Genomic DNA, 121,406 nt, shown 5'->3' with positions numbered 1-121,406 from the left:
ATCCGGATTGATATGATTTTCTTAGGAACAGGGGGCAGGTGAATTAGATTCTCAATTTTCGAAATCGGGACCCAAACTAGAGGTCCCCGGAACTTGATTGGATCGAATCGATTGGTTCGGTCCGGTTCCCGAACGATCTAGTGGAACCAATAAAGATTGAAAAATGGCAATTGAAGTCCCAACTTGTACATTATCAAACAAATCTTCACTACACTAAAAAGAAGTGTAACAGAGATGCTAAAAATTTGAACATACAAATTAAATAAATGACTTAAAAATTTGGATGTTGTCTTGATTAATGCTACATGGAAGATTATATCGTTTCCCAAAGTATCATCGACAGGAGGTACTTTTTGAACCGCAAAAAAAATTCAAGTTTCTTGTAGTGGTAAGCTGTTCAGGCCTTCAAGGTATAAACTTTGGTCTGCTCAGCAGCTTAAAATGACATCGATAGACAGACCAAACAAGTTGGAAAGAATCCAGAAGGACAAAAATGAAAAAAATCATAGTTCAATTGCATCTCCTCTGAAAACAAAATGACAATCTTGTATTTCAAAAATAATAAAAAATGAAAAATTGTCTATCCGAAGCGGTCTATCGGTCCGATTCCCCTCTAAAATCAGGAACCAAATCGCCCAGACATCGGCTCCACTTTTAAGAACCGAAAACCGGACCAAAACCCTTTAGAGCCGGACCAAACCCATTAATCCGGCAGTCCCATACTGGATCAGTCCAATATGCTCACCCCTAAGGAAACTTATCAAAAAAGTTCTAAACTTATTGCAATTGTGTTACTTTAATCCTATTTTTTTTTATTCAACCCTAAACATTTTTGCAATTTTGTCAATTCAATCTATCCGGTCAATTTTAGCTTCAATGTTGATGTGGACTACGGTCGGCGGTAGCCGGCCGATGACATGATATCTTAAATTTTTTATTTTCTTTTTCTTTCTTTGTTTTTTTTTTCTTCCCTTCTCTTTTTTCCTCTGGCTGAGGTCCCTTCCCTTTGAGGGTCCTCCCCGCCCCTTTGAACACCGAGAAAGATGAAGTGTGACCCCTCGCGAGCCCATTGCAATGAGCTCGCACGGAGGCATCTTGCAATCGCCCTCATCCTCGTCTTCCTCGCTCTCTCGCCCTTGATCGGTTGGCCGTCACTCGAGCCACTCCTACCTTCCTCATCCCAATCCGTCGTGCTCTTTGAAGTAGAAGCTTTCTTCTACTTACGCCTCAGCAGACTTTGATTGGTAGTCTTGGGGTCTTTGCCGCACAACTCGGCCGCTGCCTGCGGGGTTGAGCCGCCACTGCCACCGCCGCTTGGCCTCAAGATCATTTTTTGGGTGAGTGGGTGGGTGTTTCCTTGAGAACGAGCTTCCGGGTCGTTCACACGAAGCCCAAAGATGGGTATTGTTAGAGTCCTGTTTGCCATTAAGGTCCTCGGAATCCTCTGCCAAAGATGGGCTGTATTTACGTCCAGGCATGGCTGGACTACAAAGAAGAAGATGAGGAGGAAAAAAAAAAGGAAAGAAAAATAAAATTTAAAATAAAATTTAAAAATAAAAATATTAAAAATATTAAAATAATATATCGCTAGACAGCCAGCTCCGGCTAGCATTCAATACTCTATTATTAAGAATGTGTGAAATACTCTATAATTCACATCAATGAAAGCGAAAGATTGACAAAAACCAGTGCGTTGCCTAATATCATGATCGTAATTGTACTTATAACTCAATTTACTTAGTTCAAGAACTTTATCCTAATATGTAATGTGTTCCTACTTTCACAGATTTCTTACATTTTTGTTTAGTATGTGTGGTTGATCCATCTCTGGAACTTCAGTTTGGTCAATTAGGTCTCCGGAAATTATATGAGTATGTTCATATGTCATACATCCATTGATTATCCCAAAATGTCAGCTAAGTAGGGATTTTGCTGTTCTTGTCAAAGCACAGCAAACAATCCGTTCTCCGTTCACATGGTATCTATTGAATCGGGATGAAAGCACATTGTTTTGTTGAGTGAGAGGTTTTAATCCTAATCTGAAATGATATTCGATATTTAAAAATAATTGAGGGACCTCATGATTAGAAAACAAAATGTGAAGTTTGTTGAGAATCAGAGGCGCAGCGCTTGCTATAGAGTCTCGATCTACGAGATGATCGATGACTATCGAAAAACTCACTTGATAATTCTCACACAAGAGAAACACTCAAGGAATGAGATGAACTACTTTATTTGTTGAATTCATCTTGTTCTCCTTATAGAAACAATTACAAGACTCGCCTATATATAGGCATCTTACATGACTCTTCGACTACACGACCTTTCGACTGAATCATTAATACATCTAAAATTCCAAGAAGATAAACACCTAGAGACACGAATAGTTATCATTGAGAATTTAAAAGGACTCTTGAAAGGAATGATACAATAATGACACTTAATACGTTCGTCGGATAGACATCCATTGGAAACCGAAAAGTCTATCGACAATGAACAGTCAAGACTAATGAAGAAGGATCTAGAGATAGGCGGTGACTTCTTCAATAAAGTTCAGAAGCGACAATGCTCCTAAGGCAAAGTTAAGGACTTATGTAAACAAACTAAAAGGTCAGGACATCATTACACATAAACGAACAATAGTGAATGTTCTTAGATTACTAGTTCTTGAATTTTTTGTCCTTGGGACTTGGTTAGCATCTGCAGCGGGTGAGGAGACCAAGGGGGCTTGAGAGATAGAGAGGACGACCAATGAAGATAAATTTGGCCTTCTTGTCAAGGTGGAGATTAGTCGATTATGGGTCGAAATTAATCTTGTTTAAATTAGAATCGACATGAGTTTCGTGTTTTTGAACAATCGGAAGTGTTTGTGGGAGCTTGAAAACCGAGACGGACGCAAGAAGCCACGCCCCCTAGCGCCCGGGACAACTAGGCAAGCACTCGGCCAAGAAGGGGCTGGGTCGCCGGACACCCGGCAAACCTCCGGAGCCGAAAGTGTTTTCAACATAGTGCCCATGTGGCACGCCCTATTTTGTAAGATACCCAACCCCCAATTCTTAGGTATATTCAATAAACAACTCACAAGAAATCTAAAGAGCTCTTAAGAAGAGAGTGTGGGCTGATTCTCGTGGCCTCGGGTTTTATCTAGGTTTGAAAAACACTTGTGAGTGAGTGTGATTAAGCGATTGTAATCTTCTCTTTGCCGATTGTAGTAGAACCAACACGCCAATCTCTATGTAGAGTAGGCACACCGAAGAATTATGTAAATCTTGTGGGTTCAGGTTCGAGTTCTACAATTCAATTTTTTTCTTGAATTGTTTCTGTTTGTTCACGCGCGATAGTCGTGTCAATAGTTGATGCAAGATTGAAACTACGCAATTCACCCGAAAAATGAAAAGCGAGTGGAATCTCATTATACCGTTTTGGACCTGGCGGGTGCATCGGATGACCAAGAGATATTAGTCTGATACCGTTCCACACGTAATTGATTACTGTCCTTGGAGAATGCAGATAAATGGCAAACAAGGACTCATGAGAAAATAGGGAAAAGAGACGGACTCCCAAAGTCTTCGTCTTCTCTTCATTTATCGAGGAAACTTCTGCACAATATGCAATGAGGCATGAAAAATCAGATGAGCAGATGGTCGTCCAGCCAATATAATTGGAAGACACTGGTGGTTACATAAGTTGTTTGGTCGGATCCGCATATTCCATGGCATTACTTCAAATCCCTGCTACATCTATCAAATCTTCACGTGAACGATTCTATTGTCTCTAGAAATCATGTAAAGGGAATCGGGACAAAAGGCAATTCATTACAATGGTCTATTTTGAATGTGGAAGTCGAATCTGGAGTGTGTTCAACTTGTTGGAACCGAAAGACTAATAATAACTTTAAAATTTTGAAACAAGGACACAAAATTGAAAGGAGAAATTGTTCTTAGAATGCTTTCTGATTGCTTCAATCGAAATATAATATTCACTATCTAGTCCTTATATAATAGCTGAGTACGTGAAATGCATTTAATGAAGAGAAATTGTCAACATTCACTAATTGAGCCATCGAGCACATCTTTTGACAAACATTCATAAAGAAACAAAAGTCCACAAAGTAACAATAGCACATAAATAAAGTATAAAAAAAAAACACAATAAATGCACTTGAAGGTATGGTAGCCTTCTACAGAGGTTGGCGGAGGTGGGTATGATCGAAAAGAGGGTGAGGGCGTAATAAAAAGAGAATGAAGCGAGAAGTACTTTTTGAGTTGAAGAAGCTATTTTTTTTTTAATTTTTCAAATTGAGAAAAGAAACAACATTAGAAGTGAAAATTTCTTTCGGAAGTAAAATTTTTATCAAATAGATTTTTGCTTTAGAAGTTACGTTATCAAACGAATTTTTGCTCCAGAAGCGCTTTCGAAACAGAAATCTACTTTCGGAAGTGTTATCATACGCACCCTGTACATCTGGAGTTCTTTTTTTTATTTATTTATAGCATTCTTCCTTTTTTAGAAATTAGAAAGATTCCCATTCAATGACTACATTACATTGATTGGCTGTTCAAATGTACTGCGAAACCCTAGGCGCTTCTTACTTTTTAAACACGGTCGACTCTTCTCTACACCTTTGCCGGTGTGTGCCCCAAGATTAAAAGCACATGGCTTGTCCCTTTGAATAGCCAATAGCATTTGCCACTTGTCGACAGAATCTTGTTGCTTTTACATTGGAAACAGATTGAGTATGTTTTCCTCGCTATAGTAGCATGCAACGGACTTTCAAAGAAACTACCAGTCGTCGGCAAAATGAGTAGATTTAAGCGTGATAAGATTTTCGTTGCAAATTGATGAATTGCAAGAAGAGATATCACTTGCTTACTTCAAGTAAATGAAAGAAAGCGCATAAGAGTCCTAGAATCGCTTTCCTGTGTTGAGAAAAATCCCTAATTGATTTTGAAGTTGACAAACAATCCATGTTTCTAATATCTAAATTATTGCAATGAAATGCTTGTTTTGCTGAATATGCTAAAGTACATTCCATTGTTAAAAAATTGTTACACGAGATTGAATTTGGTGAAAGAGACTCGGATGTTGTTTAAGTAGCTCGGATGTTGTCGCAAGGCTCAGGCCCCGAGGGAGTATTTCAGATGTAACGATTAGATTATCGTGACATATTTTTATGATAATATATACGAAATAGTACACTGTCACGATGACTAGCAAATCATGCTAGGTTCGTTCTTGAAGATTATCAATCACGAAAATCATTCAAGAGCATGGATTAAGGGAGACAATGATGATTTACCAAATGAAGAATTTTATCTTTGGAAACCCAGATCATGATTGTATGGACGATATGAGCTAATGTTCAACGGCTACGAAATCCTTTGTATACAATAACAATCTGATTTAAAAAAGAAGATCCAAAGCATTACAATTTCTTCCGATCATCATGACGATGAAGCGAGTTAAGGTTTGCCACAACAAAAGGACTGCATTGAACCGGCAAAGACATGAAATTACGGATCTCCGATTCCATTTCAATTTTACACTCAATAGAAAGAGGTGGACCAAAAAAAAAACCTCAAATTAAGCTCGGACAAAACGACGCGTAATACACACTTTGCCATGATGACCACTATTAGGTTCTGGCAATGAATGAATCTTTATGAAAATATCTTCTTTCGACGAGATCTACTGGATCGACACTATTACAATCATATAAGTCAAAATCTAATATAGATCGACTCTCCATGGTTTACATAGAGAGTTCATAAAAGAAGGAAGTGTTTATCCCACTTTAAGAAAACTCTTATAGCCGGTCCCCTAGCGCCTAGACAAGCTAGACAACTAGGCAAGCCACCCGGTAAACCTCCAAAGCCGAAAGTTTTGCCCGTGTGCCCGGGCCTATTTTTGGAAGGCACTTAACCCTCTATTTTTTTTTTATTATCTATTATGTATATTCAATGAACAACTTGTGAGAAATCTAAAGAGCTTTTAAAAAGAAGGAGTGAGAAAACTCCTATCTTATGGTTGATTCTCGTGGACTAGGGTTTTATCTTGGTTTGGAAAACACTTGAATCGTTTCCGTTTGTTCACCCGCGATAGTCGTGTCAATAGTTGATGCAAGATTCAAACTATGCAATTCAGCAGAAAAATCTCCCGAGAAAAGCAAGTGAAATCTCATTATACCGTTCTGGACCTGGCGGGCTCATAGGATGACCAAGAGATATTAGTCTGACACCGTTCCACACGTAATTGATTACCGTCCTAGGAGAATGCAGATAATGGCAAACAAGGACTCAGAGAAAATTGGGAAAAGAGCCGGACTCCCAAAGTCTTCGTCTTCTCTTCATTTGTCAAGGAAGCTTCTGCACAATATGAAATGAGACAGATGGAAAAATCCTATGAGGAGATGGTCTTGCAGCCAAAATAATTGGAAGACACTGGTAGTTGCATAAGTTGTTCGGTCGGATCCACATTTTCCACGGCATTAGTTCAAATCCCTGCTACATCTATCAAATCTTCACGTGAACGATTTTATTGCCTCTAGAAATCATGTAAAAGGAATTGGGACAAAAGGCGATTCATTACAATGGTCTATTTTGGATGCGGACGTGGAATCTGGAGTGTGTTCAACTTGGTGGAAACGAAAGACTAATAATAAGAACTTTAAAATTTTGAAACAAGGACACAAAATTGGAAGGACAAATTGTCCTTAGAATGCTTTCTGATGGCTTCAATTGAAATATAATATCACAATTTAGTCCTTATGTAATAGCCGAGTACATGAAATGCATTTAATGAAGACAAGTTGTCAACATTCATTAAATGAGCAATCGAACACATCTTTTGACAAACATTTAAAAAAGAAACCAAAGTCCACAAAGTAACAATAGCACATAAATAAAGTTAAAAAAAAAAACAATAAATGCACTTGAAGGCATGGTAGCCTTCTGTGGAGAAAATCTTCAATGACTTTTGCTAGCCTTTTTTGTCTTCATGCTTTAATAGTTACTATTCTTTATTAAATGCGGTAGCTCTTCTTGTCATCAATCATCTTCACGCGCTTACCATAAATCATGCTTCACCAATTCGATTTCATTCTTCATGACACCCACCATGAATCAAGGCAATCTTTGAAGAATACTAACAACCAAATCTAGAACCTCGTAATCAACGTGCTCAACTATTCAACAAATTAATTTTATGTTATTCAAACAGCCTCTCTTAATATTGACTTTTTGAATTCAACAAGACCTAACATCATCCTTAATTTTTCGAATGGATCCGTCTTCAATGATTTCATCGGAACAATTTCATCTTCTGATTTGTAAAATTAAGCTCAATTTCACCATCTTTGACTCGCTCACGAATATAGTGATACTTGACTTCAATGTGTTTGCTCCCATCATGAAAAATTGGATTATTGGCTAATGCAATGATCGCCTTATTATCATACATCATTTTGGTAAGACCTATTTGTTCATGTATCAATTTATACAACATCCTACAAAGCCAAATCGCTTGACATCCGCTGAAGCTAAGGCCGAAAAATGGAAAAAGCTGCAAAAAAAACTCCAAATTATGCCTCATTGTAATGCATTTACTCTGAACTTTTTTTAAAATATCAAAAACCTCAAACTATACCCACTGTAATACATTTACTCTAAGTTTTTTTTCCATGAACTAAAAAAGCCCAAAACTATGCTTATGTGACACATTTACCCTCTATCAAGGTTCTGTTAGATGATTTTTCAGCCAAAATAACTTCCTTTTTATTTTACTTAACCCACATAGACGCCGTGTCAATACTGTTTGCTTACCGGCATCCGCGTAGGCAGGTTTTTAACTGTCGTCATTGACAGAACCTTGACAGAGGGTAAATATATCACACATGTACAAATTTGAGATTCTGAATATCACAGAAAAACAATTTAAAGTAATTATGTCTTATACAGTTTGGGAATTTTTGTGACTTATGTCATATATCAAAGCGTGAGAGGCATTCATCTATACGCAATGATGGAGCCCACGGGGTACTGAAATAAAAAGCAGCACGACCGGCTGAGTCCATGTAATAATCCCCTCACTTTTCCTGCGGCCACTATTTTTCCCCTCTATTAGGTTGTCGTACACAGAGTAAGGAGTGTAGGACAATATTCTTGCCATGGAGAAACAGATTTTCTCATGTGAAATATGAGCGCGTGGGTCAACAAGAGTCAGTTCATGTCGGGAGTGCGATGATGATCTGATTCTTGATTTATATATTCCACCACGTCCAGAAAAATTGACTTCACAAAACAATCGTCATTAGGACTAATTAATCCTGATAATGAGGATCAAATCTCTCCATGCTGTTAATAAACGAGTCATGAGAAAAAAAAGGTCAAATCCAATCACTCAAAATGCATTGTTCACATGCAATTAGATATAAAGCACATCTTGTAGCGAAAGGGTTCAATAACCTTCTCAAGTGAAAGCACATCCTCTAACGTGGAAAGACAACACCTACCCAAGTAGAAGCATTAAAAGAAGTAATGTTTCTTCGCAATCCTAATCCTACAAGGTCTGTGGCAGTACCTGATTCAAATGCTGCAATTTTTGGAGCAGTGTCTAAAACTAATACTCTATAAATAACTTCGGTAATGAAACTAAAATTAAGCCTCAACTATATATATCCGTGTGTAGCATCTTGAGAATGTGAAAACGTACATTGCATTATTTACTATACCTTTTGACATGACCATTCTATCAGTACCGGAGATCATAATTGTACTATTATTCCAACATGCAATGCATTCCCACTTTCAATTGATTTGATTAGATTCCTACACTTTTGTTTAGCATGTGTAATTGATTCATCTCGGGAACTTCACTTTGTTCAATTTAGGTCTCTCAAAATTATTTTAGCATGTTTTATATGTCGCACGATGGTTGATTATCGCAAAGGAAATTGCTGCAATGGACAATAATCTACTAAAGCCATTGGATAAAAGAAAGTCCATACAAATGGAATTCGAATGTGTAATTTATATTCGAAGCTGAAAATGATACACATTCGTTTCTTTTGTGTAATTCAATTCGAAACAAATAATTTGCTCGGCCACCATCTTTCTTATTCATTATCCCCAAATGACAGGCAAGTATAGATTTTGCTGTTCTTGTCAAAGCATAGCCACCAAACCATTCTGCATTCATACGATCTTGATTGAATCAGGAAGAAAGCACATTGTTTTGTCTCTTTTTTTTTTTGGTCGAAAAGCACATTGTTTTGTTAAGTGAGAGGTCTTTTATCCTAATCCGAAACCCTTTGTAAACTTAAGATGATATCGATTATTTTAGAATAATTTAAGAACCTCGTTAATCTGTAACCAATTCGGTCAAAGTTTAGCAATTACTTAAAGCAAATGGAAAGGTTGGGGACATCGTAACACATAAACGAACAATGGGCAATTTTTTCAGTCTGCTAGTTCTTGAATTATTTTGTCCTTGGTCTGGGTTGGCATCTACAGCGAGTGAAAAGACCACGGGTGCTTGAGAGAGACAACGATCGCTAAGGATGAACTTGGACTTCTTGCCAAGGTGAAGATTTGTTGATCTTAGGTCGAAATAAATCTCGTCTGAATCGGACCATGAGTGTGATGGTTTCGGACACTTGAAGCATTTGTGGGGGCTTGGAAACAGAGACGGACGACTGGAGGATGCGAGAGGCTGCGACCCTCCCGGGACAAACTAGACCACTAGGCAAGCATTCGGGCAAACCTACAGAGCCGAAAGTGCTTTCCAACATTAGTGCCGGTGTGTACGGGCCTATTCTTGTAAGACACTCAACCCTCGATTTTTTTTTAATGTATATTCGACAAAAAATTTGTGAGAAATCTAAAGAGCTTTTAAGAAGAGAGGGTGGGAAAACTCCTATCTTAAGGCTGATTCCCGTGGCCTCGGATTTTATCTAGGCATGGAAAACACTTGTGAGCGATTGCGATTAAGCGATTGCGATCTTCTCTTAGCCGAATGTGGGAGAACCATCTCCTCGTTCCACACACAATTGATTAGTGTGCTTGGAGAATGCAGATAATGCCAAACAAGGACTCAGAGTAAATAGGGAAAAGAGACGGACTCCCTAAGTCTTGGTCTGGGTCTTCGTCTTCGTCTTCGTCTTCTCTTTTCAAAGAACGGTCGAGTCTTCTGTACACTGATGCGGGTGTGTGCCCAACGATTGAAAAGCACAGGGCTAAGAGCATTTGCCATTTATTGAACGAATCTAGCTGCTTTTTCAATGGAAACAGATCAAGTGTGTTTTCCTCGCTTTATATCAGTATGCAACAGACTTTCAAAGGAACTACCCACCCTCGGCAAACTGAGTAGCTTTAAGCAGTGATAAGATTTTCTGTTGAATTCACGGACAAACGAAATTTCATATTGATTAATTGCAAGAAGTACTTTTTGAGTTGAACAAGCTATTTTTAAAAATTTTCAAATTGGAAAAAAACAACTTCAAAAGGGAAAATTTCTTCCAAAAGTAAAAATTTTACCAAACGGATTTTTGCTTCAGAAGTTACGTTACCAAAAGGATTTCTGCTCCGGAAGCACTTTCGGAGTAGAAATTTACTTCTAGAAGTGTTATCATGTGCACCCTAGACTTGTGCAAGTCCATTTTTTTTTCACAGCATTCTTCCTTATTTAGAAATTAGAAAGATTCCCATTCAATGACTACATTACATTGATTGGCTGTTCAAATGTACTGCGAAACCCTAGGCGTTTCTTACTTTTTTAACACGGTCGACTCTTCTCTACACTTTTGCCGGTGTGTGCCCCAAGATTAAAAGCACATGGCTTGTCCCTTTGAACAGCCAAGGGCATTTGCCACTTATCGACAGAATCATGTTGCTTTTACATTGGAAACAGATTGAGTATGTTTTCCTCGCTATAGTAGCATGCAACGGACTTTCAAAGAAACTACCAGTCGTCGGCAAAATGAGTGGATTTAAGCGTGATAAGATTTTCGTTGCAAATTGATGAATTGCAAGAAGAGATATCACTTGCTTACTTCAAGTCAACGAAAGAAAGCGCATAAGAGTCTTAGAATCGCTTTCCTGTGTTGAGAAAAATCCCTAATTGATTTTGAAGTTGTCAAACAATCCATGTTTCTAATATCTAAATTATTGCAATGAAATACTTGTTTTGCAGATTATGCTAAAGTACATTCCATTGTTAAAAAATTGTTACATGAGATTGAATTTGGTGAAAGGGACTCATATGTGGTTTAAGTAGCTCAGACGTTGTCGCAAGGTTCGAGCACCGAGGGAGTATTTTAGATGTACCGATTAGATTATCACGACATACTTTTACGATAATATATATGAAATAATATACTATCACAACGACTAGCAAATCATGCTAGATTCGTTCTTGAATGTTATCGATCACGAAAATCATTCAAGAGCACGGATTAAGGGAGACAAGGGTGATTTATCAAATGAAGAATTTTATCTTTGAAAACCCAGATCATGATTGTTTGGACGATATGATCTAATAAAAGATTCTAATTTTGGTAATTTCAACGGCTACGAAATCCTTTATGTACAATAGCAATCTGATTTAAAAAAGAAGATACAAGCATTACGATTTCTTCCTATCATCACGGTGATGAAGCAAGTTAAGGTTTGCCATAACAAAAGGACTGCACTGTACCGGCAAAGACATAAAATGACGGATCTCCGATTCCATTTCAATTTTATACTCAATAGAAAGAGATGGAAAAAAAAAAAAACCGCAAGTTAAGCTCGGACAAAATGACACATAGTACACATTTTGCCATGATGACCACTATAAGGTTCTAGCAATGAATGAATCTTTATGAAAATATCTTCTTTCGACGAGATCTACTAGATCGACACTATTACAATCACATAGGTCAAAATCTGTATAGGCCGACTCTCCACGGTTTACATAGAGAGTTCATAAAAGAAGGAAGGCTGCGTTTGGTCGTCCGTATAAAACTCGGGATATGATATGTTTTATCCTATCCCGTGTTTGGTAGGTGTCTCGGATAGTATAATGTCGGATATAGGGGGGATATAACCCCGATAAAAAAATCCTAGGGGCGGGGGTCGGATAAGGTCGGATAGGATTTCTCTTATCCGTCATATAAAAGTTAACTTTCTTGTCTCATTTGTTTCTATTTTCATTTTATTTTATTTTTTTGCAAAGAGGTTTGAAAATCTAGTAAAATGTGTATATTTCAAGTTTTTTTTTTTGTTGTGTATGAAAACATTATTTTTATAGTAATAAGATCGGAATATTTCATAGCATCACATAGGGCATATATGTCATTTATATTGATATACGGTTTTTACCAAATGCAAGATATGATAGGATATGAGAATATCCGACTTTAAATCCGTAGTTCACCAAATGATGGATAGGATATGGCCAAATCCCTAGATTTCTTATCCTATCATATCCAATCCTATCTTGACCAGAAATCCCGACGACCAAACGCAGCCGAAGTGTTTATCCCACTTTAAGAAAACTCTTATAGCCGCTCCCTTGGCCCTTAGACAAACTAGACAACTTGGCAAGCCACCCGGTAAACCTCCAAAGCCAAAAGTTTTGCCTGTATGCCCGGGCCTATTTTTGGAAGACACTCAACCCTCTATTTTTTAATTATCTATTATGTATATTCAATAAACAACTCTTGAGAAATCTTAAGAGCTTTTAAGAAGAGGGAGTGAGAAAACTCCTATCTTATGGTTGGTTCTCGTGGACTCGGGTTTTATCTTGGTTTGGAAAACACTTGAATCGTTTTCGTTTGTTCACCCGCGACAGTTGTGTCAATAGTTGATGCAAGATTCAAACTATGCAATTCAGCCCAAAAATCTCCCGTGAAAAGCAAGTGAAATCTCATTATACCGTTCTGGATCCGACGGGCGCATCGGATGACCATGAGATATTAGTCTGATACCATTCCACACGTAATTGATTACCGTCCTAGGAGAACGCAGATAACGGCAAACAAGGACTCAGAGAAAATAGGGAAAAGAGACGGACTCCCAAGTCTTCGTCTTCTCTTTGTTTATCGAGGAAACTTCTGCAAAATATGAAATGAGGCAGATGAAAAATCAGATGAGCAGATGGTCTTGCAGCCAAAATAATTGGAAGACACTGGTAGTTGCATAAGTTGTTCGATATATAATATTCACTATCTTTGCTCATATAATAGCCGAATACGTGAAACACATTTAGTGAGAACAAGAGGCATTGAGCACATCTTTTGACAAACATCAAATAAAGCAACAAAAGTCCACAAAGTAACAATAGCACACGGACAAAGTCGACCAAAAAGAAACACAATGAATGCCCTTGAAGACATGCGTAGCCTTCCGTGGAGAAATCTTCTCATAGCTCTCCGGTTATCAGTGAAAAAAGCGCGAGCCTCATGTAAGCAAAATAGGAGTTTGTTAATTTTCAAAGAGAAGACAGAAGACCTTTTCTCATATAAAGAAACTAAGTAAAATGACACATCAAATGTCAATATTTATATATAGCGCTTATTTTGGTGTGAATATTTTTTTGAGATCATTTAAGTGTCAAATCGAAAAAAAAACGATCATTTTAGTGCCAATGGTGAGAAATTCCGGCGATTTCACCGGAGTTGGCACTTAAATAATTGTATTTAAAAAAAGTGATACTTAAGTGATCCAAAAAACGATCACTTTAGTTCCAAATCATAGAAAAAACGATCGCTTTAGTGCCATCGGTGAGCAATTCCGGGGACCGAAGTTGGCATTTAAATAATCATTTTTCAAAAAAATTGGCACTTAAGTGATTAAAAAAATATTGATACTAAAGTGAGCGTCATACACAAATATTGGCACTTGAAGTGCCATTACGCCAAAGAAACTATGTCCCTTCGGATTAAATAAGAGGAAAAAAAGTATATAATCTTTCATTTTTTTTGTCAAAATTAAGAATGTCATTTAAATTTTGAGATATCCTCTGAAAAAAAAAAAACCCCATGTGAATGTAAGTATCAATATTGGAGTATAGTGCAATTTTCAAGAATTCCAAAGCTAATAAAAGTTCAAGTGTGTGAGCCTTGAGATTCAAACTACATAAAAAAAAAGGAGTAAAAAAGTAAAAACAAATCCAGACGGACTTGATGCGTATTAAACGATCATATCGGTATTTGTCTCTTATCTATATAAAAAAAGCAATTAGCAGAAATAATTTGTGAAATAACTTATTTTACTTATGACCATCAGTTCAATATTTAAATATAAAAAAAGACTAGCTTAATATTTGTTTGTAGAATCATATAGAGAATAAAGTTATATATGATTGGACGAAATGATTTGTCCCTCGTTACATCTATTTTATCATATGGGTAAATCCTAAACCAAATGGAAGGTAAGTAGGATTCAATTTAAAATTAAGTCAAATTAATGACATTATATAGTCATTCGTATGATCGTTACAAATTTTTCTATATATGATTCCTCACCACCAATCATCTTGAACAATTTGGAGCCGGCCCTTTGTTTCGCCCAAGACTAATTAGTGTGGGTCTTTCCTCAAAATATAAAGATTTGATTTTCGTGAGTGATTTGATCACTTATGCGATACTTTTTTATTTTTATTTATACTATATTTAGTTTCATTTTTGCTACGTGAGCATGTACAATTAGTACTAGAGATGTTATTCCTTGTTCTCCTTGATTGGAATAGGTGGGTCAATTCTTTTCCTTGGAACCGTACTTGAGAGTTTAAATCAAAATACTTAATATTAATAACATGGCAATACATTTATATAAAACTTGTATCCCAAGCACATAAAATACATCATAAAAAAATAATTAGTTGGCTGGATATTAGGAAATCAAAAACTCCTTTTCGGAGAATTAAATGGCCTTTTTTAAAAAGAATTCTAGAATCCGATGGAATTTAAGATACGAATAATTGGTTTACATTATGAAAGAAACCCAGTCAATTTTTATACTTGGAAAGTTGTTCGCTTCAGATACAGCGCTCAGCTAAGATACTACACGGCACAGAGCTACCACGTATCGCTGCAATTCACAGCCATAAGAAGTAAGAAGTATCTTGATGGTAAAGCAAACACATCGTTGAAGTTCCCAACACTCCGAATGAATTTCGGAACAGAAGGGTCTCTCAGGAATTACAGAAGTTCGCCAAACTCAATCTGCTGATACCTTTTGCCTCTGTATCAAGAACTGCAAAACACGAAGGTGTTCCTAACTTTTTACACGCAGCCTGGCTCTTCTGTGCACTTAACGCCGGTGAGTGCTCCAAGATTAAAAGCAGATAACTTCTCCATTTGAACAGCCACATGCATCTGCCTTCTATTGATTGAATCTTGTTGCTTTTATATTGGAAACAGATTATGTTTGTCGTCCTCGCCATACCCCTATGCGACGGAGGTTTTGAAGGTAACTATCCGCCTTGGCAAACTGAGTAGCTTTAAGCAGAGAGCACAAGATTTTCCACTAAAATCACACGGACAACTGCAGATAGATGAATTGCAAGAAGAGGTATCACTTGCTTCCTTCAAGTCAATGGAAAAAGGCATTAAAGAGTCCTCTGCAGCGCAATACCACTTTCCTGAAATAGGGCCGTGGACGAATTGATTAGAAGCAGATGATTACTAGTCCTGCAGAGTTAAATATGCAGGAACAGTCTAGTTCAGATTTTTTAACAACCAAGCTAGGATATGGATCGAAGCAACCACTACCTCAGCTGTTTTACAATTCAGCGACAAAGCAATTTTATCCTAACAGCTTGATGTGTCCGAACAAAGCTTTAAAGGACATACGGACCAGACCCGTCACCCTCCAACTATATAAACATAGGGAAAATGGCACGGTCATCCTCTTATCCTAAGGATACAGTCTCATAGCGCAACCAACATTAACCTGTTATCAAAGTACATATATTCCATTAATATCTCATACGAATAATAAGCTGTTTACAGGACTAGAGCTCTAAAATCCACCAATAAAAGTATATAAATGTCCGATGACTAACAAACTAAATCCAAGAAGTACCACTATATATCCAAAATCCGGATTCCAAAGATTATTCGTCCTATTTGTTGGAAACTCAAAAAGAATTGAATGATACAAGGAAATCACCGCTCAATGACTAGTAAGGTTTTTTTCTTAACAAATCGAATATCCACTATACACATTTATTTACAAACAATATCAGAAACACACCAAATCCAGTACATAATATATGTACAAGTCCAAGTAAGAATATATTATTTCAACAAAATTTTATGCATATTAGAAACACTCATTGGATCAACACTATCAAAGCAAATATTGGTGGTGTAGTCCATTTGATCACTCCCGCACTTAATATCACGTTTAATGACCCCTGACAAGGCTTGCCAAGATTTTCCCTTTGGCGTGGGTCTCTACTAATGCCAACCAGTGGCCTTGGCCATACAGGACATCCTAAGAACATGTATGCATACTCACAACACTTCAATGGTTTCATATCATAGTGATAAGTGGATAAAACCATTAAGACAATCCTCTCAATAAGTCACAAAACGATTCCAAAATTCATTTCAATACATATAGCTCTTTGCCATTCCATCCACAAGAAGAATACAATTCATGAAAACGAAACTTTCTCAAACCATTTCACAAATAATCAGCTCTCCAACTATTTCAAGAGATGTTTAATTATACTATTTCAAATAACCAAGCATGTACTAAATGCAGGATCCAGCTTTATGCAACAAAGATGTTCTAAACTTTATTTTTTATAATAGGTATCATAACGTGGAATGTCTCGTCCATAACTTATAGCATACCTAAGTCCTGTGATTAAGTTGTGAGTTTCCAACTCATAGAAGAGACAATCACCACTCCTCGCTGCCAAAAGCCAAATTAAAAGCTATACCACCTGAAAAGCTTCAAAATCCTGTCAAAGAAAGCATCAACCAAATGTCAACACATCAATTAACCTCCACCAAGATTCTAGCAAGGGACACTAATTTTTGGGGTAAAAAAGTCCACTAGAAGTCGACAAAAAGGCCACCAAGAATCAAACTCGCTGCAGCGAGTAGAGCAGCAACCTCGTCTTACACAACGAATTTTGGGGTGTCATATCTCTCTATCTTACTCCGTATTAGTCAGTTAACAGTCACAAGAGAGCTCATCCAAAGTACCAAGAGACCCAAAAACTCCTTGGAACAAAAATTTCGCCGGACAGCTGATGAAATCTGGGACGGGACACTGCTGGCTGCAGTAACCCTAAAATCTCACAATTCAAACTCACTGCAGCGAACAGAGCAGCGACCTCGTCTTACGTAGCAAATTTTGGGGCGTCATATCTATCTACCTTACTCAGTATCAGTGAGTTAACAGTCACAAGAGGGCTCATCCAAAGCACTGAAAGACCCACAAATACTTAGAACCAAAAATTGACCGGCAGCTGATGAAATGTGGGATGGAACACTGTTGGTTCCAGTTATTCTAAAGTAGTTTTCAAAAAATAAATATCTCTCGAACGGAAAGTCCAAATCGCGATCCGTAAAATCTCACAATTCCAAGACAACCCTAAAGTTAAAAAAAAAACAACACAATTTCACGGCACAACAATCTCTAGAATCAACCTGGGAACCTAAAACCCCGAACTGATCCAATATTACAGCTTAACGGAGCAAGTCTCTTTGATTTAATAAAGGTGAATTAAGGTTTCGAATTCTTACCGAGCGCTTCGAAACGACATTAACCTGGCTTGCCGAGGCGTGCGACAGAACTACCTTCCTTCCCCCTCTCTCGGTTCCCGCTCTTTTCTGTTCTCTATTTCTTTTGCCGAGTCACTCCGCTCTCTTTTCCTGCTCCTTATTTTTCCTATGAACCAGGTCCGGAAGGAAATAAGAAGATGGACTAAGGAAAGTAGGCTAAGGCCTCTTGGGCCTAAATTTTCCTTTTCAGGAGAGCTCTTCAGTGGGCCGAGATCTGCTCGGCCCAAATCTTCTTCAATGAACTCCTCTTGGGAAGTTTGGGAATCAGGCGATGTCGATTCCCAGGAATAATCGAAATCTTCTAAGAAGACGGGCCCACTTCCAGACCACCTTACATATCTCTCTGGGCAAACCTCGACATCACATGAATTTGGGATACCGGGCAACTTTTGCACCAATCTACAAACGTAGACTCTCAAAGTGTGGAGCTTCTCTAGCTTCAGCGTACCAGGAGTGGGCCTTTCTGTGGAACTGCAATCTCCAGTTGAAGAAGATGATGGTTGGGATTCGATCTCAATTAATTGCGGGCAGTACTCCACGCTCAGCACTCGGAGCTCCTTTAAGCTTGATAGATTCGATAGCCTCATGAGCGACTTGCACTTGCGCACTTGCAGTCGCTGGAGGTTTTCTAGCTGTCCAGGCACATTTCCAAACTCAATCTCTCTTAACCGACATCCAGAGAGCTTCAATTCGGACAAATTTCCCAGGTTGGGAAACATTGGCCATTCTATTGGGGTGTTCACATCTTCTAGGCTCAAGACTTCTAAACTGGACGGAAGCCGGATCAGAGACCGTGGGTCGGGACAAGTTATTTCAAGTGACCGGAGCTGAGAAAGGATGCTCAAGTCAGTCGGAGGGAAGTTGCATTGGGAAAAAACCAGTCTCAACGTCTGCAATTTATGGAGCCTGCCAAGCCACTCGAGGTTCGGGTTTGGAATACATCCTTTTGTTCTTTTATGTAACTTACAGTCAAAAGCGCAATCACTTATGTCCAGATGATGTAAATTAGTGAGGTTCGAGAGGTCGGGTACTGCCTGCAACGTTGAAGACGACAACTCTAGCTTTGTTAAACTTGTTGGGAGATCTGGTAGCGTCTCAAGCCCGCAACAATCCTTTAAAATAAGTTCTTGGAGACTAGAAAGCTGATTGACTGTCATTGGCAGTCCACTAACCTTGCTCCTGGACAAGTTCAGAATCTTCAATTGGGATAGTCCCGCGATTTCACTAGGAATTTCGCCCTCGAGATGTCTACAATATCCCGCAATCAACTCCTCAAGATTCTCCAGAGTCCATATGCTCGTTGGAAGCCCTCTTATCATGGTCCAATCCAAACGCATGGACTTCAACCTTTTAAGATTGCCAATAGAATCAGGTAATTCTGCAACAGCAGTATGAGATAAATCCAAAGAGAGGAGCGATCTCAGCTCTCCAATTGAATCCGGAATTTCACTAATATACTGACAACCCCGTACAGATAGATGCTTTAAACCCAGTAGAACTCCTATTGAGTGCGGAAGTCCTCTAAAAGCATCCTGATTTTCTACCTTCAGCACTGACAATGATTGGAGACCCCCAATTGCGTCAAATATTTGAAGAACGGGAAAATAGGCCATCGGCATCAGCAGCGACCCCAGCTTATACTTCTTACTGATTTCCAAGTACTTTAGGCGGCCCAGCTGATCGATAGAGCTATTGATTCTTTCCAATTCTTGACAATGTCTGAAAACCAATTTTTTCAAATTCACGCACTTGGAGAAGTCAGGTGTCCTCTTCAAATGATCGCACCTTGTCAGATATATAACTTTCAAGTTATCATTCACCTGTGAAACAACCAATTTTTGAGGGGAAAAAAAAACCACATTGGCATAGGTGAAGTTCAACACGATGTGACAAATGTGTACACACACAAAGAAAAACCAAAGTGTTATACGAAATTGTACCATGCACGATCCCCATCCATTCCAGTCTTCAGTAATGTCGCTCTCTGAAATCTTGAGAACGGCCAACTTCCTTAGACATAAACCGGTGGCTTGTAGGTTAGAAGGACAATGGCGCCAAGAGAGCCATTTTAGATTTGAGAGAAGATTTGTGAAGTCTCCAACAAAATTTCCCCCATCCAATTCGAGGAACCTTAACCTAGGCAGCCTCGAAAATTCGTCGCTCGTAAAATTATGTCCATCGGCAAGTCCTGTGAGTTTGAGCGTTTCAATTTTGTATGTTCCCTGACAATTTCAAAGCAACAAATAGCAACACGAGTGAACAATTTAGAGTAAGTACTAGATATCGGAATAGGGAGCATATATTTTGATTCAACAGATTGTAAACATAAGTGAACCGGCAAAATAGGGGCACATAGATATTATTATCTTGTACGAAAAAGGGCAAATTCCTTGAATCATTATCCCTCCCACTTACCTGGGATTTGTAATAGTAAAAATTAGTTTTTTTTTTTTGGAATGTTGTTCATTTCTCTCAAATTATGCAAAATCATCAATGTCCTGTGTGTGAAGATGGGCAAACATTTTGGATGAAAATGAACTCTAAATGCACATAACTGCATGTTTAGTTTTTCCATTAGCAATTAACTATTTTACTAAGACATACCAGGTTATTCTGTACCATGTCTAAGGCGTCCGTCGGACACCACAACCTACTGCACTCTCCAGGAAATTGAAAGCTTTCTCGCCGGACAATATATCTCCCAAGATCTCTAAGTTGGTCGTGCATCCATAGCCTATCATCCTCAATGACTTTTATCAAAGATAAGCGAATGAGGGCAGTGAGTCCAGTGATTGGGAAAAACTTACAAGCTTTCCACAAGTAATATGCATGGATTCTTTCTTCACCAATGCAGTGACATGCGATGTCAAGAAAAATTTGCTGTTGCTCATAATCTAATTCGTTAAAACTTATCAACAACTTTTCCTTGACAGTCTTATTGGGCACTTCCTTCAACTTCTTCAATGTGTCTTTCCATGTTTTCATGGTTTTCGAACGGAGTGACGAACCAATGACTTCAAGAGCCAATGGTAGTCCTCCAGTAATTCTGACGATATCACTTGCAATAGTGCTGCATTCTTGTGGAGGCGAGTCTCCTACAAAGGAGTGCTTGCGGAAAAGTTGAAGAGCATGGTGAAACTGCATTTCCTTCATTTCATAAAAAAAGAAATCTCCATGACGCACTGGGACGATATTGTCATCTACGGTGTTGATTTCCGGCGCTAAGGCATCGGTGTTCCTAGTTGTGATAATAATTCGGCTTCCTGGACCAAACCAACTAGACTCACCGGCTAGTTTCATGAGCTGGTCTCTGTTGTCCAAATCATCCAGAACAAGGATGACCTTCTTATCACTGATTACTCTTTTAATCAGGCCCACCCCATCGGCAGCATCCATAATATCAAGACGTCTCATACCGGGAAGGTCACGTACTAATTTCTGCTGCAGACTTACAACATTGTCTGCACGGACATCTGAAAGAAAGCTGAAACATTGAAACTGAGAAGAGATGCGCCTGAAGATGGCTCTAGCAAGAGTTGTTTTTCCGATACCGCCCATGCCGTGAATCACCACAAATCGAACATCGGGAGTGCCTTGGCTTAACAGCTCCATAAGAGCTTCCATCTGATCCTCAACTCCCACCAAGTCATCACGCCAGTCTCTCTGCATAGACCATCCCAGCTTACGAAGAACATCTTCCACAACAAGTGCTGTAAGTTTATCTTGGCTGCCATATACATAATGCAACCGTCTCAGCTTGAGAAACCACAGACATATATGTGGCGCAGAAGCGTAAATATGTAAAACCAGAAACTTAAATTGTTAAAATCAAGCAAAAATTATCAGTTCATTTCATATTCTTTTAAGAGTCATCTAAATGAAAGTGCAGAAGGTGCCATTAATTACCCGTGATCTTTTAAGTTCCATCCCTTGATTCCGGCGACCTCTCTCAGGGCCTCCTCCCACTGCTTCGCCGCATCTACACCGGACTCTCGCTCGTGCTTCTGTAGGGCCTTCCCATACGATCCAGTTTTGAGCTTAACATCGGATGCATCCACGTCGTAGAAGATGGGCAAGATCACTTTCTCGCCTCTCTTTCTACACGCCACCATGTACGCCAGCTCGCGGAGGCACCATTTACTGGAAGCGTAGTCTTTAGAGAAGATCGGTACGTAGATCTTCGAATTGGAGATTGCTCTCAGAAGCTCGCCTCCGATCTCTTCCCCGACGCGGAGCTTTTCGTCGTCTTTGAAGACGCGTATCCCGGCCCGGATCATGGCCGCATAGAGAGTGTCGGTCATGGTTAAGCGAGTGTCCGGCCCTCTGAAGCTTAAGAACACCTCGTAATCCCTCGTGGTCGAATTTCCTTGGGGAGGTTCCATTCCTGCGATCTTCGGCTACGGAAGGGATGTCAAACTTCTCTGCTTGTTCGAAATCGCAACTTTCTAATCACCTCGTCCCTGTTTTCAATTTGCAAGGTAGAACGGTCAGACTAACTATTCTGTCCCAAAAACAAAAACTGTCAACTGAGAGCGAGAGGAGTGCGAAGATCAATCACTGAAGTAACCTGCTTGGTTCTTGGTCCAGCTAAGACAGAGAAGCCAAAAGTGAACTGGAGATGTAAAAGATCTCGTTGAGACCGTTTGGTGAGAACTCTCTCAACTTACGATTAAACTCAACTATCTTTCCGTGCCTCCAAAATTCCCGTCCTGGAAAACTAGTGAGGAGCGTCCCTTGAATGGGATATTCTCCCCGTCGCGTTATCAATTATTCTCAAAATTTAAATTATTAAATAAATATTAAAAAATAAGATCCGAAAATATTTGAATTTAAAATCTTATGTTTTCTTATCATGATGAGATTTTATGAGGTCAGTATTAATTATTTAAAAAATTTAAATGGTTAAATAATCACCAAATTTAATATTTTAATTATTCTATCCTGTTCATGGCGCCTTTGTGTGCAGAGAGCCATCGTTTTCCGCGGTTCCTTCTCGGAACTTAACAGAGTTGCTTTGTGGCGAGAGAAAAGACATCCTCAAAAGCTGCACCGACCCAAGTCAAATCATTTCGACCAAAAAAGAAAAGAAAGGTCAAATCATTAAAAGAAATGCTTTTTCACTAGGTTTGTGGCAGTACCTGATTCAAGCGCAACCATTTCCGAAGCGGTGTGTAGGACTAATGCTCTGCAAATAGCGGGCCTAGAAAAATGCTCCGTGAATGGCAATCACATGGACATTAAAAGTATTAAAATTTATGTATGACAGCTCATTTTAATATTAAATTTTTTTGTCGATTCACCTAAATATCAAGTTAGAGAAAAACGACCATTACTGATTGACAGGATTGCTCTTCCTTTTTTGTCTTATTTTTTACATTTTGGCTGATTTTTTTAATTTTTAAATATTTTTAAAAAATTTAGCCTTTTTTTTATGCTGACGGCATCTTTTGACTAGCCACGTAGGCTTAAGTTATTAATAAAAATATGTAACGTAGGATTTTCGACTAAGCTCATCGGAATTGACACTTAAATAATTATTTTTCAGAAAAATTGGCACTTGAATGATTTGAAAAAAAAATTGACACTAAAATAAGTGTTGTATATAAACTTTGGCACTTTTAATGTCCTTTTGCCGTAAATAGCATGATCACCGAAACGGGAGATTAAGCCTCGGCTTCACCAATTGCGGAAGAGAAGAGAGAGAGCTAGGCCAATGTGTGCCTAAGCAAGATAAGCAGCTACAACGGTCGAATTGTAATGTTGTGAGATAATAGTTTAGTTTTATCTACGAGTGATGTTGTTTTTTTCCCCCCAAGATTTTGGCCTTTGAATTGGTGGTATGTGTGTGACTACATAAATTTTATCGACATGACGATCCAAATTCTACTAGGATTGATGAGCCCGAGTATGGGGCGAGACACTGAATTTTCTCGTTGGGTCAAAATAGGGAAAATTAAGGGTAAGCATGATTCGGATTGATCCGATTTTCTTAGGAACAGGGGATAGGTGAACCCGATTCTCAATTTTCGAAACCGGGGACTAGATTAGAGGTCCCAGGAACTGGATTGGATCGAACTGATTGGTTCGGTCCGGTTCCCGAATGATCTAGTGGAACCAATAAAGATCGAAAAATGGCAATTGAAGTCCCAACTTGTACATTATCAAACAAATCTTCACTACACTAAAAAGAAGTGTAACAGAGATGCTAAAAATTTGAACATACAAATTAAATAAATGACTTAAAAATTTGGATGTTGTCTTGATTAATGCTACATGGAAGATTATATCGTTTCCCAAAGTATCATCGACAGGAGGTACTTTTTGAACCGCAAAAAAAAATTCAAGTTTCTTGTAGTGGTAAGTCGTTCGGGCCTATGACCAAAAAAAAAAAAAAAAAAAAAGCTGTTCGGGCCTTCGAGGTATAAACTTTGTGTAAGCTGCGATTTATACCCTTATGCAACGATCCAAGATAATCACGTTTAGATACACGAATCATAGATTTATAAAGTTGAAGCATTGACGCACCTTGTTTCAGATCCATCGTTCTTGATGCGGAATTTGCGACGATCCGTTGCTCAAGAACTTCTCCTCTATGAACCCCCTTTAACACTAGCTTCAATGAGACGGCCCCCTCACGTATCGTTATTGACGACTCTTGATGTGAGGTTGTGTGGACATTAGGGTTTAGAGGAGGGACTTGAGCTCTATTTATAGAAATTGAAACCTTATCCTCTCATTATAGAAAAGGTTTATCTCGGCCCATACTTATCTAGTCCCATATCAAATTTGAATTATGATTTATCTATCTTTATTAGATCAAATTTATATTTACAATAATAATTAATAAAGCCCATATTGAATATTTGAAATATATTCTAACATTCTCCCACTTGGGCTAAATTAATTGAAATTGTACTGTATATGTGCATCTTTATATTGGTCTAGAGATAATTCCCAATAGTCAATCCGATCCCATAAAGTCTTAAGCACCAAATCATAGCAATAGGTGCATCAAAAGACACAGAGCCATCCATGGTCACAAATGCTCTTAACTTTACTGATATGGATTTGAAATGGTAGTATGACAAACAGATAACATCTCAAAAGAGACACCTTATATGTTATCCTCTTTGTCGGTCACCATTCTCTTACTTTATGTGTCACAAAACTTGATGTGTCACAAGAGAACATCCTTATGGTTCCAACGAACCCACATATATCTTACCTTTATAGTTAACTATACTTTATGTGTAACAAGACATATGCACATTGCCAAAAATAAATGCCCCAGCCATTATCGTCACAACTCTTCTAGTCCCACATTGCCTAGGAGGAGGTCTTGGGAAGTCTTTATAAGGCTTGGGTGCCCTTAGACTTGCAAGACGCGTTTTCCGGGCGTTGTATGGGCGACGCTCGGAGGAACAAAACCGTGAGGACTGTGTGTCCAAAGCGGACAATATCTTGCAGAGTGGCGCAGCGGAAGCGCGTGGGGCCCAAGGCCGTTACGGTTGGTATCAGAGCCGACCTTCGACCGCGTGTGGGGCCACAACGGGGAACACAACGGGCGCTCGCGGGTGCTAGAGAGCACAGCGAGGACGCCGTGCCTTTGAGGGGGGGAGTTTGTCACAACTCTTCTAGTCCCACATTGCCTAGGAGGAGGTCTTGGGAAGTCTTTATAAGGCTTGGGTGCCCTTAGACTTGCAAGACGCGTTTTCCGGGCGTTGTATGGGCGACGCTCGGAGGAACAAAACCGTGAGGACTGTGTGTCCAAAGCGGACAATATCTTGCAGAGTGGCGCAGCGGAAGCGCGTGGGGCCCAAGGCCGTTACAATTACTCAAGGAGTACACAATACCTTGAGATTTTAACGGATATGCATTCAATAACACATTCATAAATACTCAATTGAATGTAAAAGAATCAATACATATCAAAACCGTTACTAAAAAGTAACATAATACAAATGCAAACTTTATTAGAGCAAAAATAGAAAGCTCCCACTAAACAATGGCATCCCACGATGCTTCTAAGCCCATACTAATAACATGTCGTTCAAATACACAAGGGCGTAGACCTTTAGTTAGTGGATCGGCAATCATAGCATCCGTAGTAATATGCTCTACTGCAACATCACCATTCTCTACGAACTCCTTTATGATCAAAAACTTGACCTCCATATGCTTAGACCCCTTGAGACCTCCGTTGTTGTTAATGAACAACACTGCAGAGTTATTGTCACAATACAACTGTATGGGTCTATCAACAAAATCAAACACGGTCAACTCCCTAATGAGATTCCGGAGCCAAATAGCTTGAGTAGCAGCTGAAAAGCATGCTATAAACTCCGCTTGCATAGTAGAGGATGATATCGTTTTACGTTTCTCACTTTTCCATGATACTGCACCACCCTTTAGCATAAAAACGTACCCCGTTGTCGACTTCTTATCATCTTGACAACCAGCATAATCCGAATCTGAATAGCCTATTAACCGCAAGTTTTGAACATGTCTAAAATGAGCATATAGTCTCTGGTCCTCTTTAAGTACCTCAAAACCTTCTTGGCAGCAACCAGTGATCGTGTCCTGGATTTGATCGATATCCGCCTAGAAGTCCATTGCAAAAGCAATGTCCGGTCTAGTACAAACCCGTGCATACATGATACTACCAAGTGCACTAGCATAAGGTTCATTCTTCATCTGTGCTTTCTCAATATCTGAATGAAGGCATTGTGAAAGACTCAATTTATCACCTTTGCAGGCAGGAGCAATTCCTGGTTTGCACTGTTGCATATTGAATCTCTCCAAAATACGATCAATATATGCCCTCCGAGATAAGCCTAAGATACGATGAGAACAATCCCTATGGATTTCAATTCCAAGGACAAAAGACGCTTCTCCAAGATCCTTCATATCAAAGTTACGTGACAACATTCTCTTTGTCTCATGCGGTAATTCAATATCGGTGCTAATAAGCAAGATGTCATCGACATAAAGAACGAGAAAAATAAATTTCCTCCCACCGACCTTACAATAAATACACTGATCTAACTTGTTCTCGGTGAACCCAAAAGAAGTAACAACACTATGAAACTTCAAGTACCATTGTCTTGAAGCTTGCTTCAAACCATAGATAGACTTTTTCAATCTACAAACCAAATTAACAGTATCATCATTTGCAAAACCTTTAGGTTGTGCAATATAAACATGTTCATCAAGATCTCCATTCGGAAAAGTAGTTTTAACGTCCATCTGGTGAAGCTCCATATCAAAATGAGCTACTAAAGCCATGATTACTCTAAATGAGTCTTTAGAAGAAACAGGAGAAAAAGTTGCCTCATAATCTACTCCTTCTCTCCGAGTGAATCCCTTAGCTACTAATCTGGCTTTAAATTTTTCAATCTTTCCTGCGGAGTCTTTCTTAGTCTTGAACACCCACTTACAACCGACAAGTTTATATCCTTTAGGTAATTTAACAAGCTCCCAAACACCATTATGTTTCATAGACAACATCTCATCTTTCATCGCATCTAACCATAAATCGGACTGAGGACAAGAAATAGCTTCAGCATAAGTCACGGGATCAACGACACAACCGATATCATAATCTTGCTCACCTAAATAAACTATGTAGTCCGGCGGTATAGCTGATCGTCTTTGTCTAACGGATCTCCTTAGAGGAGCATCTTCAACCTCATTCTGTTCTTGAGAGGCTTGAGGAATTTCATCGAGAACCGCTTCGATAATAGATTCTTGAGCCTCAACGGGTTCGGTCTGTGGAGTAGGAACTTCCACAATTGTCTGCATAGGTATAGAAAACGACATAGAAGTACTCACCGTACCATTATCTTCAATAGTCTGCGAACAATCACCTTTTACTGCCACATTAAGCTTTAGAAACTTCGCTATCCGTGAATCTACAATTCTCATTCCTCCATTGGGATTATAAAATCGATATCCCTTTGAATGATCTGGATAAGACACGAAATAACATCGAGTGGTCTTGGAGTCTAACTTGCTCAAAGTTGGATTATACAATTTTACTTCGGCAGGGTATCCCCAAACTTTCGGGTGATTCAAGCTAGATTTCCGTCTAGTCCATAACTGGAAAGGAGTAAGAGGCATAGATTTCGTAGGAACACGATTCAAAATATAAAGCGCTGTTTTCAAAGCTTCACCCCACAAAAAACCAGGTAAATTAGTTACGCTAATCATACATCTCACCATATCCATAAGTGTACGATTACGCCTTTACGCTACACCGTTCTGTTTAGGACTACTAGGCATAGTAAACTGAGCCACAATCCCAGAATCCTCTAAGTACTTGGCGAATGGCCCTTTAAGCTGTCCAGCATCGCCATGTCGTCCATAATACTCACCTCCGCGGTCAGATCTAACAATTTTTATGACTTTTCCCAGTTGTTTCTCGACTTGAGTCAGGAAAATCTTGAACTTATCAAGAGATTCGGACTTTTCCTTAATCAAGTACAGATAACCATATCGGGAATAATCATCTATAAATGTGATGAAATAAAAATTTCTACACAATGTTGCTGTATAGGATCCACTTATATCCGTATGGATGATCTCTAATAAATGAGAACTACGGACTGCAGTTTTCTTCTTTATTTTAGTCATCTTACCTCTACGACGATCTACACATGCGCCTAAATCACTTTTGAGAGTGGACAGAATGTCGGGCTTTATTAGTCTTTCCACTCTTTCCTTAGAGATGTGACCAAGACGTTTATGCCATAATGCGTAAGACTGTTCCTTAGGTAGAGGTCTTTTAGAAACAACACTTTCGGCTGTATAAGCGACGTATATTTCGTTGGGAGACAAACATAATCTGTACAATCCATTGGACATAGTGCAATACCCAATTTTATTTGAATTAAAAGAAATAGAAATTGCATTGTTTGAAATCTCAAAAGAGTAACCACACATGTCCAAACTTGATACGGAAATTAAATTCCGTCTAAAGGAAGGTACATAAAATGTGTTCCTTAACATCAAATTAAAACCCGAATCTAGAATTAAAATGACATCTCCCACGAACTCGACGTCGGCTTTCTTGTTGTTTCCTACGGTGAGCTTTGATTCTTCCTTATTTGGCTTCCTCCGATTTATGAATCCCTGTATGGTAAACGTAACATGATTAGTTGCACCGCTATCTAGCCACCACGACCAAGATGGGGCTTCTGACGGATTAGATTCACAAACCGGTGCCAAAGAATCATTACCTTTAGGCTCACGTTTAGATAACCAATTTTTATACTTAGCGCAGTCTTTCTTTACGTGTCCTTCCTTCTTACGGAAGAAACAGAGACCATCCTTACCAGCTTTACCGTCCCTTTTAAAGGTCGGCTTCTTTGAACCCAAGTTGTCGGATGCACCAGTAGATGAATGAGTTTCTTTGTGAGCACGATTTTTGTGTCCCCTACCCTTTTTGACACCAGAACTAGAAGCAGCGTACATAGCAATATATACTTTACTTTTCTTCAGCTTAGTCTCCTCTAACACTACCCTTGCAATCACGTCATTGATTGTCCATGGTTGATCGGCGGTATTGTACTGTGTTTGGATGATGCCAAATTCAGGTGGAAGGGAGTTAAGTGCAAGATGCACAATACAAGCATCGGGGATAGGAACATTAAGGGCCTTAAGCTTTGATTGCAGATCAACTATCCTTATGACATAATCCCTAACACCAGCAGAACCATCATACTTCAAACTGAATAATCCCGACATATGTGTGCCTACTTCAGCATTAGGCGAGTCACGATTTCTAGCCACCAAGGTCTCCATCATCTGCCTAGCGTTGATATCAGCATCAAAATCACTTCTAAGATGTTCTTGTATGGATCGCTTCATCGATAATAAGCAAATCCTATTGCTCTTTTCCCAAGCAGAAAACCGTGCTTTACGAACATCCGTACTAGCATCAGTGAGAGCTATCGGTCTATCCTCATTGAGAGCAACATGAACATTCGCTAGTTCCATACCAAACAGAAAATCCTCTCTCCACTTCTTAAAATTAGAACCGGTAAGAATCTCAATAGCTATGGAGTTGCCATTCACGGAAAAGGTGACTGAAAAAATCAATATTTATAATTAGTATAATGTGAAAATTTACCTTGAGAGTTACATACATCATCATATAATCACCTTTGGACAGAAGACATGATATGCGGTTGTATACTCTCCACATTATAGCGGCCATGAGAATTTATTCTAATCTTCGTTAATCACCACCTTTGGGTGTATGAAATCACTTAGACCAACCAATTCTCAACCATATGCTGTATATGCAACCCTCCATGCAACAACACGCAATTACCTCCTTTGGGAGTATAACAATGCATTAAAGCAAGAGACATCCCAATATTTTATAAATCGTTATTTATTAAATCTAATCAAGCGTGCCACTTTGGCGGTCACAACCCAATTAGATTTTTCTGAAATTGGGATATAAACTTTATATTTCACATTAACTGTATGCATGTAATTTCAGAAACTAGGGGCAATTATCCACAAAATTACATGCCGTGCTAATTGATATTATGATACCCAACATTACATGTCAAACCATATACATGTAAAATAAATATACCACCTAGTAGAGCATAAGCATACGAGCACGCCGATACCTAAAATACCTCGAACAGAGCGCTCATGCGTCTCAAAGCTTTTGTGCGCTATCCCCACGCGCCGACACGTGCGCAGCACGTGTTCGAGTATCAGCCGGTCCTGAAAACCAATCCAATCGATTTTCCCGATCTAACCGCTATCCCTTGACCAAACCGGCGAACTAGGTCACGCAAACCCGGTCTGACCGGTCAACGACCGGTTCGATCGAGAGGCACGAGTCAACAGTCAACCGATTTAGGTCGGGATCACGAGTCGGGTCGGGTCATCGAATCGGAATGTGTCTACCCGGACTAAAGCGACGTCATGTGACGTCAACCTGCACGTGTCGAGCATGTGCGGGCTCGGGTCTAGCATGCATGGGGATGACTGGCGTGCTCCAAACAATCTGAACATATATATTCATATATATATATATATATATATATATATTTAACAAAGTCTCATCACGAAACGCGTAAAGAATCATCGAATTATCCATCCCACCGTCCATGATCAGTAGCTATACTTGATTTAGACCATGAAGTGTTCAAAAGTGGAAGCCTCGTTTGTAAAAATATGATAAAGAGATAAACCTTATCTTTCCTTGATAGCAAAAGTAAACGTTTGACTTGTGCAGATTTGTTTAGAGTAAATAAAATAAGAATAGCTTGCACTACGCCCATATCTTTATGCAGAAAACAATAATAATAAAACATGAGTCCAGGTTCTGCACAAGGGGGTTGCTCGTTCTTGCAATAATCAAACCCTCATTGATTTAATGTCGAACGGTCAGTTGTCGTCCTCATAACCCGCACAGTAGGATGAAGAAATAAATAAATAAATAAATCACCACAGAGTAAACATTGAACTCTTTTGTTCTTGTTTGCAGCCCCTCGCCCGTAGCACAATTCCAACAAAGAATTTCAAAAATTAAGCAAAATAGTAATTCGCGATCTAAAACGTGTAGGCTCTGATACCACATGTAAGCTGCGATTTATACCCTTATGCAACGATCCAAGATAATCACGTTTAGATACACGAATCATAGATTCATAAAGTTGAAGCATTGACGCACCTTATTTCGGATCCATTGTTCTTGATGCGGAATTTACGACGATCCGTTGCTCAAGAACTTCTCCTCTATGAACCCCCTTTAACACTAGCTTCAATGAGACAGCCCCCTCACGTATCGTTACCGACGACTCTTGATGTGAGGTTGTGTGGACATTAGGGTTTAGAGGAGGGACTTGAGCTCTATTTATAGAGATTGAAACCTTATCCTCTCATTATAGATAAAGTTTATCTCGGCCCATACTTATCCAGTCCCATATCAAATTTGAATTAGGATTTATCTATCTTTATTAGGCCAAATTTATATTTACAATAATAATTAATAAAGCCCATATTGAATATTTGAAATATATTCTAACACTTTGGTCCGCTCGGCAGCTTAAAATGACATCGATAGACAGACCAAACAAGTTGGAAAGAATCCAGAAGGACAAAAATGAAAAAAATCATAGTTTAATTGCATCTCCTCTGAAAACAAAATGACAATCTTGTATTTAAAAAATAATAAAAAATGAAAAATTGTCTATCCGGGTAAGCGGTCTATCGGTCCGATTCCCCTCTAAAATCAAGAACTAGATTGCCCAGACATCGGCTCCACTTTTAAGAACCGAAAACCGGACCAAAACCCTTCAGAGCCGAACCAAATCCATTAATCCGGTCCGGCAAGTTCCCGAGTGGATCGGTCCAATATGCTCACCCCTAAGGAAACTTATCAAAAAAGTTCTAAACTTATTGCAATTGTGTTACTTCAATCCTATTTTTTTTTATTCAACCCTAAACATTTTTGCAATTTTGTCAATTCAATCTATCCGGTCAATTTTAGCTTCAATGTTGATGTGGACGCCGGTCGTGTATAATTCGGTGACATGATATCTTAAATTTTTTATTTTCTTTTTCTTTCTTTGTTTTTTTTCTTCCCTTCTCTTTTCCTCCGGCTGAGGTCCCTTCCCTTTGAGGGTCCTCCCGCCCTCTTTGAACACCGAGAAAGATGAAATGTGACCCCTCGCGAGCCCATTGCAATGAGCTCGCGCGGAGGCATCTTGCAATCGCCCTCATCCTCGTCTTCCTCGCTCTCTCGCCCTTGATCGGTTGGCCGTCACTCGAGCCACTCGTACCTTCCTCATCCCAATCCGTCGTGCTCTTTGAAGTAGAAGCTTTCTTCTACTTCTGCCTCAGCAGCTTTGATCGGTGCTGGCTGTGCTGCACAACTTTGGCTGCCGCCTCTGGGGTTGAGCTGCCGCCGCCACCGCTGCTTGGCCTCAAGATCATTTTTTGGGTGAGTGGGTGGGTGTTTCCTTGAGAACGAGCTTCCGGGTCGTTCACCCGATGCCCAAAGATGGGTAATGTTAGAGTCTTGTTTGCCATTAAGGTCCTCGGAATCCTCTGCCAAAGATGGGCTGTGTTTACGTCCAGGCATGGCTAGACTACAAAGAAGAAGATGAGGAGGAAAAAAAAAAAGGAAAGAAAAAGAAATTAAAAAATAGAATTAAAAAATAAAAAAATAAAAATATTAAAATAATATATCGCTAGACAGCCAGCTCCGACTAGCATTCAATACTCTATTATTAAGAATGTGTGAAATACTCTATAATTCACATCAATGAATGCGAAAGATTGACAAAAACCAGTGCGTTGCCTAATATCATGATCGTAATTGTACTTATAACTCAATTTACTTAGGTTCAAGAACTTTATCCTAATATGTAATGTGTTCCTGCTCTTACATTTTTTGTTTAGTATGTGTGGTTGATCCATATTTGGAACTTCAGTTTGGTCAATTAGGTCTCCTGAAATTATATGAGTATGTTCATATGTCATACATCCATTGATTATCCCAAAATGTCATCTAAGTAGGGATTTTGCTGTTCTTGTCAAAGCATAGCAAACAATCCGTTCTCCATTCACATGGTATCTATTGAATCGGGATGAAAGCACATTGTTTTGTTGAGTGAGAGGTTTTAATCCTAATCTGAAATGATATTGGATATTTAAAAATAATTGAGGGACCTCATAATTAGAAAACAAAATGTGAAGTTTGTTGAAAAGGCGCAACGCTTCTAAGAGTCTCGATCTGAGATGATCGATGACTATCAAAACTCACGATAATCCACACAAAGAAACACCAAGGAAGGAGATGAACACTTATTTGTTGAATTCACCTTGTCTCCTTATAGAAACAATACAAGACGCCTATATAAGGCATCTTACATGACTCTGACACACGACCTTCCCGACCATTAATACATCTAAAATTCCAAGAAGATAAACACCAGAGACACGAACGTTATCATGAGAATTTAAAAGGACCTAAAGAATATACAATAATGACACTTAATACGTTCAACGGATAGACATCCATTGAAACCGAAAAGTCTATCGACAATGAACAGTCAAGACTAATGAAGAAGGACTAGAATGGCGGTGACTTCTCAATAAAGTTCAGAAGCAACAATGCTCCTAAGGCAAAGTTAAGGACTTATGTAAACAAACTAAAAGGTCGGGACATCATTACACATAAACGAACAATAGTGAATGTTCTTAGATTACTAGTTCTTGAATTTTTTGTCCTTGGGACTGGGTTAGCATCTGCAGCGGGTGAGGAGACCAAGGGGGCTTGAGAGATAGAGAGGACGACCAATGAAGATAAATTTGGCCTTCTTGTCAAGGTGGAGATTAGTCGATTATGGGTCGAAATTAATCTTGTTTAAATTAGAATCGACATGAGTTTCATGTTTTTGAACAATCGGAAGTGTTTGTGGGAGCTTGAAAACCGAGACGGATGCAAGAAGCCACGCCCCCTAGCGCCCGGGACAACTAGGCAAGCACTCGGCCAAGAAGGGGCTGGGTTGCCGGACACCCGGCAAACCTCCGGAGCCGAAAGTGTTTTCAACATAGTGCCCATGTGGCAGGGTCTATTTTGTAAGACACCCAACCCCCAATTCTTAGGTGTATTCAATAAACAACTCACAAGAAATCTAAAGAGCTCTTAAGAAGAGAGTGTGGGCTGATTCTCGTGTCCTCGGGTTTTATCTAGGTTTTAAAAACACTTGTGAGTGAGTGTGATTAAGCGATTATAACCTTCTCTTTGCCGATTGTAGTAGAACCAATGCGTCGATCTCTATGTAGAGTAGGCACACTAAAGAATCATGTAAATCTTGTGGGTTCAGGTTTGAGTTCTACAATTCTTTTTTTTCTTGAATCGTTTTTGTTTGTTCACCCGCGATAGTCGTGTCAATAGTTGATGCAAGATTGAAACATTGCAATTCAGCCGAAAAATGAAAAGCAAGTGGAATCTCATTATACCGTTCTGGACTTGGCGGGCGCATCGGATGACCAAGAGATATTAGTCTGATACCGTTCCACACGTAATTGATTACTGTCCTTGGAGAATGCAGATAATGGCAAACAAGGACTCAAGAGAAAATAGGGAAAAGAGACGGACTCCCAAAGTCTTCGTCTTCTCTTCATTTATCGAGGAAACGTCTGCACAATATGAAATGAGACAGATGAAAAATCAGATGTGCAGATGGTCGTCCAGCCAATATAATTGGAAGACACTGGTGGTTGCATAAGTTGTTTGGTCGGATCCACATATTCCATGGCATTACTTCAAATCCCTACTACATCTATCAAATCTTCACGTGAAGGATTCTATTGTCTCTAAAAATCATATAAAGGGAATCGGGACAAAAGGCGATTCATTACAATGGTCTATTTTGAATGTGGATGTCGAATCTGGAGTGTGTTCAACTTGTTGGAACCGAAAGACTAATAATAACTTTAAAATTTTGAAACAAGGACACAAAATTGAAAGGAGAAATTGTTCTTAGAATGCTTTCTGATTGCTTCAATCGAAATATAATATTCACTATCTAGTCCTTATATAATAGCTGAGTACGTGAAATGCATTTAATGAAGAGAAATTGTCAACATTCACTAATTGAGCCATCGAGCACATCTTTTGACAAACATTCATAAAGAAACAAAAGTCCACAAAGTAACAATAGCACATAAATAAAGTAAAAAAAAAAACACAATAAATGCACTTGAAGGTATGGTAGCCTTCTAAAGAGGTTGGCGGAGGTGGGTATGATCGAAAAGAGGGTGAGGGTGTAATAAAAAGAGAATGAAGAGAGAAGTACTTTTTGAGTTGAAGAAGCTATTTTTTTTAAAATTTTTCAAATTGAGAAAAGAAAAACAACATCAGAAGTGAAAATTTCTTTCAGAAGTAAAATTTTTATCAAATAGATTTTTGCTTTAGAAGTTACGTTATCAAACGGATTTTTGCTCCAGAAGCACTTTGGAAGTAGAAATCCACTTTCGAAGTGTTATCATACGCATCCTATACTTCTGCAAGTCCATTTTTTTTTTTTATAGCATTCTTCCTTACTTAGAAATTAGAAAGATTCCCGTTCAATGACTACATTACATTGATTGGCTGTTCATATGTACTGCGAAACCCTAGGTGTTTCTTACTTTTTAAACACGGTCGACCCTTCTCTACACTTTTGCCGGTGGGTGCCCCAAGATTAAAAGCACATGGCTTGTCCCTTTGAACAGCCAATAGCATTTGCCACTTATCGACAGAATCATGTTGCTTTTACATTGGAAACAGATTGAGTATGTTTTCCTCGCTATAGTAGCATGCAACGGACTTTCAAAGAAACTACCAGTCGTCGGCAAAATGAGTAGATTTAAGCGTGATAAGATTTTCGTTGCAAATTGATGAATTGCAAGAAGAGATATCACTTGCTTTCTTCAAGGCAATGAAAGAAAGCGCATAAGAGTCCTAGAATCGCTTTCCTATGTTGAGAAAAATTCCTAATTGATTTTGAAGTTGACAAACAATCCACGTTTCTAACATCTAAATTATTGCAATGAAATACTTGTTTTGCAGATTATGCTAAAGTACATTCCATTGTTAAAAAATTGTTATACGAGATTGAATTTGGTAAAAGAAACTCAGATGTTGTTTAAGTAGCTCGGACGTTGTCGCAAGGCTCGGGCCTTCAGGGAGTATTTCATATGTAACGATTAGATTATCACGACATACTTTTATGATAATATATACGAAATAGTATATTGTCACAACGACTAGCAAATCATGCTAGATTCGTTCTTGAATATTATCAATCACGAAAATCATTCAAAGGCATGGATTAAGGGAGATAAGGATAATTTACCAAACGAAGAATTTTATCTTTGGAAACCCATATCATGATTGTATGGGCGATATGATCTAATGGGAGATTCTAATTTTGGTAATTTTAACGGTTACGAAATCCTTTGTATACAATAACAATCTAATTTAGAAAAGAAATCCTAGCATCACGATTTCTTCCGATCATCATGACGATGAAGCAAATTAAGGTTTGCCATAACAAAAGGGCTGCACTGAACCGGCAAAGACATGAAATTACGGATCTCCGATTCCATTTCAATTTTATACTCAACAGAAAGAGGTGGACTAAAAAAAACTTAAGCTCGGACAAAACGACACGTAATATACACTTTGCCATGATGACCTATTACTATTAGGTTCTGGCAATGAATGAATCTTTATGAAAATATCTTCTTTCGACGAGATCTACTGGATCGATACTATTACAATCATATAGGTCAAAATCTATATAGTCCGACTCTCTACGGTTTAAGAAAACTCTTATGGGCGGTCCCTTGGCGCCTAGACAAACTAGACAACTAGGCAAGCCACCCGGTAAACCTCCCAAAGCAGAAAGTTTTGCCAGTGTGCCCCAGCCTATTTTCGAAAGACACTCAACCCTCTATTTTTTTTTTTTTCTATTATGTATATTCAATAAACAACTTGTGAGAAATCTAAAGAGCTTTTAAGAAGAGGGAGTGAGAAAACTCCTATCTTATGGTTGATTCTCGTGGGCTCGGGTTTTATCTTGGTTTGTAAAACACTTGAGTCGTTTCCTTTTGTTCACCCACGATAGTCGTGTCAATAGTTGATGGAAGATTCAAACTATGCAATTCAACAGAAAAATCTCCCGAGAAAAGCACGTGAAATCTCATTATACCGTTATGGACCTGACGGGCGCATCGGATGACCAAGAGATATTAGTCTGATACCGTTCACACGTAATTGATTACCGTCCTAGGAGAATGCAGATAATGGCAAACAAGGACTCAGAGAACATAGGGAAAAGAGACGGACTCCCTAAGTCTTCGTCTTCTCTTCATTTGTCAAGGAAGCTTCTGCACAATATGAACTGAGACAGATGGAAAAATCCTATGAGGAGATGGTCTTGCAGCCAAAATAATTGGAAGACACTGGTAGTTGCATAAGTTGTTCGGTCGGATCCACATTTTCCACGGCATTAGTTCAAATCCCTGCTACATCTATCAAATCTTCACGTGAACGATTTTATTGCCTATAGAAATCATGTAAAAGGAATTGGGACAAAAGGCGATTCATTACAATGGTCTATTTTGGATGCGGATGTGGAATCTGGAGTGTGTTCAACTTGATGGAAACGAAAGACTAATAATAAGAACTTTAAAATTTTGAAACAAGGACACAAAATTGGAAGGACAAATTGTCCTTAGAATGCTTTCTGATGGCTTCAATTGAAATATAATATCACAATTTAGTACTTATGTAATAGCCGAGTACATGAAATGCATTTAATGAAGACAAGTTGTCAACATTCATTAAATGAGCAATCGAACACATCTTTTGACAAACATTTAAAAAAGAAACCAAAGTCCACAAAGTAACAATAGCACATAAATAAAGTTTAAAAAAAAACAATAAATGCACTTGAAGGCATGGTAGCCTTCTGTGGAGAAAATCTTGAATGACTTTTGCTAGCCTTTTTTGTCTTCATGCTTTAATAGTTACTATTCTTTATTAAATGCGGTAGCTCTTCTTGTCATCAATCATCTTCACGCGCTTACCATAAATCATGCTTCACCAATTCGATTTCATTCTTCATGACACCCACCATGAATCAAGGCAATCTTTGAAGAATACTAACAACCAAATCTAGAACCTCGTAATCAACGTGCTCAACTATTCAACAAATTAATTTTATGTTATTCAAACAGCCTCTCTTAATAGTGACGTTTTGAATTCAACAAGACGTAACATCATCCTTAATTTTTTAAATGGATCCGTCTTCAATGGTTTCATCAGAACAACTTGATCTTCTGATCTGTAAAATTAAGCTCAATTTCACCATCTTTAACTTGCTCAAGAATATAGTGATACTTGACTTCAATGTGTTTGCTCCCATCATGAAAAAGTGGATTATTGGCTAATGCAATGACCGCCTTATTATCACACATCATTTTGGTAAGACCTATTTGTTCATGTATTAATTTATACAACATCCTACAAAGCCACATCGCTTGACATCCGCTAAAGCTAAGGCCGAAAAATGGAAAAAGCTGCAAAAAAACTCCCTCATTGTGATGCATTTACTTTGAACTTTTTTTGAGATATGAAAAACCTCAAACTATACCCACTGTAATACATTTACCCTAAACTTTTTTCCATAACCTAAAAAAGCCCAAAACTATGCTTATGTGACACATTTACCCTCCATCAAAGATTCTGTCATATGATTTTTCAGCCAAAATAACTTCCTTTTTATTTTACTTAACCCACATAGACGCCGTGTCAATACTGTTTGCTTCCCGGCATCCGCGTAGGCAAATTTTTAACGGTCGTCATTAACAAAACCTTGACAGAGGGTAAATATATTACACATGTACAAATTTGTGATTTTTAATGTCACAGAAAAAAAAATTTAAAGTAATTATGTCTTATATAGTTTGGGAATTTTTGTGACTTATGTCATATAACATCACTTTTAGTTGAGCATCAAAGCGTGAGAGGCATTCATCTATACGCAATGATGGAGCCCAGCAGGGACTGAAATAAAAAGCAGCACGACCAGCCGAGTCCATGTAATAATCCCCTCTCACTTTTCCTGCGGCCACTATTTTTCCCCTCTATTAGGTTGTCGTACACAGAGTAAGGAGTGTAGGACAATATTCTTGCCATGGAGAAACAGATTTTCTCATGTGAAATATGAGAGCGTGGGTCAACAAGAGTCAGTTCATGTCGGGAGTGCGATGATGATCTGATTCTTGATTTATATATTCCACCACGTCCAGAAAAATTGACTTCACAAAACAATCGTCATTAGGACTAATTAATCCTGATAATGAGGATCAAATCTCTCCATGCTGTTAATAAACGAGTCTTGAGAAAAAAAGGTCAAATCCAATCACTCAAAATGCATTGTTCACAGGCAATTAGATATAAAGCACATCTTGTAGCGAAAGGGTTCAATAACCTTCTCAAGTGAAAGCACATCCTCTAACGTGGAAAGACAACACCTACCCAAGTAGAAGCATTAAAAGAAGTAATGCTTCTTCGCAATCCTAATCCTACAAGGTCTGTGGCAGTACCTGATTCAAGTGCAGCAATTTTTGGAGCAGTGTCTAAAACTAATACTCTATAAATAACTTCGGTAATGAAACTAAAATTAAGCCTCAACTATATATGTGAAAATGTACATTGCATTATTTACTATACCTTTTGACATGACCATTCAATCAGTACCGGAGATCATAATTGTACTATTTTTCCAACATGCAATGCATTCCTACTTTCAATTGATTTGATTAGATTCCTACACTTTTGTTTAGCATGTGTAATTGATTCATCTCGGGAACTTCACTTTGTTCAATTTAGGTCTCTCAAAATTATTTTAGCATGTTTTATATGTCGCACGATGGTTGATTATCGCAAAGGAAATTGCTGCAATGGACAACAATCTACTAAAGCCATTGGATAAAAGAAAGTCCATACAAATGGAATTCGAATGTGTAATTTATATTCGAAGCTGAAAATGATACACATTCGTTTCTTATGTGTAATTCAATTCGAAACAAATAATTTGCTCGGCCACCATCTTTCTTATTCATTATCCCCAAATGACAGGCAAGTATAGATTTTGCTGTTCTTGTCAAAGCATAGCCACCAAACCATTCTGCATTCACACGATCTTGATTGAATCAGGAAGAAACCACATTGTTTTGTCTCTTTTTTTTTTTTTGGTCGAAAAGCACATTGTTTTGTTAAGTGAGAGGTTTTTCATCCTAATCCGAAACCCTTTGTAAACTTAAGATGATATCGATTATTTTAGAATAATTTAAGAACCTCGTTAATCTGTAACCAATTCGGTCAAAGTTTAGCAATTGCTTAAAACAAATGGAAAGGTTGGGGACATCATAACACATAAACAAAAAATGGGCAACTTTTTCAGTCTGCTAGTTCTTGAATTTTTTTGTCCGTGGTCTGGGTTGGCATCTACAGCGAGTGAAAAGACAACGGGGGCTTGAGAGAGACAACGATCGCTAAGGATGAACTTGGACTTCTTGCCAAGGTGAAGATTTGTTGATCTTAGGTCAAAATAAATCTCGTCTGAATCGGACCATGAGTGTGATGGTTTCGGACACTCGAAGCGTTTGTGGGGGCTTGGAAACGGAGACGGACGACTGGAGGATGCGAGAGGCTGCGGCCCTTCCCGGGACAAACTAGACCACTAGGCAAGCACTCGGGCAAACCCACAGAGCCGAAAGTGCTTTCCAACATTAGTGCCGGTGTGTACGGGCCTATTTTTGTAAGACACTCGGACCCTCGATTTTTTTTTATGTGTATTCGATAAAAAATTTGCGAGAAATCTAAAGAGCTTTTAAGAAGAGAGAGTGGGAAAACTCCTATCTTAAGGTTGATTCCCGTGGCCTCGGATTTTATCTAGGCATGGAAAACACTTGTGAGCGATTGTGATTAAGCGATTGCGATCTTCTCTTAGCCGAACGTGGGAGAACCATCTCCTCGTTCCACACATAATTGATTAGTGTGCTTGGAGAATGCAGATAATGCCAAACAAGGACTCAGAGTAAATAGGGAAAAGAGACGGACTCCCTAAGTCTTGGTCTGGGTCTTCGTCTTGGTCTTCGTCTTCGTCTTCTCTTTTCAAAGAACGGTCGAGTCTTCTGTACACTGATGCCGGTGTGTGCCCCACGATTGAAAAGCACAGGGCTAAGAGCATTTGCCATTTATTGAATGAATCTTGTTGCTTTTTCATCGGAAACAGATCAAGTGTGTTTTCCTCGCTTTATATCAGTATGCAACAGACTTTCAAAGGAACTACCCACCCTCGGCAAACTGAGTAGCTTTAAGCAGTGACAAGATTTTCTGTTGAATTCGCGGACAAACGAAATTTCATATTGATTAATTGCAAGAAGTACTTTTTGAGTTGAAAAAGCTATTTTTTTTTTAATTTTTCAAATTGGAAAAAAAAATAATTTCAAAAGTGAAAATTTCTTCCAAAAGTAAAAATTTTACCAAACGGATTTTTGCTTCAGAAGTTACGTTACCAAAAAGATTTCTGCTCCGAAAGTACTTTCGGAATAGAAATCTACTTCTAAAAGTGTTATCATGCGCACCCTAGACTTGTGCAAGTCCTTTTTTTTTTTCATAGCATTCTTCCTTATTTAGAAATTAGAAAGATTCCCATTCAATGACTACATTACATTGATTGGCTGTTCAAATGTACTGCGAAACCCTAGGCGTTTCTTACTTTTTAAACACGGTCGACTCTTCTCTACACTTTTGCCGGTGTGTGCCCCAAGATTAAAAGCACATGGCTTGTCCCTTTGAACAGCCAATAGCATTTGCCACTTATCGACAGAATCTTGTTGCTTTTACATTGGAAACAGATTGAGTATGTTTTCCTCGCTATAGTAGCATGCAACGGACTTTCAAAGAAACTACCAGTCGTCGGCAAAATGAGTAGATTTAAGCGTGATAAGATTTTCGTTGCAAATTGATGAATTGCAAGAAGAGATATCACTTGCTTACTTCAAGTCAATGAAAGAAAGCGCATAAGAGTCTTAGAATCGCTTTCCTGTGTTGAGAAAAATCCCTAATTGATTTTGAAGTTATCAAACAATCCATGTTTCTAATATCTAAATTATTGCAATGAAATACTTGTTTTGCAGATTATGCTAAAGTACATTCCATTGTTAAAAAATTGTTACATGAGATTGAATTTGGTGAAAGAGACTCATATGTGGTTTAAGTAGCTCAAACGTTGTCGCAAGGTTCAGGCACCGAGGGAGTATTTTAGATGTACCGATTAGATTATCACGACATACTTTTATGATAATATATATGAAATAGTATACTATCACAACGACTAGCAAATCATGCTAGATTCGTTCTTGAATGTTATCGATCACGAAAATCATTCAAGAGCACGGATTAAGGGAGACAAGGGTGATTTATCAAATGAAGAATTTTATCTTTGAAAACCCAGATCATGATTGTTTGGACGATATGATCTAATGAGAGATTCTAATTTTGGTAATTTCAACGGCTACGAAATCCTTTATGTATACAATAACAATCTGATTTAAAAAAGAAGATACAAGCATTACGATTTCTTCCTATCATCACGGTGATGAAGCAAGTTAAGGTTTGCCATAACAAAAGGACTGCACTGTACCGGCAAAGACATAAAATTACGGATCTCCGATTCCATTTCAATTTTATACTCAATAGAAAGAGATGGACAAAAAAAAAAAAACCTCAAGTTAAGCTCAGACAAAATGACGCGTAATACACATTTTGCCATGATGACCACTATAAGGTTCTGGCAATGAATGAATCTTTATGAAAATATCTTCTTTTGACGAGATCTACTGGATCGACACTATTACAATCATATAGGTCAAAATCTTGTATAGGCCGACTCTCCACGGTTTACATAGAGAGTTCATAAAAGAAGGAAGTGTTTATCCCATTTTAAGAAAACTCTTATAGCCGCTCCCCTGGCCCTTAGACAAACTAGACAACTTGGCAAGCCACCCGGTAAACCTCCAAAGCCAAAAGTTTTGCCTGTGTGCCCGGGCCTATTTTTGGAAGACACTCAACCCTCTATTTTTTAATTATCTATTATGTATATTCAATAAACAACTCTTGAGAAATCTTAAGAGCTTTTAAGAAGAGGGAGTGAGAAAACTCCTATCTTATGGTTGATTCTCGTGGACTCGGGTTTTATCTTGGTTTGGAAAACACTTGAATCGTTTTCGTTTGTTCACCCGCGACAGTCGTGTCAATAGTTGATGCAAGATTCAAACTATGCAATTCAGCCCAAAAATCTCCCATGAAAAGCAAGTGAAATCTCATTATACCGTTCTGGATCTGACGGGCGCATCGGATGACCATGAGATATTAGTCTGATACCGTTCCACACGTAATTGATTACCGTCCTAGGAGAACGCAGATAACGGCAAACAAGGACTCAGAGAAAATAGGGAAAAGAGACGGACTCCCCAAGTCTTCGTCTTCTCTTTGTTTATCGAGGAAACTTCTGCAAAATATGAAATGAGGCAGATGAAAAATCAGATGAGCAGATGGTCTTCCAGCCAAAATAATTGGAAGACACTGGTAGTTGCATAAGTAGTTCGATATATAATATTCACCATCTTTGCTCATATAATAGCCGAATACGTGAAACACATTTAGTGAGGACAAGAGCCATTGAGCACATCTTTTGACAAACATCAAATAAAGCAACAAAAGTCCACAAAGTAACAATAGCACACGGACAAAGTCGACCAAAAAGAAACACAACGAATGCCCTTGAAGACATGCGTAGCCTTCCGTGGAGAAATCTTCTCATAGCTCTCCGGTTATTAGTGAAAAAAGCGCGAGCCTCATGTAAGCAAAATAGGAGTTTGTTAATTTTCAAAGAGAAGACAGAAGACCTTTTTCTCATATAAAGAAACTAGGTAAAATGACACCTCAAATGTCAATATTTATATACGGCGCTTATTTTGGTGTGAATATTTTTTTGAGATCATTTAAGTGCCAAATCGAAAAAAAAACGATCATTTTAGTGCCAATGGTGAGAAATTTCGGCGATCTCACCGGAGTTGGCACTTAAATAATTGTATTTCAAAAAAAAGTGGCACTTAAGTGATCCAAAAAACGATCACTTTAGTTCCAAATCATAGAAAAAAATATCAATTTAGTGCCATCGGTGAGAAATTCCGGCGACCTCACCGGAGTTGGCATTTAAATAATCGTTTTTCAAAAAAATTGGCACTAAAGTGAGCGTCATACACAAATATTGGCACTTGAAGTGTCATTCCGCCAAAGAAACTATGTCCCTTCGGATTAAATAAGAGGAAAAAAAGTATATAATCTTTCATTTTTTCGTCAAAATTAAGAATGTCATTTAAATTTTGAGATATCCTCTGAAAAAAAAAACCCCCTCATGTGAATGTAAGTATCAATATTGGAGTATAGTGCAATTTTCAAGAATTCCAAAGCTAATAAAAGTTCAAGTGTGTGAGCCTTGAGATTCAAACTACATAAAAAAAAAGGAGTAAAAGGTAAAAACAAATCCAGACGGACTTGATGCGTATTAAACGATCATATCGGTATTTGTCTCTTATCTATATAATAAAAGCAATTAGCAGAAATAATTTGTGAAATAACTTATTTTACTTATGACCATCAGTTCAATATTTAAATATAAAAAAAGACTCGCTTAATATTTGTTTGTAGAATCATATAGAGAATAAAGTTATATATGATTGGACGAAATGATTTGTCCCTCGTTACATCTATTTTATCATATGGGTAAATCCTAAACCAAATGGAAGGTAAGTAGGATTCAATTTAAAATTAAGTCAAATTAATGACATTATATAGTCATTCGTATGATCGTTACAAATTTTTCTATATATGATTCCTCACCACCAATCATCTTGAACAATTTGGAGCCGGCCCTTTGTTTCGCCCAAGACTAATTAGTGTGGGTCTTTCCTCAAAATATAAAGATTTGATTTTCGTGAGTGATTTGATCACTTATGCGATACTTTTTTATTTTTATTTATACTATATTTAGTTTCATTTTTGCTATGTGAGCATGTACAATTAGTACTAGAGATGTTATTCCCTGTTCTCCTTGATTGGAATAGGTGGGTCAATTCCTTTCCTTGGAACCGTACTTGAGAGTTTAAATCAAAATACTTAATATTAATAACATGGCAATACATTTATATAAAACTTGTATCCCGAGCACATAAAATACATCATAAAAAATTAATTAGTTGGCTGGATATTAGGGAATCAAAAACTCCTTTTCGGAGAATTAAATGGCCTTTTTTTAAAAGAATTCTAGAATCTAATGGAATTTAAGATACGAATAATTGGTTTACATTATGAAAGAAACCCAGTCAATTTTTATACTTGGAAAGTTGTTCGCTTCAGATACTGCGCTCAGCTAAGATACTACACGGCACAGAGCTACCACGTATCGCGGCAATTCACAGCCATAAGAAGTAAGAAGTATCTTGATGGTAAAGCAAACACATCGTTGAAGTTCCCAACACTCGGAATGAATTTCGGAACAGAAGGGTCTCTCAGGAATTACAGAAGTTCGCCAAACTCAATCTGCTGATACCTTTTGCCTCTGTATCAAGAACTGCAAAACACGAAGGTGTTCCTAACTTTTTACACGCAGCCTGGCTCTTCTGTGCACTTAACGCCGGTGAGTGCTCCAAGATTAAAAGCAGATAACTTCTCCATTTGAACAGCCACATGCATCTGCCTTCTATTGATTGAATCTTGTTGCTTTTATATTCGGAAACAGATTATGTTTGGTGTCCTCGCCATACCCCTATGTGACGGAGGTTTTGAAGGTAACTATCCGCCTTGGCAAACTGAGTAGCTTTAAGCAGAGAGCACAAGATTTTCCACCAAAATCACACGGACAACTGCAGATAGATGAATTGCAAGAAGAGGTATCACTTGCTTCCTTCAAGTCAATGGAAAAAGGCATTAAAGAGTCCTCTGCAGCACAATACCGCTTTCCTGAAATAGGGCCGTGGACGAATTGATTAGAAGCAGATGATTACTTGTCCTGCAGAGTTAAATATGCAGGAACAGTCTAGTTCAGATTTTTTAACAACCAAGCTAGGATATGGATCGAAGCAACCACTACCTCAGCTGTTTTACAATTCAGCGACAAAGCAATTTTATCCTAACAGCTTGATGTGTCCGAACAAAGCTTTAAAGGACATACGGACAAAACCCGCCACCCTCCAACTATATAAACATAGGGAAAATGGCACGGTCATCCTCTTATCCTAAGGATACAGTCTCATAGCGCAACCAACATTAACCTGTTATCAAAATACATATATTCCATTAATATCTCATATGAATAATAAGCTGTTTACAGGACTAGAGCTCTAAAATCCACCAATAAAAGTATATAAATGTCCGATGACTAACAAACTAAATCCAAGAAGTACCATTATATATCCAAAATCCAGAGTCCAAAGATTATTCGTCCTATTTGTTGGAAACTCAAAAAGAATTGAATGAATGCCTTAAGGAAATCACCGCTCAATGACTAGTAAGGTTTTTTTCTTAACAAATCGAATATCCACTAGACACATTTATTTACAAACGATATCAGAAACACACCAAATCCAGTACATAATATATGTACAAGTCCAAGTAAGAATATATTATTTCAACAAAATTTTATGCATATTAGAAACACTCATTGGATCGACACTATCAAAGCAAATATTGGTGGTGTAGTCCATTTGCACTTAATATCACGTTTAATGACCCCTGACAAGGCTTAAGCCAAGATTTTCCCTTTGGCGTAGGTCTCTACTAATGCCAACCAGTGGCTTTGGCCATACAGGACATCCTAAGAACATGTATGCATACTCACAACACTTCAATGGTTTCATATCATAGTGATAAGTGGATAAAACCATTAAGACGATCCTCTCAATAAGTCACAAAACGATTCCAAAATTCATTTCAATACATATAGCTCTTTGCCATTCCATCCACAAGAAGAATACAATTCATGAAAATGAAACTTTCTCAAACCATTTCACGAATAATCAGCTCTCCAACTATTTCAAGAGATGTTTAATTATACTATTTCAAATAACCAAGCATGTACTAAATGCAGGATCCAGCTTTATGCAACAAAGATGTTCTAAACTTTATTTTTTATAATAGGTATCATAACGTGGAATGTCTTGTCCATAACTTATAGCATACCTAAGTCCTGTGATTAAGTTGTGAGTTTCCAACTCATAGAAGAGATAATCACCACTCCTCGCTGCCAAAAGCCAAATTAAAAGCTATACCACCTGAAAAGCTTCAAAATCCTGTCAAAGAAAGCATCAACCAAATGTCAACACATCAATTAACCTCCACCAAGATTCTAGCAAGGGACACTAATTTTTGGGGTAAAAAGTCCACTAGAAGTCGACAAAAAGGCCACCAAGCATCAAACTCGCTGCAGCAAATAGAGCAGCAACCTCGTCTTACACAACGAATTTTGGGGTGTCATATCTCTCTATCTTACTCCGTATTAGTGAGTTAACAGTCACAAGAGAGCTCATCCAAAGTACCAAAAGACCCAAAAACTCCTTGGAACAAAAATTTCGCCGGACAGCTGATGAAATCTGGGACGGGACACTGCTGGCTGCAGTTACCCTAAAATCTCACAATTCAAACTCACTGCAGCAAACAGAGCAGCGACCTCGTCTTACGTAGCAAATTTTGGGGCGTCATATCTATCTACCTTACTCAGTATCAGTGAGTTAACAGTCACAAGAGGGCTCATCCAAAGCACTGAAAGACCCAAAAATACTTAGAACCAAAAATTGACCGGCAGCTGATGAAATGTGGGATGGAACACTGTTGGTTCCAGTTATTCTAAAGTAGTTTTCAAAAAATAAATATCTCTCGAACGGAAAGTCCAAATCGCGATCCGTAAAATCTCACAATTCCAAGACAACCCTAAAGTTTCGAAAAAAACAACACAATTTCACGGCACAACAATCTCTAGAATCAACCTGGGAACCTAAAACCCGAACTGATCCAATATTACAGCTTAACGGAGCAAATCTCTTTGATTTAATAAAGGTGAATTAAGGTTTCGAATTCTTACCGAGCGCTTCGAAACGACATTAACCTAGCTTGCAGAGGCGAGCGACAAAACTACCTTCCTTCCCCCTCTCTCGGTTCCCGCTCTTTTCTGTTTTCTCTTTCTTTTGCCGACTCACTCTGCTCTTTTCCTGCTCCTTATTTTTCCTATGAACCAGGTCCAGAAGGAAATAAGAAGATGGACTAAGGAAAGTGGGCTAAGGCCTCTTGGGCCTAAATTTTCCTTTTCAGGAGAGGTCTTCAGTGGGCCGAGATCTGTTGGGCCCAAATCTTCTTCAATGAACTCCTCTTGGGAAGTTTGGGGATCAGGCGATGTCGATTCAAATCGCCAGGTATTGTCATACTTCCCTGGAATAATCTTCTAAGAAGACGGGCCCACTTCCAGACCTCCTTACATGTTTCCCTGGGCAAACCTCGACATGACATGAATTTGGTATATCGGGCAACTTGCGCACCCAAAAACAAAAGTAGACTCTCAAAGTGTGGAGCTTCTCTAGCTTCAGCGTACCAGGAGTGGGCCTTTCCGTGGAACTGCAATCTCCAGTTGAAGAAGATGATGGTTGGGATTCGATCTCAATTAATTGCGGGCAGTACTCCACGCTCAGCACTCGGAGCTCCTTTAAGCTTGATAGATTCGATAGCCTCACGAGCGACTCGCACTTGCGCACCTGCAGTCGCTGGAGGTTCCCTAGCTGTCCAGGCACATTTCCAAACTCAATCTCTCTTAACCGACATCCAGTGAGCTTCAATTCGGACAAATTTCCCAGGTTGGGAAACATTGGCCATTCTATTGGGGTGTTCACATCTTCTAGGCTCAAGACTTCTAAACTGGACGGAAGCCGTATCAGAGACCGTGGATCGGGACAAGTTATTTTAAGTGACCGGAGCTGGGAAAAGGAGCTCAAGTCAGTCGGAGGGAAGTTGCATTGGGAAAAAACCAGTCTCAACGTCTGCAATTTATGGAGCCTTCCAAGCCACTCGAGGTTCGGGTTTGGAATACATCCTTTCGTTCTTTCATCTAACTTATAATCAAAAGCACAATCACTTATGTCCAGATGATGTAAATTAGTGAGGTTCGAGAGGTCGGGTACTGCCTGCAACGATGAAGATGACAACTCTAGCTTTGTTAAACTTGTTGGGAGATCTGGTAGCGTCTCAAGCCCGCGACAATCCTTTAAAATAAGTTCTTGGAGACTAGAAAGCTGATTGATTGCCATTGGCAGTTCACTAACCTTGCTCCTGGACAAGTTCAGAATCTTCAATTGGGATAGTCCCGCGATTTCACTTGAGGAATTTCGCCCTCGAGATGTCTACAACATCTGGCAATCAACTCCTTCAAGATTCTCCAGAGTCCATATGCTCTTCGGAAGCCCTCTTATCATAGTCCAATCCAAACGCATGGACTTCAACCTTTTAAGATTGCCAATAGAATCGGGTAATTCCGCAACAGGAGTTAGAGATAGATCCATTTTGAGTAGCGATTCTAGTCTTCCAATGGTATCTGGCAATCCACTTATACTAGTGCGAGATAAGTCCAAAGAGAGGAGCGATCTCAGCTCCCCAATTGAATCCGGAAGCTTACTAAGCTCGGTACAACCCCGTAGAGATAGATGCTCTAAACGCAGTAGAGCTCCTATCGAGTGCGGAAGTTCTCTAATAGCATCCTGATTTTCTACCTTCAGCTCTGACAATGATTGGAGACCCCAAATTGCGTCAAATAATTGAGGAACGGGAACATAAGCATGGGCCGCCGCAGATTGAGCTTGTACGTACGACACACGTTCCTCGTCACTGATTTCCAAGTACTTTAGGCGGCCCAGCTGACCGATAGAGCTATTGATTTCTTCCAATCTTGTACAATCTTTGAGAACCAATTTTTTCAAATTCACGCACTTGGAGAAGTCAGGTGTCCTCTTTAAACGATGGCAGCTTGTCAGATATATAACTTTTAGGTTATCATTCACCTGTGAAACAACCAATTATTGAAAAAAACAAAAGAAAAAAAAACATTGGCATAGGTGAAGGTCAACACAATGTGACAAATGTGTACACACATAAAGAAAAACCAAAGTGTTATATGAAATTGTACCATGCACGATCCCCATCCATTCCAGTCTTCAGTAATGTCGCTCTCTGAAATCTTGAGAACGGCCAACTTCCTTAGACATAAACCGGTGGCTTGTAGGTTTGAAGGACAACGGCGCCAAGAGAGCCATTTTAGATTTGAGAGAAGATTTGTGAAGTCTCCAACAAAATTTCCCCCATCCAATTCGAGGAACCTTAAACTAGGCAACCTCGAAAATTCGCCACTCGTAAAATTATGCCCGTCGGCAAGTCCTGTGAGTTTGAGCATTTCAATTTTGTATGTTCCCTGACAATTCCAAAGCAACAAATACCAACATGAGTGAACAATTTAGAGTAAGTACTAGATATCGGAATAGGGAGCATATATTTTGATTCAACAGATTGTAAACATAAGTGAACCAGCAAAAAAGGGGCACATAGATATTATTATCTTGTACGAAAAAGGGCAAATTCCTTGAATCATTATCCCTCCCACTTACATGGGATTTGTAATAGTAAAAATTAGTTTTTTTTTTTTATTATTTTTTTTGGGGGTAGGGGTTGTTGTTGTTCATTTCTCTCAAATTATGCAAAATCATCAATGTCCTGTGTACGAAGATGGGCAAACATTTTGGATGAAAATGAACTCTAAATGCACATTACTGCATGTTTAGTTTTTCCATAAGCAATTAACTATTTCTCTACTAAGACATACCAGGTTATTTTGTACCACGTCTAAGGCGTCCGTCGGACACCACAACCTGCTGCGCTCTCCAGGAAATCGAAAGCTTTCTTGCCGGACAATATCTCTTCCAAGATCTTTAAGTTGATCGTGCATCCATAACCTATCATCCTCAATGACTTTTATCAAAGATAAGTGAATGAGGACATTGAGTCCAATGGTTGGGAAAAACTTACAAGCTTTCCACAAGTAATATGCATGGATTCTTTCTTCACCAATGCAGTGACATGCGATGTCAAGAAAAATTTGTTGTTCCTCATGATCTAATTCGTTATAACTTATCAACAACTTTTCCTGGACAGTCTTATTGGGCACTTCCTTCAACTTCTTCAATGTGCCTTTCCATGTTTTCATGCTTTTCGAATGGAGTAACGAACCAATGACTTCAAGAGCCAATGGTAGTCCTCCAGTAATTCTGACAATATCCCTTGAAATAGAGCTGTAATCTTGTGGAGGCGAGTCTCTTACGAAGGAGTGCTTGCTGAAAAGTTGAAGAGCATGGTGAAACTGCATTTCCTTCATTTCATAAAAAAAGAAATCTCCATGATGCACTGGGACGATATTGTCATCTACGGTGTCGATTTCGGGAGCTAAGGCATAGGTGTTCCTAGTTGTGATAATAATTCGGCTTCCTGGACCAAACCAACTAGACTCACCGGCTAGTTTCATGAGCTGGTCTCTGTTGTCCAAATCATCCAGAACAAGGATGACCTTCTTATCACTGATTCCACTTTTAATCAGGCCCACCCCCTCGTCAGCATCCATAATATCAAGACGTCTTTTATCGAAAAGGTCACATAATAATTTCTTCTGCAGACTTACAATATTGTCTGCACGGACATCTAAAAGAAAGCTGGAACATTGAAACTGAGAAGAGATGCGCCTGAAGATGGCCTTAGCAAGAGTTGTTTTTCCGATACCACCCATGCCGTGAATCACCACAAATCGAACATCGGGAGTGCCTTGGCTTAACAGCTCCATAACAGCTTCCATCTGATCCTCAACTCCCACCAAGTCATCACGCCAGTCTCTTTGCATAGGCCATCCCAGCTTACGAAGAACATCTTCCACAACAAGTGCTGTAAGTTTATCTTGGCTGCCATATACATAATGCAACCGTCTCAGCTTGAGAAACCACAGACATATATGTGGCGCAGAAGCGTAAATATGTAAAACCAGAAACTTAAATTGTTAAAATCAAGCGAAAATTATCTGTTCATTTCATATTCTTTTAAGAGTCATCTAAATGAAAGTGCAGAAGGTGTCATTAATTACCCGTGATCTTTTAAGTTCCATCCCTTGATTCCGGCGACCTCTCTCAGGGCCTCCTCCCACTGCTTCGCCGCATCTTCACCGGACTCTCGCTCGTGCTTCTGTAGGGCCTTCCCATACGATCCAGTTTTGAGCTTAACATCGGATGCATCCACGTCGTAGAAGATGGGCAAGATCGCTTTCTCGCCTCTCCTTCCTACACTCCACCATGTACGCGAGCTCTCGGAGGCACCATTTACTGGAAGCGTAGTCTTTAGAGAAGATCGGTACGTAGATCTTTGAATTGGAGATTGCTCTCAGAAGCTCGCCTCCGATCTCTTCCCCAACGTGGAGCTCTTCGTCGTCTTTGAAGACGCGTATCCCAGCCCGGATCATGGCCGTGTAGAGAGTGTCGGTGATGGTTAAGCGAGTGTCGGGCCCTCTGAAGCTTAAGAACACCTCGTAATCCCTCGAGGGCGACAAGGATTCACCAAAGAGGGGGAGGTTTCCTTCGGGACGTTCCATTCCTGCGATCTTCGGCTACAGAAGAGATGTCAAACTTTTCTGCTTGTTCGGAATTGCAACTTTCCAGTTACCTCGCGCCCGGGGCAATTTATAAGAGAAACGGTCGACTAGACTTTTTTCATCAGGGTCACCGGCAACGACAGGAAATGCAAAGAAAGATCACTTCTGCAAGCTTCCACGAAATCATTTCTACTTCATCACGCCTCCTTTTTCAGAAGGCCATCGTTCTTCGCAGCGTTTTCTCGGAACTTTCTTGAGTTGATTCGTGGAAGCCTTCCAATAAAGTGTGTGGGGTTTCTGACGTTGAATATCAGAGCGTGGGTCATCAAAAGTCCGCTCAATTCATGTGGGGATTGTGGTGATGATCGTATGCATGTCTAGCATATTGATATAAACGGGACATAATTTTGTGAGTGATACACATTTCATGTGTAACGTGCATTGCACTGGTTACCACACCTTTTGACTTGACCATTCAACAGTTATATAGCTTATTACCGATTCATCGATTAGTGCGCTAAATGTCCGACATCTATTATTAAGATTGCATGAAATACTCTATAATTGGCATCAATGAGAGCAAAAGAATGACAAAAACCAGTGTGTTGCTAATATCATGATCCTAATTGTACTTATAACTCGATTTATTTAGGTTTAAGAACTTTATTCTAATATGTGACGTGTTCCCTGTTCACAGGGTTTCCTACATTTTTGTTTAGTATGTGTGGTTGATCCATCTCTGGAACTTCAGTTTGGTCAATTAGGTCTCCTGAAATTATATGAGTATGTTCATATGTCATACATCCATTGATTATCCCAAAATATCAGCTAAGTAGGGATTTTGCTGTTCTCGTCAAAGCACAGCAAACAATCCGTTCTCCGTTCACATGGTATCTATTGAATCAGGATGAAAGCACATTGTTTTGTTGAGTGAGAGGTTTTAATCCTAATCTGAAATGATATTGGATATTTAAAAATAATTGACGGACCTCATAATTAGAAAACAAAATGTGAAGTTCAGAAGCGACAATGCTCCTAAGGCAAAGTTAAGGACTTACGTAAACAAACTAAAGGGTCAGGACATCATTACACATAAACGAACAATAGTGAATGTTCTTAGATTACTAGTTCTTGAATTTTTTGTCCTTGGGACTGGGTTAGCATCTGCAGCGGGTGAGGAGACCAAGGGGGCTTGAGAGATAGAGAGGACGACCAATGAAGATAAATTTGGCCTTCTTGTCAAGATGGAGATTAGTCGATTATGGGTCGAAATTAATCTCGTTTGAATTAGAATCGACATGAGTTTCATGTTTTTGGATACTCGGAAGTGTTTGTGGGGGCTTGAAACGGAGACGGATGCAAGAAGCCACGCCCCCTAGCGCCCGAGACAACTAGGCAAGTATTCGGCCAAGAAGGGGCTAGGTTGCCGGACACCCGGCAAACCTCCGGAGCCGAAAGTGTTTTCAACATAGTGCTTATGTGGCAGGGCATATTTTGTAAGACACCCAATCCCCAATTCTTATGTATATTCAATAAACAACTCACAAGAAATCTAAAGAGCTCTTAAGAAGAGAGTGCGGGCTGATTCTCATGGCCTCGGGTTTTATCTAGGTTTGAAAAACACTTGTGAGCGAGTGTAATTAAGTGATTGTAATCTTCTCTTTGCCGATTGTAGTAGAACCAACGCGTCGATCTCTATGTAGAGTAGGCACACCGCCGAATTATGTAAATCTTGTGGGTTCAAGTTTGAGTTCTACAATTCTTTTTTTGCTTGAATCGTTTCTGTTTGTTCACCCGCGATAGTCGTGTCAATAGTTGATGCAAGATTTAAACTATGCAATTCAGCCGAAAAAAGAAAAGCAAGTGGAATCTAATTATACCGTTCTGGACTTGGCGGGCGCATCGGATGACCAAGAGATATTAGTCTAATACCGTTCCACACGTAATTGATTACTGTCCTTGGAGAAAGCAGATAATGCCGAACAAGGACTCAGAGAAAATAGGGAAAAGAGACGGACTCCCAAAGTCTTCGTCTTCTCTTCATTTGTCAAGGACGCTTCTGCACAATATGAAATGAGACAGATGAAAAACCCTAACCCTTCGAGCAGATGGTCTTCCAACCAAAATAATTGGAAGACACTGGTGGTTGCATAAGTTGTTTGGTCGGATCCACATATTCCATGGCATTAGTTCAAATTCCTGCTACGTCTATCAAATCTTCACATGAACAATTCTATTGTCTCTAGAAATCATGTAAAAGGAATCAGGACAAAAGGCGATTCATTACAATGGTCTATTTTGAATGCGGATGTTGAATATGGAGTGTGTTCAACTTGTTGGAACCGAAAGACTAATAATAACTTTAAAATTTTGAAACAAGGACACAAAATTGAAAGGAGAAATTGCTCTTAGAATGCTTTTTGATTGCTTCAATCGAAACATAATATTCACAATCTAGTCCTTATATAATAGCCGAGTATGTGAAATGCATTTAATGAAGACAAATTGTCAACATTGACTAATTGAGCCATCGTGCACATCTTTTGACAAACTTTCATAAAGAAACAAAAGTCCTCAAAGTAACAATAGCACATAAATAAAGTTTAAAAAAAAAAAACACAATAAATGCACTCGAAGGCATGGTAGCCTTCTGTGGAGAAAATCTTCAATGACCTCTTGTTAGCCTTCTTTGTCTTCATGCTTGAGTAGTTACTATTCTTCATTAAATGCAGTAGCTCTTCTTGTCTTCATTCATCCTCGGGCGCCTACCATCAATCATGCCTCACCAATTCGGTTTCATTGTTCTTCGGACACCTATCACGAATCAAGGCAATCTTTCAACAATACTGATAACCAAATCTAGAACCCAGTGATCAACGTCCTCAAATCTTCAAAAATCAATTTTATGTTATTGAAACAGCCTCCCTTAAAATTTAATTTTTCGAATTCAATAACACCAAGCACCATCTTTAATTGGTTGAACGAATCCTCTTTCAATGGTTTCATCAAAATATATGTAATTTGATCTTCTGATCTACAGAAATTAAGCTCGATTTTACAATCTTTGACTTGCTCATGAATATAATGATAATGTCGATGTGTTTGCTCCTGCCATGAAAAGTTAGATTCTTGGCTAATATAATAGCAGACTTATTGTCACACATAATTTTGGTAGAACCTGTTTGTTTAGGTGTCAATTCATATATCCTACAATCTCACTTAACATGCCGTTGAAGCTAATGCTGCAAAAGGGGAAAAGGCTCTAAAAACTCCAAATTATGCCTTACTGTGACGCATTTAGTCTATACTTTTTTCTATGTTATCAAAAAACCTCAAACTATACTCCATTATGACACATTTGCTCTAAACTTTATTCTATGACATAAAAAATCCCAAAATTATGCTTGTGTGACATATTTGTCCTCCCCAAAAGTTGTGTCAGATGATTTTTCAGCTAAGACAATTTCGTTTTTATTTTACTTAACCGACATGGAAGCCGTGCCAACATTTCTAGCATCCGTTTAGATAGATTTTTAACGGTCCTCATTGACACAATTTTGATGGAGGGTAAATATATCACAGATGTTCAAATTTGGAATTTTAGTGTCACAGAAAAGTGTTTAGAGTAAATATGTCGTAAATGAGCATAGTTTGGGAATTTTTGTGACTCTTGTCATATAACATTTCAGTTCAGCATCATGGCGTTGGAGGCATTCATTTTTGCGCAATGATGGAGCCCAGCGGGGACTTTAAAAAAAAGGAAGAAAAAGCAGCTCGACCAGCCGAGTCCAAGTGATAATCCTCTCTCACTTTTCCTAAAGCCACTTTTTTTCCCCCTCTGTTAGGTTGTCGTACGATAGAATAATGTGCGTTGGACAATATTCTTGCCACGAAAAAACAGCTTTTCGCATGTGGAATATGAGAGCGTGGGTCATGAAGAGTCGGTTCATGTTGGGAATGTGAGTCCAGCACATGAATCGACTTTCACAAGACAATCTTTATTAGGCCTAATCAATCCTAATAATGATTGCACAAATGAGGATCACATCTCTCCTCCGTTGTTAATAAGTGTGTCTTGAGGAAAAAAGATCGAAGCCACTCATTCAAAATGCTTTGTTTTAAGGTACTTTACCTTGAAACTCATCCCGGTATGGCATCTTTAAAACTAAATTGTACATTATTTATGTTGGGTGATCTTGGGCTTCTCTTATTTTAAAAGCTAGCTCAAATGATAAGACTTTTCCTCACACTAATAAATTGAGCATCAACCCCCTCCATTACCAATGTGGAATAACCCCAATAATTTTCTCCTCATCAGCCCTTTCTACAATCGATATGGGATACTCTCAACAATCTTCCCCTCATACATCAAGCCTTGGATCGGAGGCGCAACAACCTATATCTCTCTCATGTGATAGTTGGGTCCAAACATGTTGATAATCCGGGCTTTGATATTAGTATTGGGTGGTCTTGGATCTCCCTCATCTAAAAAAATAGCTCAAAAGATGAGGCTTTTCCTCACACTAATAAACCAACTATCAGCCCCTTCCATACTGATGTGGGATAACCCTAATAATTTAAGCATAATAGCTTCGATTAAAAAACAATCACACATAAAACATGTCTTCTTGTGAAGGGGCTCAATAGCCTTGTCAAGTGAAAGCACTTCCTCTGAATCGGAAAAACAGCACCTACCCAACTCAAAGCATTAAAAGAAGTAATGATTCTTCACAATCCTCCAAGGTTTGTGGCAGTACCTGATTCAAGTGCAGTGCAGCCATTTTTAGAGCAGTGTCTAAGACTAATGCTCTATAAATAGCTTCGTTAATGAAACTACGGATTAAGCGTTAGCTTCACCGATATATATATATATATATATATATATATATGAAAAATTGTGTGAGATAATAGTTTATCTGAGTCATATCCATATGTAGCATCTCGATATAAATGTGAAATGTGCATTGCATTATTTACTACACTTTTTGAGATGACCGTTCAATCAGCACCGGAGCTCGTTAGCACTTCTTTGATTAGCGCACTAAATCCCCTACAACGATTGTTAAAGCTGCATGAAATACTCAATAATTGGTAGAATGCAATAATGATACCCAATTTATTCCCTAATGCGCATGATCATAATTGTACTTTAAGTAGATTTACTTAGGTCTGGAGAACTTTCTTCCAAAATGCAATGCATTCCTGCTTTCAATTGATTTGATTAGATTCCTACACTTTTGTTTAGCATGTGTAATTGATTCATCTGTGGAACTTCACTTTGTCCAATTAGGTCTCTCAAAATTATTTTATCATGTTTCATATGTCACACGTCGGTTGATTATCGTAAAGGAAATTGCTACAATGGACAACAATGGACAACAATTTACTAAAGTCGTTGGATAAAAAAATTTTATACGGATATTTGAAGCTGTAGGAAAATAATAATATTTGTTTCTTATGTGTAATTCATTTGAAACAAATAATTTGCTCGGCCACTTTAAAGAATCATTCTTATTCATTATCCCAAAATGACAGCTAAGTATGGATTTTGCGGTTCTTGTCAAAGTATAGCCAATAATCCATTCTACATTCACACAATCTCGATTGAATCAGGAAGAAAGGACATTGTTTTGTTAAGTGAGAGGTTTTATCCTAATCCGAAACCCTTTTTAAACTTAACATGATATCGATTATCTTAGAATAATTTAATAACCTCGTTAATCTCTAACCAATTTGTTTATTATGGCTCGAAATTAATCTCGTTTGTACTAGACCATGAGCTTGATGCTTTCGGACACTCGAAGTGTTTGTGGGGGCCTGGAAACGGAGATAGACGACTGGACCACTAGGCAAGCACTCGGCCAAGAATGCAGCTAATGCCAAACAAGGACTCAGAGAAAATAGGGAAAAGAGATGGACTCCCTAAGTCTTCGTCCCCTCTTTGTTTGTCAAGAGAACTACTGCAAAATATGAAATGAGACAGATGAAAAACCACATGAGCAGATGGACTCCCAAAGTCTTCGTCTACGTCTTCTCTTTTCAAATATGGTCGAGTCTTACTGTACACTAATGCTTATCCATTTTGAAAAGCCACGGGCATTTTCCATGCATGTATTGAATGAATCTTTTGCTTTTATCTTGGAAACAGATTAAGTATGTTTTCCTCGCTAGACTCTCAAAGGAACTACCTGTCTTCGGCAAACTGAGTAGCTTTAAGCAGTGATAAGAATTTCGCATTGAATTCGCAGACAATCTATCCTGTACTTTAACATACAAAATCGCAAATTGATGAATTGCAAGAAGAGGTATCACTTGCTTACTTCACGTCAATCGAAACAAGCGCGTAAGAGTCCTAGAACCGCTTTCCTGAAAGAGGGTCGTCGATGAATTGATTAGAAGCAGATGATACTTGTCCAGCGGAGTTAAAAGTGCAGGAACGGTTGTTCAGATTTTTCAACAAACAAGGAGCAGTGTTTAAACTTTAACAACAAGGATATAGATCGAAGTCAACCAATACCTCAGTTGTTTTACAATTTGTGCGCAACGTTGGCATGGAGGGGCATTGGAAGCGAACCTCTGTGACTTAATCTAGCCGTACTTCCCGATATCTTCAAAAGGAACATGTACGACGTAAGATTGTATATCAGATATTCACGACAGGAAGACGAAGTTTTCCAAAGCATCATAAGAGTTGGGGGTCAAAATGAAAGGCACCAAGGGCGTGTTCAGGTACCCGCAATCAATGTCCGTTCAGCGCTTAGTATTGAAGCGCATCAAAACCTAAATTTGACTAAAGCAAACTAAACTTTGTACGCAATGGTTATACTAAAGTGAAGCATAAATGCATTGGATTGTAAGATATGAATTGGCTCAAATTACGCATCATACTTCTTTGGCGGTGTAGTTTTCCTGTGTGAGAAAGAAAAATCAGATCACTATGAAGTTCATTTTCATTTCCTCCTCCTTTCTTTAGCAAATCTTCTTCGATAGCTAAATGAATCATACATAAGAATATGACATTTTTTTGCTTTCTACCATGAAGCTTATGCCCCAATTTGAGTTGCCAAAGGTATCGGCATTTCGAGTTACACTCCATATCATATACACTCCCAAAAACCTTAAGAACCAAAAAAATAAAAACCGCTAGATGAATTGCCTTTCGAATTTTTCACTGACTTATTAGTTTCGGGTGTCGAAAATACGGTAATAGTATCACTCAACATATAGGGGAAGAACAAAAGCTGAAGCAAATAACACTCAGCGGAAAAGCAATAGTATCCACTTACACAACCTTTTCACTTGCAGTGTACGCGGTATCATCATAGTCCTAACTATGACTGCTCGAACGGCTTGATGTGTCTGACCAAAGCTTAAAAGGACATACTGATAAAACCGTCACCCTCCAACTCTACAAACATTGGGAAAATGGCGCGGTCATCCTCTTATCCAAAGGACGCAATCTCATACGCGTAACCAACATTAACCTCTAATCAAAACATATATTTATTAATATATCATAAGAATAATAAGTTGGTTACAGGACTGGAGTTCTAAAATCCAACAATAGAAATATAATATATTTATATCTCCAGTGACTAACAAACTAAATTCAAGAAGTACCATTACAAGTTATTCTTAATTATCACAACTTATATCCAAAATCCAGATTCCTAAGATTCCCCCACCGATATCGCTCTCGTCCTATTTGTTGGCCGCTCATAAAGAATTTAGATGAATGGTATAAGCAAATCACCTCTCAATGAGTAATACATATCTTTTTTTAACAAATTAAGTATCCAATATGCACATGCATAAATGATATCAGAAACACACCAAAATCCAATATACAATATATGTAAAAGTACGAATGCGAATTATAGTCTTTACACATAGAAATACCCATTCGATCAACAATGTCAAAACATATATTACTGGTCTAGTCCATTGACCGCTCCAGTACTTAATATCAAGTTTAATGCCACGTGACAAGGCTTGCCATTATTCCCCCCTTGGCATAGGTCTCCACTAATTTCAGCTGGTGAATTTGGCCATAAAGGACATCCTATCCTAAGAACATGTATGCATACTCACAACACTTCAATGTTCCAGATCATAGCAACGAGAGGATTAAACCATTAACACAACCCTCTTCCTAAGTCACAAAACCATCTCAGAATTCATTTCATAAACTAGATTCGCAAGTCGGGTACATATAATCCTTCCCAATTCCGTCCACAAGAAGAATACCATTCACGAAAATTTCTCAAACCATTTCATAAATAATCAGCTCTCAAACTATTTCAAATGACCAAATAGATAAGAAATGTTCGATCCAGCTTTGTGCAACAACGATGTTTTTAAGCACCATTTTTCATAATAAATATCATAATGTGCGAGGCCTCATTCAGATTTTATGGCATATTTATTTTCCTATGATTTTCAAGCCCTGAGTTTACAAATCACTGAAAAGAGATAAGCACCGGTCCTCCCTACCAAAAGGCAAATTAAAAGCTGTAACTATACCGTCCAAAAAGCTTCAAAATCCTATCAAAGAAAGCATTAACCAAATGTCAACATATCAACTATCCTCAACTAAGATTCTACTGAGCGACACTAATTTTTGTGGTCAAAAAGTCCATTATGAGTCAACACAAAGGCAGAGCAAGCATCAAACTCGCTGCAGCGAACAGGGCAACAGCCTCATTTCACACAGCGAGGAAAAATTACTAAAAATTCATAAATTTATTGTAATTGTGTTAATTCAGTCTTCAATCTTTTTTTATCGATTTAATCTTAAATCTTATGCAATTGTGTCAATTTTCGATTAATTTTTGCCCGGCCGGCGACGGCCATCCGACGACATAATATTTTAATAATATTTTTTGAGTAATTTATATTTATATTTTCTTTTTCATTTTTTCTTCTTTTCTTTTTCTTTCTTTTTTTCCCCTTCCTATTCTTCTTCCTCCCGGAGATTGAAGATGAAGATGACGACCTCCTCCCACCTCTCCCTCGTCCCGGCTCCTTCATCCTTGGGCATTTGGTATCGGCAAACCAGACAAATCCCGAGTCTCACCTCGGCCTCATGCAGCCACGGCGAGGCTCACCCTCACCAGTGGCTGTGGAGGCAACCTTCGTCGGAGGCCCGTCACCTCCGGATCAACTTCACGGTCACGAGACGAAACAAAGAAGAAAAATGAAAAATAAAATAAAAATATTTAAAAATATTATGTCGCCGGACAGCCGGCGTCCACATCGGTGCCGGCTAACCAAAATTGATCGGATAGACTGAATTTGCACAATTACAAAGGGTTTAGGACTGAATCGACAAAAAAAAAGTTGTAAGACTGAATTACCACAATTACAATAAATTCAGGACTTTTTTGATAATTTTCCCCATGCAGTGAATTTTGGGGCTTCATATCTCTCTACCATAGTCCGTTTTAGTGAGTTTAACAGTCATAAAGAGAGATCATCCAAAGTACTAAAAGACCCAAAACTCCTTAGAACCAAAATTTGGCCGACAGCTGATGCAATCCGGGACGGAACACTGTCGGTTGCAGTTACTATTAAATAGTTTTCGAGAACTCCGAAAAATCAGTCTTTTTCGAACGGAAATCCGCAAAGTCCCAAGATTCCAAAACAACCTAAAGTTTCAAAAACACCACGATTTCACCGCGCAACAATATCTAGAAGCAACCTAGGAACCTAAAACCCGAACTGATCCAAAATTACAACTCAACCGACCAAAGCGTGCATGCAACAAAACCACCTTCCTCCCACTCTCGGTTTCCGCTCTTTTCTGTTTCCTCTTTCTCTTGTGCCTAAATCTTCTTCAATGTACTCTTTTTCGGAAATCTGGGGATCAGACAATCGAGCAAAAATTAGCTGCGGTCGCTGGAGTTCGGCTTGAGACAAATTCGTGGTGTTCCTACCTTCTCTGGGGCTGGCATGTTCTTTTAAGAAGACTGCCCCACTTTCAGATCTTCTTACATATTTCTGTGGGCTAACCTCGACATGACATGCATTTGGCACATGAGGCAACTTTTGCACGGATTCACAATAGTAGACTCTTACAGTGTGGAGCTCCTCTAGCTTAATCGTACCAGCAATGGGCCTTTCCGTGGAACTGCAGTCTCCAGTTGAAGAAGATGGCTGGGCTTCGATCTCAGTTAGTTGCGGGCAATACTCCACGCTCAGCACTCGGAGCTCCTTTAAGCTTGATAGATTCGATAGCCTCACGAGCGACTTGCACTTGCGCACCTGCAGTCGCTGGAGATTCCCTAGCTGTCCAAGCACATTGTCAAACTCAATCTCTCTTAACCGACAGCCAAAGAGCTTTAGTTCAGACAAATTTCGCAGGTTGCGGAGCATTGGCCATTCTATTGGTATCTTCACATCTTCTAATCTCAAGACTTCTAAACTGGACGGAAGCCGTGTCAGAGACCTTGGGTCAGGACAAGTTATTTCAAGTGACCGGAGCTGAACAAGGGAGCTCAAGTCAGTCGGAGGCAAGTTGATGTCGGAAAGAATCAGTCTTAGCGTCTGCAATTCATGTAGCCTTCCAAGCCACTCTAGATTCGGATTTGGAACCCGTCCTCGTCTGGTTCCTAACAGTTGAAAGTCAAAAGCGCAATCACTTAGGTCCAGATGAATTAAGCTAGTGTGGTTCGAGAGGTCGGGTACTGCCTGCAACGATAAAGAGGACAACTCTAGCGTTGTCAAACTTGTCGGGAGATCTGGCAGCAACTGAAGCCCGTTACAATCCGATAAAACAAGTTCTCGTAGACTCGAAAGCCGATTGATTGTCATCGGCAGTCTACTAACATTGCTCTTGGACAAATTCAGAACCTTCAATCGGGACAGTCCCGAGATTTCACTTGGAATTTTGCCCTCGAGATTTCGACAACCTCTGGCGCTCAACTCCTCAAGATTCTCCAGAGCCCATATGCTCTTCGGTAGCTTTCTTATCTTCGTCTCATCCAAACACATGGACTCCAACCGTCTAAGATTGCCAATAGAATTGGGTAATTCTGCAACAAGTGTTCCAGATAGATCCAATTTGAGTAGTGATTCTAGTCTTCCAATGGAATCTGGCAATTCCCTAATAAAAGTGTGAGATAAATCCAGACAGAGGAGCGATCTCAACTCTCCAATGGAACTCGGAAGCTTTTCAAGCTCCGTACAACCACGTAGAGACAGATGCTTTAAACCCTGTAGCTCTCCTACTGAGTGCGGAAGTTCTATAACACCATGCAGGTTTTCCGCCTTCAGCACTGACAATGATTTCAGACCACCAATCGAGTCTAATAACAGAGGAACAGTAAAAAAGGGTTCCATGTAAGCCTTAACATATTTCGACGACACACGACCCTCCTTACTGATTTCCAAGTGCTTGAGGCAGCCCAGCTGACAGATAGAGCTATTGATTTCTTCCAATCTTGTACAACCTTTGAGAACCAATTTTTTCAAATTCATGCACTTGGAGAAGTCGGGTGTCCTCTTTATATAATAGCAGCTTGTCAGATATATAACTTTCAGGTTATCATTCACCTGTGAAACAACAAATTATTGAGAGAGAAAGGAAAACAAAAAAAAAAAAAAAAAACATTGGCATAGGTGAAGGTCAACCCAATGTGACAAATGTGTATACACATAACGAAAATCAAATGTATTATATGAAATTGTACCATGCACGATCCCCATCCATTCCAATCTTCAGTAATATCGCTCTCTGAAATCTTGAGAACGGCCAACTTCCTTAGACATAAACCGGTGGCTTGTAGGTTTGAAGGACAACGGCGCCAAGAGAGCCATTTTAGATTTGAGAGAAGGTTTTTAAAGTCTCCAACAAAGTTTCCCCCATCCAATTCAAGGAACCTTAAACTAGACAGCCTTGAAAATTCGCCACTCGTAAAATTATGCTCGTCGGCAAGTCCTATGAGTTTGAGTGCTACAATGTTGTCTGTTCCCTGATAATTCCAGAGCAACAAATACCAACATGAGTGACCGGTTTAATAAGTACTAACTATATGATCCAACCAATTGTAAAATATTAAGTGTACCAGAAAAAAAAAAAAGCACATAGATATTATCTTAGACAAAAAAGGACAAATTCCATGAATCATTTTCCCTCCCACTACATTCGAGTTGTAATGGTGACTTTTTTTTTTTTGAAATTTCGTTCATTCCTCTCGGATTATGCAAAATCATCAATGTCCTGTGTACAAAACTGGGCGAACATTTTGGGTGAAAATGAACTCTAAATACACATTACTGCATGTTCTGTTTTTCCATAAGCAATTAACTTCTTTACTAAGACATACCAGGTTATTTCGAACCACATCTAAGGCGACCGTCGGACACCACAACCTACTACGCTTTCCAGGAGATGAAAAGCATTCTCGCCGGACAATCTCTCTTCCAAGATCTCTGAGCTGGTCGTGCATCCGTAGCCTATCATCTTTGATGACTTTTATCAAAGATAAATGGATGAGGACACTGAGTCCAGTTTTTGGAAAAAACTCACAAGCTTTCCACATGTAATATGCAGGGACTCTTTCTTCACCAATGCAGTGACATGCAATATCCAGAAAAATTTGTTGTTGATCGTAGTCTAATTCTTCATAACTTATCAACAACTTTTGCTGGACATCTTGATTGGGCACTTTCTTCAACTTCTTCAATGTGTCTTTCCATGTTTCCATGCTTTTCGAATGGAGTAACGAACCTATGACTTCAAGAGCCAATGGTAGTCCTCCAGTCATTCTGACAATTTTACTTGAAATAGTGGTGTAATCATGTGGAGGTGAGTCTCTCTCGAAGGAGTGCTTGCTGAATAGTTGAAGAGCATGGCCAAACTGCATTTCCTTCATTTCATAAAAATGGAAATCTCCGTGACCAAGTGGGACGATACCGTGATCTAGGGTGTCGGTTTCGGGAGCTAAGAAATAGGTGTTCCTAGTTGTGATGATAATTCTGCTTCCCGACCCAAACCAACTAGACTTTCCAGCCAGTTTCATGAGCTGGTCCCTCTTGTCCATATCATCAAGAACAAGGATGACTTTCTTATCACTGAGTACTCCTTTAATCAGGTCCACCCCCTCGTCAGCATCCATAGTATCAAGACGTCTTATATCGAAAAAGTCACATAATAATTTCTTTTGCAGACTCACAATATTGTCCGCACGGATATCTGAAAGAAAGCTAGAACATTGAAACTGAGAAGAGATGCGCCTGAAAATGGCCTTAGCAAGAGTTGTTTTTCCAATACCGCCCATGCCGTGAATCACCACAAATCGAACATCGGGAGTGCCTTGGCTTAACAGCTCCATAACAGCTTCCATCTGATCCTGAGCGCCCACCAAGTTATCACGCCAGTCTCTCTGCGTTGGCCGTCTCAGCTTACGGAAAACTTCTTCCACAACAAGTGCTGTAAGTTTATCTTGGCTGCCACATACATAACGGAACCGTCTCGGTTTGAGAAACCACAAACAGAATATGTGGCACAGAAGAGTAAATATGTAAAACCAGAAACTTAAATTGTTAAAATCAAGCAAAAATTATCAGTTCATATCATATTCTATTAAGAGTCGTCTAAATAAAAGTGCAGAAGTTGCCATTAACTACCCGTGATCTTTTAAATTCCATCCCTTGATTCCGGCGACCTCTCTCAGGGCCTCCTCCCACCGCTTCGCCACATCTTCACCGGACTCTCGCTCATGCTTTTGTAGGGCCTTCGCGTACGATCCAGTTTTGAGCTTAACATCGGATGCATCCACCTCGTAGAAGATGGGCAAGATCGCTTTCTCGCCTCTCTTCCTACACTCCACCATGTACGCTAGCTCGCGGAGGCACCATTTACTGGAAGCGTAGTCTTTAGAGAAGATCGGTACGTAGATCTTCGAATTGGAGATTGCTCTCAGAAGCTCGCCTCCGATCTCTTCCCCAACGCGGAGCTCTTCGTCGTCTTTGAAGACGCGTATCCCGGCCCGGACCATGGCCGCGAAGAGAGAGTCGGTGATGGTTAAGCGAGTGTCGGGCCCTCTGAAGCTCAAGAACACCTCGTAATCCCTCGTGGTCGACTTTCCTTGGGCAGGTTCCATTCCTGCAATCTTTGGCTACGGAAGGAAGCGATGCTTAACTTCTTTGCTCGTTCGAAATCGCTACCTTCTAATCACCTCGCCCCTGCTTTCGATTTGTAAGAGAAACGGTCAGACTGACTATTTTGTCCCAAAAACAAGAACTGTCAACTGATTCAGGCAGCTCCTCCTTGGGTTTTCTCTTTCCTCAATGATCGGCCTCGCCGAGAGCGAGAGGAGTGCGAAGATCAATCACTGAGGTTACCTGTTTGCTTCTTGGTCCAGCTAAGACAGGAGCCAAAACTGACTTGAAGATGTAAAAGGTCTCAGGTTGAGACCGTTTGGTGAGAACTTTCAAAATTTAGCATTCAATATTCAAACACGGGAAACTACCTTTCCGTGTTTCCAAAATTCCCGTCATGGAACAGTGGTGTGAAGCGTCCCTTGAATGGATTTGAATAGCCTAAAATTGAGATTTTTGTGACATGCTTACCATTATTCAAATCAGACCGTCCAAATGAAAATGGACGGCCAAGAATGAGCCACGTCATTTGTTGAGGGGGAGGGAAAAAATTTGGATAGAAATTCTTTTGAGATTTGAAAAATTTTGAATCACAACCCTCTTTCAAATCTGGCCGTTCATTTTCATTTGGACAGCCTAATTTGAATAATGGTAAAGATGTCACGAAAACCTCAATGTTAGGCGATCCGAATCCCCCTTAAATGGGATATTATCTCTCTCTCTCACGCAATCAACTATTCTAAAAATTTAGGCTATTAAACGAACATGTGGTTTAATATTGTAATTATTCTATCATGCTTAATTTGATGTTTTATGGACATATTTAAACTGGAGAGGAAAATGAGACCCGAAAAGATTTCAATTTGGAATCTCGTGTCCTCCTATTATTTATGAGATTTTGTGAGATTAGTATCAACTATTTTAAAAGTTTAAACAGTTAAATAATCGTGGAATTTAATATTTTAATTATTTTATCATGCAGTGCATGGCGCCTTTGTTTCTAGAGAGCCATCGTTTTCCGCGGTTCCTTCACGGAACTTACCAGAGTTGATTTGTGGCGAGAGAAAAAGTCTTCAAACATTGCACCTACCCAAGTCGAATCATTAAAAGAAGCCATGCTTTTTCATTTGGCAGTACCTGATTCAAGCGCAGCCATTTCTGGAGCAGTGTCTAGGACTAATGCTCCGTAAATAGCAGGCCAAGGACATTAAAAGTATTAAAATTTGTTCGTAATATTTATTTTAGTGTTAAAATTTTTCACCAACTTATTTAAATACTAAATCGAAGAAAGAATGATTACTTAAGTATCAAATCAGAGAAATTCTGATCAAATTAATTATGTGATACTTATTATTAAATTTTTAATCTTACGTGGCAATTTTTCTAAAAAAAAATAGTCCATGTGGTAAATATTTTTAAAAAATTCCGTCCGCATGAACCTCTAAACTTAAAAATAAGCCAAGTATTTTCTTATGAAATTAAATTTTATTTAAAAAAATAAGCTAAAAAAATAAAAATAAAATAAAAAAGGAAATGCTTGCAGCTGCGAGGGTTGCTTTTCCTTTTTTGTTTTGATTTTTTTTTAAATTTTTAGCTGATCTTTTTTAATTTTTAAATATTTTTTTAAATTTTTAGCCCTTTTTTTTCTAACTAGATCTTTCGGCGAGCGACGTAGGCTTAAGTTATTAATAAAAAAAAATACCATGCAGAATTTCCGGTTAAGCTCATCGGAACTGGCACTCAAATAATTATTTTTTTAGAAAAATTGGCACGTAAATAATTTGAAAAATAAATAAATAAATACTAAAGTGAGCGTCGTATATAATCTTTGATACTTTTAGTGTCCTTCCACGTAAATAGCATCATCGCCGAAACGGGAGATTAAGCCTCGGCTAGCTTCACCAATTGTGAGGGAGAAGAGAGAGAGTTAGGCCGATGTGTGCCAAAGCAAGATAAGCAGCTACAACGGTCAAATTGTAATGTTGTGAGATAACGGTTCGGTTCGGTTTTATCTACGAGTGATTTTGGTTTTTTTTTTTTCCCTAAGATTTTTGGCCTTTGAATTGGTGGTGCGTAATATTAACGCACGGAAACTACCCAGGATCTTGCAAATTAAGTCGATGCGAAAAGCCTAAAAAAATAACGAGGAACGATAAAGGACATCGTAGATTATGTGATTAGGTCCTAATATCGGTACCTATATCCATGGAAAGAGCCAAGAAAAACAATTCACTATAATCGAAAAATCACAGTTACAATTGCTCAATACACTCATGTTTCCCACACCTAAATTATATCCAACTTTAAAATAAACAATTTAACTGGGTATATAAAACTCACAAGCACAAAATCCTCGTCTGTGTATAAAGCATTTCGTACGGCTAAACTCAAGAACGTATGGTACGTTCACTATTCTCTATGCGTGACGTTCTTCTGCAAGCGGCTCGTTGGTGAACTTTTTGTGTACGTACTATTTTCATCCAGAGTAAAGAACCCTAAAAACAAACCTTTGATTTATTTTGTATTTCCTTTCCTCTTAAACCTCCTGGGCCCTACTTGCTTTTTGGAGTGACGTCCCCCCGCTGGTCTTCGACAACACCACAGTAGCAATTCTTCAAAAGCAAAAGATCCGATTTATAATTCTGATTTGCATCAGCCAATTCGAAATCGATTTCATACGAAGGCTCAAAATTCGAGGCATAATTTAACAGGTGGTATGTGCGTGAATTCATAAATTTTATGGACATGACTGTCCAAATTCTACTAGGAGTGACGAGCCCGAGTATGGGGCGAGACATTGAATTTTCTAGCTGGGTCAAAATCGGGAAAATTAGAGGTTAGCATGATTCGGATTGGTATGATTCCCTCAAGAACTGGGGAACGGTGGTCTTGGTTCTCAATTTTCAAAACCGAGGACCGGACTAGAGGTCCCCGAAACTAAACCGGACCAAACCGATTGGTTCGGTCCAATTTCCGGACGGTCTAGTGGCACCAGTAAAGATCGAAAAATGGCAATCGTAGTCCCAACTTATATTTTAACAAACAAATCTTCACAGGACTAAAAAGAAGTGTAGCAGAGATGCTAAAAATTTGAACATACAAATTAAATAAATGACTTAAAAATTTGGACGTTGTCTTGATTAATGCTACGTGGAGGATTATATTATTTCCCAAAGTATCATCAACAGGAGCTACTTTTCGAACTGCAAAAAATTCAAGTTTCTTGCCGAGGTAAGTTGTTCAAGCCTTCAAGGTATAAACTTTGGTCTGCTCAGCAGCACAAAATGACATCGGTAGACAGACCCAACATGTTGGAAAGAATCCAGAAGGACAAAAATGAAAAAAAATCAAAGTTCAATTGCATCTCCTCTGAAAACAAAATGACAATCTTGTATTTCAAAAATAATAAAAAAAATGAAAAATTGTCGATCCGGATGAGCGGTCCATCGGTCCTATTCCCCTCTAAAATCATGAACCGGACCGCCCAGACACCGGTTCCACTATTAAGAACCAGGAACCAAACCAAAGCCCTTCGGAACTGGACCAAACCCGTTAGTCCGGTTCGAGGCAGCTTCCCGATCAGATCGGTCCAATACGCTCACCCTTAGGAAAATTACCAAAAAAAGTCATAAAATATTGCAATTGTATTACTTGAGTCCTATTTTTTTTTTACTAATTCAGCCTTAAATATTTTTGTAATTATGTCAATTTAGTCCATCCGACCAATTTAGCCTCGACGTTGACGTGGACGCTGGTAGGCACCATCCATCCGGCGACATGATATATTAAATTTTTTTTCTTATTTTTATTTTCTTTTTCTTTCTTTGTATTTTCCTTCCCTCGTCTTGTTCCCCCGGCTGAGGTCCCTTCCTCCCCGCCCCTTCGAACACCGAGAAAGATGAAATGTGACTCTCGGCGAGTTCATTGCAATGAGCTCGTGCGGAGGCATCTTGCAATCGCCCTCATCCTCGTCTTCCTCGCTCTCTCGCCCTTGATCGCTCGGCCGTCACTCGAGTCACTCCCATCTTCCTCATCCCAATCCGCAATCCGTCGTGCTCTTTGGGGGAGAAGGTTTCTTCGACTTCTGCCTCGGCAGCTTTGACTGATGCTGGTTGTTCTGCACAACTCTGGCTGCCTGCCTCTAGGGTTGAGCTGCTGCTGCCGCCGCCGCTTGGCCTCAAGATGATTTTTTGGGGGAGTGGGTGGGTGGTGTTTCCTTGAGAACGAGCTTCCGGGTCGTTCACCTGAAGCCCAAAGATGGGTATTGTTAGAGTCTTGTTTTCCATTGAGGACCTCCCAAACCTCTGCCAAAGATGGGCTGTATTTACCGTCCAGGCATGGCTAGACGACAAATAAGTAGAGGAGGGAAAAAAAGAAAAAGTAAAAGTAAAAGAAAAAGAAAAGAAAAAGTAGAATTAAAAAAATCAAAATATCAAAAAAATATTAACATAATATATCGCCGAACGGCTAGCTCCGACTAGCGTCCACGTCGGCGCTGATCGGTCAAAATTAGTCGGATGAACTAAATTGATACGATTACAAAAGGTTTAAGACTGAATTGGCATAATTGAGAAACGAACCCTCCCTGCCAAATAATCGGGTTTAGTCAATATCTGCTGTAGAAAGTTGTTCCTACTCCGGACTTACTTCGAGGATTTAGGACTTTTTTGATAATTTCTCTGGCCAAAATTCATAGGTGTGTTTCACAAGATGGGCTGGGCCATAACTCATTTGTAGATTTTTTTTTTTTCCAACTCATTTGTAGATTTGATCTGCAATTATTTATTTGCTTGTTTGTTTTAGAGAAATGCTGTGCTGACCGTCCCACATTGACTGACGGTGGGATGGTCAGCACACATCCACACAAAAAGTGTCATGCACAAAAAAGGTGAAAACATAGCTGAAAACAATTTGCATCAATAGCAAAGTTTGTGGCTGGGTGCAGACGGTCCCACCGTCAGTCAACGTGGGACGGTCAGCCGCTCCCGTTGTTTTACCATCTGTTGCAATTAGACCCAACTTTCCTCTTCAATCTGTCCGATCTTGCTGCTACTGGACTCGAGTTAGGTCCAACGGGTAACTTGCTCAGCCAAACTACGTCCGTTAGCCGAGTCCTACTCGCCATCCATTTGGATAGGAAAAAAGGGAATTAGCAACCAAAATGAATCTGGAAAGAAAGCCCTGTCAAAAATTACGAAGTATCCCATTATTATGAGTTGCTTATCATTGTTAAAGCTATCACGAGTTACACGCCACGTCTTCTAGAGGTGAGTAAATAAGACCAATCAAATCGGAAACCATCCAAATCCTCATTTCGGTTCCCGGTTCCAAAAGATGGTGGCTCGGTTCTCAATACCTAAAATTGGAACCGGTGTCCGAGCGGTCCGATTCCCGATGCCAGGGGTACAGGACTGGACTGAAAGATTTTAATATTTTTTTAAAATTTCTTAAACGTACCCCTAATGTATTTTTTCCTTTCCCGGACCTCTTCTTCCTCTGGCCTCTCTAGACTCTCATGCCTGGCCCTCTTCTCTGGTTATGATAGCATTTGCCGCCAGGGAACTCACACCAAATGTAATAAAAGATCCCGAATTAGTCTGAACTTTGACTTTAAGGAAGAAAACCTTTTTCCCTGTTTGCTCAATAATTTTCCCATTTAAGTAACTAATTTTAGATGTATGGATTTTGACGGTAAGTATTTCTTCCTTTTTGAACTACCTCGATTCTTTATTGTGTTGTTTTGGGATATCATGAGACATGGAATAGTTTACCGGTTCCATGGAACTGCCTGGAAACTGGACCGGCCGGTTCAAGGTTCTTGAGGGGAACTGGACCAGACCGAGAACATGTCACCTCTAATATCTTCCATCTTTTGTGGCGTACGTCACTTGAAACAATTAGAGCTGATGTAGCTTGTCGCCGTTGTTGGATTAGTCGAGCTGGAGATTTGACTACCGATGACATTATCCAAAAATTAAAAGGAAAAGAAGTCGCAAAGAACTTCTTAACGTGTTTCAGTTGTATTCCTTCATTTCGTATCTTCGAAACGATATACATGGATACATGAGGGTGGTCATGTTACTCTGAGCTGTTGGCAGCAATGTAACTCACATGGTCGCTCCAAAACTCAGCATTTTTTACCTTGGAGACACTCTCCAGTACTTGAACAGGAATTACATCTCCAATAACCTCCACCATCTTGCTGTCCAGGTCTACTTTGTATGAAGTCACTCCTGCCAGTCAAAGCACAAAAGTCTCAAGAAAAAGAAGAGATTATTATAACATGTGATCTGCTCGAAAACATGTAAAACATAACAGAAGGAGGAGATTTCACATACCCTCCATCTTTGAGATGTGCTTCTCAACTTTCCTTGCACATCCATTGCAGTGCATGGAGACCCTCAGGATCACCATCTACATTTATTCACACCCCCACATTTCAGAAACAAATCCCACAGGGGATAAGACAAATCACCATCTAAGTTGTTCCTCACGAGAAGAAATCGTGAAACTCACCTTAGGCTTGGGTTGAAACGCCAAGGTCTGGTTTTCTGGGATGGCCACATCCTTCACCCTCACGAAGTGATCTAGGTCGCCTGTGATCAACGGTTTTTGCTCCATCTCATCGTGGGTTTTCACAGAACTTATGCAGAACCAAGAACTCTTGAGGCCTGATGAGACAGAGAAGCAGCTCATGACCCTGCCAAAACTGATCTTCCCCATTTGATCCACCGCCTAGATACAGGAGATTAAAAAGATGGTGACGTTTTATCTCATCCTAGAGTGAGATACTTGATCCTAAATGCTTATGTGCATCAAGAAAACCAGATCTACGGCTCATAAAGTGGCAAGTTATAAGACCGGGAAGAGAGAGAGACAGAGAGGAAAGAGGAGGATATGGGGTGGCAAAAGTTTTGTGGGGAGAGACGCCCATTGTGTGCAAGACCCGATATGAAACGTGTTTTATGGCAGAAATGAAGAAAAATAATGCCAGTGATGCAAGAGATTAGGAAAGATGGTGATCCAAATGCGCGAAAATTTTAAAGATATAATAATTTATCGCGCATTGTTGTCATCCAATGATTGAGATTTGTCAATTAATTAACTTTTTTGTTAATCGGTGTCATCCAACGATTGTCAGTTGATGATGCCACGGTATAAAATAATAACATAAAAATATTCATGAAAGCTTATATATAGTTGCTTATTTAATCGGAGGGATAATGGCATATATAGTCCATGTACTTTGACCCAATATGCAACGTGATCCCCGAACTTTTAATTTGACCAATATGATCCCCGAACTTTTAATTTGATCAATATGACCCCTGAACTTTTGGAGCTGTTCAACTTAATCCTTGAACTTGAAACAATGGAATGGCCATATTAAACATCTTCTTATAATTCATGGATGATGTCACGGTATAAAATAGTACCATAAAAATATTCACGAAAGCTAATAGATAGTCGCTTATTTAATCTGACTACCAGTCATGCACCTTAAAACAAGAAGTTCATAAAATTACTCGGATCTGCCTTAATTTTCAATCTGTAAATGGTGGTGAAGACCTTCAAAATAACTTTCAAGCGGCAAAAAATACACAACGATTTTTCCCAGAAGGGGGTCCCACGAGCTCTATGCCGATTCAACTGGCAATGAAATTGGGCAGGGGGTAGCTGAGAAAGGTGCACTCTAGCGCAACCACTCGCCAACCAGAATTTTGTCATGTGATAGATTGATGAAATCATGAAGGCAACAAGCTTTTTTAAAGTCCCATCCAATCCAACATTGATAAGAGGATGATGAACATAGGAGACTTTGACGTGAGAATTTTAAAAGCAGCCATTGCGTGCATCCTCCCTTAGGAAGCATGGAACGATTATTGTCCCAAGCAAGAAAAAAGAGAAGTGCAAGAGTTGGGACAGTCGAGTGGTCATAGGATTCATGTCCCCTTTAATCAAGATGAATCTTTGTCACCCCTTACATAATTAGGCTAAAACTAAAGATAGACGAATGGCGTTATTCATATTTGTCATATTCATATCACGTTAAAGACGGTATTAATCCTGTGTGAACTTAAGCACGCGCAAACTCATCGTCAATCTAGAGGAGATTCACAAGCAAGGCTTTGAAAACTCATAATCTGCGCATATATGGTGCTCAAAGACATTATCGACGCGCATTAAACATGTAAAGAAGATTTTTTTCTCTCTTTACAAGTTAGAATTACATAGATCGAGATGACAATGAAACCTAACTAATTAAGAGAATTGGCATTAACTTTTCCCATGTTGGGATCAAGCCATGTATGACTTGGGTTCAGCACCTACTTACCTATATTATGGCCACTAGAGTGTGTTTAGGTGCAGGAGTTGAGTGGGTTTGAAATGGATTTTAATTTCCAACTTGTTCAGTATATTCTACCTTGTAGGTTCGACATTTGACTTGCGTTTGACACAGACCACATTGAATGTCCGATACTTAAGTTTTGCGTGTGATCCTCATCTTTCCCTTGCTTGACAGTTGCATCCATAGCTTGCTCAGAACTGGACAACCAGAAGATAATTGGGACACTAATTACGTCAAACAATAATATCATGTCAGCTTCACGCACGCCCTTTTCTGGTCCGCACGTTTTAGATTTTGTATATCCTCGCAAGTTTTGGAATTTGGCAGTCACAAGTGGAGCAGCTATTCCATTCTGTTAATTTGGCCAAATTAGTGACGCTGTACAGGACTTAGCATGCATAATTGTGTGCATATGATTCATGCGATGCAATATACTAGATTCCGTCAGATTTTTAGTGCCTTAATTCCTAGAGTTTGGGATTGTGGCAAGATTTTTTTTTTTTTTCGAAAGAAAGACTCCATTCATTAATTAGGATATTACTCAAGAGAGTTACATAGAATAGAATCCTTTCAAGCCTCCAAATAACTACAGAAAAAGGCAAGTACCAACAAGAAAATAACAAAGATTATGCAGCTGGAGGCACACTCTCATCCTAAAAACCCTAACCTCACACAACTCACTCATCCAATTACTTGTATATGACTGCCGGTGATTGTAATGCTAGTAGCCCGGTCAAAATGGAATAGATGAGGCTGATGATGGAGAGCATTTAGTTTATCATTACGTGCAACATGCAGACACTGAGATTTGGTTGACCTTTGTCTACCCTGTTTTTCGTTTTTTTTTTTTTTGGTCCACATTGGATCGATAGGAAACAAATGCCAAGTCTTCCTATCGAGGAAGCCATGAGCTGATGATGATTTTAAATCTAGAGGAGTCAAAATTTTAAAAAGCCACTGCATGTGATAATACATGTATAAAAATGGAGGAAGGAGGAGAATGGTCAGAAAATCACGTTCGGCAAGTGCAAGTCACATGCTATTTCCTAATAACAACAGACAAAACTTTGGGGGGCGCTCTATGTGGTGTCCCCCATATGACCTGCGTTTAAGTATGGTAAAGCTTTATTTTGTTAGGCAATGTTGCATTATAGAGAGAAGGAAATGAACCAAATTTGGATAGTAAATGCCAATGGTGTTGGCTAAACGGGGACGTTTAGGCAAATGCCTCGACGGTGTCGGATTTACAATGTCCGGCTGCAACATTAGGATGATGCCCCTCGACAGCATCCCACACACACTGGAAATTTCTCAAATGTCCCTCTACCACCGACATAATAGCTGCGTTTAGTCATACCCCAATGATGCGAACTGATAGCCAATAATAAATTATCCGATCATGTGCGCGAACGTGTATAGTTAGCAACAGTTAGCGCATGATAAAGTTATTTAAGGGATAAGTGCGCTGAAAATCTTAGTACTTGTCAAGAAAATACAATTAAGAGTCCTAAAACTTTCAGAAAAAATGCAACCAAGTCCAGAAACTTATCAAAATCGGTGAAATCAAGTCTTTCCATTGATTGCACATTATAAAAATTTTAGGATTCGATTACTCTTTTTGAAAGTTTTAGGACTCGATTGCACTTTCGTAAGAAATTTTTAAGACTTTCAATACACTCATCCCATTATCTAATGGAACACGTAGTCCAAAGATTTTGACATTTTCTTTCAAAATGACATCAAGCAACATGAATCTGATATAATCATCTAGTATATCACGTATTACATGATGCAACATCACGTATTACATGTCACCTGAATATCTCAACATATAGATGTCAAATGACTCAAATCTGTTGCTCGTGTCATAACAGTAAGGTGACACTTTACTAGATGAGAAGGCTCAAGGAACTACATCGGCTGTAATTAAGGCCCAGAAATTGCATCGGCTGTGATTAAGCCACGTAACATAACCAGTCCGCGAACCTATATCATATTCCAATACGCAGGCCGACTACGAGTATCGATCCAATATCCACATACCATACTCGACATACTAACGTTTTATTTGACTCATTTTTTACCTACGTGCATTTTCAATGCATACCCAAAATAACAATCAACTTGAGAATCCATCCAGTGCCTCGTCCATCTGCCTCAAGGTAATTTATTTGAAAGTTGCTAGCCCAACAATACTATCAGTCATTTCTGACCGCACGATCTCTCAATCAATGGGTGTTTTGTGCAAAATACGGGATGATGATGTGTTGATCTACAGTTAAAATTGTACCATCCCTGAAAATATTATCATGGAAGCATTTCCCAATTTATTTTCATCCATCATCTGAGTACAGGCCACGACATGATACAGTATTTTCCCTCTCGGTAACCATGCGTGTAAATGTTACAAAGAGCATAAGAGTGGTAAAAGAAACTTTACCTTGTTAAAGCGCTAATACAACCACACAAATCAACCACGTATATCTTCAGCCAACTAAACATAACTTACAGCCTTTTTTTTTTTATCAGAGATTACTTACTTAAAACAGTGGCTAAACTGACTCGAGCCAAGAAAGCGCGTTCTGTGCAAAATTACAAAAATACCCTCTCACGCCCCGATTATGGGTCCATCCATTGGTCGAAGTATCCGAAAATTACCAACTCGTGATTTTGCTTAAGAATTGTCTTGGCAGTTTGTGTTTCTTGCTTTTGCTTTTGTAAAAATAGGTTCTGTCTGCTGTGAGAGTGTACTATGTCCATGGAACACGTTTGTTTGAACGCCTTTCCGTTTTATAGGCTTACCGTCATTCCTGAGAAAGTTTCACGGTTAATGTTGCTTGCTTTCACAAATGCCCGTGACTTTCCACTGGGACAATAGTAAAAGAACTCCATACACAGCTAAACAAATGCTCTCTGTACTGAAATCAGCTAAAAGCTATTACACCCCACAACCCTTTGGCAAGTCGATCTCTCGTATGGTACAGACATACGAACTCGTATGCGAGCACATCTACAGGGGCAAAATGCATTGCCTTGCCAACCACTAATACACAATTCTCTATTTTCTACTTGTCCCTTTTTCCCTCTGCGGATAGACTTTACCCGCAAATGGTCGAGTTCCAGTCCATGGTCGCGGGTTGGTTTCTTGGTTGAGTCGAGCCTCCAAGGACAGCCCGCTGTGCTAGTTGCAACTTGAAACCCATGTAGCGTGGGCGGCAACTGAATGGGACCGACAGTGGCCAAAGAATCCAGAGACATTCCAAACTTATCATGGAATTCCACCAAATTCTCTCCATTTCCATAGCATCGGAGCCACAAGCATCCACACTGCATTAAGATTGAACTCACTGCATTAGATATCTGACTTTAACACAATCTCCAATTGGGATGCAATATCTTAAAAAGAGAGATCAAAGGTTGAGCTATCTAGATTTATCTTTGTTTCTTTAGGTACTTACGGTAAACACAAACTGCTAGCCATTCATTCACAATTCTGACCCAAGTGCTTGTCCATCCCACATCAATCGTCCACCTGCAAAAGGGTGATAGCAGGAGCATCAGATCACTGCCTTTTTAGTCAGGAATTTCTTTCTTGTCAAGGGTGCTCAGGCTTTTCCCTTGGAACATATAAGCCAGTGAAAAAGCTACAATAACCCTTCAATAAGGAATAGCATTACTATTGTTAAAGTACTTAAAGAAGCAAATGGAGAACGCATATTAAACATCTTGATAAAAGCTCTACTAAAGCAGATGTTGATGACAATAATGAACAGGCTTTTCTTATCATAGCCGCATCCAATGTTGGAAATGTGTTATTAGAATGAAAATGAAATGATTATCCTGAGAGATAAACATGCAAACATTCAATGTGAGCTACAGAGCCGCAAGAGGGGAAGCATACTTTTTCATGGGATGATGAGTATTCCAACCAATCAATAGCATAGCAAAGTACATGGCTCCCGTGGCAAAAACAAAATGGAAGAAGCCGTAGCCATATGGAACATCATCTTCGCTCTTTGAGTCGTTCTTTTTAAACTGCATTGGAAAAAAATCATTATTTTTTTAATATCAATGAAGTCAGAGAAGAGATGTTTTGCCAGTTGAGGGACATACCTGAAAGCATTGAGAATCAATGCCTGTTGAAAAGGTTGCAATCACCATTGCAAGTAGGGCAATGACAAAGCTCTGCATCCACACAAGAGAGAACGTGTGATCTGGGGATGTCCCAAGAGAAAATTGCCGCAAAAGAGATTCATGGAGAGCGCTTTCTAAGATGTAGCTGCAGAGGCGACATTCAGCCTCGAGGCTTTCTCATTTGATCTACAAAAATCTCATCTAACCAAGTCTGTGGATTTTTCAACCAAAAAAGAAAAAGTCCGTGGATTTTGATAACTGATACAAATTGGGGACCTTACTCAGGTTTTCCCACATTGTTCAGTCAGAAAAGCATAAGTTGTTAATCAGTGTTCTGTACCATGCTGAGATTTCTGAAATTCCTTTGGATTTTGATGAGCGTCACATGCCAAGGTAATGGAGTACGACAAAAAGAACATTTCGAAAGGTATTTCACCAATTCAAATTTTAATCTGAATTAACCCTGAGTATTGGCTGCAACATATGCATTTTACAAGTTTCTGAGCTAAAGAAATTTCACAGATATGGGATAAGATTAGCTTCTATAGAAGTCGATGAATAGGAATGCAACCTAAATTAAAATTATCAAGAGCTGACAGCTCTCAAGTTGAATTCTATTGGAGCATCAGTGTCCGAGTTCATTAACAAAATCAAGTATCATCAAAAACAAAGATAAGATTATTACGATGATCGTAAGCCAGTCTGTATGGTTGGAAGCTTCAGCTTTCCTGTTGCAACGGCCCCCTGCTGGTTCACTGTCAATCAAAACATCAAATGCATTATGTGATGTCATGACACATGATGCATATGTACAATAGGAGCTTCTTGTCTGCTGAAGAAACAGAATGAGTTCTAAAAACTTATATTTGAGTCTGACAAGTAAACGTGGTAATGACATTCATTAATTATCCAACTCTTCTCAGGGATGCCTTTGTATCAACCTTTAATTTTAAGGATACAAAACAAGAACCTCACAGAAGATTAACTTCATCATCCTTAAGTGCTGATAGAGGTGACAAGGCCAGCTCTTATTGCACGTTACTGAATACCTGGATTACGTTATTATTCTTATAATGAGAGATGTGTAATAGAGTTAGCTGGAGCCATGCCTTCGGATTGCACACCAGCAAATGAATACAACATAGAGTCCCATGAGCCCCGGAGTCAAGAAACCAGCATTCACCTGCTTTCACCAAACGGATTAGATTTTCCTACTCAAATGGTAACTAAAAGATCAAGGGGAAAAAGAGACAGTTAAGACTCACTTTTGGGTGAAGAGAGACGCTGGTCATCAGTTGCAGGAGCACTAGAGTCCAAGTGATGAAAAATATGTTGAGGAGGCACGATGGCTCTGGTACATACCAAATGTACATTAAAATGATCCCCACAATGCATACAAGATAAGCAGTCGTTGCGAGTAGCATTACATGAATGTGACTGCAGCAAAAATTTCGACAAGGTCATTGCCAGCAAGAACAATAAGAACATTCAATAAAATTTTGGCAAGGTCATTCAGCTCACATTTTACTTACAACAACAAACAACCAAGTCCATAAAATTTGGACCTGGAGGGAGAAGGGGAAAAGGTGAACAATTTCAGTCCAGGTTGTTAAAGTATCTTTACGGAGAAAATATCAATGCATCTTGACTTAAAGCAGCAAATGAGTTTCAGAATGAAATAGAACCGATGATTGGGTGTTGTGTCTAGTAGACAGATCACATATAGAAGGTGTTTATCAATTGAACACGGTTCAGCCAGTCAAGTAAGGCATACTGGGAGAAATTTATCCTCTTTTGTGTTTGTGCTGGTGATAACAAGGCAATCAGAAATAATTGATTAAGCGTTATCTTTAGTGTATGTCAGTTATTCTGAAGGTAACATGTGAAATCCGCTCATGCGATCCAGGAGCTTAGCTCATCCTCTTGAACTGAGTATTTCCTAAATATTTGAATGAAATCAAGCAATTGACTTTTGAAATTCGTAGAAGTATAGCTATTAAGCTGCAGTTTTCTGACTGCAAAGCGCAATCCCAACCGGAGTAAGAGAATGAGCAGTTTTCTAGCTGCATAAATGTTCCAACGGCATTAATGAGAAGGCATTTGTTAGAATAGTTCAAGCCCCTTGCAAAGCGCAATCCCAACCGGAGTAAGAGAATGAGGAGTTTTCTAGCTGCAGAAAAGTTCCAACGGCATTAATGAGAAGGCAATTTGTTAGAATCCTTCAAGCCCCAAAGGTGCTCGTTGGTTGCTTTTTCAGCGCAATTTTGTGCCAAAAACTGTGCCAAAAAAATCATATCAACACGCTCCAAAAAGAGTATGCACTGAAGAACACTCTTCCATGGAAATCTAATGGATATGGTGAGTTTGCGTTACTGGGTGCAGAGGGAATGAGTGCCTCACCATTTTTCTGAGTATTTGTCGGACTCACAGCAATCGTTCAGCCACTTAATGAAACTGATCACACTTATAAGCTGAATAAGGAGAAAGACCCTGCAAATGATTTGAAGCAAGTTAAATCCAGCAAACCCGTCACAACCCCAACAGCAAAAGCACACCAAAGTTTAAAAGTTGCACTCTACAAGTCTGATTTTTCAACTTTTTGCATTTTAAATGTTCACTAATCCTTGAATATCTGGAGTTATAGGAATGAGGACTAGAAACTTTTCCGAGCAAAAATTTGGAGAGAGTAGGAAAATGTCTTTTACCCATTGTTGTTTGAAACTGCTACCGTTGTCTTTTTAATGATTTAGGTGGGAGAGGGATGAAGTTTGGGTTGGTAAAGCGCAATTTCTCCACATTGGTGAAACCTTAACCCTACTAGAACAAGAAGCAACAAATTCCTAAAGATAATTTCTGCAGAAAAGCATACAGTGTTCAAAGACAGTAAACATTCTAAAGGTTAGATGAATACCCGGCACCAAAATGTGCAATCTCCCCTGCCAAAAGAAAAGGCATCAAAGTAAATATTCAGAAGAAAACCATATGCAAAAAAAATGATTTACTTTAAAAGAGTGCTAGGAGTAATTTTCTGGGAGACTTAAGAATTGACTGACCATAAAGCAGGATGAAAGGTGCAGGGACGAGAAAGGGGATAGCTGTCAAGGCAATCAAGAGAATTATCTTGATAGACCACCATCCAGAGTGCCACAGATCTCTAGCCACATGCAGCTTCTTAGTGCCCATGGTTGAGAGGAACATAATGATGAAAAATGTCTATTGGCATGTCAAGGCCTAGTACTATCTATTTGAACAGTGCACTGAAGGAGAAGGAGAAAAGAAAAAGAAACTCAGTAGAGCTCCACAATGCAAGTTTGTTCGAGAAACTGCTAATATGACAAATTACAGTTTGCGCGTAACAATCAACAAAGGGATGTAATGTATCATCAGGGATAAGTTGAAGTTCTCGACTTCAGACATCGCTCCTCTATTGTCTGGTTGATTAAACTGTGATATGTTGTTCAAGTTTAAGAACAATCCTGACCTCGCCAGAACCACATGACTGCTCCCATATTGGATAATGATGGGCTCATGTCATATGTTTTTATTATCATCCACCAGACTGATGAAAGAATTGGCACTCTGACATCATCTCCCTTCCTTCTAGATTATGAGGAATGCATATCCAGCAGTTTTAGTTTTTTCATCAAAATATCATGACACCAGAACTACACAGCCTAAACTTTCACTTCTATCAAAATCCTTTACATGTTGAGATTGAAGGGAAAAACGTATTGAAATTCCATACTCAAAGGATACAAAGCACCCCAAGCTCACGCGCAGAACCCCTTCTGTACCAAAACAATCTTTCGTTCCATGACAGCCTTTGAACCCTGCAGTCACAAAATATCGGTTCAAGCACCACTGCTAGAAAATTTAGAAGGAAAGCAAGACCCTAGGTTAGCAACAGGTTTTCCATCTTGTCTTTATATCAGATAACAAGGATGCATTGAGAAAATAAATTTATGAAATCAAATTTTATCAAGAAATGGGAATCATAAACACATGACGGTCACCACATGGGGGTGTGCCATGAGAAGTCTCCAAAAACTGAACATTAAGTGGCAATCAAAACCCAGAATTGAGAATTTGCCACTATATGGTGCCGAGCGACCTTACGTTCTAACTCTGTCAAGGGGCCATGTCCATAATCGCGAGCAGCCCAAGCCAGCAAATTTGCAACCAGAAACAAAAGGCCATAAACATATCGGGCCATCGAAGGGTTTGAGCTACGAAATTGGCCGCACCAGTCCTTGAACATGTTGTTCCTCACATTGCTGACACCTTCACCACTCTCCATATCTCCTTCAACGCCACTCGTCATAGTTCATATAATTGGTCGACCAATCATGAGTTGATGTGTTGGTTCACATCAAATGGTCAACCAAGCAACAATTGCTGCGTTTTATCCCATAAAACTCTTCTGTATCTGCTGGCAGGTGCGTCAGCATGTCTGCAAAGAAAAGTTGTGTTATTGCAGGGTCACCAATGGAAAAAGGTAGAATATGCACTTAATGTGTTTGTCATTCAAAATACATACTTCACATGAACAAAATAGTCTGCATTAAACTCTGATATCAATGTAGATTTCTCAGAATATGTGCAATCAGAAAGAACTAGAAATATGATTTGTCCTTCCACATACATCAGTTATTGATTTGATCACATGAAGCCCTGTGCGTTCACACCAGACATCATTCTGCTATAGCGACTTCTTGAGGTACTTAAACACCAGGTAAGTCTGAGAATTTGGTCTATGATGTGTTAATTAAACAGAAACACTTTTACCTGCACCAATAGATGAGACTGGACGATGGACCCAGAAGATGACCAAAATGGGAGCTTGAGTAGGTTCAGTGGGTTCTTCTACCGATGTGGGCAACTACATGATATAACCACCTACTTATGCATGCATTCCAGGCAACCAAGAAGTTGCATCTCTTGTAAGTTACTGTCACACCTAAAGGGATGGACCAACATACCACTTCCTATAACTCAATTTCCCCACCTAATCGATAAGACAATACTGGAACATAGTAGCAACTTATGGTGCAAAAGAAGATCTTCTCTCTAATACTAGATTAGCTGTTTCAAACTTCTTGGATATTACAAAGGCAGAAGCACAATTGTTTCAGTTGGGAAGAAAGTTCCAAATTTTTGAAGCCGAATGCACTCACATCAACAAACAACAGAGAATCCTAAATTAGCAGAATTCTCTAAAACACTGAAAGAAAACTTCATCAAGTGTGAGCTTCATATATTTACAAAACAAAAAATATAAAAAAGGACAAACCGATCTACTCCCAAACTGCACTATTAAAGATCTGGCTGATATGATACCCTCCAATGCAGGGTTGATGACTAAAACCAGCTATATGTACAAGCGTTTACTTGGCCATTTTCAAACTTTAGTTAAGCATTTATCCTTGCCTAATAAAATAGAACATCAGCTTTGATGTCTCCACCAACAACTTCGTAAAATGCAAACTTCATTTCTTTGAAAGAAGAAAAGGTAGGATTCAACCTTCTATCAGCTACTAATACAATGAAGTTCCGAGCAAGAAAGGAAATCCTAAAGCAATTACTTTTAGGTAGTTTGGTTAACAAGACGATGAAAATCACAGAATCATTACTTTTAGTTGTATCAATGTGATAAGCGATAACCACCGTATGGAATTCGCCGGTACGTTTATAATCAGACAAACGAATGAGACAAGGTGGGCAGATGAAGAACTCAACCTGAAAAAACAGCTTAATGAAAATGAACAACATAATGCCAACAAAAAAAAAAACAACATAATGCCAACAAACACTCGCCCCAAATTCTCAGATTCCATACAATGTGCGTTGTCCATCGTACTGTGAAAGTCGCGCCTAAAGAAAACGGAAACGCAAGAGAATACACAGAAAACCCCCTCGCAAGCAAAAGAAACAGAGCAGTCTCGGCATTCACATCTCAAGAGTTTTGGGTCGACTCGAAAGGAAAACGAAAAACAATGTCAAGATTCAAAGAAACTGAAAGTACCCATGAGAGAGTTGGAGAGGCTCGACAGATCTCGACAATGGGTGTTGAAATTTTCGACAAAGAAGCTCTCTTTTCTCACTCAACACCCCCCGGGAAAGAACAAAGAGACATTTTTTCCCATTTCCTGTTCGGCAACTTTTCTTTTGTATTCTCTGTGTTACCTTACACACGAATGCCGAGAGAGAGAGAGAGAGATGCTTTTGTAGCTCCTTCTTCTTCTTCTTCTTCTTTTTCCCGCCGTAAGCGTCTTGCTTCCGCTTCAGAATCTCAGAAGGTTACTTTCAAGACAAATTGCTACTGTGAGACTGATTGAACGAGACGCTAAGAACTGCATATATATGTATATTCATTATGCAGCCGTTCTTGTTAATATGCCAATCCGTTTGCTGTGAACCAAGAGAAATAATTGCTTGTTTGCCTCGCCCCCAACAAAAGCGAATGAACCCCAAGGCAAAAAGAGAGGAAGATCGAGGTGGCAAAAAAACGTTTCTTGGGGGAAAAGAATTGATTAATGTACAACCCCAACAAGACTCAATTCATGCTTAAAATGATTATGCCTTGCGGTTAGTTCCCTTAATAATGGCGGTTTCGGTTGGTTTGATTGATGCTTCCAAGTTTGTTTTCCATTCGAGCATGATCGCTCGTTATTCATACCGTTTCGATTTTACGGATCATCAATCTCTTTTATTTTTTTTTCTTGAGTCAGTATCGTAAGTAAAGAACAATATAATGTGAAATTTGATATGGAGATTCATTCGAGGTCAATACATTTGACGTAACTTACCTTGTCGAATGATTTCTACTTTGCTTTATTTATATTCTCATTTCGATGTCTCGTGGTTTGCTTTTTTTTTTTCCACGACGATCCGTGCAATTTAACGAGCCATTTCCTTGGAAGTACCCAATAAATTAAGATGGAGTTCTAAAACTGATCAAATAGCCAAAATTTAATAACTTATAGTGATCAAACGTCTCCCGCGAAAATTTTCACTAATTATTGAGATAAATTTCATAATAACGATGTAGTAATCTTTTGTCCGGCATGTCCCGACGAGCAATGATTTCAAAGAGCGAGGCAATAATGACTACGAGGACTTTCTGCGTGCCCCTCAAAACTTGGGCATGGCCCCACCTCTTGCTTTTTTTTTTTTTTTTCTTTTTTTTTTTTTTTGTTTTTTTTTGGGTTGCTTTCGCCGCACTGAATATATTTGGTGAATTTAAAAAGACCCTCCTATATTTCTGACAAATTATGAAGTATGTGTTGGCCCTAGAAACAGCACGCCTATATCATATAAACATTAAGTTTTTTTTTTTTGTGAAGGCATATAAACATTAAGTTGGTACAACGAATATTAGAAACCTATTCATCTCTTCCGTTTGCATATTCCTTCCACCACAATGATGTTGGGATAGATTTATCCAGTGATTTTTCGGGGCCTAATTTATATTCCTAGAAAACATGTTCTTTAAGGAGAAATCGACCCTTTGAAAGGACATGAGTCGATAATATAATGCATAAATACAAAAACAAAGCAAGTTCCCTATTTTTGGCCAACCTATTAAGATGCATTATGAGTGAGTTGTGTTAAATAAATCCCACATCGGAGAATCGGTGTGGTGTATAGTAATTAATATATCATAATTGGCTCATAATTTATTAATTTAAGCTTTTGAGTGAAGATGAGTCCAACTGTATATATTGACGGGTTCATATTTGGGCTCCTCTTGGTGATGGCTCCTAACACAACCAACATGTTATTCACAAATAGGGATACTGACACAAATGATCCGTGAACTTTAATCCAATATACAATGTGATCCCCGAATTTTTAATTTGACCAATATGGTCCTTGAAATTTTGAAACATGTTCAACTTAGTTTCTGAACTATAAGAAAATGTCAAAATTTTGAGGACCATAATGAACAAATTAGAAGTTTAGAGAACACATTATACATTGGGTTAAAGTTCGGGGACTACATTAGTCAAATTAAAAGTTCAATGATCATATTACACACCGAATCAAAGTTGGAGGACCATTATTGTCGTTTGCCCTCGCAAATAAATGCATCATAATTTTGCTTTTTTTTAGGATACCAAAAGTATTTAATTGCATAATTTGATATATTCTCAAGTATTGTCGCGATTTAGATAACTACTGAACCTCAAATCCTTAGTCAAGCATCGCGGTAATTTGATCCTAAATTTCGATAATCCAATCAACCTAAAATTACCCTTTGGGGTATTTCCAAATGCATGGAGGAAAACAGAAAGTGAATTAGTAATTATCATGGGATGTGTCGTGTAAGGAACAGGAACTCCAAAAGTATGGAGCAAAGCAAACCCCCCCATCTTCACTTTCTGTTTTTGGGCTGGGCAAAGCTTGGAAGGATGACCAATTCAATACGTGCAAAACTATATTTCCCTCTTCACTTTTTCCATGAAAAAGACAAAAGAAATCTTCGGACAAGTGATGATAGAAAACAAAACCTTAAGAAAAAGCCCACCATCTCTCTCTCTCTCTCTCTCTCTCTCTCTCTCTCTGTTCTTCAACAGCTCTGGTTTCAAGGTTGGGGAATCTTTCTGCTTTTGCCTGAAACTTTGACTATCACGCTCCTTCTTTTCAGCTGTTTCTCTGGTTTCTCGAGCTAAAAGAAGAGGCGCCACCTCAGTGTGGTAATAACAGTTAAAAAAGGAAATACTGGGATCACGGGCGGGGCACGGGCCTTCTGGAAATTGCGCCGAAAGGTGCCCCATTTCGGATTAATTTTCGTCTCTAATCTCTGTCCTTTTTTGCTTAAAGATTGATGTAACCCTGCACTAACCAACGTCAATCGAGACCCCCACCCGTCTGTCGAGATAATTCGATGTTAAAGAACTGTTTTGCGGATAATTAAAATAAGAAGACGATAGAAGTTTTATGAAAATTGTTCTGTGCGATGGTGAATAAAACTGCTGTAACCGAGTAGAAATTGTTGACCAAGTTTTGACAAGTATGTCAAGGTATTATTTAGCATTTCATCTTACGAATTTGTCGCCTGAAGTTAGGCATGATACTCTAAAAAACCTCCAACTTTAGCTCTTATCCAAATTCTACCTGTTATTTCATAAAAAACCTTCAACATTAGGCACCGTTTCGATTCTACCCCTAACTTTTTTTTTACCCATAAAAAAACTTCGACTTTAGGTCTACTACCAATTATAACCTAAAACTTTTTGTTTCCTATAAGAAAAATAACCCAACTTGAGGTTTAGTTTTAATTTTACCATACTTTTTTATTATAAAAGATTACTAACTTGAGTCCTAAATCTGCATACATCTATCCTCCGTCAAAATCACTGACTTTGCGCTTGGTTTTTGATCTCTCATGCTCAAAGCTTGCGTTCAGAAGCGCGAATAGCTCGTGCTCGGGAGTTTTTTATTTTCCGACTGTCAATGATAAATTTTGAACAGAGAATTAGTGGAGGCATATTTGTGGGTCAAGTAAAACTTTGTGATTCTTTTCATGTAACCGAAAAAATTTTAGGTAAATTTGGGGACATTGCCTAAGGACTATTGCCGATTTCTTGTGATCTTGATTGGCCGTCCTTTTCGGGGGTTAAGTGCCGCGTTGTCATTGTTTAACAAAGTTGATTCCTTCCATTCCGGAACTACCCAAGTCAAGATTTCCACCATCAAAGTTAGACCCTTGTTTTTCGAGTACTTTTATCATCCTGGAGATAATCGATTCCTTTGTCGTAGCCCATCACAATCGCGTGCATTCTATCCCAATTCCCATAAGAGTGATCGTTCACAAGAACCTCCAGATTGATTAGAGAGGTCTTTTCTGCAGATCAGCCTCTAAAAGAACAGACAAAGGAAAAGAGGGGAAGGATATCTTCAACTCCTGGTCTGGTGAGTGATGGCCCTGGCTCTTGAAAAATGACAGCAGCAGCATATCCATCTCCACCCAAATGCTCTGCCAGCTCTGTCTTAGCCACAACAGCAGAACTTTCTTAATTTGCCACCAGTCATATCAAGCATAGGCTATCTTAGCATTTGTTGGGAGCGTGCGCAATGAAAGAAGTCTGATACCCTTGTCAGGAGAGATTGCCAAGAGGAGAGCCAAATCCGAGCACATCAACACGTCCAGTTGGACTTACCTTCGCTTAAAAACTTGAGTCGATGAGTTATGGGTCAACTAGAATGCATCAGCTGCGCAACATCAAATCAATTCTTCGATGTGAGACTTCTCTGACATAACTCACGCACGTATCTCGACACATTTAAGCACCAAGCGCATCGTCATCCACCACCTTTGCAACAACCCTCCCACTCTGCAGCAAAATGAGGTGCTCCACTGATTCTCAGCCATCACAGATAGCACTATCTAGCTGGAAAAATGGATCCTTTTTCCATACAAATTTTCTGCAGTTGCCACAGGAAGTCCTTGAGCTTTGGTGAACAAGCAATCTTCCAAATCCTTTTTTTCCTGGGCAGCTGCCAATCTGCTCCGAGCTTGATGTCTAGATTCTGGGAATGTTTTATGCCCAGTAAACTTTGCCTTCTCCTCCTCTGACATTGGGGCTGAAAGTAAAATGCTTGGCTTCTCCAAATTTGCACTCTGTGACTTGAGGCCACACAAGACTAAGTCCAAGACCTGCTTTAGACTGCTTCTATCAGACTTGGCATCGCACAAATTGGGTTTGGAACTCGTTGATGAGTATCTACTTGTACTTGTAAAGACGGATAAAAAATAGTAAGAACGCAAACGAATTGATTTTTTTTTTTTAAAAAGAAATTTGATTATGTAACGGTTTTTGGGTAATTATAAGACTAATAGTCTGCTTTGGCCACAAAAAATTAAAATAATAATTAATTAAAAATTATTATGGAGTCTATTCTTTTAAGTATTTGTCACTCACACGGTATTATTATTCTCACAGTCATTCAACAATTGTCGTTCTAACAAAAGAAAACGGAAATTTGAAAGATTACCGGAGTGGATCGTCTATTAGCTTCGTTTCATACTTAATAAGTATTTTGCGATACACTCATTTTGATATATTTATAACCAGGAACATTTATAACTTACAAAAACAAAAAGTGTCAGACGTGTATATTCGCATATAATTTTGTCGTAATCTTGTCAAACAAAGCAAATGAACAAAGTTTTGTGGGCACGGAGTAAATTCTTCTCCTGTCTTTGTCACTTCCCCAATTTTCTGCAGACCTCCTACACTGTGCGGAAAAACAAAAGTCTACTACCATTCGTTCCCTACCAATTCCCACTTGCCAAATAGAGAGAGATTATTTTTCATGGCCAGGTCGGATAGGTTCTAGATTAGATATCTTGCCCGAAATGGACCAACCTCGTTAGTCCGATGAAAGGCGAACCATCCATCTCAATAATAGGGGATCTGTGAAGAATCGCTTTCTTATCTCGCGACACCAAGTAGTTGCATTAGGTAGGAATCAAACCTAATGCTTGAGTCGCAAACTTTCAATAATTCTACAGCTCGTTTAATCACTTTCTCGTGTATTATGGACATCCAAGTACTCATAGTAGTATAACACTGTATGTCTGACCCTTTGTTGACTTAGAAACATATGGAAGTTCTCTCTTCTCTGGTCCGAAAGGAATGCATGCAAGTCTAAATGATAAAAGGGTAGAAAGCGGGCAACCAGCGCAAAGTACCTCTTCTCTTTTAGACGTCACTAAATGGAGTCTTGCTTTGCATCCATTATGAAATGTTTGATATGAGTCATAACTGCTCAATATGCCCATAAGTATAGAAATTTTTCACCGCAGCCTCAATTACCTGTCGAAAGCTATGAAGTCTCTCCACATGATGTAACAATCCTCCGAGACACGAGTCTCACCAAGGTTTTTGCTTGTGACGTGCCCCGAGCACGTGACCTCGTGCGAAACAATGTGAGTCCTTGGCTCACGAAAATCCCAGACAAGGTACTAAACATATGGAAAGCTATGACTAACTAGCATCTGTGTACAACTCAAAGAAGAGACCTTTAAAGGACCTTAGAAAAGTCACATTTTTTGAGAATTTTGTTTACGAAAAGGGGCTGGGGACGCAGGGCGCCGATAGTGGACTAAGAGTGACCCAACCAAGACTTATGTTGTTGGGATGGTCCCATGTCATGACCTTCATGAGAAGGAAACGAGAGCCCAACGCCGTGCGCCTATAATGCCCCAGTGGTCCATCCCCTCCAGGCATTAGCGACGCCGGCGCTCAAAGCTTTTGAATCCTATGAAAGGGCGTCCTAGATTCATCCCTGGTAGTGGCACACCAACTCCTACCTAAACGAAAAACAAGAACATGGTTGTTTTGGGTTCGTGTTGGGACTACTAGCGTGCACCGTCGAACAAATTGGACTCCATTCGAGACCCGTCAGATCGAACGGTGCATGTGAATTGCGTTTCTCATGCACTGTGGCACCCGGTAACACTAGCTCCGAAGCACCATCCGACCAATATCCTTAAAACTTATTGGCCGTAACATGGTCGAAGCAATGACAGGCGCACGCCGTATAAAATGTCCCCCTCGCATAATTTGATCCACAAAAAGTTGGTGAGTTAGAGGGCAGGGCATCACGACTTTGGTCCGCTGAGGTGGGCACTGAGGCGTGATGGATCGTGTGGGGGGTGGGGGGGGTGATCAAAGGCCTTTCTAACATGAAACTAATGGTTTTACTTTCGTCGTGACGGAATGCTTGCGGTAGACCAAGTACTCCATAAATAGAATCTATCATATTGAGCCAATCACGTTTCAAGAAAACCATCAGATTCACGTCCGGTCCTTGTGTAATATGCTTCAATCAAATGTGGAAGAATAGAATTTTTCAAATTCTTTAAAAAAAAGAAAAAAAAAAAGGCCGGTCCGTGAGCTTGGGGGTAAAAATTGGAAAATGCATTGTGAATATGTACATATGCCTTAACGAAAAATGATTTTGTGTATGGAAAGCATAGTGGTAGGTGGAATTGCTGGACCTGTATCTGACATGTATCTATGATCTATGTCAATGCCAATGGGCATAGTCATATAATGTCTGCTTATCCTACCTAGTCCGGGAGTGATAAAACAGGTAGGTCGGCCCCAATATGCAGATTGCTCATCAAGTGGACTGTGAGCCCAGTCGGTCTGGATTGGGAGGTGAAAAAAGCCCAAACAAGGCCCAATTGTCTGTGAACTTGTTGGTCTTAGATTCCATCTCCACATTAATGGACCGGTCCAAGTCTACCAGATCGTGATAGATTCTTACCATCACGGTTTGTGTAATTTTTAGGTTCATCTACACTAATATACTGTTTATATCAAATAATGGATAGAATAGGATGTGGAAATATTTGGCTTTAGTGGATAGAATACGGTAAAATCTATGCATTCCATTTCCTATCATGTCTAGTCATATCTAGATTATAAATTCAGATGATCAAACGCAACATTAGCGCTTCTTCCCTCACTGCTCAATTGCTCACGACAATCGACATGATCATTCGTGTCTCTGTGTGGTTATTATATTCGTGCATACCACAGATCATTTGTATAGCCACGAGTAATGATCGATCACGTCTCTTCGTTTTTGTCCATTTGACTGGAGAAGGGTTAGTTCATCATACTGAATTGCATGCGTTCATAATGAATGTAAATTGCTTTCCATACACGAGATGAACCAGACGACTCATGTGGTTGCTTATACTCTCATTTTCTGGGCCCCTTCCAATTGCATCACTACCCCTTTGCTGTCTGGTAAGGTTTGCAAATTCAAATTGTACATCGAAATTAAAATGGAAAATGAAGAGAAAGTACAACCGAAAGGAGAAATCCGAGAAACATAAGATTGACGCGGTGCGCTTTCGGGAAGTTCTCTTTGAGATGTCAAATTTCTCCGTTGTGGTGCAAACGGCTTTACCGAAAACACCGGCCATAAGATGCAAGAACACAACAGTGATGCACTTCAAAAATGTTCTTCAGCCATGAACTCAAATCCATTAACTTCAAGAGAAAGTATGGCAAAGAAGAAGAAGAAGAAAGTTAATTGGATCAACTTGACTAACCCATTGTTTATTTTGCTTTCTTTGTCTCTTTTATCTCTTCCAAAACAAAATTTCCTCTACCAAGCACGAGAACCAATGCCTAATTTCTAAATTCGGATGAACCATGGGCATGTGCTGTGCTGCAGAGATAATGACCAGACAGCATGAATAGGAAGAGGGTCTCGAGGGAATCTGATGAAGTATATACAGCAATCACCAATAGAAGACTTCCCCGGATTGCAAAAGATAAATAAATGAATGAATCAAGACTTTGCGTTGATTTCTCGAAAGACTATTCACGGCAAAAGAAATTTTGTGGTCATTTCAGCGTTCTGAATCCAAAGAGAAATTTGCTGGACGATTAGGATGTTGGACAGAAGCAGATGATGCACGTGAACACACAGATATGGTCTGTCTCCCCAGGGAAATGGACAGTCCAGATTAGGAAATCTCACGAGAGAAGTTACTGCCTGATTTATAAGCTATCACTTGAATCGATATCATCTATGTGAGTCCACAATATAGTCGATACAAACTTAATTCACATTGTCTATAAACTTTTTACAGGATGTCTTCAAAGAACACGGTCCATCGTTGCGAAACAGATTCATGATGTTTAGATGGTGCCTTGACCACAATATCCCACAGCATGAATTCATTGTGCACATTGGTGGGTGTAATTGGGTATGACTCCCTTTAGGCTTTGTGGTTACAAAGTACCTAGAGTTCACTGAAACGTGAGGCTGATTTCGCTTGTCTTCCAACGGAGCGGGTTGCAAACCTGTAGAATTATTTTGTGTCGATTCGAGACCGACCCTCAAGCTCCCCAATTCGTGCCAATTTATTTTTTCTTTCCCTGGTAGGAGGGAAATACCATAAAGACTTACGAAAGCTTCGCTTCCAGCCCTCTGTTAAGCCTTTTAAGGATATGTCCAAAGTCCACCTTGGCTACAATATTGCACGGCATGAATTGGTTGTGAACATTGGTGGGTGTTAAATACGCAAGTTGTAGAGTTTTTTTCCTGCTGGAAATATATGTTTTTGGGTTGATAAGTAATGGTGGGTGTGAAGTAGCAGTGCCCAGTTCAGAGCACTGCTGGTTTTGGTGAGGTACAGATGGGCGGAGAGTTGTTGAGGAATTGAATTGATCGAGTAACTCCCGCGTTAGTTGAAAGACAGGATCGAAATATGTTATTGCTTGATTGGTGCATATCGTCCCTCCCTCGCAGTCTTATCCTGATCTGCTGAACAGAGAGACTCTTGGATGTGAAAAAAAGAAGATTTTTAAACAGAGCGACTGCGAAAACCTTCTCGGTGAAAGAGGGCACGCAGATCAAGTAGAGAGGACAGTATATCAATTCCTAAACGCCAGAGGATTTGAGTAATCTTTAAGCAAGATAATAAGCCTCCCTATCTGCATTTTTGTACCTTAAAACTCAGAAAAGAAAAAACGACATATAGATTTTGTTCTTACCCAGACACTCAATCGAGATTGAGGATCATATTAATTGACTCAAAGATCAAGATCTAGACTCAAAGTCCAGATCTTTGAGGCATGATTAGCAAGACTGTCCTTGGCCATTTGGTGGGAATTACCCAAGACTGGTCTACAAACAAGACGATAATGTTTGAGTTCGTGGGCCATGCTGTTATCACACATGCTCCGATCAAGAAATGCAGAAGACTCTGCAATTTATACACATCCGCCCAAGTGGAAATATGGCCCTTTTAGTGCAAAAAACGAAAACAGAGACTGAGTCTGAGAGGAAGAACTGTTGTTTTCCTCTAAAGCATGAAGGGAGGTCACTGTCACAGACTCGAAGGGTAGAGAGATTTGGTTTGGATCGGATCGGATCGGATCGCAAACAACAAAACAGCATTGATGGCGAGACCAAGATGAATGGCTGGTCTGAATTCTGAGAATCAGTACAACAATGTTCAATGAAAGTTGATCACGACAAGAAACAGGAAAGAAGAGAGAAAAGATTACGAGCTTGAGATGCAGAACTGGAAGATAATCCCGATTCAAACAGCAGGTAGCGACCCTGATTAGAGAGATTGATCCCCTTAATGATGACCCATATACATAATACAATCCTACATCCTTAGATGGCGCTCTACTCTTCTTCAAATTTATTTCACAAACTCAGAAATAATATTCCCAAAATAAAATAAAATAAAAATAAATAGATTGTAGAGACTCTCTCCTCTTTCCCTCTTTTGCTTTGAACAACAGTTTTGTCGTCGACAGATTTTCAGAGAAATTACAAGCGCACATTCTAACTCTGCACGTGATCCGAAAACGCCATATTGCTGAAATCTGATTGGGTGCAAACTTGACAGAGGAGGTTGGAGAGGGGGCAAAAAAACAAATTCTCAAAAAGAATTAATAGAAAGGTGGTGGTGGAGGAGAAGCGTATGGGACTGAAGTAATTGGTGGCATTGGCCCCTTGAATGCGGGGGCCGGGGGTGGCGGGGATGGCGGAGGCGGCGGCTGTTCACATGGAATTTCTGGAGGAGGGGGCGAGTGTTCGTGAACTTGTGGCGGCGGTGACTCATGATGGTGGGCAGGAGGAGAGGGATATGAGTGCGCGGGTGGCTGTGGCGAATAATGGGTGGATGGCGACGGTGGCGACAATGGTGGTGCGTGTTCTACATGAGGCGGTGGAGGAGAATGTAGAGATGCCGGTGGAGATGGTGGCGGTGGGGAGTTATGGGAGTAATGGATGGGTGGAGAGTATGGCGGCGGTGGAGGCGGCGGAGGTGAGTAAACCGGGGGTGGAGGCGTTGAGTAAACGGGCGGCGACGGCAGGAGTGGGGAAGAAACTGGCGGAGGTGGCAATGTAGATCCAGAAGGCGGTGGATGCGAGTGGACAGGCGGTGTCCTCGGCACGGTCGGCGTGCCAACAGGGGACGAGGGAGGTGTCAAAGGTGATGGCGTTGAAGAGCTACCAGGCGGGTCCACCGGCTGCGGCGGTGATGACAGAGGTGATGGCGATGGAGAGCTAGCGGATGGCGAAGTGGAAGGACTGTGCGCCGCTGGCTCTCCAACCGGCGGTAAAGTCGGGGCTACTGGCACTGGCAATGGAGCGCCACTAGGGGAGCCAATAGGTGGCGCCACCGGCCGCGGCGGAGAGACGACTGGTATGGACGGCGGCGAATGAGAAGGGGCGGTGGAACGCGAGCATCCGAAAGCACTGCAATCCACAGGTGTGGACAAGAACGCCCTACACTGAACCGGCGACCTCTGTGCCGGCCTCTCAGCCAAGCAGTTCATCCGGTCATCCACCGCCGGCAGTCGCAGGCAAGCCGGCGGCTCTCCGGTGAAGAAGTTGTCCGAGAACGTGAAGTTCTGCAACTTCGGCAAGCCACAAACACTCGCCGGAATCTTCCCGGACAGCCTATTGTGAGCCACATTCAACTGCTCCAAGCTCACCATCTGGCCCACACTCTCCGGCAACGGACCCGCCAACTGGTTGACGCTAACGTCGAAGACCGTCACGTTCTTGAGCCTCCCCAACTGTGACGGCAAGCAAGATCTGAACCCGTTGTTCATGAGTATGACCTCGTTCAAGTTCTTCATCTCGACGATGCTCTCGGGGAGGCACCCGCCGAACTCATTGTTCGCCAGGACGACGACCGACACCGGCGAGTGGCCGAGATTGTCCGGCAGGTTGAACCGGAACCGGTTGTCGTTGATGAAAATGGCGTCCAGATCTTTGTCGAAGAGCTCTCTCGGGACCGACCCTTCGAACTCGTTGAACCGGAGGTCCAAGAACTTGAGCGCTGGGAGCTCCAGGACGACCGTCGGGAACTTCCCGGCGAACCGGTTGTTGCTCAGATCCAGCTCGAAGAGCCGCTTCAAGCTCCGGAGCTCGTGCGGCACGCTGCCGCAGAAGCGGTTCGAGTTGAGGTGGAAGAGGGCGAGGTCGGCGAGCAGGCCGAGCTCCTTCGGGAGGTACCCGGCGATGTCGCCGTGGTTGAGGTCGATGCCGGCGACGGTGCGGACGCTGGGGTCGTCGGGGGCGGAGGCGCAGAAGACGCCGGAGTAGGAGCAGACGGAGGGGCCGACCCAGTTGGCGGTGAAGTTGTTGGGGTCGGAGACGATGGCCTGCTTCAGGGCCTGGAGGGCGACGTAGGCGTTGCGGAGGCGGGGGTTCTCGAAGGAGATGGACGGGTCGACGGCGACGCTCTCGCCTCGGTCACCCAACTCGTCGAGGTAGCGGAGGAGGTGGCGGGGGGTGGCGGCTCCATGGGGGGCGGCAGCGGCGTAGAGGAGGGCGAAGGAGCAGGAGGAGACGACGAAGAAGAAGGCGGCGGCGGCGGCTGTCGTCGTCTTCATCTCATGCGTGGCATCTGAGTCAGAATATCTCTCTCTCTCGGGAGGCGGCGGTGATGGGTGCTTGGGATAAAAATGGGAACTTTGAGATCTGAAAGTTTGGAGTGGGGAGAGAGAGAGAGAGAGAGAGAGAGAGAGAAGGTGGCGATTTGAATCGATGAGAGAGAGAGAGAGAGGGAGATGGTTTGGTTTGGTTTGGTTTGTTGTCTAGGGATTTTGGAAGGAGGCGGGGCGTTAAGGAGGGAAAATAATGCCTTCCTTAACGAGACAGCTAAAACACAGCTCAATGCCACCGCCATGTTCTTAATTTTTGGTTGAATTTTTATTTTTCTTTCTTTTTTGTTTGCACAATTCGGTTTTTTTTTTTTTGTTGAATTTTTTTTCGTTATAGAGCTTCAACACCTTAGTTTTTTCGGTTAAATTGTTATGTTCTAGAGTCCGTAATTCAGTTTCCTTTTTTGTTTTTTTGGGGGGGTTAAGCTCTTTCTAGAGGTTATTGTTGGTGTTAAAATGATTGAGGTCATCAAAAAAAAAAAACTAATTCTCTCTTCGTTTGCACCTTTTCCATACTAATCGACGCGATTATCCAAATTCCCGTGCCCCCAAAAAAAAAAAAAAAAGAAGTTGCTGATATTCCCCAATTTATCAATGAAAAATTAAACAGAGAAGGAGAAAATAGATAAAATTTTAATCAGAAAATAGATGGTAATGATGTTATTTAACTTGTCAACAAGTTCAGTAAATTTTCCAAATCGAAATAGAGAAAGTTCACATAAGTTTCACTGGCTTCTAAGTGTGTTTACCAATGTTTGTTCAAAGTATTGTCATCGTTCTGTGCATTGCACTCAGAGAGGGTGCTTAGTTAAATTCATGGATACAAAAATCGATTACTTGGTACTTACTCCCTTAGGTGACCATTTGGAACCGTCATGCGGCATGCTTACACATAAAAATTTTCCAAAGATGTTGATTAGGATGCCAACTAAGATTAAATTAAACTAGCAACTGTTTTTTTCTCACTTCTTCTTCTTCATCTTCGACCATGTTGGAATAAATAAATACTAAACCACGCGTTCTTTTAACAGCTTAAGCTTTTAGAGCAATTGATTGTGGTTCTATAAAATCTTTCATGGTATTATAGCAAGAGGTCATAAGTTCAAATCTTTCCAGGCCCTTATTTTGCCTCTCTAAACCACGCATTCTTCTAACTGCTTAGAGCGGTTGGTCGTGATCCTATAAAATCTTTCAGGCCACGATTGTCATGACATCGTCGTTGATGCCGACCTCAAGCTACTCGATGACAAAATACTAAGCTTTTTTTCTTTGGTCGGAAAAGAGAGAAATGCGAAATTTTCATGTATTGTGATGTTTCCATAATGTAGAATGCGTCAACTTAATAGACATTATGATGTCAAATCAAATCAATTAGTGATAGTCACAATCATGCTAGATAAAAAAGCAATATCCATCTCAATTGAAATGAGTTAAAATATGAGTATGCGTTAAACGGATTTAGACTTGCCTTTACTTGGGCTTTTTTTTTTTTTAATTGTCAGCCCACTCATAAAATTGGAGTGACCCATTATAAACTCAAGTCGATAAATAAGAGTGGAAATTTTGTTTCGTTAGCTCATTTTGGCACCTCTAGTGTCACGGACTGACGCTTGAGATCGAGAGCACGTGGCGAGTTATAATTGCCTAAGCCAAGCCTTTTTTATGGGAGAGAATGTAACCCTATTATGCAAATGTTGAATGATGTAAATAAAGATGAGATTATCCTATTTATATAAGAGGCTTTTCAATTTTTATCATTGATTACCCCTAATCAAACGGTTGAGATCTACTCATGAAAATCCCACCACGTAATGCATTTCAAATCTTGTCGATCATTCGGGCTATCCCTTCAGTTGATCGGGTCACGAGGCCTCCCATCCATGACGCAAGGACAAGGCTCAAGAGCTCGAGGGCAGGCTGGCAACAATGACAAAGTAGGTACGGGAACAACCGGGGCATGTTCATGGGTACATTTAGGAGGTGCATGAAAACGTTTCAAAAACAAGATTTATGGTCCAAACGCATTTACGAACGAGCGAATTGGGGTTCGGGGCAACGCCCAAACCTCTCTAGTTTTAGCTTTTATTTAAACAAAAAGTATGTTTGGAATTAAGAGGTTTTAAGGAGTTTTTTAGCAATTTTTAGGGCGGCATATATATTTTGTAATCTCACTTTTTTTATCATTATGTAAGCAAGAATTGGTTGTAAACCGAAAAAATATAGTGAAATCTTTTTGAAGTAGAAATTTCCCTAATCTTGCTGTGAAACACATTTTTAATCTCAAACGCATTCATTCTAATTTTCAAACTTGATTCTCTGAGCGTCTAATCTAGCTTTCGATAAATCCCTGGTTATCATTCACGGGTTCATTTGTTCTTGGGTATTCGAAAGTAAAGAAGAGGCACAAGCGTAAAAGTCAAAAAGGGGAAAGGGCAAAATAGGTAAAAACATATTAGGGTCGTCCAACATACTCCTAATCCTAAATTTCAATTGGGTGAGGGTTATTTTTACACTTTTTTTTGTTTTTGAAACTAAGGTGTTCGGACCAATTTGCGTGTACATCGATTATTTCTCGAGGGAGACTAGCACATCAACTCATCGCCACGACCCCCCACTTAAATCACAAGTGCTCGGTTGGAAAATCTAACCACATAATTCCAAATGCACCCTAACCAACTGAGCTACCCATGAGTGAGTTACACTTTTTATTTGTTGTTGTTGCTAAAACACAACTTTTTTATGTTGATTCACCGAATTAGCCTTCTAATTCGATTAACATGTAGTGATGTAACATGTTTACCAACACCGGTTTTTAGGCAATTATAGTTCAAAAATTGCCACTTTATTTTTTATCTTTGTTCACTTCGAAACTTTTCATTTCTTCCTTTAGAAAAGCGAAAAAGAACTCCTATAGAATGTGCATTCTTTAACAATGTAGGGTCCGATGTGGAACCCTAATTATCGTCAAAGCTCGTGAACCAATTAAGTTTAGGCCTTCAGCCTATGAAGGTGGTCATGATCCGCAACGGTTTGTATACCTCCAATTCTTGAGATGAAAAATCCTCCGATGCCTCAACCAACCGCGACAACCCTGTGTTCATAACCTTTCTTTCAGGCACTCTTCAATATCGATCTCCTATGTGTATCTATCTACTATTGTGTTTGAATCCTTATCTAATTCCATCCACTGCTCACTTATGATCAACTTATATTAACAACCTGCGTTGTTCCACAAAAAGGGTGGAATACTTTTCGTATTTAAGATCTAGTTTGATCGACAAAGGTTTCAAGAGTCTTTTGCAGATTCTCAAAGAAATAAAGATAACAACAAGACATTTAAAGCTACGAATACTATGAACAATCATAGTTAGCGATGCAAATGGTACTAGAAATGCGAAATACCTTAAGAATAAAGATGAATAACATGTGTCCTTAGATTGACCGGGGATCCTTTTACAGAGATTATAATTCAAGTATCTACATATACAATCGACAGCTACGTAAGAAACGCTCTACGCAGCTCCGACTATCTATAATCTATAAATAGTCATACTATCCGACATTACCAAAAACACTACTTTGAAGGCTACATCAATTACACTACTTCGACAAGTGCATCTTGCCCTCCTATTCATCGCTCGAGTTGTTCTTAAGTTATCGATTCGATTATTTGTGTTGACATCTTTCTTATCGAGTGTTCACATGAATTGTCGAATATTTGTCTATTTGGATGAAAATTGGAAAAAAAAAAAAAAAGGGCGTTGTGTGAGTGAGGACCAGTATATAATTCTTAGGCGATAGAGTGATTGATGAGAACCGAACTATTGAATTTCAAGTTGTTTGTAATGCAACAAGGACAGCACAAAAAGAAAAAGTAGTTGGCAGCGCCGAGTACAGCCCCGACTTTGACTTTGACCGTGAGAAGGAAACCGGTCCAGCCGGTAGTCAATTTCCTTTTGGTCCTCACCTACCTGACCGAGATGGACATCTTAACGAGGTTTCCCTTCATGCGAACGAGGTCTAGCTGGAATGGCTCTCGTTTATATCCTTGTTGGATCGCGCTCGAATACTTTATGTTCGGGAAGTCACGTAAAAGTTTGCGACAACTTCTAATATCCTTTTAAGTATATCCTCACTAATTATTTTGCAGAAATTCAACTTGTTGGATATTAAATGAAAATTAAAGATCTGATTATTTCACAAAAAATATGGTGTTTTTGAAAAATATTTTACGAAAAATCGTTGTTTAGGAGAAATGACAGTATTTTATGATGTTTGGCTATTACCTAAAAATGAATTGATATTTTCTGTTATTTGATAAGAAAAATCTCATTTAATTTTCTGCGTCGTTGTTTTGTTTGAAATATCTAACATGGCACCGGCTAGCGTTAACGTGAATAATTTTTTTAATTCAAAAAAATAATTTTTTTTAATGATCCTTACTTTTGAAATTTTCTTCTTTTATTTCTTTTTCCTTTTCCTACTTCCTTCAACAATCACCGAGCCTTAGCAATGGCCATTGACAAGCCATCTTGGGAGGGCCAACCTCACCGGGATCGCATGAGGGATGATCTTGTTGGCCTGTGTTTGTGGTCAATCATCGCCGAGGCTCGGCCATTGGCGGAGGTAGAAGGAAAAAGAACAAGAAAGAAAAGAAAAAAGAAAAAAAAGAAATAAAAATATTCATTTTTTTAAAAAATTTGGCCTCAATGTTTGGGCGGCCTCCATATTACCAGGCCTAGAGTCCCGGACTTGGCCTTGATGGGCCCGGGTGCGGCGGCCGAGGTTTCAATTACATCCTAGATGGAAGCGGGCCAAAGAGCCGCAATCCCAGGCCTAGACATCGGGAACTTGCCTTGCTACTAGGAGCCCAAGAACAATGATTCAAGCTTGGAAAATGATTATCGATTTTTTAAAAATGCAATCATTTTCCTGAATTAATATTTTGGTAGAAAAATATTTTCCGTCGACTCATTTTTCTAAGAGATCCAAACAAGCAAACACCGGGGAGAAAAAAGTTTTCTCAAAAAATATTATCCGCAAAACAATCGAAGCCTAAATGTCTAATAATGTGGACAGTAAAAGCCAACCATAATGAATTCATGAGCCGAATTTTATTCTAAAGGCAGCTTTATTGTCGATTTGTGAACTCAAACATCATAGATGTTTTGTCCTTAAGGAAGTTCTTATACTCGGCAAGTATGTTTGTGCTGTGTATTCGATCAACAACTATCTATTCGAATTGGAAAAGGGTGTGTGAGGCAAGCATATGACATTCCAATTCGAATTCGAAATTAACATAAGGTACAAATTGGACCGGATGGCGCGCTATTGTGCGCACGTGAAGCCGTGGGGTGACGTGACGGTGCATGATTAATTTGAGAGCGATGTGACGTGACGTGACGTGATGTGGGGTCGTCGCCTTTCATAGCGACGGAGTGTCTCCTTGATTTTTGGGGGACCCCACGCGTCTTCTCCTCTCCTGGATCTGGGCCCCACACCCTTGCTCCTCCTCCGGAGGTGCACCGCGTCCTTTCCCTTCCCCCGCCAAAACCCTACGTGGATTTTTCTTCTTTGTTTTCTACCCAAAAATAAATAATAATAATAATAATAATAATAAATAAACAAAGCAAAACAAAAAGAAAACCAAAGTGAAATTGCAGACATAATTATGAGAAAACTTGCCTTGACGTGCCTAGTAAAATTATGTTTGATCGACAGGATGAAAGTCATCTTGTATTTTGAACATTGTACAATACAAGGTAAAATCGGATATAAGAGAAATAAGACACGGATAAAACAATCTTGTGTGAATGGTAAAATGGAAGCAAGTAGAATGTAAGGAGATCGATTTGGGCTCATTCCCTTCCCATGCCTAGTCTACGCTAGCAGGTACTACGAGTCCTCTGTCCCGCGCATCCTAGCAGCTCACATGACCATAGCACTCTATGAGCAGAGCATGGAGATTGCACGGAGCGGAACGTCGGAGTAAATTGAACTTTACTTATCGAGCCCGCCCTTTGTGCCGACATAAATCTTTGATGAAGTTGTATTCCCCTTACAAACCTCCAACTCAGTTGCAGATCCAAACCAGATGACATTCTTCTCGCCACTTTACAACGATGAGTCATGGATTCTGCAACTTTACAGTTTGCGGAGGACGCATCGCTTCGATCTTTGTCCCGCGGACAAACCTCCTTTTGTTGCTGTAAAGCGGTAAAAGAAAAGGAGGCAAAAAGAATGACTTGATTTTGAACTGCTCTCCAGGATTAGATTTTGGTAGATGTCGGTCTTACGTTCGCGTTGGATCACCCATGTGCAAGAAAGTTGGTGAAACCGACCCGTCACGAAACTCGTTAAACCCGATGACCTGGTCCTAACTCACCTAACTGAGATTATTGGGAGATGAAGCCATCGTTAGATTTTGCAACGCTACTGCCAATTCTATCGAAGCGCTTAGTGTAATAGACCAAAAGTCTGATTCACAATGTTAAGTTTCTGCTGAAACGCTTCTCTTGATTGCGAATGGAGAAGGAAGTGATGCATAAGCATAACATTCAGGAAGAACCCATCTCTTTTGAAGAAGGAATTGCCAGCTATTATCATGAAACATTTTGAAGGATTCGATAAGAAAGCTGCAGGGGGTTAGGACAAAGGTCAGCAAAAATATTTTAAGTGGAGAAGACTTGATGGGGATTTTTGACAGTTTAACATGATTTAGAACATGGGATTGTGCTTCAGTATGTCCTTGCAAGTTGCAAGGACAATATATATTTTCCCAATCTGCACCAACCAGGCAACCACTCGTGTTCGACACAACAAATCCAAGAAGTTATTACACTTTTGCCAATTTGATTATAAACCTTTTCATTATGTTAGTTGAGTTCTAAATTTTTTCATGTCTTGTTAATTAAGTCTATCCGATTAATTTGCGCTAACGTGAACACCGGCCGTCCTACATGGCACAATCGACGTATGACGACCATCACTAACGTGAACAATTTTAAATAATACTTTAATATTTTTTAAATACTTTTATTAATTTTCTAATTTTTCTTTTCTTTTTCCTTTCTTTATTTTTTTTCCCTTAATGCAGTGGGCGAGGGTCGTTGGGCCATCATCAGCTGCTAGCAAGGGCTGCGATGCCCTCACCCATGACCACGATGGCCTTGCCCAGAACTGGCCACTTACAAAAACAAAAAAAGAAAAGAAAAATTCAAAAAGTATATTTAAAAAATTAAAAAAATAGATTCTCGTCCAAAATTGACCGAATGAACTCAATTGAAAAAGTGTGAAAAAATTTAGAACTAAATTGGCAAAATTAAAAGGTTTAGGACTGAATTGACCAAAATGCAATAGGTTTATAACTTTTTGGACAATTTTTCCCTTTAATTCCTTTTGGTGCATGTTCTCGTAATAGGTTCGGATTAGGATGAACTCACACCCTCTTGGGTCGATGACTTCAGACGGATTCAGAAAATTATCGTAACCGCGTTTCTTGAGGCACATTTTAGCTAATTTCTTTCTGGTTGTATCCACGTTCACTTTTTGTCGAGATTTCGGCCTACAAATAAATATCGGGTCAATGACAATCCATGGAGTTTGTTCTTGGTATCGAAACTAATAAATCTTTCACGAAATTATATTCCCCTCCAAAGACAACTCAATTCTAGCACAAAACCAGATCACGTTCTTCCAGCTGCTTTACACAATGATTCAAGATGGGACAACTTTACAGTTTTGTGGAGGACCCATCACTTCAATCCTTGTACTGTGGACAAACCTCCTTTTGGTTCTGTAAAGTGATAAAAAAGAAGACAAGAATCTCTTGATTTTGTACTGTTCTCGAGCATAAGATTTTAGCTCAGGATGTCGGTAAATTTTTGCCAGTGTTTGGTCAAAAAGATGTACGTTCACAACTAGCCATCTGTTTGCAGAAGGGATTCTTTACAAGATTGCCAGCTATTTCATGACATTCTGAAGGACTTGATCCTAGGACATGCCAAGAGTTGACAAGCCAGGTTAGAGATAAGGTCAGCTAACTGTTTTAAAAGGAGAAGACTTGGTGGGCATTTTGACAATTTAACATGATTAGAACATGATTAGTATATGGGATCGTGCTTCAGGAATCACTTGCAAGGACAATGTAAATGCCCAATCTGCACCAACCACACATGTTCAACACAATTAATCCAAGAAGTTGTTGCGTTAGCAGAAGTCAATCAGAAAGACTGCTTGATCTGGTTAGGCCTAGGATGGTTGTGACAACATATGAAATCCCTTCTCCTATCAGAATCTCCAGGATGTCGGAATGATACTCAAACCGAAACTTGATTCTCTCCTCGTGTTGAGGACTCGCGCATATAGATACTTCACCAGGAAATCTCTCTAGGACGGCTATGGTGGACCTGTGATAATGCAGCAGAACAAGTCCCGCCATCTAAGCAGAGGGACAAAAGAAGAAACCTGGAGCTTTCGACGCCATCGAACATTAAATAAGGCGCCAAAGTAAGAACATTTGGGTGATCCTGATTTTCTAAGTCCTTCCTAAAATTGTATGGGGATGCTTTTTTGGTACTTTCGATCATCTCCAAATATATACAATTAGATTCAGGTATCAATTTTCAACAATTTTCCACCACATTTAACTTTCCTTTTAACATTGAATCATCATTACTGGACCGCCCAAGATTCTATCCGACGGAAAATTGGCTAACAGTCCGAGTTGGAGGTCTCTGTAGGTCATAGTTGCAGCTCTTCACATGATGGTAAGAGCCTCTTTCTTGAATTTTTCACTGAATAAGCTCAGAATTTCAATAAGCATCACGTGCTTCAGCTTCCACAGGTTGAGATTTGGAAATGTACAAACTTCTAGCTGAAATCTCAGCTAAAAAATGGCGAGAGACCACATTTATATGGGCAAAAAGATGACTATGCGAAGATGGTACAAATTGTGAGTAGCTTAAGAAGGGGGCAGCAGACAACATCTTGTATTGCGTTCAATCTCCACTCCTAGTCATCTCTCTTTTAGAAGTTCGTATAATCTAGAACCACACCATTTTCACCATTGGTTACATTTACAACTGTGGGGCGGCGGATAACAACGTAAGAGTAAGGGAAGCAAGAACAGAACACCGCCTCACATCTCTCATCATATTTCGGTTGGATATATAGGGAAGTCGTTCTTCGAAACCTTCGATTCTTGGAGCCCGAATCTACAAGCCTCAACTGCTTCGTCAACGGACAAGTAGAAAGACTCTCTGCCCACTTTGTCCACAAACTCCGACAGGATCATCTTCTCCATCACCTCCCTCCTTGGATTCACTATGCCCATCTGCAAAAAGTCGAATTGTGAGCGATGTAAGATCCTTCCTTCCATAAGATATGGCTGAGGAAAATCATGTTGACACTCTTACCTTGATCCCATTGACTTCCAAACTTCTTCTTAGTTCTTGCAGTGTCTCAATGCCTGTCATGTCAATTGTCGAAACCCCTGTGGAACAAAAAGAAGGCGAATCATTTCCATCTCACAATCTCAATTTCCAGTTGGCTAAATTGCGGAAGCTTATGAGTTTGCACAAATTGATGATTGTCCAATTCGGTTGTCGATAGCAAGATTGTCTGTGTAGCGATTGCTGAGAACTGTAATTGCAGGACCAGTAAAGGAAGAACGGATAATCCTACCTCCAATATCCAGAAGAAGATGCTCGACCTCGTTTACTTTGGCGTTAGTAATGTCGGCTTCATCTCTGATCCACCTCATTATCCTGCAGCCAGAGTTCAAGATGTTAATGAGGTATTATCGCATTTGGCGGAGTTACTTATCGACCATGTCATGTGCTCTTATGTACATTGAAATGTACCTCTCTTTCAAGTAGGAACAATTGGCAAAATAAATGGGAGAGCCAAGCTTCAGGATCAGGATCCCTGGAATCCCGGTTGCTGCGGGATATTGTTGGATGTCGCGGTAAAGGTTAGAATCTGGCATGTTGCCGAGCTTGCATGTCGCTGGCCTGGCCACATACAGAAGGGCCCTGAGGATCGCTAATCCAATCTGCAATGAAGCATCGAGAGCAAATGAAACTAACGAACTTATTCAACATTGCCATTTACATGTGCGATCAAGTTAGATTTGTGTGATAAGAAAAAGGAAGCTTACCGACATCATGAGGCCGATGTCCATGCTGATGAAAGTGACACCAAAGAATGCAGCCATGCAAATGCAGAAATCGAACTTGTCGACCTTGAAGAGGTGATATGCTTCCTCATACTCGATCAACCCGAACATGGCGGTCATTATAATGGCAGAGAGCGCCACAAGAGGCGTATAACTGAAAAGAGGGGCCAACAAGAGCAGAGTCATCATCATGGCAATTGCCATCACGATGTTCGACATTGCTGTCCTGCAACCGGCGTTGTAATTGACCGCCGACTTCGAGAATGGCCCTGTCAACACAGAGATTGATGTCAGTTGGTCCGTTCGACTCGAAAGTGATATTCCAATTTTGCAATGAGCTTAGCACACATGGAGATCAAGTACTTCTCAATGCTCTGCATGTTTGAATGCTACCAAACTAAACTGCACCTGTTGTAAGGTAGCAAGAAGTCAAAGACCCCACGATGTTCATCATCCCAAAAGCAATCATCTCCTTGTTTCCATCAGTCTGATAATTCTCCAAGATTGCAAAGCTTTTTCCAATGGCAATCCCTTCCTGCATTAGGGTGTTGCAGAAATTGAAATCTCATGCTTGTTTTCATTTTTTTCCCTGTTCTTCTGAGGAAACATGAGCTCAACAATAGGAGAAAGATGTCTGGGAATAGCAGATAGTGTCCTTACAGCCATAGCCAAAATGCCAGTGATGATTCCAGCTTTTAAAGTGACCGGCAGATATTCAGATTCAAAGTTCAAATCTTTAATGGAAAGAGGATTGATTCCCCTCTTCAAGTGACCCACCTGAAAAGAATTAAATAAATTAAATCTCAGAAATAAAATGCAATAAATATACAATTGCAATTTATAATCATCTCTTATTGGTCGATTATACCGACTCTTAATATGTTGTCTCCATCGTGTATAGATTATTGTCAGCATGGTTTAATTTTTACCAAAAAATACTACCAAGTAAATTAGTCATTACACTCGGATTAAACTTGCTAAGACATGATTTTCTCGAGGGTCATTTAGGGGTATTAATAATTTTCAAGATGAGATAATTCACCTAATAAGGTCTTGCATATTCGACTAAAGTTGATAGATTTGATTGCACTTTCTCATGATGACAAGTGGATATGAGATGGGACAAATAAAACTGTTTCTAAATAAATCCTTGAAAATATTTAATTTTAAATTATTAATAAGGCGCACCCCAAGGATCTATGAACAGATGATCAGATCTTGATATTGATGTAAGTATATATCAATGTATGTTTCTTTGCGTGACCAACTAAGATTGGTAAAAATCTAAATAGATAGAGGGTTAGGCAGCCCATAGACAGAGACTTCTAAAATGTGAAACCTCAAAGGGCCCAAACCCATACAAGCAAACCCTTGAACCTAAAACTCTCCGAAACAAGACAAAGCAGTCCATTGAAATTCTGATCAATCATTAGGGCAAGAAACCCACTTGTGGGCCCGCTGTCATCTCAAGTTTTAACACCATTAGGCAGTAAATCAAAAAATAATAACAACTATGATGATGATGATGATGATGATAAAAGTAACAACAATAATGATGATGATGATGATGATAAAAGTAACAACAATAATGATGATGATGATGATGATAAAAGTAACAACAATAATGATGATAGTGTACTTACGATTTGGATTCCATGTTTCTCCGCATGTGCTAAATAAGCAAAGAGGCCTCCAACGACAACGGTCACCATTGGAGCTATGGCCGATACCCAAAATAGCTTTGGCTTCCTCTTCTTCTGAAAGAAATTTTGGCAGTCAAGGAAGAAAGGGAATTCGGTATTAGAGGTGGAAAATAAGGCTCGCGAACACGACGAAGCTATCCTAAGAACTATTAGACAAACCATTACTCAACCGATCCGTTCGAGGTTCTCTTGAACCTATCTCGAAATACTTAAAATTTGACTAGTCGATACTATTCAAGTAAAGACTTTAAACGTGACTAGTCAATACTATTCGAGTAACGATATGATCATCGAATTCAAATCAGGTTCGAATTGCTTAGGTATCTTACTGAATCGACAACGAACTTCGCAACGTGCAACTTGAGTGATTACTAACTAGCAAACTCGATAGAAAAGAGGATAAATTCCGTCCAACGTACTGAGGGAGAGAAAGAGAGAGTCTCACCAAGTATCGAGTGAAAAGCAGAAAGGCGAGGAAGATCAAGCCAACGACCGCGGACTCCCACCGCCACTGCACAAGAATTACAGTTTCTTATCTGAATCGGCAGCTTCCAAGAAAAAAGAGAAAAAGAAGACAAACCCATATTTTCTTTCTACACCTTCCAATAAAAAAAAAAAAAAAAAAAGGAGGCGTGTAAAAGTTCCATCTTTCGCTTTCAAAGCATAAGCCACAATCCAAGCCTTTTCGTCTTATTCTGGGGGGTTCCACAAGACGTTTTCCTTTTGGTCTTCCCTTAGGCTTCTACATTCGACAGCATCAGCGGACAGAAGTTTTAAGAACGTGACGTTCTTAACATGTTTCGTTTCGACCTAGTCGCACTTTTATCTCTGCAAGTCATGTCATGTCTCCTTCTTCCCTGTTCTCTTTCATCCAGTTCTCGTCCACAGGTTTTTTGTTTTTTTTTTTTTTTTTTTGGTCACATCGTCCCCGGTGAAAATCCCTCAAAAACCCTAGAAAAGGAGTGTAATAGAAGCGAACAAGTGGAGATTATTACGTGCCTCGTGTCGGTGCTCGAACACGGCATGCAAGACGGATATGAGGTCCGTTTTGGTGGTGAAGTGAGTCAGTCCAAAGATGCCCTTCAGCTGTTGCAGAGATATTATGACCGCAGTCCCGCTCATGAAGCCCACGATCGTCGAGTGCGACAAGAAGTCCACAACAATCCCCAGTCTGCTCATAGATTTGATGAAGGAGAGAGGAGATTAGTTTCTTTGGCGAATGATGAGTTGAAAGGAGGAAAATTCATGCGTTCAGTCCTGTATATACCTTAAGAACCCTAAGACTGTCTGAAAGATTCCGGTGATAAGTGTGGCGGTGAAGACCAAGTTGAGATACAATTTGGGGTCCGCGTCCGGAGACACTTTCTCTCGAATGGTCGCAGCTAGGAGCAATGAAGCGGCGGCCACGGTCCCGATCGCTATGTGCTTCGAGCTCCCGAAGATTGCGTATATTAGCGGCGGCACGAAGCTTGAATCTGCAATTAATCATTACCGTAAGTCGAAAGATGTAGATATACGCAAACAATGGCATCTTTTATGCCCTCGAAGATACTTTGTCAATCGAAAAAGAGGGTCATGTAACACTTTGCATAAAAAGTCCAGTCATTTGGTACACGTCGATGCTAAAAGAGAAATACTTTCGTGACGGTCTAACAAGATTGTTAATTATTTCTGATCGTAGATTCACACACTATGACCGCGTATTTTGCATAAAGCACTCATTAATTGAAAAATCTTGGGATCAGAAATAATGACATAACCGTAGTAGCAGCTCTTACGTTAAAATACGTAACACTCGTTAGGAATTTTTCATACAAATTGCAAGAGTGCTAATCAGTGCTGTTTAAATTTGATTAGTGTGAACTTATCCTCAATCCAACACATATTGCATCTAAAAGAAAAGAAAATTTGTGCGCATTGTTACGCAAGCTGGCAAGTTTATCCTCTAGACTTTGCCAAACAAGTCTCAAGAACATGCCAATAAATTGGGATATTAACTTCCGTAAGTGTATTTGACCCAAAAAACAAATAATAATAATAACCTTCCATGAGTGTGCAGTTACGCATCTTTATCCAACGCAATCTGGCGTCGAGAACGTAAAAGAGTAAAACACTTACACAGCCCAACGATAGGAGGAATGTCGCCGAGCTTCGCGTAGCTGATGCCCTGGGGTATGGCGAGGCTGGTGATGGTGATGCCGGCGAGCAAGTCGAACCGGAAAAGCCTGAGGCTGTAATTGGGGAGCCACTCGAAGATCGGGACGAAGTATTGCACCGCCTTCTTGATCGGCCGCTCCTCGTTCTTGAACTGCTTGAATGGGTCATCGGGGAAGAGGGTCTCCTTCGCATGGGACTTGAAGGTGGCGGCAAAGCCTCTCGGCGGGGTGAAATTCACCCTGGGGACCGATTCCTGAGATTTGCTCATGGCCACACAAACCGAAACCACTCGCCAGGATTTGGGGGAGAGAGGGAGAGCGGCGATATGGACGTGAGATTCAGAGAGGTGGAGCGAGAATTCAGGATGGTTTTTGAGCACAAGGTGGAGAGGATGAGGTGCTATATATAAGGGCAAATGAAGAAGGTTGGCACTGTATGTACTGTTTGTGGCAGCCTAGTAAGTGCATGGCCAGATAACAATTATTATTTATTCGGGAAAGAATCTGACTAGTAACAGTGGCAACTAAGAAGGGAAAATCTCCAGGGTTTGATTGCTTTTCTTTTTTTTTTTCAATTTTTTTAGGTGCCATATTCTGGCTTTGTCGGTTTATTTGATGTGAATAGAAAAGAGTAGAGGGATCTTACTTATAGGCTTTATTACATGACTATCTAAGATAACAAGATAAACATAATATTAAATATAGTCAATCAATGTTATGCAATATCAAAGGAGATATATCCATAATCCTAACAAATGTGCGGAATCAAACAGGTATCCCGATATCCGCTTGATTCATGGTGAATCTCTTTGGATAATTTCAAAATGGGTAAGCCATAGTTATCTATTCGGTTCGAGTGAGAGCCTGGTACGCAGCGTCTCGTTTGTGTTAGGATTTATCCTGATTAAAGGCGAGAAAGAAAAACCAAGACACAAGATTGATCGACATGCCCAAGATATCATCCTAATTTTCCTAATCTTTCTTCTCTCTGTCCAACAATGGAGTAGCCATATCAACACCGCCACCTGCTATGCAAGAGATTCGTTACCACTCCACCGTTCGGTTGATGGAGGCAACCGGACGTGGGGTGGCAGATGGCTAAGTGTTACAGGCGGTGGCGGCCGGATGTTGGTGTTGCGCGGCGAGAGAGACTAGGGATTGTGAAAATTGGAATCTATTCGATGTATGGGGTTTGGAAATCCCCTGTGGTTAATGAGGTAATAGTTGAGGCCATTGAATCTATCTAAATCCGGTTTATTATGTTACCTGTCCACCAATTTTGTAGAAAAGTTTTAAGTAGACCGTGTACAAAGGCCGAAGACATGCCAAAATGGAAAGTCTAGACGGCCGCGTCTTCCGTATAATGAGCTTAGTCTCACGGATAAACTCGAGCCTTTATGCCTAGCTTATCACTTATTAAAAAGAAAGACTATGAAGATCATTCGAAAAAAAAAAAAAGACACAGAAACAATGGGGAGAATTATCAAAAAAGTCCTAAACCTATTGCAATTGTATCAATTCATTCATAAACTTTTTTTTTTTGCCGATTTAGTCCTAAACCTTTTGCAATTGTGCCAATTCAATTAATCCTGAAAATTTTGATTGATCGGCGCTGACGTGAGCGCCGACCGTTCGGCGACTTATTATTTTAATGTTTTGGTATGTTTTATTGTTTTTTTTTTCTTGCTCTTTCTCTTCTTTTTTTTTTCCTTCCCTCTTCTTCCTCTGGCTAGTCGGCGAGGTCGGCCTCACCCGCCTAGATTTGACAAGGTTGAGCCTAGCGTCGCCTCGCCCGGTGACAACAAGGTCGAGCTCACTAACCGACTATCTCCTTTGGCTAGTCACATGCGATTGGCCGGAGGAAGGAAAGAGCGAGATAAAAAAGATGGAAGAGAAAGGAAAAAAAGAAAGGAAAAAAATAAAAAATAAAAAATGTAAAAAAAATATTAAAATATTTTATCCCTTACCTGCATCCATGTCGGCGCCGGCCGAATTGGCATAGTTGTAAAATGTTTATGACTGAATCGGTAAAAAATAAGTCTAAAACTGAATGGTCATAATTATAATAGGTTTAGAACTTTTTTGGCAATCGTCCCGAAACAATGTAAAAGATTATATCTTGGAAAAGGAAGTCGGACAAAACAATACTACGATCCAATGACTTTTAGGAGGGATGTAGGCTTTATCCTTATGATGTATTTTGGTGGTGTAGAAAACCTAGTAAGGTGAATATTCCTGTAAGGATATTCATTGGTTAGTTGCAAAGCAGGCACAACAATAGCTTTACATTGCTTGGAGTTGCTTTTAGGTTGGAAAGGCTATTATTTGAAAAGAGAAATGTATAGGTTTTATATATATATATATATATATATATATATATATATATATATATATATATATAGAGAGAGAGAGAGAGAGAGAGAGAGAGAGAGAGAGAGAGAGAGAGAGAGAGAGAAATATTTCTATACACATTTACTTATGCGATCTTTCTCTATTGATTAAGTTAATTAAGTTTTTAGATTGAAAATTCTAAGTAGAAAAAAGATATCTTTATAGTACCAAAACATTAGTAATTAATTAAAGGGTTAAACACGTTGCCGGGGAAAATGAATAAATCAGTCATGTCACTCAAATCCGTTCCCAATCAAAATTTTGTTTCTCCGAGCTCTTGTCACCGGCAAGTAAAATTTTTGCAAATCACTAGGTTCCCTCGCACGTCCTGCGTAGATCAAGATTATGTTTCAGTGTCATAATTAAACCAAAAGTCAAAATGATCGGACACCAGTTGTCCTAATCCAATGAAAGAGCTCCCAAACATTGGCAATTGCTAGCTTCCTATAGCCCCACGAAAGGGGGGAAAATTGCACACATCGGCCAACTTTCGTGTCTTAAGTCGTTTGTGATAAGCCAAAACATGATAGACACTTCGATGTTTGACAGGTGTTATCGTGATGCTTTGTCCATTGGTAAGCCTTTGTCTCAATCACAGCTTCACCACCTTTGATCAGCTTAATTATGGCTAATTAGGATCTGACACTTCTACAAGCATCCTCTTCTAGACTACCAAAGGAAAAAAAAAAAAAAAAAATCAAAAGCCTTCTTCCTGGATGCATCTATTAACCCATGTTTGGCAGAAACAGAGAGAAACTTTAGCGGAAGAAGTTGGCTTGGAGAAAGAACCTAATCTCTCCTTCTTCCTTGACCGAAACAGTAGAAACATGATTTTATTTCGGTCCCTTCCACGAAACCCCAAGCTGATACATGGAGGCGTAGTTTACTAGTTAAATTTTCGAATATGTAGGGGAAAGCATAACAGAGGCCGAGTGACCATTGAACAGGGAGATCTAAGGGAATGCCCAATACTTGAGGTCATCGACAACCGTAATCTGACTTGGCTTCCTCGTGTGCCCATTGTTCATCTGCACCGACAAATGTTAACCCGATTCTCCAAGTAACCGCGATGCGTAATCAATCGCAGTGAATGGTCCATGTTAGGTGGAGCGGATTGTTACATAGCGTCATCGTTTTTCTTGATATGTAAACAGGGATGTGCATGGTCCAAGCCGGTTCGGAACCAAGGATTAGACTGGCCCTGGACCGGTAGCCCAATTCGATCCCAATGGCGCTAACAACATCAGCGATTTACGGAAATCTAACCATTGAATTTAAATTAACAACTTTCAATCTGAACCATCCAACCTAATAAACATACACATGACCATTGTATAATCATCACATGAGTACTTATAAACCTAAAATAATGAGAAAATACCAAATTAGAAAGAAAAATACTCAAAACAACTGAAACAAGATTATGCCCGTGCATCGTTCTCCTCGAATTGGAAAGAATCAAGCTCAAAGTGGGATTACACTTGTACTTTGCCGAATCTAAGTGCAAATAAAATAATGGGTTTGTATAATATAACAAAAACAAAACACAAATTGAGTCAAGACAAAACACGATAAGAGACTACATCTTGACAAACATGATCCGAGGCTGCGTTGTGAAGGCAAGATGCAAGCATCGAGCAAAAGGAGTGAGTGTCGAGTAGAAGATGAAGAAATTAGATTAACTAGGTCTTCAAAAAATCTTAATTACCTACTGGACTTATGAAGCGAAAAAGTAAATTTCTTTTGGATGACCAATGTTTGCTCCAAAATTACTACCAAAGTGCCAGTGGGAAACGAAGAGGAAAGTTCTGACCAAGACCTTATGAACATAAAAAAAAATCGTTTAGTCGGTCTATTAATTTTAATTCGAACCTGCTCCGAAGCTATAGAGCAAGTCAAATAGGGGTTTCTAACTCACCACTAACAACTTAACTAAGCCTAACAAACTTTAATTTTTCTGCAAAGACTACGCCACGCGTGACGTCGACTGAAGTAGCCTGCTCAACTTTCTCTATCTATTTCTTCGACCAAAAAAAAAACGATTTTTTTTTCTCTATTTCCAACTACGAAATGATTCTAATCACCCGAGTCTTAAGTCAACAAATTTAATTAGCTATTCTTTTGGAAGCAACTTTGAGTAGTTATTCCGGTTTATACATTTTGCTTTCTTAAAGTAAACTGAATGCGAATTAATTGAATTTTTACCAACAACGGACCATCAACGGAACCCTGCTTTAATCAATAATCTTCTCCACGATCGCGTAGTTTAGTCATCAAATGATTAACATTTACATAACCTTGCAAGATGATGGTATATAAGCATCAATATGAAAAATCTGAACACCTTTGTCTAGGGAAAATTATCAAAAAAGCCATAAATCAATTGAAATTGTACTACTTTAGTCTTAAACTATTTTTTTTCCAATTCAGTCCTAAGCCTTTTGTATGTGAGCCAATTTAGTTCATACGGCAAATTTTGACCGGTTGATATTGGCGCGGACAATTTTCTGATAATATTTCAATATTTTGTGAATTACTTTCGCTTTTTTTTTTCTTTTTTCGCTTCTTCTTCCTCCAGCCGGTCGTAGAATCGTTGATTGGCCCTCTCCTCTAGAGGAGGAAGAAGAAGAAGAAAAAAAGAAAAAGAAATAAAAAATATAAAACAAATAAAAATAAAAACTTTTGAAAAAATATTAAAATATTATAAAAATTACCACTTCAAGACCAAATGACCAAAGTTGGTCGGATGGACTAAATTGATACAAATGCAAAATATTTAGGACTGTATTAATTAAAAAAAAGGATAATACTGAATTGACACAACTATAATAAGTTTAAAACTTTTTTGATAATTTTCTTCCTTTGTCAAGGATAAAGCATACCACTATCTATTGATATTAGAAAATATAAAAACCTACACTTTTCGTAATTCAGGGTCCAAAGTATGGGAACATAAAAAATGTAACCCAAAAGTTGCTATTAAAACTTGAAATTGGATAAAAATTGGATCTAGGGTAATTTTCATAGGTTATAGCCCTTCAAGTTCGAGGGGCAATCAGCATTTCTGAATGTCAACATCAACTTCAAGGAAGGAATTCAGATAAACCCTTCCCCATTCAGTATCGAAAGTTCTTTTGGGCGACCTCTTGGGGCACATTCCAAGCACAGTGTCTTCCATTCACGCACCCAACAAGCAGATAAACCCTCCCCGAGAAGCGTGGGAATAGAAGCAGTCGCTGACTCCATGAGACCAAGTTAGACCCAAATAACCAAAAGCGGACACCCACGTCAGTAGCCACATGAGCCGCGGTGACGCGTCGGGGCCCCACTTAGGACGGCGGCACACGTTGGCAAATGGACATGATAGAGAGAGGAGAGAGACTCTCTTCCTGTCTCGTCTCTAGGAGAGAGACTCTCTCCCCGTCTCGTCTCTAGGGGGATCTAGAGCACTCCCAAGTCTTAACGGACCCTCAGATGAACACTCGATTTGATTGATCACATACTTTGAAAATGAGGAGAAGTGAAGGCAGTTATTTGGACATTACTATGGCGCAACAGGTCAACAAATAGAATCACCCGAAAACGAAAGGTGTGAAGGAAAAGGCCAAAAGGAAGACATAGAATCATTCTTGGACGCTACCCACTTTGTGTCTGAATGAGCCATAGCGTAAAGGTGTTGGCTTCCCAAAGGAAGAGTTAAAGAGAGAGAGAGAGAGAGAGAGAGAGGTTGAGCTGCACCAAATACAACCTTCCTAGGTCATGCACGAAGAGGGCATGCTTACTTCAATAATGTAATAGGGCACAAGCACAACACATCACGATGAAAGCTTAATTATTCAACTTTGAAACGCAAGAGCATGGTGGTGGTGACTGGTGATTAAGTTTGTGTTGGCCCGGTGGATCGTTTAATCATGAAGTCGCTTTTCGGGATTCATTTCAACCGCCTCAATTATTGCCCGTCCATTGGTGGAAGGAATTTTAAAGGAAGACTCCGTTCGTTTCGCGAAAAATGGATGATTTTGAAAAGCATTTTCCTAAAAATGATTGCTTGAAATGATTAGCCAATGAAAAATGTCTTCATTGTCGACGACAGTTCATGTGTAAACATTTCGAAGCTGCCCAAAATAGGAAAGAATGTGTTTTCTCATTTTCTTAGTTGAAGTTGGACTCTATCATATAGGAATTGGATAGGAAACTGTATAGATTCTTTAGTTAGTCATTAGGTGAATCTTAAGATACTGCAAAGTAAAATATTGGGATATCCTACCATATTCACTGTTCCATTAGTCAATTCGATAATATATATATATATATATATATATAGAGAGAGAGAGAGAGAGAGAGAGAGAGAGAGAGAGAGAGAGATGTGACCGATTATGATGGAGTGGTGGCAAATGGAAAAGATAGGATATGGTACGATGTAAAAAAGATATAACCCAGATAAAATAATCTCATGTGTGGAATAGGATAAAGGTGGATAGGCTATGTTTCACACTCATCTCTATTCTCTGTCCCCACCAACCACCCATGGCCGCCAGTCATAGCCTCTTGTCGAGCTCCATCTCATTGTCCCCGACGAGGCACATTGCAGTGATAAACTCGAATAGATCTTAGCCACGGAGGAGTTCCATGGCTAGATCTGAAACTTCTCTATGGCTGAGCTCAACCTGATAGAGCTCGATTAGACTTCTTCGGCCACGGATGAGCTCGACTCAACCTTGGCGATGGAGGAGCTCTATGGCCAGAGATACAGCACCAGTCGTCACTACCTCCATGGCCAAATCTGGAGCAATAGCCATAGTCCCCCTCCATCTCATGCACCTTCATCGCACGAGCAACCGCACCTTCGTCCACTAGCCCTTGACCTCTGCCTCAACCTCGAAGGTTGGATTGGCGACCAAAGTAGTGGTTGTTGAAGAGTGCCGGCTGGCTATGAAGATGGCAGAGGGATTGATAGTTGATGAAGATTTTGCGCGATGGTGATGCCCCCGGCAGATTGGACGTCTACAAGGGCTCAGAGATTTAAACGGACGACATTCAATCCAACATGATAGGAGGTGGAGGACGGCAAGGAGAGTGAGATGGGATTTGCTTATGGCGAGAACCATTATGTCGACATTCAATCCGTCTCAAAGATCGAGTTTCAATCCAGCTTAGATGTCCGTATGTACACCAATGTTGTATAAGGTATTAGGAACCTCAACCGTATCCAATTCGGCCGGTATCCCATTCTACCTTATCTGATTAGATATAAAAGTCCAACAGACCAAATGCAGCTTAAATCTTATGTGAAACCAAATTAATCTAATCGAGCTCTATAAGGAAATGGGGCCTTATAATTTCGGCATCAATGGGATTATCTTGTCTATTGGTTTGCAGTACGATACCATAGTCTGGGTAATTGCAAAGAATGGATATACTCTATTTCTAATGCAGTGGAGATGCTTCAATGCAGGAGTTTTCGTGTCCCATGGGAAACATAATGGAAAGCATTGTTGTTCGGGTATAGACGAAAGGAAAGACTTGATGTTTTAGATTGTGATAGGTTGAAGATTTTTGATTGATCTAGGATGGCTGAATAGAAAGCTGAACCAACATCTTAGACGAAACTCGTGACAGATTATTGACAAGAAAGTCAGCCGTTTTGAAATAAGGACGTGGCAATGTGCTGGAGAAAGAAAAAGAAGAAAGGAGGTATTGAGATGCACGTTTGAATTATCTTAGAAAAGTCCAATATCGAAGAAGAATCGATGTGATGAGTTGGGTTGTAACTATCTTCTAAGTAAAGATATCGGCTTTCCTTCACATTTATAAATCGATCACCAATCACTTTCACAATCGATATCTACAATAATCTCCCTCTCACACATCAAGCCTTGGGTCGGAAGTGTAATAATTCGTATCTCTCCCGTGTTAGGTAATCTTAGGTCTCTCTCTCATCCTAAAAGCGAACTCGAAGGATGAATTTTTTCCTTCACACTTATAAATCGACTACCAACATTTTTTACAATCGACGTGGGATAATTCAAACAATGAGCCACTGTATCTGTATCCTCAGGCTATCCTAAAACTTCGAAAAAGATAACTATATAAGAATTTATGGATGAATGACTCGATGAAAGTGAAGGAAAAATTAGGACTTCTTTTGGCACCTGAAGTGCGTTCCTGAATGGAAATCTTCGTGTCTTCCATTATCTCTGCTACAAAGATTGCGTATAATGTATCCATTCTGACATATGGAGATCTTGGGCTTACAGGCTCCCACGGTCCCACCTCATCCACCACATCAACCAACAATTTCCTGTTCCTACGTGGCATTAGCTGTACAGAATTGAATTCCGCTCACGTGCCCGTCCGACGACGCCAAAGTATCGCGTGAAAAAACATGTGTATGCTACGGGTGATCAGCTCCGGAATAGGCGATTTCCACCCGAGAATCGAGAATCATCCGTTAGAGACCAGTTTTACAAAATGAAAATCATGAATCATCTGCTCGTTCCATGGATCCATCAAAGAACCGGACCGGACCGTGATCCTGTTCCCGGATGGATCCATGAAATCGGTCCTACCAAGCACCAACATTAATTAAGAAAGATACGCGAGTGAATTAGATATTCCTTCTTGAGAGTTTCTTGAGGGAATCTTGCCAACTTTGAAAGTTCTCTAGTTATCTGTACAGTTATGATATGCGAAGTTCATTTATCATTCAAGTAATTAACTCCATTGGATTTGGTACAAGACACAAATTCAATTCAGCACAACACAACAAACATTGGAACCGATTTGCATGTTCAAAAGTAAAATGTTGAACAATCTACAGGATCTAAGGCTTCAGATTGATTG

The 121,406-nt window shown here is 39.6% G+C and overlaps 6 protein-coding genes and 1 long non-coding RNA gene across 11 annotated transcripts; all 7 read right to left on the bottom strand.

Annotated features, from left to right (window-relative positions):
* Positions 1-17,981: 17,981 nt before the first annotated feature.
* Positions 17,982-22,306, bottom strand: LOC125314826 (disease resistance protein L6-like). Its single transcript, XM_048278051.1, has 5 exons — positions 21,689-22,306; positions 20,387-21,509; positions 19,723-20,004; positions 18,136-19,602; positions 17,982-18,029 (listed from the first exon to the last, which is right to left on the bottom strand). Exons 1-5 carry the CDS (start codon positions 22,162-22,164, stop codon positions 17,982-17,984), a joined length of 3,396 nt encoding a protein of 1,131 aa, XP_048134008.1. The 5' UTR covers positions 22,165-22,306.
* A 26,550-nt stretch (positions 22,307-48,856) lies between these two features.
* Positions 48,857-67,537, bottom strand: LOC115731735 (disease resistance protein RPV1-like). The gene is made up of 5 exons (XM_048278050.1): positions 66,730-67,537; positions 65,427-66,549; positions 64,791-65,072; positions 63,952-64,653; positions 48,857-49,774 (listed from the first exon to the last, which is right to left on the bottom strand). Exons 1-5 carry the CDS (start codon positions 67,203-67,205, stop codon positions 48,857-48,859), a joined length of 3,501 nt encoding a protein of 1,166 aa, XP_048134007.1. The 5' UTR covers positions 67,206-67,537.
* LOC125314783 lies at positions 52,158-53,213 on the bottom strand. Its single transcript, XR_007198213.1, has 2 exons — positions 52,600-53,213; positions 52,158-52,420 (listed from the first exon to the last, which is right to left on the bottom strand). It is a non-coding gene; the product is annotated as an uncharacterized LOC125314783 (long non-coding RNA).
* Positions 67,538-73,204: 5,667 nt separating the features above from the next.
* LOC115729337 (protein SODIUM POTASSIUM ROOT DEFECTIVE 2) lies at positions 73,205-74,124 on the bottom strand. Its single transcript, XM_030659860.2, has 3 exons — positions 73,720-74,124; positions 73,542-73,617; positions 73,205-73,436 (listed from the first exon to the last, which is right to left on the bottom strand). The coding sequence occupies exons 1-3, from the start codon at positions 73,924-73,926 to the stop codon at positions 73,282-73,284; spliced, it is 438 nt and encodes a 145-aa protein (XP_030515720.1). The 5' UTR covers positions 73,927-74,124; the 3' UTR covers positions 73,205-73,281.
* Positions 74,125-78,394: 4,270 nt separating this feature from the next.
* Positions 78,395-86,103, bottom strand: LOC115729336 (probable serine incorporator). Of its 2 annotated transcripts, XM_030659854.2 has the most exons (13): positions 85,710-86,099; positions 83,804-84,137; positions 83,444-83,517; positions 82,741-82,900; positions 82,599-82,623; positions 82,088-82,177; positions 80,953-81,124; positions 80,797-80,870; positions 80,373-80,442; positions 79,667-79,738; positions 79,455-79,588; positions 79,012-79,085; positions 78,395-78,880 (listed from the first exon to the last, which is right to left on the bottom strand). In XM_030659854.2, exons 2-13 carry the CDS (start codon positions 84,006-84,008, stop codon positions 78,822-78,824), a joined length of 1,209 nt encoding a protein of 402 aa, XP_030515714.1. In that variant the 5' UTR covers positions 84,009-84,137; positions 85,710-86,099; the 3' UTR covers positions 78,395-78,821. The 2 variants fall into 2 exon arrangements, with proteins under 2 accessions (XP_030515714.1, XP_030515719.1); XM_030659859.2 differs by lacking the exon at positions 82,088-82,177 and having other exon boundaries at positions 85,710-86,103.
* A 9,661-nt stretch (positions 86,104-95,764) lies between these two features.
* LOC115729334 (leucine-rich repeat extensin-like protein 4) lies at positions 95,765-98,268 on the bottom strand. 2 transcript variants are annotated; one of them, XM_048277893.1, is made up of 2 exons: positions 96,071-98,268; positions 95,765-96,040 (listed from the first exon to the last, which is right to left on the bottom strand). In XM_048277893.1, the coding sequence occupies exon 1, from the start codon at positions 98,083-98,085 to the stop codon at positions 96,130-96,132; it is 1,956 nt and encodes a 651-aa protein (XP_048133850.1). In that variant the 5' UTR covers positions 98,086-98,268; the 3' UTR covers positions 95,765-96,040; positions 96,071-96,129. The 2 variants fall into 2 exon arrangements, with proteins under 2 accessions (XP_048133850.1, XP_030515722.2); XM_030659862.2 differs by having other exon boundaries at positions 95,765-96,416; positions 96,531-98,268.
* Positions 98,269-107,181: 8,913 nt separating this feature from the next.
* Positions 107,182-118,917, bottom strand: LOC115729329 (probable sulfate transporter 3.5). 3 transcript variants are annotated; one of them, XM_048278219.1, is made up of 13 exons: positions 118,902-118,917; positions 112,135-112,478; positions 111,284-111,491; positions 111,016-111,187; positions 110,462-110,527; positions 109,957-110,070; positions 108,974-109,090; positions 108,722-108,848; positions 108,296-108,582; positions 108,000-108,190; positions 107,821-107,903; positions 107,553-107,629; positions 107,182-107,470 (listed from the first exon to the last, which is right to left on the bottom strand). In XM_048278219.1, the coding sequence occupies exons 2-13, from the start codon at positions 112,439-112,441 to the stop codon at positions 107,288-107,290; spliced, it is 1,932 nt and encodes a 643-aa protein (XP_048134176.1). In that variant the 5' UTR covers positions 112,442-112,478; positions 118,902-118,917; the 3' UTR covers positions 107,182-107,287. The 3 variants fall into 3 exon arrangements, with proteins under 3 accessions (XP_048134176.1, XP_048134175.1, XP_048134174.1); XM_048278218.1 differs by having other exon boundaries at positions 118,890-118,915; XM_048278217.1 differs by lacking the exon at positions 118,902-118,917 and adding an exon at positions 118,267-118,284 and having other exon boundaries at positions 112,135-112,479.
* Between the last annotated feature and the right edge of the window lie 2,489 nt (positions 118,918-121,406).

The sequence above is a fragment of the Rhodamnia argentea genome, chromosome 4 (assembly GCF_020921035.1).
Source record: "Rhodamnia argentea isolate NSW1041297 chromosome 4, ASM2092103v1, whole genome shotgun sequence".
In the NCBI taxonomy this organism is placed as follows: domain Eukaryota; kingdom Viridiplantae; phylum Streptophyta; class Magnoliopsida; order Myrtales; family Myrtaceae; genus Rhodamnia; species Rhodamnia argentea.
The sequence above is the reverse complement of the archived record's forward strand: the minus strand, read 5'-3'. Positions and strand labels throughout refer to the sequence as shown.

Bases quoted from the DNA above. Each gene is read 5' to 3' on its own strand.
- LOC115729337 (XM_030659860.2), bottom strand. From the start codon at position 73,926: ATGGGGAAGATCAGTTTTGGCAGGGTCATGAGCTGCTTCTCTGTCTCA. The intron at 73,618-73,719 runs GTGAGTTTCACG...GAATAAATGTAG, and splicing joins CGTTTCAACCCAAGCCTAAG to ATGGTGATCCTGAGGGTCTC. The intron at 73,437-73,541 runs GTATGTGAAATC...TTTGACTGGCAG, and splicing joins GCACATCTCAAAGATGGAGG to GAGTGACTTCATACAAAGTA.
- LOC115729334 (XM_048277893.1), bottom strand. From the start codon at position 98,085: ATGAAGACGACGACAGCCGCCGCCGCCGCCTTCTTCTTCGTCGTCTCC.
- LOC115729336 (XM_030659854.2), bottom strand. From the start codon at position 84,008: ATGACGAGTGGCGTTGAAGGAGATATGGAGAGTGGTGAAGGTGTCAGC. The intron at 82,901-83,443 runs GTATCCTTTGAG...ACATGCCAATAG, and splicing joins GCGTGAGCTTGGGGTGCTTT to ACATTTTTCATCATTATGTT. The intron at 79,739-80,372 runs GTAATAATCTTA...GTGTGGATGCAG, and splicing joins CAGACTGGCTTACGATCATC to AGCTTTGTCATTGCCCTACT.
- LOC115729329 (XM_048278219.1), bottom strand. From the start codon at position 112,441: ATGAGCAAATCTCAGGAATCGGTCCCCAGGGTGAATTTCACCCCGCCG. The intron at 109,091-109,956 runs GTAAGTACACTA...AATTCTTTTCAG, and splicing joins AGAAACATGGAATCCAAATC to GTGGGTCACTTGAAGAGGGG. The intron at 108,849-108,973 runs GTAAGGACACTA...ACCCTAATGCAG, and splicing joins CTGGCATTTTGGCTATGGCT to GAAGGGATTGCCATTGGAAA.
- LOC115731735 (XM_048278050.1), bottom strand. From the start codon at position 67,205: ATGGAACCTGCCCAAGGAAAGTCGACCACGAGGGATTACGAGGTGTTC. The intron at 66,550-66,729 runs GTAGTTAATGGC...TGTATGTGGCAG, and splicing joins TGGAATTTAAAAGATCACGG to CCAAGATAAACTTACAGCAC. The intron at 49,775-63,951 runs GTTCTGAATTTG...TCCCAATTGAAG, and splicing joins CGGGACTGTCCCGATTGAAG to ATTCTGAACTTGTCCAGGAG.
- LOC125314826 (XM_048278051.1), bottom strand. From the start codon at position 22,164: ATGGAACCTCCCCAAGGAAATTCGACCACGAGGGATTACGAGGTGTTC. The intron at 21,510-21,688 runs GTAATTAATGGC...TGTATATGGCAG, and splicing joins TGGAACTTAAAAGATCACGG to CCAAGATAAACTTACAGCAC. The intron at 20,005-20,386 runs GTATGTCTTAGT...TGAAATTGTCAG, and splicing joins ACATGGTACAGAATAACCTG to GGAACATACAAAATTGAAAC.